We start from the raw sequence: 144,179 nt of genomic DNA, 5'->3' as shown, positions 1-144,179 counted from the left end.
TACTGGGTGGCAGTTTCCTTCAGGCTCTCAAGGTTTAGTCTTGGCTGGATCTGCTTATTCTGAGCCCTCCTCTTCCTCTTGAGTTTGATGGACATCATGGAGTGGATGAGGCAATGTTCTGTCCAGCAGTCATCTACATTGATCATGGCTCTCGTGATGTTCATGTCATGATGGTCCCTGGTTTGCACAACAACATAGTCAATGAGATGCCACTGTTTGGAGCGGGGGTGTCTCCAAGTTGCCTTTAAATTGTTTTCTAATGAAACAGAGTGGCAGTGATGGTGAGGTTGTATTGAGTACATTTGGTAAGAAGCAGAACTCCAGTGGAGTTAATGTTCCCGATGCCTTCCTTTCCTAAAGTGCCCATCCAGATGTTGACCCTGGCGTTGAAGTCTCCAAAGGAGAATAATCTTATCCTTATCTGAGGTTCTTGACATTGTCTCATCTAAGCCGGCGTAGAAGGTCTAATTTAGCTCCTCTTCAGAGTCTAAAGTAGGGGCATAGGCACTCACAACTATTGCCATCTGGTTGTTGGCAAGCACCAGACGGATGGTCATGAGACGCTCACTGACCCCCACAGGAAGTTCAGATAGGTGGCTGATGATCTGGTTCTTGATGCCAAATCCAACGCCATGGATCCTGGGCTCATCAGCAGCTTTTCCTTTCCAGAAGAAAGTGTAACCACCCTTTTCCTCCTTCAGTTGTCCTTCATCTGCCCACCAAGTTTCAGAAAGGGCAACTAAGCATCTCTTCAGTTCTCTAGCGATGATCGCGATTCTCCTCTCCGGTCTGTCACTGGTTGTACTATCCATCACTGTGCGCACATTCCAGGATCCAATGTTCATGTTACTATGTTTCTGACCACTTGTGGTGACCCCTCTGGGTGCGGTAATCCAGCCAGGAGGATTGAGGCAGAAATTTATACATATAAAAATCGAAAAATATATTTTAATGTGCATGGATAAGTAGACCCGTTGGCCGCTGACTAACGGGTCGGACCCTTCAGTCGACTGGTTAACGTTGTCGCTTGCGGAGTGGGAAATACGTGTTCGCGTCCCGACTGTGGCGACGGTTCCCGAACTACCCCCCGAATTCGCTACATTGGTGTCAGAAGTGGGATGGAGCCACCGGAAGCGTATGCGCCAAAAAGCGTGAAGGAGCTGATATGCTTAAACGCGGGGACGTGCTTCCCGAAGGAGGGGGGTAGTGTAACGTGCATGGATAAGTAGACACGTTGGCCGCTGACTAACGGTCGCACCCTTTAGTCGACTGGTTAACGTTGTCGCTTGCGGAGTGGGAAATACGTGTTCGCGTCCCGACTGTGGCGACGGTTCCCGGACTACCCCCCGAATTCGCTACAATATTAAATAAAGAAAGAAAGAGTGTGTGTTGGTGTAGGTGTCTGCTTAATTTACAAGGACGTTTATGCGTGGTCTGTGCCTGTGAGAGTGAGAGACAGACAGATAAAAAGATGTGTATCACAGTACATTCAACTAACTATAGTAACTAAATAATAGATATCTAATATGCATACACCATAACCCAGCCACTGAGGATGCACAAGCCAGTGCATCCTTAGTGCCGGTCCCAAGCCCGGACAAATGGGGAGGGTTGCGTCAGGAAGGGCATCCGGCGTAAAATCTTTGCCAAATCAAATATGCGGATCATAAATAAGACTTACATACCAGATCGGTCGAGGCCCGGGTTACCAACGACCGCCACCGGTACTGTTAACCAGCAGGGTGTCGGTGGAAACTATGCTACTGTTGGGCGAAGGAGAACGAGAGGGGGAAAGCATGTCCAGAGGCAGCTAGAGAGGAGGAAGGGTAGGCATGTGGAGGTGAGAGTTGGAACTTTGAATGTTGGCACTATGACTGGTAAAGGGAGAGATCTGGCTGACATGATGGAAAGAAGAAAGGTAGGCATACTGTGTGTGCAAGAGACCAGGTGGAAGGGGAGTAAGGCCAGGAGTATCGGAGGTGGGTTCAAACTCTTCTACCATGGTGTGAATGGGAGGAGTAATGGGGTAGGGGTAATTCTGAAGGAAGAGTATGTCAAGAGCGTGCTGGAGGTGAAGAGAGTGTCAGACAGAGTGATGAGTATGAAGCTGGAAATTGAAGGTTTATTGCAGAATGTTATCAGCGCATATGCCCCGCAAGTTGGGTGTGAGATGGATGAAAAAGAAGAATTCTGGAGTGAGTTGGATGACATGGTGGAGAGGGTACCCAAGGAGGAGAGAGTGGTGATTGGAGCGGACTTCAATGGACATGTTGGTGAAGGGAACAGAGGCGATGAGGAGGTGATGGGAAGGTATGGAGTCAAGAAGAGAAATGTGGAAGGACAGATGGTGGTCGATTTTGCGAAAAGGATGGAAATGGCTGTGGTGAATACATATTTCAAGAAGAGGGAGGAACACAGGGTGACGTACAAGAGTGGAGGAAAGTGCACACAGGTGGACTATATCTTATGTAGAAGGCGCCATCTAAAAGGGATTGGAGACTGCAAGGTGGTGACAGGGGAGAACGTAGCTAGGCAGCATCGGATGGTGGTCTGTAGGATGACTTTGGAGACCAAGAAGAGGAAGCGAGTGAAGACACAGCCGAAGATCAAATGGTGGAAGTTGAAGAAGGAAGACTGTTGTGTGGAGTTCAGGCAGGAGTTAAGACAGGCACTGGGTGGTAGTGAAGAGTTGCCAGATGGCTGGAAAACCACTGCAGAAATAGTGAGGGAGACAGCTAGGAAGGTACTTGGTGTGTCATCAGGACAGAGGAAGGAAGACAAGGAGACTTGGTGGTGGAATGAGGAAGTACAGCAAATTATACAGAGGAAAAGGTTGGCATAGAAGAAGTGGGATAGTAAGAGAGATGAAGAAAGTAGACAGGAGTACAAGGAGACGCAGCATAAAGCGAAGAGAGAGGTGGCAAAAGAAAAGGCATATGGTGAGTTGTATGAGAGGTTAGACACTAAGGAAGGAGAAAAGGACTTGTACCGATTGGCTAGACAGAGGGACCAAGCTGCAAAGGATGTGCAGCAAGTTAGGGCGATCAAGGATAGAGATGGAAATGTGCTGACAAGTGAGGAGAGTGTGCTAAGAAGGTGGAAGGAATACTTTGAGGGGCTGATGAATGAAGAAAATGAGAGAGAGAGAAGGTTGGATGATGTAGGGATAGTGAATCAGGAAGTTCAGCGGATTAGCAAGGAGGAAGTGAGGGCAGCTATGAAGAGGATGAAGAGTGGAAAGGCAGTTGGTCCTGATGACATACCTGTGGAGGCATGGAGATGTTTAGGAGAGATGGCAATGGAGTTTTTAACTAGATTGTTTAACACAATCCTGGAAAGTGAGAGGATGCATGAGGAGTGGAGAAGAAGCATACTGGTACCGATTTTCAAGAACAAGGGCGATGTGCAGAACTGTAACAACTACAGAGGTATAAAGTTGATCAGCCACAGCATGAAGATTTGGCAAAGAGTAATAGAAGCTAGGTTAAGAGGAGAGGTGACGATCAGCGAATAGCAGTATGGTTTCATGCCACGAAAGAGCACCACAGATGTGATGTTTGCTTTGAGAATGTTGATTGAGAAGTATAGAGAAGGCCAGAAAGAGTTGCATTGTGTCTTTGTAGATTTAGAGAAAGCTTATGACAGAGTGCCGAGAGAGGAGGTGTGGTATTGTATGAGGAAGTCAGGAGTTGCAGAGAAGTATGTAGGAGTGGTGCAGGATACGTATGAGGGGAGTGTGACAATGGTGAGGTGTGTGGTTGGAATGACAGATGGGTTCGAGGTGGAGGTGGGATTACATCAAGGATCAGCTCTTAGCCCTTTCTTGTTTGCAATGGTGATGGACAGGTTGACGGACAAGATCAGGCAGGAGTCTCCATGGACGATGATGTTCGTGGATGACATTGTGATCTGTAGCGAGAGTAGGGTGCAGGTTGAGGAGAGCCTGGAGAGGTGGAGGTATGCACTGGAGAGAAGAGGAATGAAAGTCAGTAGGAGCAAGATGTAATACCTACACTACCGTTCAAAAGTTTGGGATCACCCAAACAATTTCGTGTTTTCCATGAAAAGTCACACTTATTCACCACCATATGTTGTGAAATGAATAGAAAATAGAGTCAAGACATTGACAAGGTTAGAAATAATGATTTGTATTTGAAATAAGATTTTTTTTACATCAAACTTTGCTTTCGTCAAAGAATCCTCCATTTGCAGCAATTACAGCATTGCAGACCTTTGGCATTCTAGCTGTTAATTTGTTGAGGTAATCTGGAGAAATTGCACCCCACGCTTCCAGAAGCAGCTCCCACAAGTTGGATTGGTTGGATGGGCACTTCTTTGAGCAGATTGAGTTTCTGGAGCATCACATTTGTGGGGTCAATTAAACGCTCAAAATGGCCAGAAAAAGAGAACTTTCATCTGAAACTCGACAGTCTATTCTTGTTCTTAGAAATGAAGGCTATTCCATGCGAGAAATTGCTAAGAAATTGAAGATTTTCTACACCGGTGTGTACTACTCCCTTCAGAGGACAGCACAAACAGGCTCTAACCAGAGTAGAAAAAGAAGTGGGAGGCCGCGTTGCACAACTGAGCAAGAAGATAAGTACATTAGAGTCTCTAGTTTGAGAAACAGACGCCTCACAGGTCCCCAACTGGCATCTTCATTAAATAGTACCTGTTAGAGAGCCTGTTTGTGCTGTCCTCTGAAGGGAGTAGTACACACCGGTGTAGGAAATCTTCAATTTCTTAGCAATTTCTCGCATGGAATAGCCTTCATTTCTAAGAACAAGAATAGACTGTCGAGTTTCAGATGAAAGTTCTCTTTTTCTGGCCATTTTGAGCGTTTAATTGACCCCACAAATGTGATGCTCCAGAAACTCAATCTGCTCAAAGAAGTGCCCATCCAACCAATCCAACTTGTGGGAGCTGCTTCTGGAAGCGTGGGGTGCAATTTCTCCAGATTACCTCCACAAATTAACAGCTAGAATGCCAAAGGTCTGCAATGCTGTAATTGCTGCAAATGGAGGATTCTTTGACGAAAGCAAAGTTTGATGTAAAAAAAATCTTATTTCAAATACAAATCATTATTTCTAACCTTGTCAATGTCTTGACTCTATTTTCTATTCATTTCACAACATATGGTGGTGAATAAGTGTGACTTTTCATGGAAAACACGAAATTGTTTGGGTGATCCCAAACTTTTGAACGGTAGTGTATGCATGAATGAGAGAGAGGACAGTGGAATGGTCAGGATGCAAGGAGTGGAGGTGACAAAGGCATTTGAGTTTAAATACTTGGGGTCAACTGTCCAAAGTAACGGGGAGTGCAGTAGAGAGGTGAAAAAGAGAGTGCAGGCAGGTTGGAGTGGGTGGAGAAGTGTGTCAGGAGTGATTTGCGACAGAAGGGTACCAGCAAGAGTTAAAGGGAAGGTTTACAAGATGGTTGTGAGACCAGCTATGTTATATGGTTTGGAGACAGTGGCACTGATGAAAAGACAGGAGGCAGAGCTGGAGGTGGCAGAGTTGAAAATGCTAAGATTTTCACTGGGAGTAACGAAGAAGGACAGGATTAGGAACGATTATATTAGAGGGACCGCTCAGGTTGGACGGTTTGGAGACAAAGCAAGAGAGGCAAGATTGAGATGGCTTGGACATGTGTGGAGGAGAGATGCTGAGTATATTGGGAGAAGGATGCTGAATATGGAGCTGCCAGGGAAGAGGAGAAGAGGAAGGCCAAAGAGGAGGTTTATGGATGTGGTGAGGGAAGACATGCAGGTGGCTGTTGTGACAGAGGAAGACGCAGAAGACAGGAAGAAATGGAAACGGATGAGCCGCTGTGGCGACCCCTAACGGGAGCAGCCGAAAGTAGTAGTAGTAGTAATATGCATACACCATAAGCTGATCTTCTTCACAGGCTATTTTTAGGGCACCTTTCTAGCCCTTGTGAGCAGAGTGGATTCTAAAGAGGGCTGCTCAGTCATGGTTGCAGCTACCAAAGCACTCTTTCTGCTTCATTCCAAGAGCCCAGCAACTGAATCTAGCACCCACCACCTGATGTGCCAGCTCATGACTAGGGGCTTCCAGATCTCACAACGCCCCCATCGCCACTTGTCAGTTGCCATAGGACTTAATCCGGGATGTTAGGGTGGAGTCCTTTTTTTAAAGGACACCTAAGCGTGACTTTGTTTAACGTGGGGAGACTTGTGCACAGACAGCCACCACACAGTCCTTGACAGATCTGGGTCAGGATCCAGTGGCATGGAGTCCAAGATGACTGGGGGCCCATTTCTGCTGCAGTCTTCATCCGCCTTCCCAGCTGTTGTGATGCTTCCCTAAAGTCAGTCATCATCCTCAGCCTGTTCCACCGTTGAGGTCTTGGTTGGATTGCTCTTTGTCAGGGACCTCCCCCTTGACCTTAGTGCCATGGGTGACCCTACCAGGAGGAGCATAGCTCCAGACGGCATTGCTCTGGGATATCAGGGCCACGCAAGCTTCTGCACAACGACAAGGTGACAATCCAGAAGACAAATGCACGCGCGCGTGCGCGCACACACACACACACACACACACACACACACACACACACATTCTCTTAACAGTTCATCATCTCACAGTTGGTATCTATTGACTAAAGGGGTCAAAGTAACCAGACAATTCCTTTATGGTTTATACTCATGTGTAGATGACAACAGACAGGAGTTGGTGCAAATTGGTAAAAACAGACAAGGGATAGCAAGGATGTGTTGGTGGATTACTGTTTTTGGTTGGCATTTTTCACTTTTATTTGATAGTGACAGTAGAGAGAGACAGGAAAGGCATGCAGCAAAGGGCCCAGACTGGATTCAAACCCATTCCACTACAGTACGGACTCAGCCTTATGTGGCACACATTCTACCAGTTGAGCCATTGGGGTGCCTCGGTGGTTGACTTTTTAAGAGAGCTATTGATTATTTGCTATCATCTAACAAGCATGTCCCTTCCAATTCCATCTGCGATTGTATTAAACATATTTTGGGTGATATGAATTTAGGGATTAAAAGTGGGTCATGAACTCACCAGCACCCACTCTCAACGAGCACGCAACAGATATGGTGGAGGACTTCATCATGTACCTAGGATGAGTAGGACAAAGAGGATCAATAATACAAGCGAGATGACGGATGAGCTGACAGGTTGAAGTATGAGGACACTTCACTTGAATTAGAAGCTGGTCCCTCCCATATTAATACACTCCTCCTCCCTAGTATGAGGCCTTCTGTGTATTATGAATCCTTTATCTTATCTGTGCTGGTAATGGGAGAGGGAGTCCTTCTCCCTAAGCAAACACACAGATCACAGGCTATGATAGAAACCGATTTGAAACCGCCGTGATAAGCGAAGCTGCATGGGGTGTCATGTCTCGAATCTGTTGAAACAAAGCATGTCACTTTGCCTCAGTACAGTATGATTTTTAAGAAAGAGGATTGTAAAGAGACAGAGCAGAAGCTGAGGAAAAAAAGCTGTGTTGCGCATTGTATGCCGTAGACTTGACAACGCACTCTGTAGCTCTCTGTTCACATGATGAATTGGCTTGCCTGTTCAACGGGAAATTAAACAGCTCTGTATTTTACCAAGACATATACGTGACTCCATGCTAGATTTATCCCATGCTTCAGTATGAAAGCTAATCAGTTCTTCCATAGGTTTATGAATATGGGCTGCATCTTGACATTTGCCTTCTCTCTCTCTTTGCTCTCTGCATTCTTTCCATTTTTATCACCGTCTCTACTGGTCGTCGCCCTTTATCCTTCTCATCCTTTTCTCAGTCCTTCCTATTCTCTCTCCTCCAGCAAATCTATAATGTTCCTTATTTGTGTCTGTCTGTCAGTCATAATACTCTGGATAAATTTGATCTGTTGGATAGCTTGTGGTCTACCTGGAGGGTCTCTCTCTCTCTCCCTCCCCCCCTCTCTCTCTTTTGCTAGCTAGCTCGCTTGCTCACACACACACACACACACACACACACACACACACACACACACACACACACACACACACACACACACACACACACACACACAAACAATAGCTTTCACAATTTAGCAAGTGATTCCCAACGGGACCCTTTTAGGTAAATCTTCGTTAAAAAGATGAGTGACAGGCAACTGTGGAGATACGACAAGGTTCAGTGGTCTCTCTCTCTCTCCCTCTCTCTCTCTCCCTCTCTCTCTCTCTCTGTCTCTCTCTCTCTCTCTGTCTCTCTCTTGCTCTCACTCTCTCACACACAGACACAATAACATTTAACACACAGCAAAACATAATTGCATCAAGTCGATTGAAAGCCTTCGTTTATGTGTTTGTTTTTATTTAAATGCATTTTGTGGTGATGATCTTGCGTCCCTTTGAGATTCCCCCTGCAGAGCGGCAAACTGGTGTGGCTGGAGAAAACCGTGAGGAACACGGTTTAAGAAAATTTTATGATGCGTACAGCTGTCTCAACTCAATAACTAGACAGAGTTTGCTCATTTTATTATTTACCAAGTGGGGATTATCTAGGTTTTGTGCTCTATCGTATTTCAAACATTGGGTGCCTTGGTGCCTGCTTGTACGTGCTTACCCGTTACACAAATTCAAATCGTGTTAAGGTTTTTCCTGGGGCTTGAGAACACAGGAAGCTTAAATCAGCTATTGACTCTGTCCTCCTTCATTAGAAGGGAACAAAATCCCCACTTTATCGATCCTCCCTTGTAACCTTCATTTGAGCTTTCACACTCTTTATCTTTGCCCATTTTTGCTCTCGCTCATTCTCTCCGCTCTCTCTTTTCCCATTCAAGATTCAACCATCAACCATCATTTCACCTTTAAATATCCTTCTTTTTCCTCTATTCATCCCTACCTGCCCATCTTTACCGTTTGGGTTGAAAGCCAGTAATTTAGGCTACCTTCTGTACTTAAGTGACCTTTATAAGACCATACTCTCTCTGTTGTTTGGGTGCAGGGCAGCGCTTGATCAACAGGTCAGACCCTCCAACATGCCGCCATGTGTATGGCAGCAGTGGCTCAGGAGGTAATAATAATGGATTATATTTATAAAGAGCTTTATCTAGACACCCAAAGTGCTTCACATTTGTGGGAGTACTTGTGTACTTTTATATATGTTATAGTTCAATAAATAAGTGCAGTCTGTATTTGTGTAATTAGCTTACATGAATGGAGATAAAGTGATTTCATTGAATAGGTTAATTAAAAGTAATTGTTAAAGGTCAGCTAATAATCATTTGATTTAATTCATGTTGATGTAAGCATGATATTTTGTAAAAGATACCACTGTAAGCTTTCTGTTAGAATGGTGAGTTGGGTTTTTGTCACTTTAAGAGATAGGGGCTCGTGGGTTTACGAAGGCAAACTCACAAAAGATGGTTTTTTTTTGTTTGTTTGTTTTTGGTTGAGTTGCGGCTCAAGTAACAACTGAGCTGCACGGTTTTCTTACCATAGTACAGTTTGCTGATTAAGAGAACTTAACTTTGAATATTCCTGTAAGTAGATACTACTACCTGTATCCTCATCAAGTTGATGAGTTAATCCCAGACAATTATTGTGCTGCAGCCTCCACACACTGAAGGGGGGAAACTCACCTCAACCACCACCAATGTGTAGCACCCACCTGGGTGATGCACGGCAGCCATTTGCACCCGAATGCTCACCACACATCAGCTTGAGGTGGAGAGGAAGGAATCATTGAGCAAATTATGCAGGGGGGTGATTTGGTGGCCAGATGGAGAGAGCCAGGTAGGAGTTTTGCCAGGACACCGAGGGACCCCCTACTCTTTGTTATAAGTGCCATGGGATCTTTAATTACCACAGTGAGTCAGGACCCTGGTTTAACGCCTTGTCTGAAGGACGGCATCTGCTACAGCACAGTGTCTCCGTCACTACACTGGGGCACTGGGATTTTTGTTGATTAGGACTAGAGGGAAGATGGCCCCCTATTGGCCCATCAACACCACCTCCAACAGCAGCTCTGTTTTTCCGGGAGGTCTCCCATCCAAGTCTATACCTGCTTAGCTTCTGTTATTCAGCAGAACCAGGGTACATGTATAGCTGATAGGTTGTCTGGTAACTGGAGGGTTGCTGGTTCAATCCTTGGCTTCTCCTTGCAAAAACGTTGAGGTGTCCCTGAGCAATACACCAAATTGCTCCCAATGAGCTGGTTCTTACCTTGCGTGGTGGACATTGCTGCACATGTGTAAATATATGTGGCATTAACTGTACAGTGCTGTGGGAAAAAAACACTTTATACATATGCTCTGTCTACCTGATACCCCTTTCACACTGGCCAAAATACCCTGCTAACATCTGCCTTTTTACATTGACCAAAGGCGAACATTAGCGGGTTTTTTGGCCAGTGTGAAAGGGGTTTGTGGGAGCAAACACATTAGTTCCATTTTGGATAAAATGGCTTCTTGAGTTAGTTTTTACCAAGAGTAAGGTTTGTGGGAAATGTTTACAAAGTAGCATAAAGCATTTGTAAGATGGTGACAAATGTACTCTTAGCCTCCCCGGTTTAAGGATGGTCGTTCCCTCTTTGACTCCCCGTTCAAACCGGCATTCGTCCCTATCAAGGATGTGCACATCCTCATCTTTGAAAGAGTGGCCACTGGTCTGTAGATGGGTGTAGACTGCAGAGTCCTAGCATGACGTGTTAGCTGCCCTGTCTTGTGCCATTCTCTTGGCCAGCGTCTGTTTAGTTTCCCCAACGTACAAGTCACGACAATTGTCCTGGCACTAAACAGCATATACCATATTGCTGTTTGTGGCAGGGGACCCGATCCTTGGGAAGTAGCATGGTTGGAAACGACCATAACTGGTTAAAAAAATAACTGCTCAAATGTGCAATTATCAACTGCTGTGGCATCCTATTTATTTTAACTGAACTGTGGATGAATGAAGACCACAGATTTTTCTGCCATTATTTGCATTGAACTCTAAATGGCAAGATTGTGCTGCTGCATGTCCAGTAAGAATAAACAGATGGGTGACCTTTTAAAATGAAACTTACTTATGCACTACTTTAGCAGCAAGTATAGAATAGGGATAGACTTAAAAAGAACCTGCCTTTAAGGACATCCATCTCTCCATCCATCCATTATCCAAACCGCTTATCCTACTCAGGGTCGCAGGGATGCTGGAACCTATCCCAGCAGTCATTGGGCAGCAGGTGGGGAGACACCCTGGACAGGCTGCCAGTCCATCACAGGGCCGACACATACATTCACACCTACGGCTAATTCACCTGGCCTATGTGTCTTTTGGACTGTGGGAGGAAACCGGAGCACCCGCAGGAAACTCACGCAGACACTAGGAGAACATGCAAACGCCACACAGAGGGCAACCCGGGAAGACCCCCTAGGCTTTAAGGACATGCCTTCAACAACTAGTGGGCCTTTGCCCAGAAAGATTTGTTGCCTTTAAGCTGTAGACACACAAAACTCATGCTTGTGGGGTTCAGCTAAGATGCTGCCATCACCTGTTGATTGTGAAGATGTAAAAGGTGACAAAACTAACATTATAACAAGCTAATAAAAATAAAAAAATAAAAACCAGACATATTGATACTTGTAATCTACTAAGCATCTATAATTAATGTGTTTAGGAGGATCAAATGAGTATATTTTTTTGTTGTTTTCATATTTGTACATGTTTTGGGGATTGTGTGGGTGGCAAAGCCACAGAGTCCAAAGTGGCTTTCTGTGGGTTGTTTTTACATCTTATACAACAGATGGCATTGGGGGGCACATCTGCAGGCACTTCTGCTAAATTTCACCATCTCTGTTTGTGTGTTTGAGTGTGTGTGTGTGTGTACACATTCGCACACAGATATGGCTTTATGTCATTTTTTTTGAGGTTGCTGCATTGAGGGCAACCACAGTGGCATACATAAGGGAGAGGGCAGGTGGAGGGGGGGGCAGAATACCCGAGTGTGTGTGTGTGTGTGTGTGTGTGTGTGTGTGTGTGTGCGTGTGCGTGTGCGTGTGCGTGCGTGCGTGCGTGCGTGTGTGTGTGTGTGTGTGTGTTTGAGGATAGACTCAAAATAAGATAAGGATGAAAACCAATGAGCAAGAGAGTGTTGTTATATACAGGGGAGGAGGATCAGGGAAAATGAAATGAATGGTTATAGAAAAAGAGACGGGGGTAGAGAAGGCAGAGACGAGCTAAATACGCAGGAGGGAAAACATTAAAGCGAAAGGGACAGTGACAGAAAGGACAAGAGCTCCACTGTCAGTGCAAGGGTGACATGTACATAGTACAGTCTGACCTTTTCAGAAGAATTTGCTCCACTTCTGTCTCTCTCTCCCTCCGCCTATTCTGGCGTCTAACCCTACTCTTGATATAAATCCCTTCAAATGATATCACTAATTGTTTTGTTTTCCCCCTCTCTAGCATTTACTGTATCTCAAAATAACGTTGTAAAGCCACTATAAATTGAGTGCTATGGCACTCGTCGGCTTGCTCTCCAAATCTCTGGGAGTCGACGCTTTCTCTATCGTCCTCAGTCATTAGGAAGCCGTTCTGTCCTACACTGTAAACATATAATCGCTCTGTGCCTCTGCACCTGTCCCATGTAAAAACTGCTTAGGCGCTTTGGGGCAACGTGTCAGTGATGATGGTGTATTCTGTGTGCATCCAAAATAATGCTCTTACACAAATCCGGATAAAATACAAAGAGCTATCCTACATTCTTTCACCTGCTATGCTTACTTTTCAGTTGTGGAAATTGATTGGCAAATCGCATAAGACTACCAGTGGTTCTCAATGTGGTTCTCAGGTACCACGAGTACCGCTGGTTTTCCTTACACCATGTGGTTGATTACGTTCCCTCGTTGTTACACTCTACACCCTCCCTTATCGGAGGTTGGCATAACCGGTACAGCAGGTAATAACAACAACAACAACAACAACAATCATCATCATCATCATCATCATTGTTACATTTGAATGTAATAACCCCCTGGGAGAATACATAAACAGCAATACTCATACTATCCGAGGACCGGATCGAGAACCACCGCCCTAAAATGTGATAAATCTCGGAAACTCATAAAAACTACAAATCTCGCCCCTCGTTACTTGGTGTAAATGTGGACTCCATGTAGCATTGCTGCCCTCTGTAGGTGACTCTACGTAACTACATTTTGTAGTGTGCGCTGACGTGACTCATTGTAAAGCGATACGCTTAAGTTCCGGCAGAGGCTGGCAGTAGTTAGTGATGCCCAGCAGTGATGGGTCGACCCACAACCCGCGGGTCACGCTGGTTGACCCGCGGATCGGGCGGGTTCGGGTAAGATTATTAATAAATATCACTGGTTCGGGTGGGTGGCAAAAAGTGGCAAAGCAACACTCCGAGTAAGTTATAAATAACTTCCAGAAATATTGCGTGCAGTGTGTCTTGATGCGTGTGGTGGCCAATAATACAGAGAAATTGCAACAAAAAAAAGTCAGTGAGACGAGGATCCTTCAAAATAAGACTTTTACTGGCATATCAACAGAGTCTGAGTCAGGTCTGCAGAGTGACTGAAATTCAAACACAAGTCTTACTCTTTTTACACCATTATGTTTAAATCTTTTCATGGGTTTCCCCCCGCCCTTTGCCACTCCTGCTAGCAGTCATGATCATAACACATAAGGAGCATACCTTGGAGCATCCTTGCATATCTATGCAGGGATGTCTTCAGTCTAGCTATGCAAGGATGTCTGACACTCTAATGGTAATTTTAACGTTTCAATGGTTACGCTGACAACTTGGAATCTCACCCCGCCTTTGAGCATAAACAAGTTCAGCTTCTAATAACTTTCTGCCCTGGTTACATGGCCTTGTGCTTCTTGCCACAATTGCTTGCTACTCTAATCCCATGCAATGACAGATGCACACATGAGCCCTGATATGTGATACCATATATTTCCCCCCTTTGAGGCCTACAAGGCCTCAACCTTGCTTTAAAGCCTTTCTTTTTCCTTCCTTCACTTGCTTTTTCCTTCTCTTCCAACTTGACTCTTAACACGCTCACACTCTTACCTTTATTATTATTTCTCACTACTTTTTCTTTCATAAACACATCCTTGTTATGATAGGGCAGTCTACTATCCAGTCTACTTGGCATGCCATTCTCACTCACAGTAGAGTAACGTCACTGTCACCCTAATTTTTGTCCGGTTTCTTGAGCTTAGGGAAACAGGAGCGCCTAGTGCAGTTTCTAGCCCTTCCCTATGCACCAGTTAAAAACGGGGGACAGATCAATTCCCTTTCTGTGTGTCGGGCGTTGTTGTGCTGTCATCTCTGCTGTTTCTGTTGCCAGTAGGATCTGGAATGGCCCAGTCCATTGCTTTCAATCCTTCCTTCTTCTGAGGTCCTTTACCACTATCCAGTCCCCTGGTCTCAAGTCATGTAGTGGTCCCGTTGCTGGCTGGGGAAAGACTGCTTTAACCTGCTTGTGGATATCAGAAAGCACAGGGGAGAAGAGGTCTGCATAATAACACAACATTTCATCTTCACAATGGCTAGATTGTGGGAGTTGCCTTTTAACAGGTCCAATCCCAGTGTTGAGTGGTCTCCCCACCAAAATCTCAAGTGTCAATTTTGCATAATGTGGGAACAAATATTTCGGTAAGCATGGTTTTCCATCAGAACCAAATACCATCAGTGACAACACAGCCACACTTTTTCCAAACTATTGATTTATTTATTTATTTATATTTTCATCCAGCAAGGCTCTTTGCTGCAGTTCTTGGGGTGTCATCCAAATCAAGTAGCCCAGCATCAGTAATATCCCCAGCAGACCTCGCCTCCTTTCTACTCTCTTGATCTTCAGCATGCTCAGTCTCTGTCGCCTGTTCCCTTCCGCACTGACCGTTGTCTTCTCCCTTCGTCATGCGGTGGTTCCCTGGGTCCTCAACAGGTGACCCTTCCTCATTCCAGGGAGCTCTGATACAGTGGTTGAGATGATACTATGTTGGGGATCCCTCTACTTGGACTGCAATTGCTGAAGCTCTCACCACTTGATATGGTCCTACTCGTCTCAGGGTGCTCCACTTCCTCCTGAAGACCCTCACGTAGACATAGTTGCCTGGCTGGACCTGGTTTGGGGCCTGGTCTGTATACTACTCCTTCTCCTTACTCTTTTCCTGTTGATAAATAACTCGATGGACATTAGACAGTTGCTTCACATACAATTTTATTTCATTTTCCAATACCCCCAAGTTAGGTCCCTTTTGAATACATCTATACAGCGGTGTAGGCATAGGCCGGCCCGTTAGCATTTCATGCGAGGTTAGTTGCATTTTGCAGTTATTCTGGAACCTGTATGCTGTTAAAGCAAGCGGTAATGCACATACCCAGTTCAGTTTAGTATCAGCACATACCTTATTTAGCTTGGCTTTTATTGTTCCATTCACCCTTTCTACATCCCTTGTGATTGAGGGTGGTAAATACATCCTAGCCTTTGCTTTATCCCTAACTTCTGATACATTCCTTCAATAGTTTTCTGTACAGAGGCCTTACCATTTTCTGAGCTTATCATAAATGGTATCCCAAATCTAGGGACTACTTCTCTATATAAAAATTTTATGACCGTGTCAGCACTCTGATGTTTGGCTGGAGCGGCTTCTACCCATCTCCTGAAGCGATCCTCCACTACCAGCATGTGTCTTTTTCGCTGAATCAGCTTTATCATGTCTATGAAATCCATTGTGATGTGTTTGAATGGTCCCCTCCAGAACAGGGATGTGTCCAATCAGGGTAGTTATACCTTTTCTAACATTGTTTTTTATGCAGATTTCACGTCGTCTTAGTACTGCATCTACTTGTGTTTGTAATTTTGGTGACCAGAATCCCATTTGTGCTATTTTCCTTAATACTGCCCCCCTTGCGCAATGGTCAATACCATGCACATCCAAAATCACTAGGGAGAGTAGGTCAGCTGTTGCAACCAGGAGACCTTCATGATTTCTCTATATGCCCTGTGAGTCTTGGGAAGCCCCCTTTGCTGCCATAGAACTGCTCTTTCCAAAAATTATGTGTAATTCCTTTTGTTTTTATCAACAATGTTTTTTTTTCGTTTTCTATTATTTCCTTCAATTAATCCCTCAGCTAACTTTTCTCCTATATCTCCTTTTGCCTGTTTTACTCTTCCATCTTAACTTGCACTCATCTCCATATTACTACACGGAACAAAATCACTAGGACTCAGAAGAGTTTTTTCTTCTCCTAATCTTGTCCGTTCACTTATTTTTGTTTCCTCTTTCCTTTTATCATTTATACTAGTGTGTTATCTATAAGGGGCCTGACTCATAGGTCCTACAGTCTTGCGGAGAAAAGTTTTTTTCAGGTCAGGCGCCGGCTCCGTCTCAGAGTTTCTGTGGGTCACACAGGCTTATCGGGCTGGCTCGGATAACATTGTCACCTTTCCTCTGTTTCTCTCCAGCCTTCAGAAGGGGCGTCCACAGGCGCTCTCCCCTATTGGGTGTCATGGGTCACACGTCCCTCAGCGAGAGTCAACCTGGAGTGCGGCTCGGCCCTTCCGTTGGTTTTACAAGACTGCGGACCAGTTTAGGGCTCAACCAGGCCCAGGCTTTTATCCACAAGCTTATTATCCTTCAGGCTGAAGGATTTAGATACTGTATCTGGATGTACTATTATGCCCTGATACTATACCGTACCTGTCCCTGTTTACCTAAACAAGCGCCTATCTCACCTGAGCTAGGGCTTGGTGGACACTGCATCAAACGTTTCTTACTGTTTCTTGATATTGTACCGTGCCCTGAGACACTGTATTTTGCAAACAATACCGTATATCCCTATATACTGTTAAACAAAATACTGTACCATGCCCCGTCCCTATCTTCTCTAAGATAGACACTTCACTCTCTACATGTGTTAACCCCCCATGCAGAAGGACCCTTGTCTCTTCTATCTGTTTGTTAAATTTGGTAAGTTTTTAGAAGCAGCTCTTACCGGCACAGATAATGGGCATCTCAGCACTAATTTCCTCACAGAAATATTTATAATAAAGCAAAATGTGTTTACCTCTTAGTGGCCACTTTTCAGAGCCGGGCCCACCCCGCGTCGAGGCAGCTTGCTTTTTCCAATCCTGTTCGTGACGCCAATTTTTCTCTGTGGTGGCCAATGATACAGAGAAATTGCAACAACAAAAAAAAAGTCAATGAGATGAGGATCCTTCAAAACAAGACTTTTATTGACATATCAACAGAGTCTGAGTCAGGTCTGCAGAGTGACTGAAGTTCCAACAAAAGTCTTACTCTTTCTATATCAATCTTTTCATGGGTTTCCCCCGCCCTTTGCCAGTCTTGCTAGCAGTGATGATCATAACACACAAGGAGCATACCTTGGAGCATCCTTGCATAGATATGCAAGGATGTCCTCAGTCTAGCTATGCAAGGATGTCTGACACTCTTAATTGTTATTTTAACATTTCAATGGTTACACTGACGATTTGGAATCTCACTTACCCTGCCTTTGAGCATAAACAAGTTCATCTTCTAATAACTTTCTGTCTTGGTTATATGGCCTTGTGCTTCTTGCCACAACTGCTTGCCACTCTAATCACATGAAATGACAGCTACACACATGAGCATACACTACCGTTCAAAAGTTTGGGATCACCCAAACAATTTCGTGTTTTCCATGAAAAGTCACACTTATTCACCACCATATGTTGTGAAATGAATAGAAAATAGAGTCAAGACATTGACAAGATTAGAAATAATGATTTGTATTTGAAATAAGATTTTTTTTACATCAAACTTTGCTTTCGTCAAAGAATCCTCCATTTGCAGCAATTACAGCATTGCAGACCTTTGGCATTCTAGCTGTTAATTTGTGGAGGTAATCTGGAGAAATTGCACCCCACGCTTCCAGAAGCAGCTCCCACAAGTTGGATTGGTTGGATGGGCACTTCTTTGAGCAGATTGAGTTTCTGGAGCATCACATTTGTGGGGTCAATTAAACGCTCAAAATGGCCAGAAAAAGAGAACTTTCATCTGAAACTCGACAGTCTATTCTTGTTCTTAGAAATGAAGGCTATTCCATGCGAGAAATTGCTAAGAAATTGAAGATTTCCTACACCGGTGTGTACTACTCCCTTCAGAGGACAGCACAAACAGGCTCTAACCAGAGTAGAAAAAGAAGTGGGAGGCCGCGTTGCACAACTGAGCAAGAAGATAAGTACATTAGAGTCTCTAGTTTGAGAAACAGACGCCTCACAGGTCCCCAACTGGCATCTTCATTAAATAGTACCTGTTAGAGAGCCTGTTTGTGCTGTCCTCTGAAGGGAGTAGTACACACCGGTGTAGGAAATCTTCAATTTCTTAGCAATTTCTCGCATGGAATAGCCTTCATTTCTAAGAACAAGAATAGACTGTCGAGTTTCAGATGAAAGTTCTCTTTTTCTGGCCATTTTGAGCGTTTAATTGACCCCACAAATGTGATGCTCCAGAAACTCAATCTGCTCAAAGAAGTGCCCATCCAACCAATCCAACTTGTGGGAGCTGCTTCTGGAAGCGTGGGGTGCAATTTCTCCAGATTACCTCCACAAATTAACAGCTAGAATGCCAAAGGTCTGCAATGCTGTAATTGCTGCAAATGGAGGATTCTTTGACGAAAGCAAAGTTTGATGTAAAAAAAATCTTATTTCAAATACAAATCATTATTTCTAACCTTGTCAATGTCTTGACTCTATTTTCTATTCATTTCACAACATATGGTGGTGAATAAGTGTGACTTTTCATGGAAAACACGAAATTGTTTGGGTGATCCCAAACTTTTGAACGGTAGTGTATATTACCGGCACAGATAATGGGCATGGATTATTGAGCATATATGTGATACCATACATGCTCAATAATCCAGGTACGAAAATCAAAGGTTGAATCAGTTCATCTGGATACAACGTTTATTGACAGATACGTCTCATGCCAATGAGTGGAGTGATGAAACGTTGTATCCAGATGAACTGATTCAACCTTCTTTGCGTGCAGTAGGCTAGGCTGTGCATTCTCTCTCTCTCTCTCTCTCTCTCTCTCTCTCTCTCTCTCTCTCTCTCTCTCTCTCTCTCTCTCTCTCTCTCTCTCTCTCTCTCTCTCTCTCTCTCTCTCTCTCTCTCTCTCACGCGCTCATGCACGCACCTATGAGTTTTTTTTCCCCCAAAGTGTTATCTGTACCTTTTGTTTACACTGCCAAAACACTTTTTGGGAGGGGGGGGGTGCGGGGGCGGAAAGAAGAGGCTTGTGTGTGTGTGTGTGTGTGTGTGTGTGTGTGTGTGTGTGTGTGTGTGTGTGTGTGTGTGTGTGTGTGTGTGTGCACGAGCGAGCAAGAGAAAGAGAAAGAGGGAGACAGAGTTCATGTCTTTAATGATGGGATACTTGTTCTGCTGCCATTCAAAAATAGAGAACACCATTTGGAACAATTCGTCTGTTTATTTAGTTGCCTAGACACACACACTTAGGCTGAGGTACAATAGGCTATGGCCTTGCAATCAGTCTAATAAACTGAGAAAACAGCCCCAAAATGAAATAGTGCATCGCTGCTCACTTTGCTGTAGCCTGGCCTAGATCTTGAGGTTTGCGGGTTGGGTTTGGGTTGGGGTTGGGGTTGGGGTGGTTAATTAACATATTTTTGTGGCTTGGCTCTCATAACAGGTCGGGTGGGTGCGGGTATTAAAAAACCCGCAAAATAATAATAATTAACCTGCAAAATAATAATAATTTTTTTAATATCCGCAGGTTGTGGGTATGAAAAAACATGCGCATCAGTAGCTGGCAGGGTTGGTGATGAGGATACGGTTGTATTCCCTCCGAACAAAAGTGATAATAGGGATTACCTAATAAGTGGTGGCTAATCATTGGTCCTGCATGGTTTGGTTTGGCTCTTGCAATGCATTGCTTATCATGGTTGCCAAAGGAAAAAAAAAACAACAACACAAGATTGGTCCAGAACAATGCGGCAAATTAGAGCTACAAGAGATTTCCAGATTCTTTAACCTCTAAACTGACGTTCTTCGCTCTACACGAACAATATGCTGCATATGAACATGTTCCTGGTCGAGCCCACAGAGCCAGAGACAGGCTTCCAACTATTCCAAGAACACCTAACGACTCGGGGTGAGTTTAATCACTCATACTTTCACCTAGTGTGAGCCCTTCTTTTTTCATTCATTGGCTCCTAACCTGCTGTTCATAAATTATGGACTCTGTTTTGATTTACTCTGCTTTATTTTGAAACATGAGCTTTTGGGATGCTGTCATATTTTTCTTCTCTCTGTTGTTATTAAGGATTTTTTTTAGTGTGTCTTTATTTTACTTATTCACTCTATATTCTTTTATCATTACCTGCTTTTAATCTGTGTGCTTTAATTTAATGCAAACGGAATTGCATTGCATTTTAATGTATACAATGTGCTATATAAGTAAAGTTTGAAGTTTGAATGATTGAATGTAATGTTTCCACAACAACAACAACAACAACAACAATAATGATAATAATAGTAATAATAGTTTTCAGACAGGTAACAGTTGAGAAAGTAGAATTTTTTTGAAGGCATCACGCCTGAACCGATCACCCTGCCCTGCAACTTGCTCATCAACTTACGGCAAAATAGCCAATTCTATGAACCCCCCAGACAGCCAGGAAGTGGACAGCACAGGAAGGCCTGGAGATAGCAGAGTCTCAGCTGAGACACAGAGCTTTGGTGGGCACAGTGGCAACTGAACGGGCAGGGCTGGGAGCCAACCCACAACCTCGCTATGATAAGACCCATGGCAAGGACAGATGCCATCTAGTCCTGGAGGAGGTGTGGGCAGGTGCTGAGGAGGAAAGAACCAGCAGAATGGTGCATGTGGCAGCAGGGAGCATGGACAAGGTGGGAGGGTGCGCTGGAGAGGAAGATATTCTGGACAGATATCTGGCAGGCACAACCACAGCGGATCAAGTTCATGGTATAAGCCATGTTCTACCTAGCCCAGTAAATCTCCATCTCTGGGGCAAGATTGATTCTCCATCATATCCTCTGTGCCCTGGAAAAGGTTCACTCGAGCACATCCTCAACAGCTGCCCAACAGCCCTGGGAGAGGGCCGATACCACTGGCGACACGACCAGGTGCTGAAGACAGTTGCAGAGGCCATCTCCAAAGCTGTGGCAAACAACAAGTAAGCCCGCAGACAGAGGAACATTGCCTTTTGTCAGGGCTGGTGAGCAGCCTCAGTCACAGCCCAGGTCAGCAGCCAGTCTCCTCATCTCTGTGTCAGACTGGGAGCTGTGAGTTTATTTGGGGGGCAGCTCAGGTTCCCGGACCACATTACAACAACTTCGTTAAGGCCAGACGTAGTGCTATCATCAGCCTCTTCAAAGCAGGTGCTTCTTATAGAGCTGAAAGTTCCCTGGGAGGACTGGATGGAAGAGGTAAATGAGCGGAAGGGGTTCAAGTACCAGAAGCTGGTGGACCAGTGCCAGAGGAGAGGCTGGAAGGCCCGTTGTGAGCCTTTGAAGTGGGATGTAGAGGCTTTACTTGCTGCTCACTGTGCAAGGTACTACTTGCACAGTGAGCGGCCAGCAAAGCCTCTACATCCCACTTGGCATCACTGGGGCTGCAAAAAGGACAGCCATCAAGTCTACCATGGAGGCTGCAGAGAGGACCTCCAGATGGCTTTGGATCAGGAGAAATGATCTGTGGGCCAGTGCTGCTGGGACACAAGCCAGGGCCTCATCATCCCTGGCTGGGTCACCTGAGTGAGGGTTTATGATGTTGAAAGACCCGAAACACCCAAGGACCTCAGGAAATATCACTGATGATGTATCCCAGTGCATCCTAGGATGTATCTTTGAATCAGTTTTTTTTAGTATGTCTTCATTTTACTTATTCACTCTATTTTTTTGTTGTTGTCATAACCTCCTTTTAATCTGTGCGCTTTCATTTAATGTAAAGACCATTGCATTGCATTTTAATGTATACAATGTGGTATATAAGTAAAGTTCGACAGATTGATTGAAATGTTATCTTACCCCAAAATGGGTCGGTAATGATTGAATGTAATGTTTCCACAACAACAACAACAGCAGCAGCAGCAACACCACCACCAACAACAGTTTTAAGACAGGCTACAGTTGAGAAAGTAAGTAGAATTGTTTTGAAGTTGCCCTGCAACTTGCTCATCAGCTTACGGCAAAACAGCGAATTCTATGAACCCCCAATGTCCAAAGTTTCCTTTTGGCGGTTCATAGAATTCAATGCTTTGCCATAAGTTGATGAGCAAGTTGCAGGGGAACTATTTTTATTAATCAAAAATTGATTTATTTAAAAAAAACAATTTAATAATAATAATTAATAAAATAAAGAGTAATTAAATGTTTTTAATTCAAACCCAGCCACTGAGGATGCACAAACCAGTGGATTCTTAGTGCCGGTCCCAAGCCTGGATAAATGGGGAGGGTTGCATCAGGAAGGGCATACGGTGTAAAATCTTTGCCAAATCAAATATGCGGACCATAAGTCAGATTACCATACTGGATCGGTCGAGGCCCGGGTTACCAGTGACCGCCACCGTTACTGTTGGTCAGCAGGGCGCCGATGGAAACTATGCTACTGTTGGGAGAAGGAGAAGGCATGTCAAGAGGCAGCGAGAGAGGAGGAAGGGTAGGAGTGTGGAGGTGAGGGTCGGAACTTTGAATGTCGGCACTATGACATGCAGGTGGCTGGTGTGACAGAGGAAAATGCAGAGGACAGGAAGAGATGAAAACAGATGATCTGCTGCGGTGACCCCTAACGGGAGCAGCCAAAAGTAGTAGTAGTAGTAGATGTTTTTCAATTTTTAATTCAAATATTTTTGGTTTCGATTGTTGCTTAACGCGCTTGAGAACACGTCGACTGAAGTATTGTGATAGTTCACGCACATCTCGTTGGTAGTAAACTGGAGGGAGGTCTGAGTCTCCTCACAATTAAGTGTGTTACAGGGTGAGGCCATATGAGAGAGCTCCTCTCAGATGTTTTTACCGTCAAGAATATGGACATGGTGCAGCAGTATGTAATGGAGTCAGAAGATGTGGACAATATGGGGAGGACAACTGCAATGTGGAAGATTGTAAAGTTGATAAAGCACAAGCAAGGGCCTGCACTGCAAGGGACATCATGATACGGGGGCAGCACAGTGTCCAAAAAGAATTAAGGAAGAGAAAGTGAATAAGATGAGAGCAGAACAGAGATTGTCGTATGCTGAAGCTGCTAAAAGAATGGAGAAAAACAATGATAATAACAATGATAATAATAATGATAATGATAATAATAATAAGAGACGTGAACGAAGAAAAGACACACCAGTGACTGAGGAGCACCAGACTGAGAGCAAAGATGGAGGGCCTGATAATCATTGCACAAGACCAGAGCCTGGCAACCAGATCCTATCACCATCGCATCATCAAAGATGGAACAGACCCAAAATGCAGAATCTGTGGAATGTATGAAGAAACCATCGACCACATTGTCTCAGGCTGCCCGGAACTGGCAAAGACCAAATACGTATCCAGGCACAACAAGGCAGCAGCATACCTGCACTGGAAGATCTGCAGGCGATACAAGATCAAGACGACTGAGAAGTGAACATCAGCCAAAGATGGTCAGTGAGAACATCCATCCATCCATCCATTATCTGTGCTGCTTATCCTGCTCTCAGGATTGCAGGGATGCTGGAACCTAGTCCAGCAGTCATTGGGCGGCAGGCGGGGAGACACCCTGGACAGGCCGCCAGGCCATCACAGGACCAACACACAATAATAATAATAATAATAATAAATCAATCTTATATAGCGCTTTTCCAACACTCAGAGTCGCATGATGATGTCACCATCCTCTGAAACATGCCCATCCACACTGACAGTGAGATAAAAGCCGACAAGCCCGATATCGTTATCAAGGACAGGAAGTAAAAGAGGTGCATGCTCATCGACATGGCAACACCATCCGAAAAAAACACCTCAGTGAAAGTCACAGAGAAGCTGACCAAATACAAAGACCTGGAGATTGAAATCAACAGGATGTGGGGTATGAAGACCGAGACAACACCAGTGGTCATGAGAGCTCTAGGACTCACGAAGAAGGGAATGGAAAAGTTCACCAACTGTATCCCAGGCAACATCAACATCCATGCAGTCCAGAAAATCACCCTACTTGGAACAGCCCACATATTATGACGAGTACTGTCAATCAAGTGACATCTGCCCTGTAGTGCCTCAGGTCCATAGTTTGGACCAGGCTCTACAGGATGTAAAACAGGAAACACAAAATAAATAATAATAATAATGATAATTACATTTTGTAGGGCCAGATTAAGTTTTTGGTATTTTTGGCAACGGTAGTTAACTGTACTGCTGGAGTAGAAAGAAAATCAGAGAGAATTGACATAATTGTAGATGCAGCAAGGACATTTCGGTGTGTTGTAGCAGTTTCTGGAGATGGCGTGCAGCAGCAGCAGCAGCTGCTGAGAGAGGCTTTTAGTTCCTCTCAGAAACTTGTGAAATAACTAGTTGAGAAGATATGAGTTGTGTGTGTGTTTTTTTTTTAAATTTGTTTTTTTTGTTTGTTTGTTGTTATTATTTTTTTTTACTAGATATTCTGTTCCACTCCCATTCCAGTTGGTGGCGGTAATGTACCAAATCAATGTTTGCCAACCGCCAATAAAACAAGGGGAAAAAAAGGAAAGAAGGAAGACAGAAGAGTCCCCTCACCGGGCTAGCTGAAGCGTTTGGCTTAATGGTATGACATAAGACCCGTGTAGATACATTATCTACCTGCTATCTGCGGATACTATCAGCAAACAGGTAAGCAAAATTACTGAAGGTGTAAAAACGGTTATGCATCTAACGAAGTTATTGATGACTGCTTGCTGGCTGTAGTAACGTTACTAGCTAGCTAACGCAAGATACGAACCCGGACTTGCTGAAGTATCCTAGACTAACTATGATCTTGGTTAAGTTGACTAGTTTATTAACCCAGGTTAGGTTGGTACAATTTAAGTTCAAATGACGTGGGCGAGAGAACTGGAAAGTTGATACAAGTCGTAATCGGGACGGTTTCTCAAACTACAAATTTGAACTGAGCAAATACTGGCTACAGTAGTTTCGTATCAAGCGTTCAAATAAGTTAGGATACATAACTTTATCGCTAACAACTTAACTAGGAGTCAGAAAGCAATCACAGTTAACGTAACGTCATGTAAAGTTACCACTGGTAACAAACGGTAGCCCCTCAGCGTTACCTCGAAGTAACGTGATTGCCAAAAGTAGGCTAACTTCACATTCACGTGACGGTGACATTGTCTACTTTTATACATATTAGGGATTTGCAGAGAGCCTAGTATTTGTATCTGTATTTGTTGAGGCAACAACATTATTTGTATTTTTATTCAACATAAAAGTGGAAATAGGCGTTACAATCCTGTTTTTGTTTTTAATTATTACGTCAGGCTGCTCCCGTTAGGGGTCGCCATAGTGGATCATCCGTTTCCATCTCTTCCTGTCCTCTGCATCTTCCTCTGTCACACCAGCCACCTGGATGTGCTCTCTCACCACATCCATAAACCTGCTGTTTAGCCTTCCTCTTCCCTGGCAGCTCTGTATTCAGCATCCTTCTCACAATATACCCAGCATCTCTCCTCCGCACATGTCCAAACCATCTCAATCTTGCCTCTGTTGCTTTGTCTCCAAACCGTCCAACCTGACCTGTCCCTCTAATATACTCGTTCCCAAACCTGTTCTTCTTTGTCAGTCCCAATGAAAATCTTGGCATCTTCAACTCTGCCACCTCCAACTCCACCTCCTGTCGTTTCGTCAGTGCCACTGTCTCTAAACCAGACAACATAGCTGGTCTCACTATCATCTTGTAAACCTACCCTTTAACTCTTGCTGGTATCCTTCAATCGCAAATCACCCTTGACACTCTTCTCCACCCACTCCACCCTGCCTACACTCTCTTCTGCAGTCTTCATTACTTTCAATAGTTAACCCCAAGTATTTAAACTCATACACCTACCTCCACTTCTCCAGGTTCTCCTCAACCTGCACCCTACTCTTGCTACAGATCACAATGTCATCTGCGAGCATCATAGTCCATGGAGACTACTGCCTGATCTCGTCCGTTAACCTGTCCATCACCATTGCAAACAAGAAAGGGCTCAGAGCCGATCCTTGATATAATCCCACCTCCACCTTGAACCCATCTGTCATTCTAACTGCACACCTCACCAATGTCACACTTCTCTCATACATGTCATGCACCACTCCTACATACTTCTCTGCCACACCTCTTCTTTCGGCACCCTGTCATATGCTTTCTCTAAATCCACGAAGACAAAATGTAACTCCTTCTGACCTTCTCTATACTTCTCCTTCAACATTCTCAAAGCTAATATTGCATATGTAGTGCTCTTTCGTGGCATGAAACCATACTGCGGCTCACTAATCGTCACCTCTCCTCTTAACCTAGCTTGTGTTACTCTTTCCCATATCTTCATGCTGTGGCTGATCAACTTTATACCTCTGTAGTTACTACAGTTCTGCACATTACCCTTATTCTTGGAAATTGGTACCAGTATGCTTCTTCTCCATTCCTCAGGCATCCTCTCACTTTCCAAGACTGTATTAAACAGTCTAGTTAAAAACTCCACCGCCATCTCTCCTAAACACCTCTATGCCTCCACAGTATGTCATCTGAACTAACCGCCTTTCCACTCTTTGTCCTCTTCATAGCTGCCCTAACTTCCTCCTTGTTAATCCACCCTACTTCCTGATTCACTATCCCCACATCATCCAACCTTCTCTCGCTCTCATTTTCTTCATTCATCAGCCTGTCAAAGTACAACTTCCACCCTCTCCACACACTCTCCCCGCTTGTCAGCACATTTCAATCTCTATCCTTGATCGCCCTAACCTGCTGCGCATCCTTCCCAGCTTGTTCCATCTGTCAATCGGTTCAAGTCCTTTTCTCCTTCCTTAGTGTCTAACCTCTCATACAACTCACCATATGCCTTTTCTTTTGCCACCTCTCTCTTCGCTTTAGGCTGCATCTCCTTGTACTCCTGTCCACTTTCTTCGTCTCTCAGACTATCCCACTTCTTCTTTGCCAACCTCTTCCACTGTATACTTTGCTGTACTTCTTCATTTCACCACCAAGTCTCCTTGTCTTCCTTCCTATGTCCAGATGACATACCAAGTACCTTCCTAGCTGTCTCCCTCACTATTTCTGCAGTGCTTGCTCAGCCATGCTGCAACTCTTCACTCCCACCCAGTGCCTGTCTTACCTCTTCCCTGAACTCTACACAGCAAGCTTCCTTCTTCAACTTCCACCATTTGATCCTGGACTCTGCCTTCACTCTCTTCCTCTTGTCTCCATAGTTATCCTACAGACCACCATCCGATGCTGCCTAGCTACGTTCTCCCCTGTCATCACCTTGCAGTATCCAATCCCTTTCAGGTTGTGCCTCTTACATAAGATATAGTCCACCTGTATGCACTTTCCTCCACTCTAATATGTCACCCTGTGTTCCTTCCTCTTCTTGAAATATGTATTCACCACAGCCATTTCCTTCCTTTTTTGCAAAATCTACCACCATATGTCCTTCCACATACCTCTCCTTGACGCCATACCTACCCATCACCTCCTCGTCACCTGTTACCTTCACCAACATGCCCACTGAAGTCTACTTCAATCACCAGTCTCTCCTCCTTGGGTGCACTCTCCACTTCATCCAACTCAATCCAGAATTCTTCTTTCACTTCCATCTCACACCCAACTTGCGGGGCATATGTGCTGATAACATTCATCAACACACCTTCAATTTTCAGCTTCATACTCATCACTCTGTCTGACACTCTTCACCTCCAACACACTCTTGACATACTCTTCCTTCAGAATTACCCCTGTCCCATTTCTCCTCCCATTCGCACCATGGTAGAAGTTTGAACCCTCCTCCAATGCTCCTGGCCTTCCTCTCCTTCCACCTGGTCTCTTGCACACAGTATACCTACCTTTCTTCTCTACATCATATCAGCCAGTTCTCTCCCTCTAATAGTCATAGTGTCAACATTCAAAGTTCCAATTCTCACCTCCACACTCTTACACTTACTCCTCTCCCGCTGCGTCTGCACATGTCTTCCCCCTCTCCTTTTCCCAACAGTAGCATAGTTTCCACCGACACCCTGCTGGCCAACAGTACTGGTGGCGGTCACTGGTAACCCGGGCCTTGACTGATCCAGTATGGAAATCTGATTTATGATCTACATGTTTGATTTGGCAAAGATTTTATGCTGGGTGCCCTTCCTGACGCAACCCTCCCCATTTATCTGGGCACTAAGAATGCACTGGCTTGTACATCCTCAGTGGCTGGTTACACTTCTATATTAAAGTGTTAAAATAAGTGTTTTCCAGTAAACTTATAATTATGAACACTTACACTACCGTTCAAAAGTTTGGGATCACCCAAACAATTTCGTGTTTTCCATGAAAAGTCACACTTATTCACCACCATATGTTGTGAAATGAATAGAAAATAGAGTCAAGACATTGACAAGGTTAGAAATAATGATTTGTATTTGAAATAAGATTTTTTTTACATCAAACTTTGCTTTCGTCAAAGAATCCTCCATTTGCAGCAATTACAGCATTGCAGACCTTTGGCATTCTAGCTGTTAATTTGTTGAGGTAATCTGGAGAAATTGCACCCCACGCTTCCAGAAGCAGCTCCCACAAGTTGGATTGGTTGGATGGGCACTTCTTTGAGCAGATTGAGTTTCTGGAGCATCACATTTGTGGGGTCAATTAAACGCTCAAAATGGCCAGAAAAAGAGAACTTTCATCTGAAACTCGACAGTCTATTCTTGTTCTTAGAAATGAAGGCTATTCCATGCGAGAAATTGCTAAGAAATTGAAGATTTCCTACACCGGTGTGTACTACTCCCTTCAGAGGACAGCACAAACAGGCTCTAACAGGTACTATTTAATGAAGATGCCAGTTGGGGACCTGTGAGGCGTCTGTTTCTCAAACTAGAGACTCTAATGTACTTATCTTCTTGCTCAGTTGTGCAACGCGGCCTCCCACTTCTTTTTCTACTCTGGTTAGAGCCTGTTTGTGCTGTCCTCTGAAGGGAGTAGTACACACCGGTGTAGGAAATCTTCAATTTCTTAGCAATTTCTCGCATGGAATAGCCTTCATTTCTAAGAACAAGAATAGACTGTCGAGTTTCAGATGAAAGTTCTCTTTTTCTGGCCATTTTGAGCGTTTAATTGACCCCACAAATGTGATGCTCCAGAAACTCAATCTGCTCAAAGAAGTGCCCATCCAACCAATCCAACTTGTGGGAGCTGCTTCTGGAAGCGTGGGGTGCAATTTCTCCAGATTACCTCAACAAATTAACAGCTAGAATGCCAAAGGTCTGCAATGCTGTAATTGCTGCAAATGGAGGATTCTTTGACGAAAGCAAAGTTTGATGTAAAAAAAATCTTATTTCAAATACAAATCATTATTTCTAACCTTGTCAATGTCTTGACTCTATTTTCTATTCATTTCACAACATATGGTGGTGAATAAGTGTGACTTTTCATGGAAAACACAAAATTGTTTGGGTGATCCCAAACTTTTGAACGGTAGTGTAGTTATCAGTTCTATTATTCTCAGTGCAAGAAATGGAAATGGATGATCCGTTGTGGCGACCCCTAACAGGGGCAACCGAAAGTAGTAGTAGTTATCAATTGTATTATAAACTGAAAGATACAGCCTTGTTAGTAAAGTACGCCAACAATTAAAATGAGTGACTAACTCCCTGGCATCTGTGTCCTGCCTACCAGACTTCTCCCAAGACTTAAACCTCTGGCGATACGTCTCTGGCACCAACTCGTAAACCCTAACACTGCAGCTTTGACTGATGCGTAAACTGCTTTCAGCCACACTGAGTGCGGAGTACCGTACTCAGCGCTCAGTGTGCTTCCTGTGCCTACGTGCGATCAGCATCAGACCAATCCCCACTCTCGGACACTCACTCAAAAAGTGAGAACAACGTGTCCGGGGCCCTTTCACAAAACTGAGGAACCAAACGAACGTGAAGGCCCAGGAGAAGCAAGAGAGACATGCCCCACATCACCAACATAACACAAACTTAACCTGCGTTCTTCCAGATCAAGCCTTTTAATTTCTGTCCCCCTTCTTAATTTCCCTACAGCCAACTTTTCCATTTCAGCTTGCAACAACAGCAATTTTTTGTGCTGTTCAAAAGGTAACCTGATACTCACCCCAGCTTTACTGGAGCCAGATGCACCAAATATCTCCATCCCAGAAAAAATAGCATGCAATAACTAAACTCAATTCTCTTGTAAACTAACTAACTGAACTAATATGAAAGTCAGTAGTTTTGTTATTTAGTTATAGACTCTTTCTTTCAATATTTCTAGAAGATATATTTTAATATGTTGTTACAGCCTGTAAAGAATATACAGTTGTTCCGGCAGGGATACAGTAGTGCACAGAAGCCGTTTCCATGGTTACCATGCTTAGAGTGCCTGGCGTTTTACTCGCAGAGTGCTTGTCTGCCAGTCTATTCACATGAGGAGCACATTGAGACCCCACGGATCCAAGTGGGTTTACAGGCGTAGTGTCGCTTACCGTCTAGAATGACCATTATGAGGAACACCAGTTATTTGACTTTTTTTTTTTTCCTTCCCTGTGACAAAGTGGGTGAGAACACAACCATTTGTCCCATCATCTCAACTGGTATGAGGTATTGACTTTCCTTGCCACAGTGGTGCAGCCTAAACTCAGGAGCTGCTGATCAACTCAAGGGGAGGATTTAAGCAGTAGCTTTGGAGTTGTTAGGGGGCTGCAGGACGTCAGGGTGTAGATGTGTGCACGAGATGTTCCAATTGTTATGAGTTGAGTTTTGTTTATTTCATGATAATTTAAGCTCAGTTGTTGTGAGTTGAGTTTTGTTTATTTAATTTTTACTTTAAAAATCAATTTATGAGTTTTGTTAAGTTAATACTGTTAATTTGTTCAGTTGCTTTGTTCATTCTTTCATTATGTAGCTACACCCTGTAAATGAATAATTTTATTATATAGAAACTGTTTTGAGTCTGCCTCCTACATTTTAGCCACTCAGGCCAGGCTTCCCCACATTCCCAAAAACATTTTTTTTAAATATTTGTACGAAGTAAATATTTGTAAAAACCAACTATTCGTGCTTTGCCGAATACCGTATTCAGATTCAGCTCCACCCCTAATACATATGTCAGACTAGTATATTACTGAGCAAAAAAAAAGTTATTTTAGCTCAACGACTGTTACCAAGTGTTCTCTCGGTATACTGATCATTGTTCTTCATCTTATTAATTATAATTTTGCTTCATGGTAAATGCACAAGTTTCCAAACTGCAGGTCCTGACACTGGTGGTTCTGTGACTATGGATACAGAAGATAACACCACTGTATACGCAACCCTCAAGTCCTTCAATTCCTTTATCACCTGTCCTGATCATTCTCGGAGACTCTCGGAGCACTCAACAGCCGGAAGCAGCGACATTCAGATGCAGTACAAACGCAGCATGGAGGTATATGTCCACTGACACGCCCTCAACAATATGTTTAGATGCACTACCTAATCCAAACACATTCATACTGACGAGAGTGTGTGCTGTGTCTTAGCTGTTGGACGCAGTGGAGAAGTCGCACTCTATGAATCTGAACATTAGGATGGATCAGGAGAAGAAACAGATGGAGATGAGTCACAAGAGGGCTCGCTTTGAACTAGAGAAGGCTGTTTCTGATAATGCACGAGAATTGGAGGTACAGCACATCCTTTTCTTACCTTGATGTTGCCATACTAATGGTGTATGCTCCTAATCAACCCTTTTCCCTCTCCTGCTGACACACTGAAACACTCGCATAACCTGATTATAGTGTTGGATAACATTGTTTAAATAGTGTATCGCAATATTTTGTGTTCCAAGCGTGAATTGGACCGGAACCAGGGACTCCTGGGGCAAATTAGGAGGCTGGAGGAGAGAGAGGCCGAAGCAGCTCAGAGCCAGTCAGAACAGATGGATGCAAACAGAGTTCTTAGCAAGAACCTGGAGGGCTTGAACAAGAAATTGGAGGAGCGAGACACTCGACTGAACACTGCTAACCAGGTAGACCCACGTGTCTGTGAATGTTCTCATTCATCCAGGTCATGGTTATCCAAAGGAGTTGAATCGAGTGCAACTGGACTTGGATGAAGCCTCTTGGATGAGAGGCGAAACGTCTTCATGGATATATACCAAGTCCAGTTGGACTCGATTCAACTCCTTTGGACAGGTAGACCCACTCACACTCAAATGCAGACACTTTCCCTCTCTGCTGCTCTCCTCTCTTAAGTCAGCTCTTGCATTTTCTGTTTCATAGGGAAACAGTGCTTTGAAAGATGAAATTAGAGAGCTGAAGCAGAAGGTTCAGAATCAAGAATGTACGATATCCTCTCAAACTCTTGAAAATGAGGCACTGCAGGAACAGCTCGATATACAGCGCAGGTACACTGTTTGCTTCTCCATCCTGAATTAGCCTAGTTTCACTGTGTAGGGCAGTTTGGTAAGTAAAATACTTCGATTGAGTACCAACCAATCAGTACTGTTTGTATTTTTAAAGCTCTGTGCCTAATGGTGTCCTCTGATTGATGTAATTATCAGAAAGTACCAAGATGTCTCCCAGCTTTGCCAAAGTCTCCAGTCTGCCCAGTCCACCTGCTCTGATCATATCATCAAAATTAAGGTATACGTGATACACACTCATTTTGCCCATACACAGACAGACAGGCGGACAGAACTAGTAATTCTTCTTGGCTGGTTCTCCTCCAATCTGACTAGGAGTTGGAAAGGCGTTTAGCCCTCCAGGAGCAGGATATTGCTATGGTGAGAATGATGAAATCTGAAGTGGCCAGGGTTCAAGATCTGGACAAGGAGGTGCGGCGCCTTCGAGATGACAATGCCTACCTCAGGTAAACTGTGTTGGGTTTTCTTGCTCCAAGTAAAAGTATCTTGGACAAGGACAAACACTTCCATTTATTTTTTAAAGGCATGGATGTTCCAGTGATTGAACCTATATAGTACTTCCAACATCAAAAACTCATTAGGGTGGGTATACACTAGAACAGTGGTCACCAACCCTGCTCCTGGAGAGCTACCATCCAGCTGGTTTTCAATCCAACCCTAATTTAACACCTCTGATTTTACTGATTACCTCCTTACCAAGACCTTAATTAACTGAATCAGATGTGTTAAATTATGGTTGGAGTGAAAACCAGCAGGACGGTAGCTCTCCAGGAGCAGGGGTGGTGACCAAGATAATTGGGCCAATTTTAGGCTCCATTTGCCCCTCCTGGGGCAATCAGAAGGATGGTCCTGTGGCTGTTCAAAACTGATTGTGAACCCAGGACATTCTGTACTGTTACCAGATGTTACCAGATTCAAACTTAAGCCACAAGATCTTTTCGCAGTCCTGTCTGGGGTTGTCCCAATCTACTACTACTACTTTCGGCTGCTTCCTTTAGGGGTCGCCACAGCGGATCATCCGTTTCCATTTCTTCCTGTCCTCTGCATCTTCCTCTGTCATGCCAGCCAACTGCATGTCCTCTCTCACCACAGCCATAAACCTCTTCTTTGGCCTTCCTCTTTTCCTCTTCCCTAGCAGCTCCATATTCAGCATCCTTCTCCCAGTATATCCAGCATCTCTCCTCCACACATGTCCAATCCATCTCAATCTTGTCTCTCTTGCTTTGTCTCCAGACCGTCCTACCTGAGCTGTCCCTCTAATATACTTGTTCCTTTTCCTGTCCTTCTTCGTCACTCCCAGGGAAAATCTTAGCATCATTAACTCTGCCAGCTCTGCCCCCTGTCTTTTTGTCAGTGCCACTGTCTCCAAACCATATAACATAGCTGGTCTCACAACCATCTTGTAAACATTCCTTTTAACTCTTGCTGGTACCCTTCCATCGCAAATCACTCCTGACACTCTTCTCCACCCTGCATGCACTATCTTCTTCACCTCTGTTCTGCACTCCCCATTACTTTTTACAGTTGACCCCAACTATTTAAACTCATATGCCTTCATCATCTCTACTCCTTGCATCTTTACCATTCTACTGGGGTTGTCCCGATAATGTTTGATATTTATGACCTGAAAAAAACTCTGTCTCTATAGTGAGGTGAATTGTGATGTAATCTGGAACAGAGATCCACAATCGTCAGTGAGAGCCAAATTGACTCTATCTTCCCAGCCATGGTTTCATGCAGATCTTCTCTTTTGTTCTTTCTTTCGTTTGTCTATACAACATAAGAGGGTGGGTCTAACAGTTGAAACACACCAGTGAAACAGAAAATGTGGAGCATGCATAGTAAATTGGCTCTGCAGAGCACTCGTACAGGTGCCTAATTTCCAGGCACACTCTGCAGAAGAATCTGCCTTGCGTCATTTGGCTAGCTCTACGTATTTATTTTAACATAAAAGTGTATCCTTATAGTTTCAAAATTTGTGATACTTTCTTCTCATTGTGAACCTTTCATTGCCTTACAAAGAGGTAAGAAGAACAGCAAATAGTAGTCCCACTTTTGTAAACCCATAAAAGGAACAAAATGAATGGATAGTTTTTCTGATTGCTGTTATCGTGTTTGTATAAACAAAAATCACGGGTCTATTGATTGAATATGAGAAAAAAATTATAAGTTCTGTGGTGATATGATATCAATATGACTGTCTGTAGTTTATCTTGACAGTCTTTCTGTGGGAATTGGCGAGTGCACATTCGACCAAATAAACATGGTGGCCAAAACATTTCCCTGCACCATCAGGGCGCTTCACAGTGCTGGTCAACTGGCTGGCTTTGTGTTGGTTTTTTTTGTGTGTGTTTTTATCATGATTGCAAATGTTCTGTGCAAATATATACAAACAAAAAGAAAAAAAATCTATGTACACTACCGTTCAAAAGTTTGGGATCACCCAAACAATTTTGTGTTTTCCATGAAAAGTCACACTTATTCACCACCATATGTTGTGAAATGAATAGAAAATAGAGTCAAGACATTGACAAGGTTAGAAATAATGATTTGTATTTGAAATAAGATTTTTTTTACATCAAACTTTGCTTTCGTCAAAGAATCCTCCATTTGCAGCAATTACAGCATTGCAGACCTTTGGCATTCTAGCTGTTAATTTGTTGAGGTAATCTGGAGATTTTGCACCCCACGCTTCCAGAAGCAGCTCCCACAAGTTGGATTGGTTGGATGGGCGCTTCTTGCGTACCATACGGTCAAGCTGCTCCCACAACAGCTCAATGGGGTTCAGATCTGGTGACTGCGCTGGCCACTCCATTACCGATAGAATACCAGCTGCCTGCTTCTGCTCTAAATAGTTCTTGCACAATTTGGAGGTGTGTTTAGGGTCATTGTCCTGTTGTAGGATGAAATTGGCTCCAATCAAGCGCTGTCCACTGGGTATGGCATGGCGTTGCAAAATGGAGTGATAGCCTTCCTTATTCAGAATCCCTTTTACCCTGTACAAATCTCCCACCTTACCAGCACCAAAGCAACCCCAGACCATCACATTACCTCCACCATGCTTAACAGATGGCGTCAGGCATTCTTCCAGCATCTTTTCATTTGTTCTGTGTCTCACAAACGTTCTTCTTTGTGATCCAAACACCTCAAACTTGGATTCATCCGTCCACAACACTTTTTTCCAGTCTTCCTCTGTCCAATGTCTGTGTTCTTTTGCCCATCTTAATCTTTTTCTTTTATTGGTCAGTCTCAGATATGGCTTTTTCTTTGCCACTCTGCCCTGAAGCCCAGAATCCCGCAGCCGCCTCTTCACTGTAGATGTTGACACTGGTGTTTTGCGGGTACTATTTAATGAAGATGCCAGTTGGGGACCTCTGAGGCGTCTGTTTCTCAAACTAGAGACTCTAATGTACTTATCTTCTTGCTCAGTTGTGCAACGCGGCCTCCCACTTCTTTTTCTACTCTGGTTAGAGCCTGTTTGTGCTGTCCTCTGAAGGGAGTAGTACACACCGGTGTAGGAAATCTTCAATTTCTTAGCAATTTCTCGCATGGAATAGCCTTCATTTCTAAGAACAAGAATAGACTGTCGAGTTTCAGATGAAAGTTCTCTTTTTCTGGCCATTTTGAGCGTTTAATTGACCCCACAAATGTGATGCTCCAGAAACTCAATCTGCTCAAAGAAGTGCCCATCCAACCAATCCAACTTGTGGGAGCTGCTTCTGGAAGCGTGGGGTGCAATTTCTCCAGATTACCTCAACAAATTAACAGCTAGAATGCCAAAGGTCTGCAATGCTGTAATTGCTGCAAATGGAGGATTCTTTGACGAAAGCAAAGTTTGATGTAAAAAAAATCTTATTTCAAATACAAATCATTATTTCTAACCTTGTCAATGTCTTGACTCTATTTTCTATTCATTTCACAACATATGGTGGTGAATAAGTGTGACTTTTCATGGAAAACACGAAATTGTTTGGGTGATCCCAAACTTTTGAACGGTAGTGTATGTATGTGCGACCCCTAGGAAATGGGGAACAAGCCAAAAGAAGATATATAATGTATGCGTGTGCAGCCGTTAACATGGGTACTGTAAAAACACTCCAGAAACTCATGGAGCTTCAGCTAATGGTGTGGCTCAACTAACTGTCTGCCTCCATGTTTGGTACAGTTAAGAGTCCCATCAGATCACACAAGTTTCTGCAAGAATCAAGTGTTTAAGAGTCAGTAGTCTGATTAGCAGCATTCTTGCACTGGCCTATGACGTATTGTATAAAGTATTCAGAGGATTTGGGAATGTTTGCAATCACAGCATTGAAACATTCCCAAATCCTCTGAATAGTACACATGGCCATTGAAACTAGTTAATTGTCACGGTAATTTTCATATGAAACCGATCGCTTTCGGTCGTTATGCCACTGTATTGTTCATAAGGGTGGGGATATCTTGATGCATGCTCAATAATCCAGGTAAGAAAATCAAAGAAGGTTGAATCAGTTCATCTGGACACAACGTCTATTGACAGATACTTTACATCACTCATCTAAGTGACCTCTTCAGTCTCAACCGACTGCAGGTATCCCCACCCTTATAAACAATACAGTGACATAACGACTAAAACCAATGATCAGTTTCATATGCAAATTTTCATGACCATTAACTAGAGTTTCAATGGCCATGTGTACTATTCGCAGAGAATTTGGGAATGTTTTGCAATCACAGCATTGTAAGATGGCAACAGATTTAAGTTTTAAGATGTACTAGCACCCCCCCCCCCCCGGTTCAGGGATGGCCGTTCTCTCTTGACATAGATGGCCTCTTTTGCCCCTTTTCCACTACATTGTACCGGCTGAACTTGACTCTACTTTTTCATTTTCCATTACTGGAAAGTACTGGCATTTTGGTAACTGTTACCATTTTTCTGGTACCACCTTTGTCGAGGTTCCAAAAAAACTGGAGCGGGTACCAAAGTCAATGCAGACCAGCTACACTGAGGGGGTACTGTTACGGTAATGGAAAACGACACTCGTCGAGTTGAGCCGGTACTATGTAGTGGATAAGGGGCATAAGTGACCTCTTAAGTCTCAACTGACTGCAGGTGCCCCCCCCCCCCACCCCTTATAAACAATACAGTGGCATAACGACCGAAACCAACGACCAGTTTCACATGCAAATATGGGTGTGATCATTAACTAGCGTTTCAATGGCCATATGTACTTTTGACAGAGGATTTGGGAATTTTTGCAATCACAGCATTGTTAGATGGTGACAGATGTAGTACTCTTAGACCCACCTTGGTTCAGGGATGGTTGTTCCGTGTTCACATAGATGGCCTCTTTGGACTCCCTGTTCAAACCAGCGTTCCCACCTATCTAGGATGTGCACATCTCATCCTTGAAATAGTGGCCACTGGCCTGTAGATGGGTGTACACTGCGGAGTCCTGGCCTGATGTATTAGCGCTCCTGTGTTGTGCCATTCTCTCATCTTTCGCCATCTTACAATGCTATGATTTAGACTGAAGAGGTCACTTAGTTGAGCGATGAAACGTATCTGTCAATAAACGTATACAGATGAACTAATTTAACCTTCTGTGCTTGTCTTACCTGGATTATTGAGCATGCATAAATACATCAAACTGGACAACTTATCCCATCTGCAGTCATGAGGAATTGCAAGTTACTGTTTCCTTGGACAATACCTTTCCATAAAAATTGTGACAAAATTTTCCACTATTTGCTTATAAAACCGATTTGCTTAAAATGTTTATTTTTTATATTTAGTTAGCGAAAAATGGGTATTATCTTTTAATGAATTGCTGTTATAGTTTCTTCATTGAATTATTTGTCTTGTAGTTTGAGTGTAACTGAACTTCGACAGTCTTACTAGGTAGCAACACCACTATTACTACTACCTGTTAATCAAACCCACATATAGCACAGTTGACACTACAGGCCCCTGTTAATTCTAAAAAAATAAATAATGTTCACTAAAGTTATTTGAGAAAAGTAATGTCTCTCCAAGTCTGGAAGACAAGGTTTGGAATTTTAAAACTGAAAATGGGCAAGAACGCTGTGTTGATGTGTCTCGGCCTAATCTTTTGCATCTTTTGGCAGCTTAAATGCAAAAAATCAGTGTAGTCTGTCGTTATGTGGACAGCCAACTATGTTTTCATTAACAGTTAGCATTTAAAAAGTCTTGTAGTATATACATGGCCTTAGAAACTTTACTTTTTATTTGTCTTGATACCTGCTCAATGATTCAGGTAAGAAAATCAAAGAAGGTAGGATCAGTTCCTCTGGATACGTTTATTGACAGATGCGTTTCGTTACAGCTAGAAAAGCGCTATATAAAATGCAACTTGACTGACTTGACTGACTGATCACTCAACTGAGTGACATCTTCAGTCTAAACTGACTGCTGGTATCCCCACCCTTATAAACAATACAGTTGCATCACGACCGAAACCAATGGCCTGTTTCATATGGAAATATAGGCATGACCATTAACCAGCGTTTCAATGGCCATGTGTACTATTCACAGTATATTTAGGAATCTTTGCAATCACAGCATTGTAAGATGGCGACAGTTGTACTCTTAGCCCCCCCCCCCCCCACGGTTTCTTTGTCTTTTATTGTTTCTCCTCTGCCCACACCCCTATTCCTCTCCACAGGGAGAGCAGAGAAAACAGTAGCCTGTTGAAGGAGGAGGTAGAAGGGCTGAGGAACAAACTGGAGCGGATGGAGAAAACTAAGGAAGAGCTTGTCAATATGGAGCTGGAGAAAGAGGTACTCTGTGTTTGGGTGGTAATGAGTTCTGCTGTGCATTTGGTCTCGAGCTCAAATACACATTTTCTAGCTGTTTTTTGCAATATTTTTATCACTTTCATATGACTTAGAGATAACAAATTTGCTGGTGTGTTATTTCATAGCATTTTATAGTAGAAATATCCATCAGTGGCATCTACTTCAAGTCAGAAAAGTTTTGACACACTGTTCCTTGAAACCACAGAGGTTATTTGAGAAGATCCAAGCCTGGGAGAAACTTGGACAGTCCACTGGGCTCAACATAAGGTCAGAAACTGTGTGTTGCGTGTCAGTGTCAGTATGTGAGTGAATGAGTTGGTGCTTGTCCTAAATTTTACCGTCTTTATTGTCTTTTTGTTGTTATGTAATATGCTAGAGAAACACCAGGTGGCGCTATGGTCAGTCTAACATACACACCACTGCTCACTCCAGCTGTTTGAAGCTGCCAGCTAAGTGTGCATATTTGTTTTTTGAGCCTGTTTGTGTTTCTTTTGTTCTACGATTTATAAATGTGGTTGCAATTGTGGTGAATGTGTCTGTCTGCATACTTTCAAAGTTGGCAATAAGAGAATTATTTCTTCTTCCATTTAAGCAGTGGAGTAGATATGACATTATGAACACTGTAGTCTTCTTGTCCAACACTGACACATGCACACACAATTTTCTCTGTGATTAACTCAGCATGTGACACAAACAGAATGATATATGTAACGTACAAAGACAACATTACCTTCCTGTCATAAAGCAAGAATTTATTTCCTAAGCTGTGTGCAAACACTCATTAGCCTTTTGCAATGTATAGTTTTATCTAAATGTAGACTAATAATGTGAAGAAGAAGGACAGGATTAGGAATGATTAAATTAGAGGGACCGCTCAAGTTGGACGGTTTGGAGACAAAGCAAGAGAGGCAAGATTGAGATGGCTTGGACATGTGTGGAGGAGAGATGCTGGGTATATTGGGAGAAGGATGCTGAATATGGAGCTTCCAGGAAAGAGGAAAAGAGGAAGGCCAAAGAGGAGGTTTATGGATGTGGTGAGGGAGGACATGCAGGTGGCTGGTGTGACAGAGGAAGACGCAGAAGACAGGAAGAAATGGAAATGGATGAGCCGCTGTAGCGACCCCTAACGGGAGCAGCCAAAAGTAGTAGTAGTAGAGACTAATAACGTGAGACGTGATTATGACTCTATTCTTCTAATTTATGCTAAGAGGGAAAGAAGACCTGTAAAAAGCTGGGCTGACTTTTTTTTTAAATTGAAGTTAAACCAATCGATTATCAGAGGAAAATTGAGCTGAGTTGAACAATTCTAAAACGCCACTCAAAATTATGTAATTTAAACTTGTGTGTCATTGCAGCAGCTATTGTTAAGACACATAAGAGCACAACCATGACTGAGATTTCACATTGATGAAAACAAATGCATACTGCAGCTTGTGAATCGACAACGTTTAATTAATACAATTGTTTCGCAAACCGGCTCATGGTGTGTTTAACACAAATACTGCTTAATAGCAGGGGAGGAAAAGAGGCTGATTTTCCAACACAGTGTTCAGATTTAAAGGTGAAAAGAGAAATAAAAAGTACTTCATTTGCTGATTGCACTCACTGCAACTATGCTGCAGGCGGCAGGGAAAATTTGTGTTGACTGATTTGATTATCAATGGGGTATTGTGATCACCTAGCAGGCTATAATGGCGACAGAATTTCATTGGTAAAACGCCAAGTCTTTTCTGCTGTCATTTGTTAAAGCTGCTCTAAGGCCGCCTCACTAATGAAAAGGAGACATGAAATGGTGGAATCTGATTTCCCATGAAATTGTTTTTACTTGGATATATAAAAAAAGATGAATGAGGATTAGTGCTAGAAAAGATAATAGAACAGCGACGACGTAAAAATTGCAGTATGTAAGAAGTCATGTCGAAACAATAAAGATTTCGTTTCCAAACGTAAGATGGGATGGAGCCCTTGTATTGTTTTTTTTCTTTTTTCTTTTAACATGACACATTTGATAAGGGCAATGTTGTTCTGGGAAATTGTCATGGGATTTTGCTATTGACTTATTAAGTCTTGCCTTGTTTTTTTTGTTTTTTTTCTCACATGGTTACAGTTGTGAGTCATATCACATACATATAAAACCACACCTGACCTATGCCTGATAACTTATCTTATTTCCCATGAGAGTTAACATAAAATATACTTTATTGTTCCCTGTAGAGAAATGTATTTGTGCATTAGCAAGCGTACTAAAAAAACAATGCAATCATGCAGAATTGGCTAGTGCAAGAAGCAAAAAGAGTGTAATGACAAAACTACTTTACAAACTGTACACTTTGCAGTATTGGCAAGGGTATTCTTTATAAGTTCTTTCTGAAGTAATAAACAGACAGGGCACCTGAATTCAGTACTGTCAACCTGGGATGAAATAAACAACAAAACATATCGCATTGTGTTTAAGTATTTAGTTATGTAAAAAAAATGTCCCCCCTTTTTCTCCCCACCTGTATCCGGCCAATTACCCCACTCTTCCGAGCCATCCCGGTCACTGCCCCGCCCCCTCAGCCGATCCGGCGAGGTCTGCAAACTACCACATGCCTCCTCCGATACACGTGGAGTCACCAGCCGCTTCTTTTCACCTGACAGTGAGGAGTTTCACCAGGGAGACGTAGCGCGTGGGAGGATCACACTATTCCACCCCAGTTCCCCCTCCCCTCTGAATAGGTGCCCCGACCGACCAGAGGAGACGCTAGGGCAGTGACCAGGACACACACCCACATTCGGTTTCCCACCCGCAGACACAGCCCGTTGTGTTTGTAGGGACGCCCGACCAAGCCGGAGGTAACGCGGGGGTTGGAACCAGCGATCCCCGTGTTGATAGGCAACGGAATAGACCGCTACACTACCTGGACGCCCTGCGTTTAAGTATTAATCGGATATCCAACCTCATCAGTCAACAACAGTCAATCGCTTGTGTAATATAAAATGGAAGAAGAATCTATAAAGTATGTATGAGCATCAAAACAAGCAAGGATCATATAAATAGTAGCAGAAGGTAAACGGTGTATGCATGAAGAGGAGGTGTAAAAGGAGCACATGTGACTCTTGGTGCTGTAGTACAGTTTGTTATGGCCTCTCACATGCCTGTCTGTTGTTGCTGGTAAACTTTGACAGGGCCTTGTTCATAGCCTGTATTGGGATTGGATCTCTCAAATGAGGCAGGATCTGGTATCTGACCTGCCGTTTTTCTCTGGTAACCAGCCGACTTGAATTTGTTGCAGAGATGAAACTTCACACCATCTAAAAACCAAAGTGACAGGCAGAGTACACCATCTTGGCAACTCGATCTTTCCTGCTGATGGTTGGCTTTCATTTATCAGTGCTTTGTCTTGCAGACGGAGAACCGTCTCTGCTCATTTTGTTTTCTGTCACGAAGTTGGTAGAAATGAACTTTTTTTTTCATTAATAGCAGAGGCGGTCATTCGGTGAGAGACTGTTGAAGTGTTGAATGTTTATGTACAAATAATAATAATATGCGGCGAGGTCTTTTGGAATTTGGTGGCTCATTGAAGTTTTCAGTAGCTTGAAGGGAGTGACTTTGTGCTTTATGCATCTGTGTCTGAAGTTTGTCTTCGCTGGAGGAGTGGTTTTAATTCAAAGCTGGAACTAATTAGAATACGACTAGCTTGTTCATGCATTTGGGGGTAAAAAGCAGTTTGAGGTGTGTGTCTTAATGCTGTCTCTGCCTTTTCCCATGGTAATGTTTTTTTTCTGATCTCTTCTCTGTAGTCTGTCCCTCTTAACCCTCCAACCATGTCACTTTGAGTGTGATATTTTTTTTTTTATCTTTACTTAGTCAGTGGGGAACTACAGCAAACACCATTTCTCCATGCCATCCTCTTCAGACACCCATGACTTGTTGCCAGTCCACAGCAGGGCCCACAAACAGTCATTCACACACCACTGATGCCTATGGCAATTTAGAGACACCAGTTAACCTTTTGTGTATGTCTTCAGTCAGTGGAGCAGAAACCAGAGAAAATTCCTGCAAAACCAGGGACAAATTGCATGACACAAATATGCAGTGCATATAATGTGTGCAAATATGCACACATTTCATACACACGGGCAATTCACTCAAAGGCAATTCAAAGTGCTTTGCTTATGGCATAAAAAGACATTAGATAAGAAATACCAAATAAGATTAAGAAGAAAAAAAGAAGATAGCCACTTTATTTTGTCTTTGTACAGGTTACAACAAAATTAATTTTCTTCATTTAACCCATCCTATTGTACAGGAGCAGTGGGCAGCTGCAGCGCCCGGGGACCAGCTCCAGTTCTTCTTCCCATTGCCTTCCATTACCACTGGGCGGCACGGTGGCCCAGTGGTTAGCGCTGTCGCCTTACAGCAAGAAGATCCTGGGTTCGAACCCCCAGGGTTGTCCAACATGGGGGGGATCATCCCAGGTCGTCCTCTGTGTGGAGTTTGCATGTTCTCCCTGTGTCTGCAGTGGGTTTTCTCTGGGTGCTCCAGCTCCCCCCCATCAAAAGAAACATGCATGTTAGGGTTTATATGCCTGTCTTTGCCCCTGACCAAGGCAACGGGAAAAGAACTGGAGTTGGGCCCCGGCGCAGCATGAAGGCGGCAGCCCACTGCTCCTAGCTACACAGATCACAGCGAGGATGGGTTAATTAATTTGTCTGGAACACAGGCAGGAGTATGAACCACAACATGCATGTCTTTTTGATGGTGGGAGGAAACCGGACGAAACCCATGCAGAAATGGGGAGAACATCCAAACTCCACACAAAAAGGACCTGGGGCAGCCTGGTGTTTGAATGCGGCACCTTCTTGCTATGAGGCAACAGTGCTAATCACTGGGCCACTGTATCACCCAAGTACTAAAAGAAATGTTTAAAAAAGAGAGAGGATTAATGATTGGCATCACATTTTAGTCTTTATTCATTTCGCCAAATGTCAGCACTGGAGCAATAGTGTACCTTTACATTTTGTGTCAACTTTTGTATCAAATGCCAGTACTAACAGAATAAAGTTGATACCACCGAGATCACTCTAGTACAGTATAGTAGGGGGAAAACTGCCTACCACAATAAGCCTAACCCAGAGTTACAGAAAAGGAGCCTTTGTTCATTTACCATCACACGATCTATTGTGACTGAATGTACTGCATAAGTTCTAAACATGGGGGGAAAAAAAGCTGGCAGAACATCTACTTTTTCTGATGTTTTGCTGAACTTATCTAAAATTGCCTTCAGTTCAGGCTCAACAGGAAATTCAAACAGCCGAACAAAAGTAGCTTCAAAACCATTGCATACAGCTCTCCACTTGGGTGCACTCCTGCTTTCCTGCCTCTCTGTTCACCTGCTGTTCTTGGCTCTGTGTATGCAACCCTCCTCCTGATCTTCTCATGGCAAGTGTTTTTGAACCAGGCCTCATTAAAACACTGTCGGGCGTCATTAAGAATAGTACGGACAAAAACTTCACCGATCTCTTCATAATTGAGAGACTTGTCACTTTGCTGGGCTTCAACACAGTACATTAGGAGAATCGCTAAAACCTTAAACAGTCAAGTCAATTTTTTTTGTATAGCCCAATATCACAAATGACAAAAGTCATAATTTATCTTCTTTTCAAAAACAGGACACTCACAGTCCAGTCAGACAGACGTTTTACTATGTTCCACTGAAATAATAGCAGCAAACCATGCTTTCTCTCAAGTTGAAAAGACTTTTTGCATTTCCCAAATGTGTTTTCCTTGCTACATCTGTACCACTAGTTGTCGTACAGGTTTATTTACTCAAGAAGAATTTAGCTATAGCCGACACTACAGGAATTACCAGGCTACAAGACTTCCTGCTCTCACAAGTGTGGAAGTTTAGATGACTGGGATTGACTACGTAAACTTCAAAAAGTCATTTAAAATTACAGGATTTTTTTCTTATTCAAAAGCATATTCTGAATAAAAATGATGAACAGAGATATGTGTATGGTATGCTGAGCTACTCATTTTCAAAAAGGGAGATATGTCATGGTTTTTGAAGGGTTAAACGATTGCCTACTGGACTGTGTTGAAGCCCAGATTTAGCAAACTGATAAGTTTATTAATGCCGATGCAGTCATTGACTTTTTTTTTTTTTGGCTTGGAATTTCCTCCCTTTTTCCCCCCAGTTGTATCCATCCAATCAGCCCGCTCTCCAAGCCATTTCGGTCGCTGCTCCACCCCCTCTGCTGATCTGGGGAGGGCTGCCGACTCCCACATGCTTCCTCCGATACATGTGGAGTCGCCAGTTGCTTCTTTTCACCTGACAGGAGTTTCACCATGGGGGATGTAGTGCTTGGGAGGATCACACTATTTCCCCCTCCCTCCTGAACAGGCACCCCGACCGACCAGAGGAGGTGCTAGTGCAGCGATCAAGACACATACCCACATCTGGCTTCCCACCCGTAGACACGGCCAATTTTGTCTGTAGGGATGCCTGACCAAGCCAGAGGTAACACGTGGATTCGAACCGATGATCCCCGTGTTGGTAGGCAATGGAAAAGACCGCTACGCTACCCAGACACCCAGTTGTTGATATTTTTGTCTGCATAGATGATGCCTGACAGTTTTTTTAAGGGAAGTCTGGGTTATGAAAGTGAAGCTGTAAGCTCAAATAACAAAACAGACTACAGAATGCTGGATGCCAATTCCAGGTCAGGTCTTGGGTAGGTACTAGCTATCTCCGATGTGATCAGTCGATATCTGCCTGCACATCCCAGTCCCTTACCCACTTTAGGTATCCTAACTTCAGATGATCAATGTGTACTCATGTGAACCGAAACATCAGTTTACTTTAAACCAAAACTGTCAAACAGACAAAGATCACTTCTCCACAAACGATAAGTTTTTGTTAGAGTAGTAATTGTTGAAAGAAGTTAGCTTCATCATATTCCAACCCCCACGCCCCCATTTGGTGTTTGAGTGTCAAGTATCTGTGTGCTCATCTCTTTATCTGAGGATAATGGTATATTCCCTTCTGCATTGCTGCTCTCCCACTGCGCATGTTTGTGTGAATATGTAATCTGTCAATCCTTGTCTCATGGAGTGAGTTTGTTGTTTGCTCCTGTGACCGGTTTTAAACCCCCCACCCTTCTGTCATCTTTCAATATGCTGCTATTGCTTGACTATTGTTGCTTTATTCTGTTGCTTCCCACCGGCCAGCTGACAAAAGAATATGGAATCACCATCGTTTTCTTATATTCTCCATGCTCTCTGCTTTTCTCCCTCACAGTGGCATTGATTTTTCATTTTGTGTGTGCTCGTGTAAACTGTTTTTGTGCTGTGTCTCCCTGTAGGAAACCAGAGGATCTGTCCAGGGAGGTGATTCAGATTCAGCAGAGAGAAATCGCTCTGAAAGAGCAGAACTACCAACTCACCAGCCGGTATTTCACACACTCGCATATCAAGTTCCTCTCTCTCTCTAACCCTTCTGTTTCATTCTGTCTGTCTGTCTCCATTTTGCTTCTCTCTTTCTCTCTTCCCAGTGTGTCTAGTAGAGCATGTCTCTAAGAAATCCTTAACTGTCACAAAGTTAATTAAACAGGTCCTGATTCTGATAGCACCCTTGATGGTATCCAATAGTGTTTGAGTATGCGTGTGTAAGTGATGGTGTGAGGAAAGTAGAGAGAATCTACTAATTAAACTTGACCTGTTTAGGCAGGGGTGATGTCTGACGGGAGAGTTATGTGCCTGAGCTAGCATGTCCATGAAGGAGCACAGTCTGGCCAAGAAGGCTTTCATTAGCAACCAAGCTTCTTTCCTTCGATGAGCATATTGAGCTTAGTATGAAATATTAGAACTGGCAGAATAGTGTGTGGAAGGGGATGGAGGAGGGCTGTAAAGAGAAGCTAGAGCAATTGCTAATACATCTCTGGAATGATTATTGAGCTTCAGTGGGGGACCAATGAGAGCATGTAGTTTTTGTCTATTTACACAGTGCTTGAATACATTTACAGGATTGTACTTAATAGTTTCAAAACATCCAACACTTATCAAGTTGTCATTTCTTTTTAACATTCCCTATTTCCAGTTAATCTCCACACAAATATAATTTGCAAATGTGTTATCAACATGCACACCACTTTTCACCCATCCATCCATAAATCCATCAACCTATATATGTGTCAGTGTGAGGAGTTTAGAGCGTTCCCAGTTTGAGCTCCAAGGAGAGCTGTCCCAGCAGCGGGGCAAGACTCTAGAGGAGCAAAAGAAGAGAGAGACACAGGATGCCCTGGTCCGACGCCTGCAGAAGAGGGTCCTGTTGCTCACCAAGGTAACTCCCATCACACACAAACGCACTCAAGTGTGATTGTATTCATATGAATGAATGCCTTTATTTGTCATTGCACAGCTGTACAACTAAATTAAGTGCAGTGCCCCAGTGGTACAAAATTAAAAACAAGTAGTCAAGATATGCCTGCAACCCCGCCTTTATGACCTACTAAAATAATTTAGCAATTTAATCTTGGGAAACAAAACGGATGCCCTAATATTACAGAGGATCAAGAATTTTCAGTCTCTGTCCCTCTTTCTCTCAGCCCCGCTGTTGGTTCAGGATTTCCACATGACATAAAGGACTAGCTTTATTTCGCCTGCCTCTGTGCTGCAGTTCCTGCCTATGTCTCACTATGATATTGATTTTTCTCCCTGCATATAATTCCCTAGGTCAACATGCTCATTCTCTTTGTACGCAGATCATACGTGCGCACCCACACACACACACACACACACACACACACACACACACAAATGCCAAAATGTATATAAAAAGGGCTAATGGCATATTATACAAACTTAATACTTTGTATTAAACTTTGTCCAGTGTTATCAGTTATATTTGCTCAGCATCCTAAGACAGTATATTCAATTATTTTAATGACACCTCATGACATGAGGTTTAAATTGGACTTCTTTTTTGTTTAACTTCAAGTGTGATTAACTGAGTATGTGAGTCCTTATTCCCTCACACTCTTCATGTTTACATAGTCACATCACGTATTAGGTATAGCCATAGTCTTAGTCACATAGCCTGTCGACTTTCCCCTGAATAGTTCGGCATGGGGCTGCCTCTCCAACCTTTAGGCAACTGCCTACCCCTTTAGCTGTTTAGTGTGTGTGTCACATGCCTATGAGTGACTGACAGGCTGATCAAATGCGTTTGTGCCTCCATTATCTCCGAAGGTTAGATAGAGGAATTGACCGAAGGCGATTTAAGAAAAAAAAAGGAAAATAATAATAATGATAGTTTTATCTCACTCTCTGTTTGTGTGTCTAAAAGGAGAGTTATTATCGAAGTGGGGGAATTCACTGATTTTTGATTAAGATTAAGTGTAAATTTCATTGCATCTAAATAGACTGTAAATAGCCAAAGGGTCCGCTTTTTAGTATGAGCTGCACATACATACACACAAACAAAATGACCTCTAAAGGTATTGGTGCTGTGTTGGTGTTAATTTGTGACTAGCCTGTCTGCCTGTCTCCTTGTTATTCTAAGGCTCTCGCATTGAGTATTACTGTAGCTTATTGTCTAATGTTGCACGACAAATGATTCTGCTTGTGTGCCAAAACATGGAATATTAAATTACAGATGATTTCACATACACTGCTTTTTAAAGGAACTAAATTTAGTCCTCTTTAAATGGATTATGTTGTTTTTGAACAGGTTAAACAAATTGGATCTGATTAGGCTAATTATGATTTGTTTTCTAACACTTGCCTATGACATAATTTGGCACATCTACTGTAATAATTACTCATTTTGAACACATAAAACAAATTGTTTGATTTTAAATATGGAGTACAAGATCGCCTTTTAACAGTTCTTGAATGCAGGTTGTCTTGAACATTCATACTTCGTTTATTTCATGCAGTGGTTCAAATTCATAAAATTTGTTATCTCTGTCACCTGACTAAGTGGGATTTCAGGTGCGTCCCCAAGGAAACCCTTATAATAAACCAGGGGGACATGGATACAGAGCTCTCAACAGTCTTTAAAGCTCAATTGGCCCAAACAGATCTGGTTAGTACCTGTTTGTGAAAGAAATCACATCAAACTGATCAGCCAGATCTGCAATCATGTTGCCTGATATGGAGATTTCATCTTAATATGATCAAACCTCCACACTGTCTTCTGAGGGCTTTTAGCCTCTGCAATGCTTTTTTTTTTGTGTGAAAGAAGTCAAGATTTTGCTGAGGCTGGTTGATTGATTAAACATGAATATTCTTTTTTTTTCATTAAGATTTGTAATGACTACATTTTAAAAGGTCCTGACCCTGACAATGGAAAATTTGCCCTATTGCAGGACAGTCATCGTCATTCCATGGTATTGGGATAATATTTGGATATTGTTGTTGTGATACCATTTTGTTTTGTTTTTTTTTGTTTAGATTAACGACAATGAGAAACTGTTACCTAAATATCTCACAAAATGAGGCCTGAAATATTTGAGGGAGTATTATTTGAGAACTGGTTTCGGTTTGATATCATACTTTATAATACCAAACAATTTAACTTGAGGAATTTCAGCTGGATTCTTGAATATGGTATTTTGACATGTGCAGGCAGATGCCATGAAAGGTATTGATATCGTGAAAAATTCCATGTGCTTGCCATGATAATGAAAATTCTCCACATTGCCCAGCATTAATTTGCCCTCTCAGTGTATAACATTTTATAGAACAATCAGATGGTGGCTGCTTGATCTTGTTGCTGTGTCATTATTCTGGGTTCATTGCTCAGATTTGATGTAGGGGTTGGCTCACTGTAAGGTTTCTTATCTGTTTCAGTCAAAATGCCAGAGCATTTTGTCAATGTCTTTGGTCTAAAGTTTTCCCTAAGCTAGTCCAAACACCTCAGGTCTATTCATGTGCAAGATGAAAAGGAGAAGCTAGCTTCATGCACGAGTTAGTAGAACCCTTCAAAAGCAAATGGTCAAAGCGAAGCCTTGGTAAAAACGCCATTCAAAATTGACATACTATCCCATGCAGTCATGTTGTCTCTGGTCTCCTTTCACACTTGAAAGTCCAAACCAAGGTCTGAACCAGAGTCTGGTTCTGGTGCTTTCACATCTGTTATTTTATAGTCATTAGGTTCAGGACTTTTGCTTTCATACCAGCGGACCTTGACTTGAACTTTTGGCTCGTTGTTGCTGCCAGGTGCACTCGTTGTTGCCAGGTGCGCTCGCTGTTGCTAGGTGTTACTGTTTGTGTTTGTTTTATCACTACCTATGATTGATCCAAAAGTCCGAACCTTTGATTTCACATTAGATATTCATGAACCTTGGTCTGAACCGAGACTACCTCCTGAGCTTGGACCAAAGACCGAGTCTTTGATCCCTGTACCCTGGTCCAAGAGGTTTCACACCTGGCAATCTGGTTCGGACTTTTCTGGAAAGTCTGAAAGTCCGGACTAAACAACATAAGTGTGAAAGGGCCCTTTGCTGTCTTGCCATTTGTCCTTGTCCTTTTTTCACAGACATTTGATGTTTTTTGTTTGTTTGTTTTTTTCTGTTTGGTGCTATAGTTTACTCGTTGTAGGTGTTTTTGGGGCTATACCTTGGTGCCCCCCCCTTTTTTTTCTCCCCAATTGTACTTGGCAATTAATTACCCCACTCTTCTGAGCTGTCCCAGTCGCTGCTCCACTCCCTCTCCCGATCCGGGGAGGGCTGCAGACTACCACATGCCTCCTCCGATACATTTGGAGTTGCCAGCCGTTTCATTTCACCTGACAGTGAGGAGTTTGACCAGGGGGATGTAGCACGTAGGAGGATCACGCTATTCCCCCCAAACAGGCACCCTGACTGGCCAGAGGAGGTGCTAGTGCAGCGACCAGGACACAAACCCACATCCGGCTTCCCACCCGCAGACGTGGCCAATTGTGTCTGTAGGGACGCCCGTTGAAGCCAGAGGTAACACAGGGATTCGAACCGACGATCCCTGTGTTGGTAGGGGGATTATAACTAGTTTTGTGTGCATGACGGCAGTAAGAGAACTGTTTCAGGAGGTCTTCTCAGTCTTTCACTTCTGAAGAGGCGGTGCTGAGTCAAAAGCTTTTGTAAACCGAATAAAAAGAATTCAGTGTGTTAACTGACCGACTGAATGCAGTTTTCAGGACCTGAAATCCTTTATATTACTAACGATATAAATAATAATAATTAAAAAAAAAACACGTCGGCACCACCACAGGGCTCAGTCATCTCATCACATCCCCGGTGAAGGAAGGAGGTCTGGACATCTTTTGTGTTGATAGACATAAATGTCTCTGAAGGGCATCCAGGTAGCATAGCGGTCTATTCCATTGCCTACCAACACAGGGATTGCCAGTTCGAATCCCCATGTTACCTCTGGCTTGGTCAGGCATTCCTACAGACACCATTGGCCGTGTCTGCGGGTGGGAAGCCGGATGTGAGTGTGTGTTCTGGTCATTGCATTAGTGCCTCCTCTGGTCGGTCAGGGCACCTGTTCAGGGGGAGGGGGAACTGGGGGGAATAATGTGATCCTCCTATATGCTATGCCCCCCCTGGCGAAACTCCTCACTGTCAAGTGAACCGAAGTGGCTGGCAACTCCACATGTATCGGAGGAAGCATGTGGTAATCTGCAGACCTCCCCGGATCGGCAGAGGGGGTGGAGCAGCGACCGGGACGGCTCGGAAGAGTGGGGTAATTGGCCGGATACAATTGGGGAGAAAAGGGGGGACATTTTTAAAAAAAAGTCTCTGACACCCAGAAGCCTCAATATCTGGGCAGAGGTTGAGGCTTCTGGGTGATTGGCTTGCAGTGTCGATGTGGTCAGCAGGGTATCAACTGTGCTGGCTGGATTACATGCATAACTGATGCTGATTGGTTGTGCCGTGAAGGATGTTGGGGAGTGGGACATCACGCCAAACCAAGTGGTAGTGTGTGTGTGTGTGTGTATGTGTGTGTGTGTGTTGAGGGGGGGCAGAGGAGCTGACGCATTTACACACAGGCATGACACAGGATGAAAGATAAAACATCACAAAATAAGAAAAAGTTGGTACATACCAAGGATTTTCATGTTCCATTTTGTTGTTTTATTTTCATTGTTTCCATTTTCAGATTTCTTGAGCGACTCCTGTGTAATTTGGTTTGATAAACTGACACTGCCCCGTAGGGCACACGTGTGCTAGGAACTCGGGGAACACGTGGGCTTATAGCATGTAGGCTGACACCTATGCACACATTGGTGTCATTGCATTACACAAGCTCACAAATGCATGAAAACATTTAAGTGTAAATCTTTTCTTGAGGCATCTTAACGCCTTACGCTTGATTTACAAAGACAGTTGTCTGTCATGACTGATTTCATTTGAATTCTCTTTTTCACAGATATTTGTCTTTGATTTGATTAACACAACGCTGTATCCCTTAGCTTATTTTGTCACAGCTCAAAGGAAAAAGACCACGGCCTCCTAGCAGTTTATTCTACCATATATTTTATTCTTTCATATGTTTACAAAGGAATTTGTCATGTTTGCATACCAAATAATTATGTAAAAACAAAGGCGCATTATATAAAGCGTGAAGGGGCTCTGGTATGAACATTTCATTTAAAGCAGCGCATGGAAGCGCACAGCTTAACACTGCTGTGTGATCATACAAAAATCTGAAAGTACAGACACAAAAAGATTTCCCGCAGTTCCCAGGGCATTGTAAAGAGGTTGTGCTCTTGTTCTAGGAGCGCGACGGTATGCGTGCCATCCTCGAGTCGTACGACAGCGAACTGGCCCCTACAGAGTACTCTCCTCAACTCAGTAAACGCCTAAGAGAGGCAGAGGAAATACTGCTAAAGACACAGAGCCACCATGCAGAGATGGAGGTAAACACACACACACACACACATAGGTTTCTTCATTATCTGTCCTTTTCCAAACAGACAATCTTTTCAATAAATTGACTTGGTTGCCTCTGTGTTGTTCACACTTTATCATTAGTTTGATTGGGAAAAAAGTGTCTTTGGGAGAGTTATATTTTGTGTTTACTGTCCTTTTTCTCTCAATTCTTATATTCTCCTTTGCCTCTATAGGTTCAGCTGACTAAAGCACAGGAAGAGACCAGGAACCTCAAACTGAAGCTCCAAACTGTTAGTGCACCCCCCCCCCCACATACACACACACACACACACACACAAAATTATCTGTTTATAGTTCCACTATCAACCATCAGTTCTGAGTATGCCATACCTGGGCTGTGAACACTCAGTGTTAATCAATTACATGCACTCTATACTCCCACACTTCTCGTTTCTCCATTTCTCTTGCTCCCTGCACTGTATCTCCCTCTTACATGGGTTCTTATTGCTGGGGAGAAATCAAGATAGCAGCAGCAATGAGAGTTGACGTGTGAAATCCACCTGCCTGGTAGAGAAGAAATTACTTATCCATCTTGGGGAATGAGGATGAGTAGAGAGACAGGCAGACGCTGTCAGAAAGAGAAAAATGCTGGGCAAACAAATTGAAATGAAGGGTAATTGGCGAGAGGGAGCACAGAAACTTTTAACACTATAAACAGAATTAAAACAAACCGCCGGCACAAACAAAGTGTAGGACATTGTGGAATGGAAAGTGCAAGAGTTGCTAAATTTATGGTAGGTAAAGGATATATGTTCTTGTTTGAGTATCTGTCTGGAGAAGATGGCTGCACAGTGGAATAGAGTTCTCAGAATTTATTTGCCAAACTTAAAACACAAGGTCTGAACTAGGCACATGGCCAAAGGGGGGTTGATGTTGGTGCATTCACCCCAACATTTTTACTTCTTTTTCCAAACTTTCCCAGGTGGAGTTGGAGCTGGAGTCTGTTAGGGCCCAGCAAGCCTCTGTTACCGAGAGCAACTCTTCAGTGACCAAAGAGGAGGTCGACAACCTTAGGTAGAGTAAACACACACACACACACACACACACACACACACACACACACACACACACACACACAAAGGCGGGTGAAGGCTGTGTGAGACCTGAAAGATGTGTGCCTATGTGGCTAGGCTGAGTCAGGTCTTTATCTAGGATTGGTTGAGTTTGCTAAAAGGGGAGATGGCTCCAGGAAACTGTTACACACACTTGATCCTTCTTAAGGTGTTGTGGGCCTAACTCAATGAAACATCAGTGTAAGAAAAGGCCCACTTATCAGCCCCAATGACTTGGCTGCACTCTACTTCTCAGCCCCTGTAACAGCTATTTTGAAAAGTAATATTGTCTTTAAAATGGGCCTCTTAAATCGCCAAAATCATGTCTTTTTTAAAATGACCGATAAGTTAGCAAATCGACTGTTTGCAGAGTAACAACTGACAGCAGTTCATAAACGGTGCTTGGCAAATCTTCATGTACTACTTCCTCCAATATTGAATGCCGCTAAGAGGTGAGGAGAAAAGCTTTGATACATACAGCATGTTTTATGTATATATATATATATATGTTGTGACATTGAATTTTTAACCATTATAGCAAAGCTAGCCAGATGGAGATGAGTTACGATGCAGCACAAGCTAAACTGCCTGTAATTTCAGTCTAATGTTGCTAAGTTAACATTATCATCAACATAATATTCACAAATCAGCTAAAATATGAAAACCACCTGTCTAATATGTTGTTGGGCCAAAACAGCTCTGACCTGTCAAGGCATGGACTCCACAAGACCTCGGAAGGTCTCCGCTGGTATCTGGCACCAAGACGGTAGCAGCAGATTCTTTATCAAGTCCTGTAAGTTGCGAGGTGGGGCCTCCATGTATCGGACTTGTTCTTCCAGTACATCCCACAGATGCTCGGATCAGATTGAGATCTGAGGAATTTGGAGGCCAGGGCAACACCTTGAACTCCTTGTCATGTTCCTCAAACCATTCCCAAAGATTTTTTTTTGTAAAGCAGTGTGTATTATCCTGCTGAAAGAGGCCATTGCCATCAGGGAATACTGTTGCCATGAAAGGGTGTACTTGGTCTGCAACAGAGTTTAGGTAGGTGGAACGTGTCAAAGTAACATCCACATGAATGCCAGGACCCAGGGTTTCCCAGCAGAGCATTGCCCAGAGCATCACACTGCCTGTGCCGGCTTGCCTTCCTCCCATAATGCATCCTGGTGTCATTTTTTTTCCCCAGGTAAATGACACACACATACCCGACCATCCACATGATGTAAAAGGAAATGTGAGTCGTCAGACCAGGTCACCTTCTTTCATTGCTTCATGGTCCAGTTCCTGATGCTTGTGTGCCCATTGTAGGTGCTTTTGACAATGAACAGCATGGGCACTCTGACCGATCTGCAGCTGTGCAGCCCCATACGCAACAAGCTGCGATGCACTGTGTTCTGACACCTGTCTATCATAGCCAGCATTAACTTTTTAAGCAATTTGAGCTACAGTAGCTCTTCTTTGAGATCAAACCAGACGGGTTAACCTTCACTCCCCACATGCACCACTGAGCCTTGGCCACACATGACCCTGTCATCGGTGCACTGGTTGTCCTCCCTTGGACCACTTTTGTCAAGTACTGACCACTGCATACTGGGAACACCCCACAAGACCTGCCATTTTAGAGATGCTCTGACCCAGTCATCTAGCTATCACAATCGGCCCTTGTCAAAATCACTCAGATCCTTACGCTTACCCATTTTTCCTGCTTTCAACACATCAACTTCAAGAACTGACTGTTCACTTGCTGCATAATATATTCCACCCCTTGACAGGTGTCCTTGTAACTAGATAATCAATGTTATTTACTTAACTTGTAAGTGGTTTTAATGTTTTGGTTGATCAGTGTATATGATAGTCACAGCTGCCATATTAGATAAAGGGTAGCCTACACCATTTTAGTCAGAACAAAGAGAGGACTAAATGTTAACTCTTTTCTTGACCCTATAACATACTGTACACCTACCAATATATCATGTTCAACATTACATGTTCCTTTACTGTATGTATCCATGGTTAATACTTTTTTCAATTAAATATGATTAATGTGAAAAGTATTTTTCACCCTACCATACTCTGCTGTGTGTGAGCAGTTTCCACTCAAATGTTGTGCTTTTAATGTCAATGCGCAGTGTAATTTCTCTTGTTTTTCTATGGTGAGCTGTAGGCTTTTGCTGTTGATTTATAGTTTTACTCTGTGTATGTAGGCCTCTGAGGAAAAAAAAAGTTTTCCTAAAGCTTTCAATGACTTCTTTTGGTAATTCGTGGTGGCGAATCGTAACGGTTCATGTTGAAAATGTTTCTTACATAGAAAAAGTAACTAAAGGAGACGGGACTATCTTGAAAATGGTCAATGTGCCAGGACATGGATTTATGCATTGTTTTTTTAGTTTGATTTGGTTTCTGCTCAGCAGTGTAGCACAAGGATTTCATCATATTCTTTGTATCAGTAAATACCCCAGTATAAAGTAGTTATTAGTATCAGTATTTATACCCAGTTTTCTTATCCATCTTATTCCAGTCAACAAAGGGGATGGATGTTACTCTACATGAGAGTTATTTGCAATTTAGTGAGAGTATGTATGAATGTGCTCTTCAGACAGATGATTGAAGATCTAGAAGGGGCGCGACAGCAACTAGAGGAGAAGAACAACATTCTGGAGATGAGACTGGAGAGACACGACCTTCAGGTGGGTACCAAAACATCCTTCCAACTGTTTTCTGTGATGGATTGACTTTTCTGGCACAAAGGAACCAATTTAATAACCCCAGGGCACACACCTAGCCCAAACGACACCGAAGATTGATTCACATAACTGCACCCTATATCTGACAGTTTTTCAAACCCAGTTGGACCCAGATGCGATTTCAGCAGCGTCCAATAGAAATTTCCAGAACCCTTGGCTGATTAAAGTTCCCCTTTTATTGTCTGAAGGAATTAGAATGGATAGAACAGTTGAGGTGGAGAGATGGAAGGTGTGGAATTGTAGAACTCCGTCAGTGTCAGCTGGGAAAGCAATTGCCCCAAAATGAATCCAACTTCGCTGTAAAGCAGGCCCACACATGAGACCGTACACTTTAACACTAGAACGATCGAGATTTCCCTCCTACCTAAAATGACCATGGGCCGTGAAAATGACGGCCGGTTTTTAAACTCTATATTCTCTCAAGATAAATACCCAATTGAGATATTAATGCATTGCATATGTTCGTATGTCTGTTAAGAAATGACTGACACCAAAATTAACATTTTAACAACTATAATTCTATTTTTCAAACAATTTAAAATCGCCACCGTCCAACGCCTGTAAATACTGCAACGCCTCGGTGGTAGTCATTGTGCGTCTGAAACGGTGGCTCTAACCAGACATGTTGGCAATAATCAGAAATCAAGTTTAGACTATTTCTCTGTACTGGAGAACGCTAGTGTGTTTCTAAGACAGCGATGAACTTCGTGCAGGAAACGAAGCGACCAACACACATCATAAATAGTAACATGACGCCCACGATGACGCGCAAATTACGAGCCGTCTTTTTGGCCGCTCATGGTCATTGTAGGTAGATCTCATCATCGCTTCTTTTTTTTTGGTGCAATTATCTAAAACTCATTTTAATGCAAATAGGTGCAATTTTAGGAGCATTTGGGGGCGGCATGTCTGTATCTTTTTTTTTCCCCCCACAAAGTTATTAAACTTTGAAAATCCAAAACTGACGGCCTTGATCATTCTAGTGTTAATAGAGAAGCTACCCAAACACACACAACCAAGCACACACATGCACATCAGTTGTATCGAACAGAAGATGTGCCTATGTGAAATAAATTGACAAGATCAGACATGTTGAAATCCAAAGCATACACGTGATTGTTTTCCAACATGTGTGCACAGTTATGATGCTACAAGTAATAGCAGTCGATAGTTTGAAATCTAATCCAAATCTTTAAATTAAATCTATTTAGCTATTGCATTTTGTTCCTGTGGCACTTAAAAGGTGACACAATATAAATGCAAAGCATATCAGTGTACACTGATGAGCCAAAACATTATGACCACCTGCCTAATATGCTGTTGGTTCTCCGTGTGCCGCCAATACAGTGCCGACCCGCCGAGACACGGACTCTACAACAGGGGTTCCCAAACTTTTTTTCTTCTGGGGACCCACTTTTTAAAAATGACAAACCATCATGACCCAATTCACAATAGGCTTTATCTGTAAATCGTGAGAAGAGTGAATTTGTGCATAAATGAACATTCCTGACCATTTTTACTGCTATTTCCACATCACCTTATATTATCTTGAAAAGGTAAACCAGCCATCACTTTCCCAGGTAAACGGTGCACACGTACATGTACACAGCCATCCAAGTGATCTAAAAGAAAACGGGACTCATCGGACCAGGCGATCTTCTTCCATTGCTCCAAGGTCCAGTTCCGACGCCCTCGTGCCTATTGTAGGCACTTTCAATGCTGGACAGGGGTCATCATGGGCACTCTGACTGGGCTGTGGCTATGCAGCCCCATACGCAGCAAGCTGTGATGCACTTTGTGTTGTGACACATCCCTCCTGTAACCATCATTCAAATTTTCTGTGACTTGTGCCACAGTAGACCTTCTGTCAGTTCAGACCAGATGGGATAGCCTTCATTGCCCTCATGCATTGATGAGCCTTGGGCACCCAGCACCCTGTCACTGGATTGTGGTTTGTTCCACTGTCAGTAGGTACTCACTACTGCTAACTGTGAGCAACTCACAAGCCTTGCTGTTTCAGAGATGCTCTGACCCAATCATCTGGCTATAACAATTTCGCCCTTGTCAAAGTCACTAGGGTTTTTACTCCTGCCCATTTTCTCCCACATCCAACACGTTGACTACAAGAACTGATTGTTTGCTTACCATCTAATCTACCTAGACCTTGACACGTGCCCTTGTTTGGAGATGATCATCATTATTCGGTTTACTTATGAATGGTCATAATGTTATGGCTCATCAGTATATTTCTCTGTGTTTTGAGACTGCGTATTGCATTTCCCAAAAGACTGTTTGAAAACAGGTGTGTGTGTGTGTGTGTGTGTGTGTGTGTGTGTGTGTGTGTGTGTCCCTCCCTGTGTGCGTGTGTGTTGTACTTCAGTGTGTTTGATCACGTCAATTGTATTTGTGTTTCTATAGGTATAGGCACAAATTCTGTTTTGTAGCTGATGGGTGGTGGATTTGAGCTGAATGGTACTGGACTTTTGTTTCTTAGCAATTTTTAGGGTTGTTTTTAAATGGGGTATTTTGATTTTCATATATCCTCTGAAGTTGACTGACGGTGCATGCTGTCAAGCTTGTGTCTAAGAGCCAGCTGCATGCAGCTTTAGTCCACTCAAATTATTGAAAACAGCAGCCTTATTTGCATACAGTCTTTTAGAGCCAAACAAGGACTGTTTCTTTCTGCCCTATTCCACTTAGCCCTTCAGTGGATTGGGTCCTGTGCTCTTCCTGGTGAGAAACTATATTCATAAACACATGAAAATGTACCATTATTTCATCCACAACTAGATAATGGCTGTTTTGAATTGATGAATAGCAAAGATCAGCCCTTTACAATCCAACCCCGCTGTGATGACTTTCATAGTCTGTTTTTATTTCTTCCTGACTTGCTTCTCCTGTTTTTGCATAACAAAACACAACGGTGGTAATGGTTGATTTTACACAACTGTACTTTGCTTCTTTTTCTTTTGCTGTCATGCCAGTGTCTAGGGCGGCTATAATTCTCACCCATTGCAAGTGGTTGCATCAACGATGCCTCTCTAATGTGCACGTGCTCACTTGTGCGTGCTCACGTAATGTTTAGCCATAGCAGAATTTAGTGAAGCCTTATATAATTACTTGACAGAAGGAAGTCTAGTGCTTGGTGAAAAGGTACATTGGTCTGCCTGTTGTATGTATCTAGTCCAGATGTGTCCCCTACCCAGATCAACCCATGCCCCCCTTTTGCCTTAAGGAAAAGGGACCATGGCTTAACAGCTACTAAGTTTTCACCATACCCAATCCAAATAACGCTGGACTGTAATAGTCTCTCTGTATGCTATTTTTGTCTCTCCAACTCATCTGACATAGAGAAATGCTCACATCTGTTGCCTGAGCCAACACTGCAGTATTGCTGTTGGTGAATCCCTTAGATGCCAAGAATGTACCATGCTCTGGCATTTCTGAAATATTGTTTATGTATTATTAACCGTTACAAAATTGGTGTGTGACTTTTTTTTCAAACGATGTGTGTTTTATGGCAGTAGAATTTTAGCTAGATCCCACCCCAACACACATATCAGTTCTGTAAAGTGTGCAGCTGGCTAAAACAGCCATTAAGAAGTGTGCTCAAACCAGTCCTTGATAGGATTACTGAATAGCATTGGTTTGCCTGCATTTTCTCTCTCTCAGTTCAGTGTCCTTTCTCTTGGTTGGTATTTTTGTGTTTGTGTTTTGTTTTTGTTTTTTCAGTTGGGTGGTCAGGCTAAGTGTTTGTTGATGGCAATGCCCAATCTCAAACTTGGGCACAGTTACTTACCATTTGTGTGTCAGCAGTTCCATCAGTGACTCATATGTCCCCTGGGGTCTGCACCAAGTTGAGAATGTAAGTGAATGTCTCAGATCAGTTTGTTTGGCCATGTTAAGGATGGACTATATTGCCCAGGAACATATAGTTTCTCTCTCTCTTGCTTTTACGCTGATTCTCTTACACCTTCTTGGTCCGTTTTAAAACCGACTCTGCTCCCTGGTTTTAGATGTGTCGTTATTGTTGCTCCATGAATAAGAGATATGTGGCTTCAGGCACTCGGAAAGGCACTCCACCTAACTGCACTGTGAATTGTGTGTGGATGAGTGGGCTGTGTGTGTGTGTGTGTGTGCATGTGGAGACATAAAAAAAGACAATTTGACATGCTGGAGTATAGCACTTTGCAAACTAAACTAATTTGAAGTTTTTTTTTCTATTTGTTGCAGTAAGTGCATCACAGTATCTAAATGTACAAATTACAAATGGCTTGTACAGGAAAAGGCAATCAGTTTATTTTGTAGATGAAGGTTTTATCCCAGTACTAACTATGTGTGTGAAAGTGTTAAAGCTTCAGTTCGTTTATTCAAGTGGGTCATTCACTTGATCACATTCGGACGAATTTCATATTTTGTTTTTCCCCCAAATATGCTTTTAATATCTATAATGGAGGGAGTGGGAAAAAAACTGCTGGTTTTTCATTGACTTACTTCTGCACCCTCTATAGAAAAGCTCATCTGAATACAGATGAGCTTTGAATCTACCAAAAACAACAGATCAACAAAAAACCTTTATGCTGCTACCTCTTTCTTTACAAGCTGTGTGCATCAATGGCAAGGAGAAGGACATTTTCTTTGTTTTCTGTCAGTCAATTATTCGTTTTCACTTAGCTTAGTCCAGGCATCCTAAAAGTAAAGTAAATATTTTGCGGTCAAAGAGAACTTTTCTTTAGTTTGGCGTAATCTTAAAGACGCATGTTTGAGTCTTTTACTCCAATGCAGCTCTTGGCTGCTTTTTTGGGGGATATGGATCCTGGTTAGCATTGTCGCCTCACAGCAAGAAGGTCCTGGGTTCGAACCCCGGGGTAGTCCAACCTTGGGGGTCATCCCAGGTCATCCTCTGTGTGGAGCTTGCATGTTCTCCCCATGTCTGTGTAGGTTTCCTCCAGGTGCTCCAGTTTCCTCCCACTGTCCGAAGACATGTAGGTCAGGTGAATCGGCCATACTAAATTGTCCCTAGTTGTGAATATGTTGGCCCTGTGATAGTCTGGCGGTCTGTCCAGGATGTCTCCCTGTCTGCTGCCCAATGACTGCAGGGATGGGCTCCAGCATCCCACGACCCGAATTCGGATAAGCGGCTTGGATAATGGATGGATGGATGGATCCTGTTTTCTAGCATTTAATTGCATATTGTTTCTCTTCCACCTTTTACACACACACACACACACACACACACACACACACACACACACACACACACACACACACACACACACACACACACACACACTGCTGAATGAAGTCTCCATCAACAAAAGTAAAACTTTTGGATACTCGGAAGAAAACAATTTGAAAATGCAGGATGTGTTTGTGTGTGCACTGTGCATGTCCATCGACAGTCCATTTGATATTAGTTTATTGTAAATACACACATCCTTGGTACCTTGAACTGGAAAGCCAATTCACCTTGTGTCTTTTGAATTATACAAAGCTTTATTTATAAGTGTTTGATGCCTCATCCCCCACGCTCCCCCTGATCCTGCCCCTGATCCATGTTGTTTGTTTTCCCCTACGCTGAAGGCAGTGCTCTCTCCATCTGTTGTTTTAGGTTATACTCTGTTTACCATTCTTCTCTTTGTCCTTCAGTGTTTCTACTCTTCCTGTCCTCTCTCCTTTTGCCCCATGCCTGTAGTTTATTTGGCGCTTTGGGGCATATGGAATCTAATTTAGACACAGTAATCAAGCACTCAGAATGTGTGTCTGTGTGTGTCCGTCCTTATATTGATGTTAAGCTACAATGGACTTTCTCATTTATCTAAAGCCTGAGAGTCGGAGGGCAAAGAACAAAACAAAATGGGGGAAAAAGAGGAAATCATGTTTTATTCTTGCTTAAGTGTGGCCGTCTTTTTCTACTATCTGCTCTCTTTCTTCCATTCTGTCTCACATTTTTCTATAGTTCTTGCTTACTGTGTGTCACAAAAAGGTAATACTGTTTAGTGTGTATGTTTGGACCTTGCAGAAGAGTACCATGATAACATTAGTGTATTGCATTATGTAATACTAATAATAATAATAATTTGCATTTATATAGCACTTTTGTAGCTGCAACAGCCACTCAAAGTGCTTTACAATCAATGAATACCTCACATTCACCCATGGACACACACTCTCATACACCGACGGCGGTGTCAACCATGCAAGGTAACAACCAGCGCATCGGGTTGATCTAGGGGTTAAATATGTCTTGCACAGGGACACTGACATTTTTGCAAGGAGGAGTCGGGGATCAAACCAAGAACCCTCCAGTTACCAGGTGACCTGCTCTACTTCGGAGCCACTGTTGCCCAATTTTCTGTTGAGAATATTTTTGCACCCTGGCCAGTCTGCCATCCAACGGAGGGCTATGGTGTCAGGACAGAAAGATTGTATGATCTGCAGTGAAATATTTTACTGTGTGGATCCCATTCCCCTTTTTTCCCTCCCCAATTGTATCCGTCCAATTACCCGACTCTTCCGAGCCGTCCTGGTTTCTGCTCCACCCCCTTTGCCCATCCGGGGAGGGCTGCAGACTTCCACATGCCTCCTCCGATACATGTGGAGTCACCAGCTACTTCTTTTCACCTGACATTGAGGAGTTTCGCCAGGGGGACATAGCACGTGGGAGGATCACGTTATCCCCCCCCCCCCCAAACAGGCGCCCCGACTGAACAGAGGAAGCACTAGTGTAGTGACCAGGACATATACCCACATCTGGCTTCCCAGCCGCAGACATGGCCAATTGTGTCTGTAGGGATGCCTGACCAAGCCGGAGGTAACACGGGGATTCGAACCGGGATCCCTGTGTTGGTAAGCAACGGAATAGACTGCTCTGTTACCCGGATGCCCACTGTGTGGATTTTTGAAAATAACAAATGTATTTAACACTTTTTTTTCCCTCAAAGCATACATTAAAAAGGTTAATGTCTAAAAATTGCTTTATTCATGCTTTGTAAAAAAAAAAAAAAAAAAAGCAAACGGTGCATTTGCACAAAACACAGCAGTCAAAGACTAAAATGATGAGATTCTTTTGTGATACATTTTCATTTTGCACTTGAGTTTCCCAACAATACCCTTGTTTGTCATGAGGCGTCTTGCAATACTCCGCTCAAGTGCATTGACAATCCAAATACACAAGGAGATCACAGCTCGCGAGTTGTGAAAAAATATTCAGTCACAGATGTCAGTCTCTGAAAATACGACAGGTTCATCAGTACTTGTCAAAATGCTCTTATGCTTATTTACTTTGAAACTAAAACTGAAATGTGAATCATTATTTAATGTCTGTTGTGGTTTCAGAATTATTAACTTGAAACAGTGCAAGATAATGGTTCACTTCGGTCTTTGCAAGCTTTGGTTATAATGTTGTATTTGAATTTTAGTAGAATTTGATCAGCTCTGTGCCATTTCATTCTTATCCTTCTCTCATTCTCTTTTTTTCCCCCTTTTGTATTTTTCTTTCTTCCAGGGTGACTATGATCCGATGAAGACCCGTGTCCTCCACTTTAAGATGAACCCCACTAGTGTTGCTAAGCAACAGCGCCAGCAAGAAGTGGAGACTCTTCGAGAGGAAGTGACACGTCTGAGGGAACACCTGCGATCGCTGCAGGACGGGGGTGCTCTGGCACTAATACATGAGGACGCTAGTACACACTCCCCCAACCTCAGACTCAGTTTGCCACCGTCTCAGGAGGTGCTCGGTAAGGACCGTACTGGCACAAACAAATAAGACACACATACACACATGACAACACCTCCTAATTAACTCATAGCTGTTGGCTCATTACTTCATAGTTGTCTGACATACTTAGATTGGTTAGGTGCTTTATCTGTGGTTTTTCATTGTCCCATTATTATTCTGTTTCCAATAAAGATTTGATTGAGTTTTACATTGGGATGATGGCTAAGATTAGGGTCAGGGATGTTTTGGCAAAATTAATGTTCATATTCGCAGACCACATAGAAAGTGCTATAGAAAGGGAATATCTTCAACGTAGCTGTTCAAGCCTTGTGTTGGATCTTGACAGCTTTACTACTGAAATGGTATTGCTTTCTTTTTAGTAAGGTTAACTGCAAACTACCAGCCATAGGCTTCATAGTAACCTACTTAGTTTCTGTGTCTCGTGTCCTCATACTGCTAGGTCTCCATCTTGTGAAGTTTGTAATTGGTAAAAGCCTACCTCACCCGAATGGTCAGGTATGCAAACATAGCAAAGAGAGATACAGAATTAATTCAGTTTCAGGCAAACCCGGATTCAGTAAATTTAGGCAAGGAGCTAACCAAATGCTACATCTTCAGAGGAAAGGACAGAGAGGAAGTGCAACAAGGAAATGTTTTAAAAATATGACAAACACCAGTTGTTGTTTCATCAACCTACATCAGACGAACCTGTGCCTTTCAACCAATGACACTTGTCCTGCTATTTTCATGATGGAGGGGTGCAAATAACCAACTCTAACCTTAACCCTTTCTATAACCCTAATGCTAAACCCACCCTACTACTACTACTACTACTACTACTACTACTACTACTACTTCCGGCTGCTCCCGTTAGGGGTCACCACAACGGATCATCCGTTTCCACTTCTTCCTGTCTTCTGCATCTTCCTCTGTCACACCAGCCACCTGCATGTCTTCCCTCACCACATCCATAAACCTCCTCTTTGGCCTTCCTCTTTTCCTCTTCCCTGGCAGCTCCATATTCAGCATGCTTCTCCCAATATACCCAGTATCTCTCCACACATGTCCAAACCATCTCAATCTTGCCTCTCTTGCTTTGTCTCCAAACCGTCCAACTTGAGCAGTCCCTCTAATATAATCTTTCCTAATCCTGTCCTTCTTCATCACTCCCAGTGAAAATCTCAGCATCTTCAATGCTGAGAGGAAGCATGCGGTAGTCTGCAGCCCTCCCTGGCTCAGCAGAGGGGGTGGAGCAGCGACCGGGGCGGCTCGGAGAGTGGGGTAATTGGCCAAGTACAATTTGGGAGAAAAAGGGAGAAAAAAATCCAAAAAGAAAATGAATTGTGCTCATTAGCTGCTGCTCTTTGGAGATGTTCTGACCTGCTGCAGGCCTGATCTCATCAGTTGACAGGAGACACAAGGTAGAGTTACTGTATGATCTTGGTTGGTGAACTAGTAAGTACGGAGAAATAATATGTTGGTAGTTGGCGTTAATTGAAAAAGTATTTTCTTTCATTGTTTTGATTATGAATATGAATCAGGAGCATTTTCATTAGCTGATTAAACACTTCTGTGCATGACTGCTTACACACACATACCTAACCAACTCAAACCACCTTTCCTTTTTTTGATGGTTAAAAGAGGGTTGGTATTTTTTTCTTTTTACTTTTCTTATTCACGTCTTGTGCGGAGATGAGTTTAAGGCAACAAGTAAAAGCAAAAAACAATCTTTGTGTATATATTCTAAGTGGACCATCTTGCAGTTAAAACATTACTTTCCTTCAAGTTGTAATACTATTTAATTTGATTAATTGTACAGCTCTTTTAATGAATTGACCAACTGACAGAGAAACTTGCCAATCTGAAGTTTGTCAGTTGGTTCCTGGTCTGAATCGATGCATTCTTCAGCTACAGCAAAATGTAAAAAAACAAGCAAAAAAACAAATTTTTATAACATCCACCAAAATAAATAATGGCAAAAGTAATAAAGTTACACTCATTGAGGACACTACGCCAGTCACCGTTATATAGTCGTCTTTTTGACCAAGTCAAACTCATGGAAAATTTGTGACGTGCACAGGCACTGCTGCCCATTCACTTATAGCATAAACATATTTCACTTGCAGCATATGTAGCGCATATGAAGTGGTTTTAGTATGTTTTGTGTGATGATGATGAATATGGTCCTCTTTGTAGACCAATGAGTGTTGTGTAAAGAGCAAGATTTTTTTCGCTGGGGAATTTTATACAAAAATGGTGCACTTATGGAAATGCTGACAAGGGCTACAGAGGAAAGCCTAGGGTTGTTAGGGGTGGTTTTGTGTGCATGTGTGTGGGTGTGGGTTTGTTAGAGAGAGAGCGAGGGAGACATGGTGGAAGATGGGGGAAAGGCTGGTTTTGACAGGGTCAAATATTTAATTGGAGTTCAGAGTAGTTTGGATCTGAAAGTCTGCCAGCTAATTTATCCTCTGTGAACCATAGCAACTCTTTCCTGATCTCTCTCTCTCTCTCTCTCTCTCTCTCTCTCTCTCTCTCTCTCTCTCTCTCTCTCTCTCTCTCTCTCTCTCTCTCTCTCTCTCTTTCTCTCTCTCACACACACACGCATGCATGCACCTAAGAACGCACACACTCTGCCTGAGCAGAGTAATATTATATGATGACAGGTCATTTTCTCATTAACTGGCTATGAATAAACAAACAGCTTTTTCTCTGCCCCAAATTCTTTTTTTCCTCTCCCTTTCTTTGTCTCTCGCTTTGTCTGCCTTTTTATGCCTTCCCTTTATAATATTGTCTTCTCTTTGTCATTTCACCCTGTCTTTAGTTATTCTGTGACTTTCTGACCGTTTTTCTCCCCTTTTTTTTTACTCAAATATGAAATGTTAATTGACTTTCTTGCCAGTGAGTGCCATTTATGCTGAGATTTTTCATTTAAATGTTGTCATTTTAATGAGGCGTGGGGTGAAAGGACCTCGGATGTCCTGGGAACTAATGTGTGGTGCTTGGTTACATTTTTAGCCCAGAGTCTATGCACAGGTCATGGACATCTGTGTGGAGAACAAATTTGATTATTTCCAGGAATTAATGGAAAAATGTGGAAAAGTACTGTCCTTTCAGTCCTGATTCATATTTAACCACACATTGTACATGGTTTACCCAGTTGTCATTTCTGTTGCTGCATTTGTTTTTAAAGAGTCTTTTGCTGTAGAGCACAGTGGCACTTGGCTGTTGGCAGAAATACTGCCCAGCCACTTTAAGCACACATAATATGGGACACTATTATCAACACAAAACAACCCACTACCAAGTGCTTTGATGGCATCTGAATCACACTCTCTGTGGTATGTCAACTATAGGTTCTTTTCATTCAACACTCCTGCATGTAAACATGAACAACATCCAACTGAAGGACATATTGCTAAAAAATAGACATTAAATGCAGTTGTAAATGCTTTTAGACCCAAGGCAATTTACAATATCATTTTATTTGTCTTTCTTCTTATCTCAATCAGTAGTAAAATTTGACAATCTGATGCTTTCTACAGTGGGTGGCAAGGTGGCGGAGTGGTTAGCGCGATCGCCTCACAGCAAGAAGGTCCTGGGTTCGAACGGTCATCCCAGGTCGTCCTCTTTGTGGCGTTTGCATGTTGTCCCCGTGTCTGTGTGGGTTTCCTCCGGGTGCTCTAGTTTCCTCCCACAGTCCAAAGACATGTAGGTCAGGTGAATTGGCCGTACTAAATTGTCCCTAGGTGTGAATGTGTATGCTCTGTGATGGTCTGGCGGCCTGTCCAGGGTGTCTCCCCACCTGCTGTCCAATGACTGCTGGGATAGGCTCCAGCATCCCGTGATCCTAATTAGATAAGCAGCTTGGATAATGGAATGGAATGTTTTCTGCATAAACCAAGGCTATGTGAAAAGTTCTTATGTTAATATACATTTCAAGTTAAAGATCTGCAGCCTTGCGTATAAACGTTGTGTACACAATTCCCCACATACACATAGGATTTATAAAAAAGTAAACTTAATGTGAGAATAATAATAATAATAATAATAATAATAGTAATAATAAATCAAACTTATATAGCACTTTTCTAACACTCAAAGTCGCTTTCCAATAAACGGGGTGAAACAAGACAACAGATAAACCTAACACAGACATACAGGGGTGGATGGGAAGGGGGGCTACGAGAAGAAGAAGCAGCAGCCACACACGAAACCAGCAGTACTCTCCGACTTAAGCAGATACAAAAGGGCAAGAAAAACAAAATACAATAGCGCTGTAGACGTTGATTTTCTGTAGGGGTTTACTCCCGTAGCCGATTCCTACCCCGAGGTATCCACTAGGCAGTGGTATTTAACCCATAGCTGGGGGCTGGTTCGTGGGCATCAGGGAATATCCACACACCAGTGGGCCTGCGTACTGCACGTCTAGGGGCCAGACCTCCTCCAAGTCCCTTGTAGTTCAGCCAGGGTCCAAGGTGTACCCAGTTACCGTGTGTTGCCACGAGGAGGCACTACCTGGTGCTTGCTGTTGGAGAGGCTATGTACTGGCAGGGAGAGCTTACGTGCTTGGCTCCCATATTCACGTTTCTGCTAGCCAGCGGTGAAGGTTGAGAATGAGACGTGACAGGCACAGAACACTACACCAACACACTAGACGCTTCACAACAACCCGACTGCTTACAGAAGAATGTCAGACACACAGAATGTGCTTACCACCATGCAAACATTGACCCATTCTTACAAACATTATAGGCAACAGCGGGAAATTGCGACTTCTATGGCAAAGTAAAGAAATAATGTATAATAATGTTTGCACACAACGCGTTTCACACTGTCAAAGTCCAATTGTTTATAAGCAAGTTAAGTGTCAGATAAAGTCTACATCCAGACTTGGCCAATAGGCAGTTTATGGTGTTTTCTATGATGAGCATAATGATTTTGCCTTCCAAACTTACATAATGCTTTGATGCTCTTTGAATTGGGCTAATTGTAATAGCTATCAGCAGTTGATGTCAAGGAAAATGTCCCATACTTGGGGGCAACCAAGAGCTCATTTTGAGGTCGTTCCTCAAGAATTGAAGTCATCTCAGATGTCGAGCCAAACCACCACAGTGAGGGCATTATTCTTTTATTTACAATAGTAAACTGTGTTTTTTGAATAAATGTTGTATTGCTCAGGTATTTTGTAATGGAATCAAGCACCAAACTATAGGTCAATACATGATGAAAAGAAGAGTGCAGCCACAAGCACCGGTTGAATGTCTCTAGTCAAACAATCAGTTGAACAACTGGAACACAAGGCTCGATGTTTCCAGAAACCATCTCAACATAGTGTAGACCACAAAGGTGATTTCACAAATGGAATTCAAACATGACTCTGTTCATTTTGTAGGCAAAGTGGCATGTTTTATTGAGAAGTTACATAATTTCGGCGGTAAGTGTAGCTAGATTCTCAGAGGATTTGTTTATTGAACCAGTAATCAATGTTTGAGACATGAAAGTGAGTGAACAAAAACTCTGAAGTTGAAATGATGCTACGATCAATACCAATTGGTTAAAAGCTAAGCAAACATTTGGTAATAGCTGCTGTTTTTAAGACACCAAGCAGATATATTCTGTCTTGCAATTGAAAAGTTAATAAACATTTATTTTTGTATAACTCGTTGATGTGACGCCGAATATAATTTTGCTAATACTACTAGGTGTCAGCAGCTTGTTTTTATTTGTGCAAAGGGCACCTAAAGCGGTTGCCCTATAAAATTTCCAGTCATCATGATCTGGCTTCCATAACATGTTAGCCCTGGATTTGCATACAAGGATTCGCCATCCTTGTGCCTTCGATGGTGTTTTAAGCCCCCAACGTACTCTTCCAGGCAGCACTGCATGGAAGGCACTCCCTGCCCCCACCAGTTTCGTCCAATCACAGCACTGGTTAGGGTTAGCACCAATGCTGTGATTGGCTGAAACTGTAGGGGGCGGGGAGTGCCTTCCATGCAGCACTGCCGAGAAGAGTACGTTGGGGGCTTAAAACACCATCGAGGTCCTTGTGCAATGCAGCCATCATGTTGTGTGATGGCTGGCTTTTTGGCGAGTTGGGGTTTTTCAGTTTATGTGATGTAATATTGCAGTTGAATTAGCACTCATTCATATGCTAAGCAAATGTATCAACTCGAAGATAACGGGCCCATTAGGATTTGGCTCTTCACCCGCACTGCAGTAACTCATATTTTGGGCTTGTTCTATAGTGCATAGAACAAGGCAGTTAAAAGGTTGTTGGAGATGCCTCACACTACTAGGATTTTTACTTTATTAGTCCACAAAACAGTGTTGCAATGTTAGTGCATGTGCTTTGTTGCATACTGTGGCACAGAAAAATGGCTTGACACTCTCCTGAAAGGTGGATTGATGACCCTGGCCCACTCATCACTCAGTCAGAGACATGCAGATGTCATGTGCTGAATATAAATGAATTGATCATACTCACTGCAGATGTTTGTTTGTTTTTTTTTCTAAATGTATTTCTGATTTTTCCCGTTTTCTCCCAATTTAGTGGCCAATCGCTCCCTATTCTTAGTTCAAACACCCACACTCATACTGCTTGCGTTTGCCAACTGAATTTCTCCGGCCGGCAGTCTCGAAGGAGACGCCTCGCCACTTTCGTGACAAGGTGAATCTAGGCCGAACAACTGCTTTTTCCGACACACACAGACACATTCACGTGATGAACACAAGCCGACTCCGCCCCCCCTCCCGAAGACAGCATTGCCAATTATTACTGCTTCATCGAATCCGGCCATAGTCGGATCTTACGAGACCGAGGCGCGAACCCCGGTCCCCAGTGGGCAACTGCATTGACACAAAGCAGATGTTTGTTTTTTAATATATTTTTTTTTATGTACAGCTGACACCAGTGATTTCTCAGCCCAATTGCTTTGCAGTAGGCAGTTGGCACTTGGGCCACATGTAAATGGTGGTGACACTGAGCCACCCTCACCCTCTCCACTTGGAGCTTTGTCTTCCCCCATGGGGCACACCTGTTACAGTGTCTGTAAAATTATAAATGAACTTCTATGAACAACATGCTCTTCATGTATTCTTTAGAACCTTTTAGAACATTTGGAAATGCCTTTAATAAAATAGTAAAATCCTCAGTGACTCATCATCAGCACCTTCATCCGCTACCATGTCAGAATCCCCTTCATATGCTGGCAAAACTCCACTAATAATAGTTTCCCTTCATTATAGCAGCAATTTTGGTGTCGAAGGAAATGAGCTCTGGTGTCCCCTCTCCCCCGCCAGAGGAAGCTACAATTGCTGGTGTGCAGCAATGTGAATTTTGGCCTTGGTTTTAATAATAACAATGATAATAATGATGATAATAATAATCTATACAGCACCTTTCAAAACCATGTTATAAGGTGCTTTACAATACAAGATAAAATAGTACACGCAGTCAAGATAAAAATAAAAATAATAAAACAAAAGTATAAGACCTGGTCTGCTTTACAGAACAAGGGAAAACAGTCAGGATAAAAATCACAAGAACATAAATAAAACATAGAACATTGAATGTAATAAAACAAATTGTATGTTTGAAACAAGTGAAATAAAAATGACAAAAGTGAAATATAAAATTGGCCAACAACAGATTTACTCTAAAAAGCCTTCCTGTAAAAGTAAGTTTTAAGAAGGGATTTTAAAGAAACGCCAAGTTTGCTAACCCAATTTCCTCAGGTAGGAAGTTCCACAGCTGTGGGGCTCTAATGGAAAACACCCGGCCACCTTTTGTAATGAAGGCTGGCTGAGGGAACGGTTAATAAGGTCCTACCTGAGGAGCACAGGCATTAGTTGGGCTCATGGGGTGTGAGTAAATTTGTGATATAGGTAGGAGCAAGGCCATGTATGGCTTTAAAAGTAACTAGTAAAAGTTTAAAATTAGTCCTATACCTTGCAGGTAGCCAGTGAAACATTGCAAGAATGGAAGTGATATGATCTTGTCTAATTTGTTAAAAGTCTGGCTGCTGAGTTTTGGACGAGCTGGAGGCAGGAGATTGACTTTTGACTGAGACCTGATTACAGGGAATTACAATAATCCAAACGTGACAAAATTAATATATGGATGACTTTTTGCAAGGTCCACTTGAGATAGATTTCTTTTTTAATTTTTGCAATGTTCTTAATTTGGGAAAGCATGACTGTACTCTCTTGGTAATTTGTGTGTCAAAACAGAGCTCAGAGTCAAAGAATACACCAAAATTACAGGCGAAGTGCTTGACATTGTCGGACAGGTCCCCAAGTTTATTTTTCAGGTTGCTGGTCAGGTTAGGGGGACTGAATAAAAAGACCTCAGATTTGGACTCATTGAGCCGGAGGAAGTTTTGTGATATCCAGCATTTAATATCAGAGAGACAAGCCATAACACAGGAAAGTTCATCTTTGTCACTACCAGAAAGCGGGACATAAAGTTGGGTATTGTCTGCATAACAGTGAAAATTTATATTATGATTGCAGATCTGACTCAAGGGAGAAATGTAAATGTAAAATAATATTGGCTTGAGAATTGACCCCTGGGGAACACCACATGCAAGGGGAGCTGGAAATGAGGAGAATTGTCCCATTACAACAGAGAAAGATCTGTCGGATAGGTAAGATCGGAACCAGGCAAGAGCAGTGTCCTTAATGCCCACATAGTTTTCCAGGCGATTTAAAAGGATTTCATGATCAACCATATCAAAAGCGAAGCTCAAGTCTAGCAGAATTAAAATTGAACAAATGCCGGAATTAGTGGTGAGCAGTAAGTCATTGGTAACTTTAATAAGAGCTGTTTCTGTCCTGTGGTGGGCACGGAATCCTGATTGATATTGCTCAAAGATTCTACAATTATTCATGTTTGCAATTAGTTGTGAAGCAAAGACTTTTTTGAGATTTTAGATAAAAGAGGTAAGTTTGAAATTGTTCTATAATTGCTTAAAATAAGAGGGTTGAGAGTGGGCTTCTTCAGGAGAGGTCGGACTTGCATGTTTAAAACTAGACGAGAACAAACCGGTAGACGGTGAGCAGTTGATAATGGAGAGAATTTGTGGGCCGACTGTCTAAAATACCTCTTTCAGAAACCTACTGAGGGGTGGTTTCTAATTGACAGGTGAAAGACTTTTAAGTGAGAGATTAACTCCTCTAAGCCTAACAGAGAATTTTGTTTAAAACGAATCAAACTGGCAGAGGGTTCAGTGCAAATGGGGAGATTTCTCGTCACAGGTGTAATGTGGAGCCTGGTTTCATCTATTTTTTTAAATGAAGTGGTGGAGGAACTGCTTGCATTTTTCAATGGATGCTTCCAAAGCTGGCTAGGAGGAGGGCTAAGCACTGAATTTATTGCTTGAAATAAAATCCTGGGGTTGTGGCAGCTATGAGCAATCAAATTGGAGAAGTAAGAATGCCTTGCTTGCTTAACTGCATTCTGATAAGCCAGCATCAAACTTTTCAGTATATCAAGAGATACATTGAGTTTGTTCTTCCATTTTCTCTCAGATTTCCTGCATTGCCTCTTTAGGTCCTTTGTGTGGTCCTTAAGCCAGGGGAGGGTGTTATGTTTGACTTATTTAACTTTTATAGGGGCAATATCATCAGCAAGTTCTATTAACATTATCCAGTAAAACATTTACAGAGAGATCCATCTGATGAAGGGTATTATTAGTAGGAGCCACTAAAAACTTTTTGCTAAAACTGCTAGCTGACTTGGAATTAAAAGGCCAAGAGCAGATACAGGTACAGATACAGGCTTATGAGCAGGAAACGGAAGCAAGGTATGGAAAATCACAGCTTTGTGATCAGAGACATTAAAATCAAACAATTCAATATTATTAAGAGAAACACTATAAGACAACACAAGAGCAAGAGTATGTCCCCTATTGTGAGTTGAATTTTTAAGATTGTTCAAGATGAAAAGACTCAAAAGAGGTTAATTAAATCAGTGGTAAAACAAGACATGGAGGGGCAACAACCGTGTATGTTAAAATCACCAAGGATAAGAACTCTATTATATTTGCCCATAATAAAAGAAAGCAGTTCAGAAAATTCTTGATTAAAACTCGTGTTAGCCTTAGGCGGTCTATAGATTAAAATACAGAGTATAAGATGCTGGCCATTTAAAAGAAAACCCAGAGACTCTAAAGAAGAAAAAGTATTAAGCGAGACAGGGGAGCTTTTGTAATTATTATTAAAAATGACAGCTACCCTGCCTCCATGGCCAGACAGCCTGGGTTGATTAAAACAGGAGTAGTTGGGGGGACATCCCTCAGTTAGCAGGATAGAGTATCCAAGACTTAAGCAGGACTCAGTAATGAAAAAAAGATTCAAAATTATTGGTCATAATAAAATCTTTGCATAAAAGAGACTTGTTAGCAAGGGACCTCACATTAAGTAAACGAAAAACAGCAGCAATGTTAGAGATAGCTTCAGCAGTAGATACAGTTCAAGGGTGTAATTGATATTGAGTAGAAGATTTTCCCAGTTTTGTTGTTGGAGTGGGTGGGATGGAAACTAAGTTTGCTCTTACTGTGGATTCAGTAGTGCCTCTGGGTCTATAGGTAGTATGGTTTAGGGTGCTCTTAATAGGTATATTGTTAGGTATATATAGCAGGACCCAGAGAAAGGTGCTCATCAATATGGGTGGGCGTGGCTTCTGGTACAGGGTCATGCTGAGGTAGGTATCAGTCGGAATTTAGAGTGATATACTATATGAGGTTCTGAGCAAGTTGTTTAATCCCCTTTGTGTTTGGATGCAGGCCATCAGATTTATTCAGGTCATGTCTGGCCCAGAAAGAGTCGAAGTTGCTAATAAAACCCTGCCCAGTTGGGCGCCCGGGTGGCACAGTAGTCTATTCCATTGCCGGCCAACACGGGGATGGCTGGTTCAAATCCCCATGTTACACCAACACCACATAATTAACATTGTGTTTTACTTTGTGTAAAAAAAACCCAAAAAAAACGGGGCATCTAGGTAGCATAGTGATCTATTCCATTGCGTACTGTCTGCTATTTTCTGCCGTTTTCAAACTCAGCCAATAGAATGGCTGTCTCAAGATTTCTATTTTATCCTTTTTATCCTTTTTAAAAAAAAAATTTTTTTTATGAGCGTTTCTCCAGACCCTCCATCGGCTTGGGAAAACAGAGGTCTGGCTACACAATATTACTGTCACTGCATTGCCCCTTTGTCCTTTAGTAAATAGCTGTCAAGGTCTGGTGTGGCATGTGTTAAAAAACACACAAGCCTAGCGGAACGTAAAGCTTCTCCCAGACAGGTCAATCCCACCTTCTCATGATTCAGACTGTTTTCACAAATGGGCTCTGACTAGGGGTGAGTAACCGGCGCCCTAGAAATTAACTGGCCCCGTGCTGCCTTGTGGGATAGGCTTTTGAGTCAAAGGCTAAGGGTGAGATCCCTAACAGAAACCTCTGGAGGAGTAGCCCCGCATAGACTCATTATTATGGCCCACTGGCATGTGGAAATGCCCTAATGATGAGTCAGAGTTACCCCAGCTATGGGTTAAATAACATTAATAATCAAGTCAGGTCAGCCTTTGCTGCTCCCATTATGACAGTAGATGGTACTATCTGCATCTGTTTCTACTGCCTCGTCGATTTGCCTCTTTAGGCAAAGGCTAGGAGAAGGTAACTCCGAATTCAAATCCAAGAAGGCGCTGGCAGCAGGATGCTTAATGGTGTTTGCGGCAGAAGAGCTCAATAAGATCATGAGCCCCATCGGACCAGTGGCACAAGCATCAGATGACATGCAGAGGAACCACTCTGTTGGTCAATGGATGGCATCACTTGACAAGTAAGCTGTCACTGCGGGGCAACCTCTTTATCTACTGAGCCTGTTGCACTATGGTGTACCACTTAGGAATGGGTTCTGAGGTCCAGAGAGACTGTTCGGCGGGGGCACAACACCAACTGTCTTAACTACTATGCAAGGTGTGATGTGGGGAGAGCTTGATGGTGACTTGTACATCAGGACCGAAACAGATGGAAATCTCTACAATCTTGCGAGACTCAAGGTGTCTACCAAAACAAGAGAACTCTGTGTTCGAGAGCTTCTCTATGCAGATGACTCAGCTCTGGTTGCCAGTGATCCTGGAGAAATGCAAGAAATAATAGACCGCTTCTCTTCAGCGGCTACCTTCTTTAGACTGAAGATCAACGTCTTCAAAACAGAGTTTCTGTACCAGCCTCCCCCTCAGAAAAGCCCCGAAGAAGGTCAGCCCAGTATTTTGGTTAATGGAGCAACTCTGAGGACCACTGAGTGCTTTACTTATCTGGGTAGTGCTGTGACAGATACAAACTCCTCTGACTTAGAAGCGGACAGAAGAATCCAAGTGGCCACAAAAGACTTTGGTGCCCTCCACAAACCACTTTGGTCCCACCATGACATCAGGCTGACCACAAAGACCAAAGTCTACAACACAGCTGTTCTCCCGTCACTACTATACCCCACAGAATGCATGACCCTGTATTGCAAGCACATCAAGAAGCTCACCAGCATACAGCTTCGTCATCTGCGAAAGCTGCTGCAAATCAGATGGGAAGACAAGGTGCCCAACGTGGAAGTATTGAGACGTGCTGGTACTGTCAGTGTTGAAGCCCCAATAACATCCTCCCAGCCCAGATGGGCCGGCCACGAGAGAAGAATGCCAGACAACAGTCTACCAAAAGAGGTTTTCTACGGGGAGCTCTGCCAGGGAAAAAGGAAGCAGGGAGGCCAGAAGCCATGCTTCAAAGATGTGCTCAAGCACCACATGAAGATCTGTGGTATTGATGACTCCAGCTGGGAGACAGTGGCCCTGGACAGACAGAGATGGTGCTCCACAGTAAGGCAATCGAGAACAGCTGTTGAACAAAAGAGACAAGAAGTCTACGATAAGGCCCACCATACAAGACATAACAGACCAACTCAAACAACATTCGTCTGTGACAAATGTGGACGATATTGTCACTCTAATGTGGGCCTGATGGCCCACAAGCGTGCTTGCCGAGCTTAAACTGCATCACAGTCATCATTGTTTCGATGGACTGCCGAAGAGAAGAAGTAGCTTTCAGTTTTATGACCTGAACATCACCAATTAAGTAAATAATACAGGGATAGTGTCTTTATACATGCTTAATAATGCAGGTAAGAAAATCAAAGAAGGTTGAATCAGTTCACCTTGATACGTTTATTGACAGATGCGTTTCATCAGTCATCTAAGTGACTGAAGAGGTCGCTTAGATGAGTGATGAAATGTATGTCAGTAAATGCTGTAACCAGATGAATTGATTCAACCTTATTTGGTTACAAGGATAGTTAAGATTTTATTTATATTTTTAACAAATTGAACCCCCCCCCCAAAAAAAAAACTACAGAAAATCCAATATGATGATGTAAAAAAAAATTAAATAAGAATAAAAACAAATAAATCGGACAAACAGAATATGTCTGCAATAGTCGCAGCAACATGCATGTGTGTTGCTGCTGGTGTAGATTGAGAAGTTGACACATGACATGTCACTGCGATGCTTTAGTGACATGTTGAGTACGTTCTCTTTCTAAATCCGTGTAGTATCTTTTTCTATAGGAAACAACTCATTTAGTGCACTACCCATTTCAAAGAAGGTCCTCTCTGCCTTGGCTGACAACAAAACAGGAAAGAGAGAGGCCATGTAACATGTATTGGGCAAAACACATGCAAGGTAAACATTGCATGTTGCCATCACTGAGGATTGTATGCGGTAAAGGAAATCAAGTCAATTTTATATGTATAGCCCAATATCACAAATTACAAATTTGCCTCAAGGGGCTTTACAGCAACACAACATCCTGTCCTTAGACCCTTGCATCGGCTAAGGAACAACTCTCTAAAAAAACCTTTTAACAGGGAGAAAGAATAGGAAGAGACCTCAAGGAGAGCAACAGAGGAGGGATTGCTCTCTCCCAAGACAGACAATATGCAATGGATGTTGTGTTTACACAATTTACAGGATACAACATTGAAAGAGTATAACAGAATTATAATGGACTTGTAAAGGATGCCAAGCAGTGTCCAGATGCCACCGGAACAGCCAAGGACCTGAGCCACTCAACCAGCGTTACCATGTAAAAAAAAGAAAAAAGTACTTTATTAATCCTTGTGGGGAAATTCATCCTCTGCATTTAACCCATCCCAACACACACTGTAGCTAGGAGCAGTGGGCAGCCGCCGTGCAGCATTTGGGGAAAAACTCAAATTCTTGCCATGCCTCTGTCGGGCACAGACAGGAGTATTAGCCTTATGCATATCTTTTGATGGTGGGAGGAAACCAGAGCACCCAGAGGAAACCCGTTCAGCCAATGGGAGAACATACAAACTCCACACAGAAAGGACCTGTGATGGCCTGGGATTTGAACCCAGGACCTTTTTGCTGTGAGACAAAGTGCTTAACCACTGAGTAATCGCCAAACTGTAAATTCTTCTAAGAGCATCCAGTGAAACTCAGCTTGGAGCTGCACAGAAACCGTCTTGATCAAAACCTATTATGTAGCCATGACTGAGTGGACTTAGCCACAGCACCCATCAGGGGAATTAGTCCCTTGCTACTATATAGGTTATCACAATAGCCTGTAATATTGAGTGGTAGAGGGCTTGTGAGGAGAGGGCTTGCCTCTCTGAGATCCAACTCAAGATCCGACATTTATTTTTTAATGTTTCCTGCATCTTGGTATACAATATTTATTTTTACACTTTTGCATATTTTCCACTATTCTCAATTATATTATGAGTCAGTATGATGTTGAGGAGAGTGATGTGTGGACATTTCTGCAAAGTGAGAACATTTTAGCTGGTCTTGATTTCTTCATTGGGCTATTTTAGGGTTAGGCCTTGGGTTTAGTATTAAGATTAGAATCAGAATCAGGATTCGTTTAAGGTTTGGCTAAGGTTAAAGGTTAGTTGTGTAGTTTTAATGGTTAAGGTTAGGGTTAGGGACTAGGGAATGAATGTAGTCAATGAATGTCTTCACAAGTATAGAAAAACAAACGTGTGTGCATGCATGCATGCATGCCTTGGGATATGTGCATGCATGCTCCTGGATTGGAGTGCCAGGGTATTTTGGTTCTACTATATATCGTGATGAAAAATACTGACCATGATAACACCACTAACAATATCTGTTACCATAATTACCGTAACTACCACCTTTTTCAGATGACATCGTGATCACAGCACAGAGCTGCTGCTTTCGTGAGCGGTTTCATTTTACTTAGCCATAAGGGAATGCCCTTTTTTACATTTGGCAACTGTTCAGAACCTGTTTTACATTAAACCTTTGACCGTCAAAAATTGTGACCATGTTTCCTGAATGCACAGCGAGAAGCACTAAGGCATACCTCCACAGTAGTCAACAGTCAGTCCTGCTTAGGGATGGCTGCCCTCACAAGGTTTGTTATGCTAACATTAATTACTCTAGTGCCACTGGTGTTGTGCAGGCCTGTTGTTGTGCAAGCAGTCTGAAATCACAATCCCAGTGATTCTTTTTTTTTTTTTTTTTTTTTTTTATCCCCCCATCTTTTCTCTCCAATTGTACTTGGTCAATCACCCAATTCTTCCAAGCCATCCTGGTCACTGCTACACCCCCTCTGCGGATTTGGGGAGGGCTGCAGGCTACCACATGCTTCCTCTGATACACGTGGAGTCGCCAGCTGCTTCTTTTCACCTGACAGGTGAGGAGTTTCGCCAGGGGGACGTAGCGCGTGGGAGGATCACGCTATCCCCCCCCCCAGTTCTCCCTCCTCCCAAACAGGCACAGCGACCGACCAGAGGAGGCGCTAGTGCAATGACCAGGACACATTCCCACATCCGGCTTCCCACCCGTAGACATGGCCAATTGTGTCTATAGGGACGACCAACCAAACCAGGGGTAACACGGGGATTCGAACTGGCGATCCCCGTGTTGGTAGGCAACGGAATAGACTGCCATGCTACCTGGACGCCCCCAGTGATTAATTTTAACAATACCAGCCACCAAAAAGGGAAATTATCAACATATTTTAATGATTTTGTGGGGAGTATTGCCCTTTCAGACTTTTAGACACCTGCATTGTTGTTCTCATCAAGGATGAAATTTAGTCTATAGCCTTATCAACGTAAGTCTGTTAACATACGACTTTGCATCCTCAGTGTTTTGTTGAAGTATTTTCTTGCTACTTTTACAAATTGGAAGCATCCTAGACCAAGTAACAATATCTCATCAAACAAAATCCTTGGTTGTCTTTACTGATGTGATTAAAGCATGTGATTTCAGTCTGCATGCATTTTTTTTGTTAGTGCTCTCTCTCGCATTTATGTGATTGATGAGGAGGAAACCTTGCTGCCTCAAGATCATGCACATTTGACAGATAAATAGTCAAAGTTGAGCCTACATTGGAAAAAAAAACACCTGATGTATTAATTAAATTTTTGCTGTACTCTAATTATTTTGAGCCTTCTAATTATTTTGAGCCTTCTACTGCATCAAATTGCTTTGGTGTCCTTCCTTGTGGACCAGCTATGCTTATGAGAGACCACAGATAGGCTACATTGAAGTGGCCTTCTGAAGTTTATTATTCCCTGTCCATGGCCTTTTAAACCTCTTAGAACAAACCAGCTTGTACTCAAATTAAAAGGTCAAAAGAAAACATGTTGTTTGAGTATGAAGATGATTATAAAAAAAAAAATACATGTTTTGGAGTAATGCAGTTCACAGACCTAAAAGTAGTTTGGAATGAGGATGACAAACTATATTCTGATAGTTTGCCATTGCCTTTGTTTATGTGTTTGTTTGTTTATGGCTGTTCACAACTGTTCACAGCATAACATATATTTCTAGTAATCTGTCTAGTAATCTTGTATTACATACAGCAAAAAAAAAAGATTTTTCCTTTATTACTTTCAATTTGTCATTTACAGCAGTTTAATGCTTTAATGTTTCAACATTAGCAATGCAAAATAAGCAATGCAATACAAGACAACAGTTTAATACTTTAATGCTCAAAAAAGACATACATGTTAAGGTTAATACTCCTGTCTGTGCCCTTGACAGAGGCATGGCAAGATGAACTGGAGATGGTCCCCAGGTGCTGCACGGTGGCTGCCCACTGCTCCTAGCTACACAGCTAGGATGAGTTAAATGCAGAGCATAATTTTCCCATGGGGATCAATAAAGTATCTCAAAATCAAAAAAATGAATTAATGTTTCAGCAATCACAATGCAAGATACATAAGATAGAAAAATGCTTGCACACAGATAACCAAAAGGAATGTCCACACTGAGGTTTTAGATGCAAAAATATTTTCAAGTATTTAATGGTCGATAGTGCTGTACAAACACAAGTGCCACCCAAAAAGGTGTTTGGTGAGAAAAGAAAAACAGGAAAGTCTTGGTAAAATACCCTCCTCAGTCTGCCATAAAGAGGGCAGGGTTCCCTAGCTAGATGATCATTACTTTTAATTGGTCATTTACAGCAGTTTAATGGTTTGCTATTTCAACAGTAGCAATGCTAAGTTTCTAACTTAAGTTCCAGTATATTAATTTATTGTAGGCCTAGTGCTCATTCTTCATTAAAAAAAAAAAAGCATTTATGTCAACGTTGGTGTTAACCTTGACCAGGCAGCTACAGCTGAGTGACTTCACCTTGGTCTTTGTTTTTTATTTATTTTATAAAAAGGACAAAAAGGTGTTTTGTGAAAATGTTCATTTCATTTTCCCCTTACTTGGAAAGAAAAGGATAATTTTAGCTACTTGTTTATAGTGATTTTCATTTTTTTAATATAGTACCATTTTGCAGAGTCGAACAAAATCTGCATTTTTCTTTTTGTGTAGGCCTAGTGCTCTCTGTTCCATTTTTACAAACGGGAACACGTCACATTTAACAAAATGTAAAGCAAAATACAGTGTGTAATGATTATATTACATGCTATTCCTGAAAGTAGTATTTCAGCAAATATCATTGAATATTGTGATAACACTGTTTGTTGTGGTATTTTTAGTCATGATAATCATACCATGAAGATTAGATACCAGCACATCCCTAGCCTCTGTACGATTATTATCTGTGCCAGGTGGTAGAATTATCCTACCTCCAGGTCCCTCAGGTCGGCTGACTGTCCCATGATCTAAACTTAAGATCTGCCTCCTCCATCCACTATTTTTTTATGATTTAAAGTTTATTGCCATTTTTCAACATTCAACACTTAACAGTTCTGAAAAACAATAATAAAACAGAAATAAGTAATGATGATAATAATAACAATAATAATAATAATAATAGATATAAGAAGAAAATGAAAAAAAGAGAAAGAAAAACAATTTGGACAAAAAGATTAAAAGAAACATACCAAATGCTCTTAGAATAATACAAGATATTAAAAGTAAACATACAGATATTGAGTGCAGCATCATTTATCCCTTCGAGATCTAGATCTGGTATTATCCCCATTTTAAGATATAACCGTCCCATCTGTCAGTCTTTCTATAGAAAAGTTGTTCATATGAGGCCACTTTTCCAAGTTCTATGAACCACTCCCGCCAAGAGGGAGCTTCTGTCTTTTCCCATCCCTTCAATAAAGTATGTCTACCCACCGTTATGGCAGTTTGTATCAGTTCTGCATTTCCACAGTCTTTCACAGCTAATGGGTCACCCAGCACATAACCTGGGAGAGAATTCAAAGTCAGTGCTAGTGATCTCCTTTATACAACTGTGGATTTGTTTCCAAAAGACCTGGATCTTAGGGCATTGTCAGAGAGCATGGAGTAATGTACCCTCTGAATTCTGACATTTCCAGCAGTCTGCATTGTTTTTAAGGCCTAATCGATGTAGTCTGGATCTTGTCCAACAGAAGCGATTGAGGATTTTAAATTCCAGCATCCCCGCGACCCTGAGAGCAGGATAAGTGGTTTGGATAATGGATGGAGTCTTACTTTTATATCCCTTGACAACTTTCTTTAATTTTGGCATATCCTAACTCATTAAATTAAATATTTAAGTGTTTCTCCCAGATAGTCTTTAATGCTGGTAGAAGTGTAGTAGCCTGGCAAAATAGTTTAGAATAATATTGAGAGGCCTCGTGACCCAGTCCAAATATTTTGATGATATCAGAGAGCAGTTTAGATTGTTGAGGGGGCACTCTTGGAGAGCCCAGCACAGTAGACAGCAAGTGCCTCAGCTGTAAATACTGCCACATATTGGATCAAGGGAGACCAAACTCCTGGATTAACTCCTCAAAAGATTTCAATGAATTGTTTTTGAACAGATCTCCAAGTGTGCTAATCCCTTTATGTATCTCCACTTTCCAAAAGAACAGGGCACTACCAACACATATAAAAAACAAAAAGTAAATTTGTTTTTCTTTGTGATTTGACTTGACAGCCCTGCAAGCTCAAATGCTGATGACTGTGGACTGCATTGATGGAACAAGGCGTTAGTGAATAGACACAGGTCATCCACTCTTAGCCTAGCATCTGACTTCATTGTCCATATCATAGCATAGAGACAGATTTAGGTGAGAAATGGTAAACTTGGATGGTTTCATTATGGGCACAAAATCTGCCTTATGTATTGCTCACTATTCTTTCCACTCACATCCTTTTCTGTTATTCTACTGAGGGTTATGTGCTCACACACGCAGACCAGTGAAAGCTTTTTATGGAATGAAAATAAATAACTCCCTCCATAATGATCATTTTTGCTCAGACAAACTCATTTCTCAGCCCCCCTCTCAAATCAAGTCTTCAAATTAAAGTAATTATCCTAAATTGATTTTCAACATATTAAACCCAAGGCCTCTTCATGCCCCCCTCATCTCCATGGTTTTCTAAACTTCTAGCTGAATGGGAGAATATGCCATGCTTTATCACCATTCCACTCTATTGTCTTTATCAGACACATAGTGAGCTGATGGATAGAGTTAACATTTAATATGGAGCAAATCCATCTATACTGCATGTGCTAGGGACCATTTGTAAGTTGCTGGAAACTTGTAAAGCTGCATGATAGCCATTTTATAGAGTGGCGTATGCATAGAGGAAGTGATGTCATGTTCCCCACCATTGACCCCGACTTGCATCAGTGTTTGTGACCACCATTTCTCCCCAATGCTGTGTATCCTGCAGACTTGCGTAAGCAAATGGAGAGTTCTGAGCTGAGGAACCAGAGACTCAAAGAGGTGTTTCAGAAGAAGATCCAAGAGTTCCGCACCGTCTGCTACATCTTGACCGGCTACCAGATTGACATTACCACCGAGAACCAGTACAGACTCACATCTGTCTATGCAGACCACATGGATGACTGCCTGCTCTTCAAAAAGGTACAAACATGCATAAATACACATGCAAACGGCTTACTTAGAGCCAATTGGACTGATCAGATGTTGGTGAAGATAAGGCAAAGGTGTAGGGAATGGAGTATGCCTAAGTAAATCTGTATAAATACATAAGTGAGGAAAGGGAGATGGAGGAAAACAAGTGAGGGCTTGTCAACATCGAAAATTTCCAAATTTCCAATACCTGAGTGAGGTGATATTTGCCTTAGTGGGTCTCAAGAAGCATCAATTTGACCTCCAGGGTCAGTCTATGCCCCCTGTGGCTATATTTATGCACTACTGGATGAAATCATTGTATTGTGCCTGACTCCACCAAGTAATGAGATCAACACTGCAGAGAGAGGCGCGCTCTCTTTGTAGTTTATTTCAGATACCTGTTTACCTCTTGAGTAAAAGAACGGAACTCTGTTAATACATGCCCTATTGTGTTCAGCCATCACTTGCATCTTTTTCTAACCCCCATCTCCATTGCCCCTCTTTGTCCTCTGTCTTTCTCTTTCTCCATCCCCCTTTTTCTGTGATCTGAGTCTGATATGTCTCCCCGTCTTTCTCCCTCTGTGATGTAAACAGTAGTTAATCATTGTGTTGTTACTCTGATGTGATAGAGGCCCACTAGCTAGAATAGAAACCATGGTGAATCCATATTGGCAAGGTAGATGGGAGCTTTGTTGTCTTGGCAGGCTAATTATTGTGGTCAAATACAAGTCAAATGAGGCTGGTCATTACTGCCTTGCTCAAGGACTTTAGCTCAATGTGCGAGGAGAGCAAAATTATAAGTAAAGAGGAATGATAAAAAATGGGGAGTGTGTGGGCATGCCTGTTCTTTGGCTGTGCGTGTGTATGTGTAGGTGTGTATTTGTGTGTGTGCGCCTGTGTTCTCTGTGCAGTGTGTCCAATCTGCTCCAACGAGCCCACCTGCGACCCTGCCAGAAGAGATAATTCACTGTCAATATTTATTAACCTCAGACCGCATCCACACACGCACACACACACACACACACACACACACACACACACACACGTACAGACAATCTTAATGACCCCATAGTGCACACTGTCACACTCAAATGCACACATACTCACTCCAATCTCAGCACTCTGTCACACCACACTTCACCTAACCCCCACACCCTCCTTCGCTGCTGTGCACACACGCATACAGATACACAAAGAAACCCACATGTGCGCATGTGCAGACACACACACACACACACACACACCAGATGCTAACACTTCCAGTATTAGTATTCAGCATGTTTCTTCCTGTCTGAGTGTATATGACACACCTGCCTGGTGGCCTAGGGGAGCAGCGAGGCCTGTATTACTAATGGAATATGATACACACACACACACACACACACACACACACACACACACACACACACACACACACACACACACACACACATACACATGGATCAGGACACATACAAAGAAGAACACATATAAGGGAACAAACACATGAACATACATATTAACTGGTGTGTGTGTGTGTGTGTGTGTAATCTGCGTTCTAAAGTATAAAGTGGACTAATTGTAGGATGAAGCAAGAGTAAGTGGAGTGAAAAGTGGGGATTTTGGACAGGAAGTGTAGAAGTCATTACAAATAGGATTCTAATGTTATTCACCTCAGCAACAGGGTTGCTAGATAATCCTGCTAATACCCCCCCCAAGTAGTGCCAAAGCCCCCCCCACGATTTAAGCTGTTTAACCTGCGACTGTCACATCCTCTCTGTCTCTCGCACATTCTCATTTTCATTCACACTGTTTCTCAACCCTTTTACCCTTCTCTCTTTAATTGCTTGCCTTATTGACTTGCAATAAATTGGCGAGCAAAAAGTTTTAAATACGAACGCCAGGAAGTGGCACTTTCTGTTTTTCTGTCTTCCTGTCTGTCTCTGTATCTGCCGCTCATTCTGTCACTCTCCATCAGTCATTATTACCCAACTGAGCAAGTCTCAACAGGGGTGACAAAGAGCCAATAATAGCCCTAATTATGACCGCAAGAAACATTTTGTTTATTTAGTCTGTTTGGCTTACTTAGCTGTAAGAAATGCAGTTTTATCTGCAAAATTATTCCTTCCTAATCTCTGAGGTTTGAGACTCCAACATTAGAAGACGAGAAATTGATAAAGTTAACGGGTACTGGTTGGGTTATGAAAATTGTCAATAATTTTAGCCATTCAGGATTATTTTCAAAGGTGAGATCCCTTTATCTTTTAAATCATAGATTTCTTGTGTGTACCACTGTCACGACTCTATTTAAAGTCTGTGTCAGTTAGTATTAGTGTGTCACAAAATATCTGATAAATGCTGGAATATGAGTAGAATCTTTTAAATTTGGATTAAAGATGGGGTCCTTTTTTCGGATCCACTATATTGTGTAAACTATATTCTACAATATTCCTCCATATGACAGTTTCATTTTCAAATTAACCCACCACTGACTGGTTCCGTTCATTAATTACTCTGGAAAAGATACGTGTAAAATGAACTTAAATAAACACCGAAAGATGACATGTTACTTGCGTCTGTGTAAATTTCGTGTCCATGTATTGATGCAGGGCGGCACGGTGGTGCAGTGGTTAGCGAGGTTGCCTCACAGCAAGAAGGTCCTGGGTTCGAGCCCCGGGGTTGTCCAACCTTGGGGGTCATCCCAGGTCATTCTCTGTGTGGAGTTTGCATGTTCTTCTCGTGTGTATGTGGGTTTCCTCTGGGTGCTCCGGTTTCCTCCCACAGTCCAAAGACATGTAGGTCAGGTGAATCGGCCGTACTAAATTGTCCCTAGGTGTGAGTGTGTGTGTGAGTGTGAGTGTGTGTGTGTGTGTGTGTGTGTGTGTGTGTGTGTGTGTGTGTGTGTGTGTGTGTGTGTGTGTGTGTGTGTGTCTCGGTCCTGTGATGGCCTGGTGGCCTGTCCAGGGTGTCTCCCCGCCTGCCACCGAATGACTGCTGGGATAGGCTCCAGCATCCCCACGACTCTGTGTAAGAATAAGCGGTTTGGATAATGAATTGAATGTTTTGATGCATTGACACTGTGTCAATCCACTTGATTAGTGTAATCAGAATGTTTCTTATTATGGTATGAGGCATTAAAGGGGGTTTTGCAAACTCAGCAAAGGGTTCCTAAAAATACTGACCAGCAACTTTCACTGAAGGTCCGTCAGAAGGCTCGTCAAGGGCTCTTGTCATTTGAATGAATAGTTAACAAGATAATTGCCATTTGAACAACCCATGAGATAACATTTGAATCCCTAATTTCCCTAAATGTTACTATTTTAAAGTTTTACTTTGGATTCAGTAATGCAATAGCCTTGTGCGCTGGTTAAATTACAGATGTATGTCTCCACATTAGTGACCATAAGAATAGCTTCTGTTGCAAATAAATTTGAAGACTGCAAAGTTATGAGACCCTGCCATCAAATTGATCCCTTCGGGTTTCTATAAATAATCTCTGTCACATTAGCATCACATATTGTGTGTTTGTTACCAATCAGTGTTGAGAGATCAAAAGAGGCAGACTTAGAGGTTTTCTGTAATTGTGTGGCCTGCGTGGCTCAAACTAGATGCAGCACAGTACAAAAGGGATTCAGATGTGGATAAATATGCAAAGTTATGCTAAAGGAAGAGTAATGCCTTGATAGGGATTCAGAGATGGGGAACGGAACGTGTGTGTAAATCATGTTTGTGTGCGTTAACTTTAGCACACTTGCATATTTTAACTTCACCCCTTGGTGAGAGGTCTGATTAGCATCAGTGATTAGGTACCTGTGATGCTCAGCTCATAATCAAGATAAACACCTCGGCCGTGTGTGTGTGTGTGTGTGTGTGTGTGTGTGTGTGTGTGTGTGTGTGTGTGTGTGCGCGAACGAGAGAGAGATTGAAACTTAATTTCCTTCAAGTTTCAGAGATGCATTCTGGAAACATTAGAGTCTACATGAAATGAAAATTGCCTCTTTTTTTTGTTGTACCGTGCTGGCTCATTTCCCTAGCTATATGCCTCTATTAAACAATTACTGCTAAAACAAATTTCCAGTTTTACTTATTTTACATTGTGATTGCGTCACCAAGTCTGAGCAGGAAGGTGAGCAATATACCAACCAGCAATATCATACCATGTTTGGCACGATCCAATCAAATTATATCTCTCCCTACATTTTCTCCCATCCTTATATCCTGTTTTACATAAATATGTCACAACATATGCTCTGAATAGGGCGTCTGGGTAGCGTAGCAGTCTATTCCGTTGCCTGCGGGTGGGAAGCCGGATGTGGGTATGTGTCCTGGTCGCTGCACTAGCGCCTCCTCTGGTTGGCCGGGGTGCCTGTTCGGGGGGGAGGGGAAACTGGGGGGGAATAGCGTGATCCTCCGACGCACTACGTCCCTCTGGTGAAACTCCTCGCTGGCAGGTGAAAAGAAGCGGTTGGCGACTCCACATGTATCAGAGGAGGCATTTGGTAGTCTGCAACCCTCCCTGGATCCGCAGACGGGGTGAAACAGCGACCGGGGACACCTCAGAAGAGTGGGGTAATTGACCGGATACAATTGGAGAGAAAAAGGGGGAAAAATCCCAAATTAAAAAAAATAACATATTCTCTGAATGTCCTTTCATGTTGTCTTTGATATGTGTATATATGTAAAGTGTACAAAGTCAGCCATACTTTGTATGGATGGAAAAACTTTTGGATTTGTGTTAATGCGATATTACACGTTGTGGTCTTGGCTGGTAGTTTTGTTTTTATTCATTACCGAAATTATGTATTCATTCGAGACATAGAATCGCATGTGCTGTTACCAAGTATTTGATTTAGTAGTTGCCTTTGACACAGATATCACTGGGACGCAATCGCTAGAATATCATGTCTGTTTCGAAGCTATCACTTTTTGCAGACACTCAGTAAGTTGCAGATACAGAATAAAGATATGAAATCAACCGAAGATTGTATCATTTGTTCCACTTTTATCTTTCCTTTGTAAAGGCAAAATATAGAGTTTAATTTGATTCAAACCAAAATTTAAACTGTTAAAGGACTGAAGACAATTGAAGACACTTACTAGACCTTATCAGTCCTCTGTTCATGTCAGTGATCTCCCAAAGAGGACCAACTGTCGGGATTTATACACCTCCACTATTGATTAGACTATTAGCAGACAAACAAACTGTCCTGTACTGAATACAGCTCATATTTTCATCTTGAGTGGAAGATTTTCTCCGTCCACAGTTAGGTTTCCCTCTTTCCTCTAGCTTCTAATGTCTTGCCTGACATTAGCTCTTTTTTTTTTTAACTTCCTAATGAAAAGAAGAGATAGAATCTCAGAGGCATCTCATTAAAACATACTCTCAATTAACTGTCAACCCTCGCACAAGAAAAAAAAGAGTGAGAGAGCGTAATAGAGGGAAGGATGCGGATGCAGGTGGGGAGGGATGATGTGTGGTGGGTAGAGGATGACAGGCCAGCAGACACAGGGTCTAAATGTGGCAATGCTCGGAATTGAAGTTAAAAGCACATTTTGTAAATCACATAATTTGTCTGTGTGTGTGTCTGTTGGGGGGGTGAATGTGGGGGGGGGGTTATACAAAGGGAGAAGGAAAGTTAATAAAGTCAAATTTATGAACAGTGTTGAATTAAAATGATATGTCTCTCTTGTCAGATATTTAAAAATGATGAATACTACGCAAATACAGCATACGTCATGAAGTATGTGCTGAGTACTTACGTGTACTTTTCTAAGCAATAAAAAGAGCAAGGAATTGAAAAGGATATTGAGGGAAAAAAATTTAATTTCAGAAAAAGGTTTCTTCAGGTCCTGAATTTCACTTCTCATTGACTGAAAGAAAACACTTGCTGATAGCAATGACAAAATACAAATGCCGTGCGATAATAAACACAAAGGATATTGGAAATATGAAAATGGGGGGGGGGGGGGATCTGGCCTGATTTCCGTTAGTATGACTTCTTAAACGTTTTGAGCAGAAACTAACAGTGAGAACTCCCAGAGAAAGACGAGGAGAAAGGATGTTGACTGTGATCTTTCCTGACAGTTTCCTGTCCCCCTTGCCCCCAGGGTGTTTGTGTGTGATATGGTGTCTGTGTATCTATGTTAATATGTGTGTGCATGTGCATGCACTGGTGTCAGTGTCGCTCTCTCGCCTTGTCAATGTTTCGAGCATATGTCTGCTGTCTCTGTGGTAACTTGATAAATCGCAATCCACGTGTCCGTTCAAGTTCATGAATTTTCTCAAGAAAAGGAGGACCTCTCCAGCGCAGTCAGACACAGGCACCGATAAAACCACATTAATGTTGTCATGACAACCTGGTACTGGTATTTGGGAGCTTACAGTTGGTAAGCTGAATCTCACAGCAAACCTATAGAAATTGGAGACCTAATTAATTAGTGCCGCTCTGGTCCAGAGGTTGATCGGCTGCTTTCATCTCTTCTTTAAAGAGTGGAGTGACTTGGGCTGTTTCTAAATAAGCCTTAGCATCTGGACTAGTGGCAAACATAGCTGGCAAAGTATTGCTTACTGTACATCGTATCATTATTTATACAGCAAAGGGTTCTGTTCTAAATGAGCATGTGTCTAGTAATGATCAAAGGATGCCTTTACTACAGAGTCAGTGCAAACTAGAAATGACAACCTCGAACAAAGTTCTTGTTTCCTATGCATGAGAATGATTGTGGAGTCATGGAAAATGTGTAGCTTTTGTATAAAGACTGAGATATAGAAAGATATATTTTCAAAATAATCTAACTCCTTTTATTAAGAAATACTGCCAAAGACATGGTGTTTACAAGATGGATTTTCTCAATTCCAGTAAACCATGAATTTGTTTGAAAGCACAGGGGTTTAATGGACTGAATCTCACTTGGGGAGGAGTGGGCAGTCCTCCCATGTGGAGATTTAGGTAATTCAGGATCTTGTTTATGAGCACAAGTAAGAGAGTCAAACAATCAGAAGAGGTGGAATAGTCCCAGTAATGCAAGCATTTCAACAGAATGGTTTAGTGAGGGGGGAGCTAAGCCGCGAGGTAATGCTTTCTATTTACCAGTCAGTCTTGTTTCCAACCTTTTTCTTTGGCTACTTGCTGTGGTGTTCACTGCAAACTTGAATGTGAAAAGCAGCTAAAGAAAATTGATGGTTTAGTTAATTTTTCACTGGACCGGCTAACCTGAATTTGCCCCTTTGTAACCATGGCATCATTGCTGCAGCAAAAAGACTAGACAAAAAATAAGATATTTGCATTTCAGGTTCCACCACAAAGCTTTAGTCTGTCTCACAGGGCCAGACATGACTTTGTCCCTTCAGGATGAGAGTACATGTCTGCAGACGACTTATTGAAATTTTGGTTGTGGATGTTGACCAAATCCGCCGCAAACAAGGCTATGCCTGCAGGCTGTCCTTTTTCAACCCACCCCCAGCTTCCTCCAGTCCATGTACTTTGTGTCTAGAGTATAATCAACAACACAAGCAAAACAACATCTAACTCATCATTTAGCTCGAATGTTAATCCAAGTTAGTCTTTTTGCCAATGTAGCTGCCAATTCTTTCCACAGCACATTTACTCCACACATCTGTGAATGGCAGAGGCCACATACAGCCACCGGTAACCCATTGTGGCAAGACTGTTGCCAGTGGAAGGGTTCAGAGATGGAAGACAGACACAGTTTAGCGAAAACACAGACTTTCGTTTATTTGCACTATTTACCAAGTCAAATGTCTTTCTGCATGCTGCACGGACCGGTGCTCAGCAGTGCTGGAGGCTTTCTTTTCAGAGCTTGTCCCTTCTTCGTTTTCCTCATTTCTGTTTCCTCTGTCTTGTCTGTGTTCGCTTGCATTGTGTTGTCAGTGTCAGTCCAGTACCCAGCCTCACTGCAGAATACAAGGCATGGCACGTTAATTAAGCAAACCTGGGGCGATCACTAATCAACCGCTATCTCATCTGCTCTCCTGCAACCCACGTCCTCTCTCTCCGCTTGCAACTGAGGCTAAAGCATGCCCCACTACCACACCCATCTTTCACTTTTACCACCAGTCCGGTGATGTCTGCTAAGGCTAAAGTGTAATCCGGTTTAACTGAATGATTTTCCCTTTTAAAAAGTAATGTTTATTTTTAACATATGTAATGTGTTCTCTGCACATGCAACACACATCTACGTGTTTAACTGGGGTCTTTTTTGTGACTCTTAAGCCATTCTAGCTTACATGCATGGTAATCACAGGCTTGTTGTCAGTTGGACAATGTTGACAAGAGCACTGTTGCACTTTCCTGTTTGAATCACTGCCTATACTTAGAATTCCACCTTCACAAGACATTGCATTGGTTTAGATGTTTCAAACTCACTTAACCATCTAATTGTTCCCACCCACAATTAAGCCATTTGCATTAAAATGAGTTTTGATCAATTGCACAAAAAAAAGAAGAAAAAGTTATGATGAGATCTACCTGAAACAACCATGACCAGTCAAAATGACCGCTCGTAATTTGCGCGTGATTGTGCGCGTCATGTCACTATTTATGACGAGTGTTGGTCACATCATTTCCTTCGCTAAGTTCATTGCTCTGTCCTAGAAAAAAAAACTAACATTCTCCAGTGGAGAGTAATAGTCTAAACTTGATTTTTGATTATTACCAACATGTCTGCTTACAGACGCCGTTTCAGACGCACCAAGACTACTACCGAGGTGTTGCAGTATTTACAGGCGTTGGACAGTGACAATTTAAAATTGTTTGAAAAATAGTATTAAACTTGTTAAAATGTTAATTTTGGTGGCAGTTGTTTCTTAACAGACATACGCAATGCATTAATATCTCGATTGGGTATTTATCTTGGTAGAATATAGAGTTTAAAAACTTTTTTTTAAAGTTCTGGTTGTTGTTTGGGACTGTTTCAATATGTATTTTCAGTTCTTTTTTTACATTTCATGTTTTATAGGCCTTGTTGGGTTTGATAGATTAGCAATATGTGTTTTCCGTTTTGTTTTTCGGGTAATATTTTCACTTTTTCAATTTTGCCATTCAAGTTGGACCATGTCTCTCTGAAATTTAAATTGTTTAAAAATAATTTTATAGTTGTTAAAATGTAGCAACTACAGAGGTATAAAGTTGATCAGCCATAGCATGAAGATATGGGAAAGAGTAATAGAAGCTAGGTTAAGAGGAAAGGTGACGATTGGCGAGCAGTAGTATGGTTTCATGCCACGAAAGAGCACCACAGATGCGATGTTTGCTTTGAGAATGTTGATTGAGAAGTATAGAGAAGGCCAGAAGGAGTTACATTGTGTCTTTGTAGATTTAGAGAAAGTTGTTTTTTTTTACCTTTATTTAACCAGGAGGATCCCGTTGAGATTACAAACCTCTTTTTCAAGGGAGACCTGGCCAAGAGGCAGCAGCAATTAGAAAGCACAGATACAAAATCACACAGTTGCAAAATTACACATTTGAAAACACAAACAAAAGACAAAAAAAATTAGAAAAAAATTAAATTACAAGTAGATTATAAAAAACAAGTACACGTTGTGAAATCAGCTTCAAGTACTCTCAATTTGGATTTAAAACAGCTCAGTGAGATTAACTGTATGTTTCCAGTCATTCTGTAACATATTCCAGGTTAAAGGTGCAGAATGAGCAAAAGCCTTTTTACCCAATTCAGTGCGGGCATATAGAACAGAAAGCAACACATAGTCAAGAGAAGGAAAGGAGTAAGGGCCAGCACTTCTCGGTGCAATTAAGTCACAAATGTAGGAAGGCAGTAGACCAAGGATTGCCTTATATATAAAAATATGCCAATGACTGAGCCTTCGGGTGGCCAGAGCAGGCCATCCCACCCGAGCATACAACTCACAGTGATGTGTCAATGATTTACGACAGGATGCCAAGAGAGGAGGTGTGGTATTGTATGAAGAAGTCGGGAGTTGCAGAGAAGTATGTAGGAGTGGTGCAGGATATGTATGAGGGAAGTGTGACAATGGTGAGGTGTGCAGTTGGAATGACGGATGGGTTCAAGGTGGAGGTGGGATTACATCAAGGATTGGCTCTGAGCCCTTTCTTGTTTGCAATGGTGATGGACAGGTTGACAAGATCAGGCAGGAGTTGCCGTGGACGATGATGTTCGCGGATGACATTGTGATCTGTAGTGAGAGTAGGGTGCAGGTTGAGGAGAGCCTGGAGAGGTGGAGGTATGCACTGGAGAGAAGAGGAATGAAAGTCAATAGGAGCAAGACTGAATACCTATGCGTGAATGAGAGGGAGGACAGTGGAATGGTGAGGATGCAAGGAGTAGAGGTGACGAAGGCATATGAGTTTAAATACTTGGGGTCAACTGTCCAAAGTAACAGGGAGTGCAGGAGAGGGGAAGAAGAGAGTGCAGGCAGGGTGGAGTGGGTGGAGAAGAGTGTCAGGAGTGGTTTGCGACAGAAGGGTACCAGCAAGAGTTAAAGGGGAAGGTTTACAAGATGGTTGTGAGACCAGCTATGTTATATGGTTTGGAGACAGTGGCACTGTTGAAAAGACAAGAGGCGGAACTGGAGGTGGCAGAGTTGAAGATGCTAAGATTTTCACTGGGAGTAATGAAGAAGGACAGGATTAGGAACTATTATATTAGAGGGACCTCTCAAGTTGGACGGTTTGGAGACAAAGCAAGAGAGGCAAGATTGAGATGGCTTGGACATGTGTGGAGGAGAGATGCTGTATAGTGGGAGAAGCATGCTGAGTATGGAACTGCCAGGGAAGAGGAAAAGAGGAAGGCCAAAGAGGAGGTTTATGGATGTGGTGAGAGAAGACATGCAGGTGGCTGGTGTGACAGAGGAAGATGCAGAAGACAGGAAGAAGTGGAAACGGATGATCCGCTGTGGCGACCCTTAACAGGAGCAGCCGAAAAGAGTAGTAGTAGTAGTTAAAATGTTAATTTTCGTGTCAGTCATTTCCTAACAGACATACTAACATATGCAATGCATTAATATGTCAATTGGGTATTTATCTTGACAGAATATAGAGTTTAAAAACCAGCAGTCATTTTGACCACCCATGGTCGATTTGGATAGGAGTGAAATCCTGGTCGTTGTAATGTTAAAGACAGCTAATTGTAGGTTAAGGCAAAAAGATTATTTTTAAGTCAGAATTTAAATGAATTAACAGAATTTAAAGGATTTGCCCTGTGATGGCCTGGCAGCCTGTCCAGGGTGTCTCCCCGACTGCCGCCCAATGACTGCTGGAATAGGCTTTAGCATCCCCATGACCCCGAGAGCAGGATAAGCGGTTTGGATAATGGTTGAATGGAATTAACAGACTCTGATTGTCTGATGGCAGCAGGCAGGTTATTCCAGAAGAATGGGACCCGATAGCAAAAGGCCCTGCCACCTGCTGTCTTCTTTTTAACTTTGGGTACACACAGGAGCTCTGTATTTTGAGAGTGAAGAGCTTGATGGAATATATGGTTTAAGGAGATTAGACAGATAAGATGGGGCAAGCCTATATAGGATTTTGTAAGTCAGCAGAAGCACCTTGAAGTCTGATCTAACGTGGATAGGAAGCCAATGAAGGAAGGCAAGAATTGGTGTAATATGGTCAAATTTTCCTGTTTGAGTTAGGATTCTAGTTGCAGCATTTTGAACCATCTGAAGGCCTCTAATACTACCATGTGGCAGACCAGTATACTATACTTGTTGTGCAAACACAACTTGGCTGCTTTATACAGATAAGAGAACAATGGTCTGGATTGGCTTTGGTCTCAAGTCTTCACAGCCTTTCAGGCAGAACTAGTTTAATTCTTGGCAGATAGCACCCTGGGGTTTAACCAAAAGCATTTGAGCTTCCAAGTCACATGTTTGGTAGTGTTGCCTCATTGGGAAGTGTCTCCTATGTCCTTTTCCAGTTCACTTCCATTCATTTATAGCTTCATGCCAACTGTCTCATGGCAAAAAAACAACAACAACAAAAAACAATATGAAGTCACAGCTATGAAGCATTAAAATAATTAATGTCTTCATGGTGACATTTTCTGACTGTGGTCAGTTTTTGATCATGTGTCTGCAGGAGATCTACTGACACCATACTTAAATACCATGTATGCTGAAACCTTACTTAACACCAGAATCCATACACATGGTTTAAAGTTTAAGTCGGATCACCGTCCTTTCTCACATATTGAAAACCACGCTATAACTGAAACACCAATCAACTATGACCTCAGATCAGACTAGACAACCCACTGAATTTAAGCATATTGTGCATGTAGTGTGCAAAGAATAGACCTCCTGAACTCCATTTTGTCCCCGTGATGGTTTATATGGGTGATGATGAAGTTGTTTGTCACTTTTCTGTATTCTGACAGCAGAAATAGAGCAGATTTCCATGGGGTGGCCATGTAGCCTGTTTGTTGTCATCATGTGAACGCTCCCAACTAGGAAGTGGGACATTCCCAAATGGGAACTTTCCCAATTCCCAGCTGCCTGAACGCACAATTACACCTGGCGCAAAGTGATGCCAAGCACAATGCAAGTGTCTCTGCTAGTTTCAGACTGGTGGAGTTGTCATTTTCCCATGCAGCACCCACATTGTTTAAATAGCAAATGTATTTGCGCTCATCTGAGCGGCCATGGGTGTGTTGGTCTTAAAATGAGGTGTGATCAGGCACATTGTTGGCGCATTGTAATCTTGAGGCAGCGGAAAGTGATTGCCCAACAAAAAACTGGTCTTAAGTTAATGGTGCAGTTAATGGCATATTAATGGCACATTATTAAGATAGTAATATGTGCCTACATAGGCAGGTGCACAATGCCCGATATTTTAAAAAAATCCACCGTTAAAATAGCAATCCGTCAAGGTGCAAGCACACCTGGCTTTTAAAGCGAATGGGGGATGACACTGATTGGTTTATTTCATGATATGCCCAAAACACAACTATGATTAATTTAAAAGACTAAGTACAACCCTTTTGAACCATGCACCTTACTTTGTGCTTAGAATATCCACCGTTAAACTTACAAAAGTGGATTTGGACACACCCTAAAAGTACTTGCGCCATGCATTTTAGACCATGCACTTAGATAGTTAAAATATAGCCCATAGTGCTATCATGTCTCAGCTCAATGTTGTAGCTATTTATTCTGCTGTTAGACTATTGTCATGTTTTGAAAGTCAGTGTGCAGCATGGCTAGGTCATTCTTCATTCTTTTCCCCGCTTCTGTTTTTTCGGTAACACTTTAGTATGGGGAACATAAAAAAACTTAATTACTAGTGAATTAGTAATGATCAAGATGTCACTTTAGTATGGGGAACATATTCTAAGTAACAATAACTTAATTTACAGTAATTTAACACTATTAACACTTGTAGTTTTGTGTTTTGTTATGTAAGAACAGACCATATTCATTAAGTGTTAGTAAGGGAGAATAACTCTTCTTGTGGTACTACCACCTTTATAAAGTCCATACTAAGCAAAGCATATTGAGATGGTACTACTAATAAGCAATAATTCTGAGGTTATAGAGGGAAAACTCATAGTTAATGGCTTACTGGTTGTATAATAAGGCCATGCAGAATAAGGCATTAATGATTATGTAATAATGACCAATTAAGAGCCAATATGTTGCTAATTTGCATGCTAATAAGCACCTAATTAATGGTGACTACGTTCCCCATACTAAAGTGTTACCGTTTTTTCTTAATAATTTCCACCTGCATTCCACAACCAAGATCAAGGGCAGCGTCATCATTTAGAACAACCTCAATCTTGTTTTTAGTATAGATATGGTTGGTATGCACTCTCCATTGAGGGGTTTTTGGTAATCACTTCAGTTGACATACTCACTTCAGGGCAGCATGGTGGCCCAGCGGTTAGCACTATTGCCTCACAGCAAGAAGTTCCTGGGTTCAAACCCCAGGCTGTTCCAGGTCCTTTCTGTGTGGAGTTTGCACGTTCTCCCCGTGTCTGTGTGGGTTTCCTCTGGGTGCTCCGGTTTCCTCCCACTATCAAAAAGACATGCATATTAGGGTTACTACTCCTGTCTTTGCCCCTGAGCAAGGCAATGGAAAGAAGAACTGGAGTTGGTCCCCGGGTGCTGCAGCTGCCCACTGCTCCTATACAATAGGATGGATTAAATGCAGAGAACACATTTCATTGTAACCAAAAACAATGACAAAACTAAAGTGGCTTTCTTTCTTACTACGGAGTAGCCATGCTTCGTTTGACCCTTTCAGCAAGCAGCTAGGGATGGTAAATATGGCAGGGACAGCTGTCTTGAGAAGGGGCTGATCACCTCATTAACCTCTGTAGAGGTTGTGATCATCAAAGTGGCAGGAATATGGCTGAGATCAGTGTGATGACTTCTACTCCATTTCTTGTTGACCAACTGCTGCTGCATTCTGCCTTCATCACTTGAAGGAAAACTGAAAGGCAAAGGTTCAGTTTAAATGTGTTCATGAACAGTGAATTAAGCTAGAACATAAATGGGGGTATCAGGTAAATTTTAAGATGACTGCAGTTATGCACCAGCATTGTACAAATTGTAACTTTGTCTTTACCAATCATAGTTTAATCACAGTTGTCATTTTTGAAAATGATAAATTGTCATGTTTGATATCTTCAAAATGCTACTGCAGTTGTTGAAAGAAAAAAAAACCTTCATCTTGTCCTTTAGCCTAAGAAATCCCTGAACCCCCCCCTACGTCTTCTATGGAACATGGACATGACACTTTGTCAGGGAGAGGTTTCCTCCCTGTGCAGTGGATGACCTTATTCTCTTTTCTGTTTCACTCCCTCTAACTCTGTGTGTGAGTGCGTGTGTGCGTGCGCTTGTGCGTGCGTGGATGCAGGAATATTGCCAAATATTTTAGCCTACAGATTTAGTTTCATCCATTCATGGAAAGTAGAGAAATTGTTAACTAATCAGCCAATTACAGATTTTTTTTTATAGATACATTTGATACAAACGCCTGCAAGTTAACGCAGATTTATCACAAGAACAGCATGGTCTACTGACGGTAATAGGCATGCAGTACATAACCTAACCTTTAAGGGTGGCCAGAATCTCATTTAGATGATCAAAGTCTATCTTGAGAAAACATGACCTCGCTAAATACTTAATATCGGATGATTAAATATTAGAGGCAGCGATCAGAAGGTTAACAGATGAAGGCATATGTGATAAAAAAAGTTGACCTGGCTTGTGCTGAAGGCTAGCATCCTCTAGAAATAGGCTATCAAAGTATCAAAATTCAGTTTAATTCAATACAGTTAAATTCCTTTAATGTTATTGCACAAGTACAACAAAATTGACCTTGCAACTCCGTGAGATCAATGCCCAAAAATGTACAAATTCTAAAAGATGTACTATCACATAAACCACTTAATGCAACAACTGAACCTTAGAATCCTTCTCTGATCCTGTGCAATTAGAACAGTTAACTGCATATCATGCCATTATAGTAGCTCCCTCTGTGCTTTCGTAATGATAATTTTGTCTCTGGAGTAAATGACTGCACTGACTTAAGCACTGGTTGTACATTATTTTGGCCCCTGTCTGTTGTCTAATAACAACTTACAATTTGCCTGCTACTAAAATTGAAGTATTTAATTGACTATTGATGGGAAGTGGATTTCATCAGGATTGACATTCATGCACGATTATAAGAAATGTTATCACAGAATCTATTCATGGAATGACACAGCTATTGAGGTATTGTCTAATGCTAGGAATCATGATCTATCAGTCAATTTTCACAAAATTAATTATTTATCCCATTTCTACAGTATGGAAACGCAATTGGCCCACAGCACCAAATCTAGCCATTACAAATGATTTTTAGGGCCTATAACTGGAGTCAAATGACCTAACATGAAATCACCATGCACATAATAGCACCTTAGCGATTCATGAAGTGATCACACATTTATCTCAACAAACCACTGATGAAACGGTAAACAAAGAGCACAATGAAAAAGTATGAATAATACTGTCCCTCCTTCACTGCTCTCTCTCTCTCTCTCTCTCTCTCTCTCTCTCTCTCTCTCTCTCTCTCTCTCTCTCTCTCTCTCTCTCTCTCCCTCTCCCTCCCTCTCCCTCACTGTTTTGCTTGCAGAGCAGCGCAGAAAAATGCCAAAATCTGCATTTAAATTGAAAGCTATTCATCTGCATATTTCTTTTTCTTTTTTGTAAATATATTTTATTGATTTTGAAATGTTTTGTCCCACAAGAATTACAAAACATGTATGACATCAAATCAACTACTCATCCCCCGGATACCAAGTATTCATCACATGTATTAACAAATTGAAGACCCCATTCCCATCCCTATCATCCTACCCACCCACCAACCCACTCATAGGATCACAGGTTACATAATACATTTAGGTAAAGGGAAAACATAAGATAATAAAATAATTGTATTGATTATTCAAACAAAGGGAAGAAAATATGAAGGGGGGGACCCGAAAGAGTGAATGCTCATTACTGTAATAGGATATTTATGGCTTCTACCCTACTCTTTCAAGGAGTTCCTGTAGAGAGTCATAGAAATCCAGAAAGGGCCCCCATATCTTATCAAAGGTTCCAGATGACCCTTTGAGTGTGTGTTTAATTTTCTCTAAATTTAAGAAATGCATAACAGCTTTGACCCATTGAGAAAAGGATGGAGGAGTGTGTTGTTTCCATTTTAAAAGGATCAAACGTCTCGCAAGCAATGTGGTGAAAGCTATGATCACATGGGCTTTATTTGGTAAGAGAGCATGAGATTGCTGTGATGTTAAACCAAAGAGAGCACAAATTGGGTCAGGATCAAATTGGATTTCAAACATCTCACTAAAAGCTTTGAAAAATTCTTATCCAAAAAGGTGGAGAGATTTGGACACAGCCAAAACATGTACATTAAATCTGCCGGCTGGCCTCTACATCGAGGGCATAAAGGCTCAATGTTTGGATAAATTATTGCCAGTCTAGCATTAGTAAAATGTACTTTGTGTACAACTTTCAGTTGTATTAAGCCATGTTTAGCAGACGTAGACGATGTGTGTATCAAATCTAAAATAGAGTCCCATTGGTCATCTGTTAAAGCTGTTACAAGATCAGACTTCCAGGCCAGTTTTAAATTTTCCATGGAATGGGGATTGATGTTGTAATGAACTCACACATCTGGGATTGCAGTCCTCTATGGTCTGAATTCAATTCCAGGATATGGTCGACATGTGATTTTATGGGCTTATTTGGAAATGAGTTAAATGTCTTTTGTACAAAACCCCTGATCTGTACATAACAAAAGAAGTGGTTCTTATGTAAGTCATAGACTTTGGATAATTGAGGGAAAGATGCAAATACATTGTCTATGTATAGATTATGGGTTGATCTAATCCCTTTATTAAACCATAAAGTAAATGCAGGGTCTGTACAGGAGGGAATAGACATGTGACTGACTTACTAGGGCAGAGGATAGAAGTTCCTTGCAGCCCAAAATGCCTTCTAAACTGAGCCAATATTCTTATTGAGTGATTGACTATTATATTTGAACTCAGGTTATTGCTAAGAAGGAGCAAGGCTGCACCAACCACTGTGCCCAAATGTTGTTGGCATGAGGAGAACTCTAATCGTACCCAGTTTGCCTTTCCTGCAATTGGTTTGTCTTCAGACCAGTGAATTATCTTCTGAATATTGCATGCCCAGTAATAAAAAAGGAATTTAGGCAAAGCCAGGCCCCGAGCGCTTTGGTCTTCGGAAATGGTTTTGCTGATTTGGCTAGACTTATCCCCCCATATGAAAGAGATGATACATATATCAATTGTTTTTTTTTTAATTTTAAAAAAAAGATGTTTTAATTAGGATGGTGTGGCGGACACCAGGGGCTATGCCTCTCACCCAGCAGGACTGTGAGCTGGGGGCGTGGTTTACGTTCCCGGGCTCGCCGGTGCAGGGTTGTTCCTGCAGCAGTTGGTTTTTGGAGTTGAGGAATAAACATCAAACTCGCCTTGGTCTCTTGTGTTTTTCCTCATTCCTGCCACATTGGTGACCCCGAATTGAACATGTTTGGAGCAGAAGATGTGTGTGAATCCACTTCGGCCACGCCGCCCCAACTCTCACAGCCGGCCGTTCTCGCCGCGGCTGTGAAACTCCCAGAGTTCTAGCAGCGCGACCCGGCCTCGTGGTCCCAGCATGTCGAGGCGCTGTTCCACCTGCGTGGAATCTCCGCGGACGACTTCAGATACTATTTGGTCGTCGCTGCGCTGGACCAGCAGTCCACACGCCGGGCCATGCAGCTGTTGCGCGCCCCTCCGCAAGACGATAAATACGTCGCCCTCAAACATCTTCTGCTCCGGAGGTACTGCCTATCTACCGCAGAGAGGGCAGATAGAATCCTTTCCCTATCCGGTTTGGGCGACGGGACGGCTGTGGATCTCATGGACAATATGCTGTCGCTGCTAGGCTGAGACGAAGGCGGATTCCTTTTCCCGCACGTTTTCCTGCGCCAGCTCCCGTCTCCTGTGCGCGCGGCTTTGGCTAACTCCCCATGTCTGGCCGCTGGTGACTGCCGAGGTTTGGCTGAGGAGGCCGATCGGGTCCTGCTGGCTACCAGACGGTTCTCTGTGCAGAGTGTGGCATCGGAGCCTCTGCAGCCGACGTCGGAGGACGCGGACCCGGCAGTGGTGGCTGAAGTGACTGCCCGGAGACGGCGCGGGAGAGGCCTCTGTTTCTTCCACCAGCGGTTCGGCGGCAAAGCGAGGCGTTGCGTCCCTCCGTGCACGTTTGTGGCGGCGGGAAACTCCCGGGCCAGCGCTCAGTAGCAGCTGTGGGCGCTGGCGGTCGTAGTGAGCTGCTCTTCATTAAGGACACGATGTCAGGAAGACGGTTTCTGGTGGACTCAGGCTCGCAAAAGAGCCTACTCCCTCCTGCTAAGACAGACAGGTCGGCCGAAGGCGGCGGCCCACAGTTAAGTGCAGCTAACGGTTCGTCCATTGCGACGTTTGGCACAAGGTTGGTGACTGTTTGCTTCCACGGGCGCCATTTTGAGTGGGACTTTGTAGTGGCCGCCATTACTGTTCCTATTATCGGCGCGGATTTTCTGTGTGCTAATGGTCTGCTGCTTGATGTTGCAAACCGCCGTTTAATTGATGCTGTGTCTTTCGCCACTGTTCCGTGCGAGACAGGGGGAGCCGGGCCGTTAACACACGCTAACTTTTTAGCATTAGGTGATGTTTTTCAGCGCTTGCTGGCGGATTTTCCATCGGTGACTACGCCTGCCTTTTCCACCGCGGTTACTAAACACGGGGTACAACATTTCATTCCCACTCTGGGACCGCCAGTTTTTGCGCGCGAGCGGCGCCTCGACGCGGTAAAATTGGCTATTGCTAAGGAGGAGTTTGCCATCATGGAGCGTCTGGGTATAGTGAGGCGTTCCAACAGCCCGTGGGCCTCGCCGCTTCACATGGTGCCCAAGGCGAATGGGTCGTGGCGGCCTTGCGGCGATTTTCGCCGCCTGAACAACGTCACCGCCAATGACCGCTATCCCATCCCACACATACAGAACTTTTCCATACGCCTGGCAGGTACCACTATTTTGTCTAAGGTGGACCTGGTGCGCGGCTATCATCAGGTTCCCGTGCGCGCAGAGGACGTGCCCAAGACCGCAGTGATCACCCCGTTTGGGCTTTTTGAGTTCATGCGCATGCCTTTTAGCTTGAAGGGGGCAGCGCAAACCTTTCAGAGGCTGATGGACTCGGTGTTGCGTGACCTTGCTTTCGTGTTCGTTTATCTCGACGACATATTAGTGGCCAGTCCGTCAGCTGAAGAGCACCTGAAACAGGTTTTCCGTCGTCTGGACGAACACGGCCTGATAGTCAACCCGGCCAAGTGTCAGTTTGGACTGCCGGTGATTGACTTCTTGGGTCACCGCATTTCGCCGCAAGGCGCGGTCCCGTTGCCTTCTAAGGTGCAAGCGGTGGCGGAATTTCCCCGCCCAGTCTCTGTTAAGGCATTGCATGAATTCTTGGGCATGGTGAATTTCTATAACCGTTTCCTCCCTCGCGCTGCCCACCTCCTTCAGCCACTTTACGAAGCCCTGCGGCTTAAGAAGGCTAACAACCCTGTCGACTGGACTCCCGAACAGGTCCAGGCCTTTGACGGAGCTAAGTGTGCCCTGGCTAACGCTGCCCTCCTCGCCCATCCCACACCCACGGCGTCCATAGCTTTAACAACCGATGCGTCTGACATAGCCGTGGGGGCTGTGGTTGAACAGCGTGTGGCGAATGCGTGGCAGCCACTCGCATTTTTTAGCCGCAAACTGCGGGATAGCGAGCGCAAGTACAGCGTTTTTGACCGAGAGTTGCTGGCACTGCACCTTGCAATCCGGCATTTCCGCTTCCTGCTGGAGGGTTGCCCATTCACGGCTTATGTGGATCATAAGCCGCTGACTTTTGCCATGTCCAAGGTGACTGAGCCGTGGTCTGCTCGTCAACAGCGCCACCTAGCGGCGATCTCCGAGTTCACAACGGACATTCAGCATGTGGCCGGGAAGTCCAACCCTGTTGCTGATTGTCTGTCGCGTGTGGTTGTGTGTCCTGTGCACCTCGGTGTGGATTTCTTCGCTATGGCTGCCGACCAGCCCAGTGACCTGGACGTCCTTGCCCTTAGGTCAACGCATAACGGTCTCAAGCTAGAGGACGCTGTGATGCAGGAAGGCAGTCCTGCCCTCCTCTGCGATGTCTCCACTGGCCGTCCCCGCCCCGTTGTTCCAGTGGCCTGGCGCCGTCGAGTTTTCGATTCGATTCACTCCCTCTCACACCCTGGAGTTCAGGCGTCGGTGAAGTTGGTCGGTTCCAAGTTCGTCTGGCCTGGCCTCCGCAAGGACGTCAAGGGGTGGGCAGCTGCATGTGTAGCGTGCCAGCGCGCTAAGGTCCACCAGCACACTAAATCGCCCCTCGAACCGTTTCCGATCCCGGCCAGACGTTTCGACCACGTGCATGTGGACCTGGTGGGCCCTCTACCTTCTTCACAGGGTTTTACGCACCTGCTCACAATGGTAGATCGGACCACCAGGTGGCCAGAGGCTGTCCCTCTATCCTCCACAACATCCTCGGATGTTGCACGCGCTTTTCTTTCGTCCTGGGTCGCCCGTTTCGGCACTCCGTCAGATATCACCTCAGACAGGGGCCCCCAGTTCGTGTCAGAGCTCTGGTCGGCACTTGCGCGATCCTTGGGTGTGCAGGTACACCGCACTACCGCGTATCACCCTCAGGCTAACGGGTTGTGTGAACGTTTTCACCGGTTGCTAAAGGCAGCACTGCGCGCTGCGCTCTCGGATGGTAACTGGGTGGATCGTTTACCTTGGGTTATGCTCGGGTTGCGTTCGGCTCCTAAGGAGGACCTCGACGCGTCACCCGCTGAGCTGGTGCTCGGTCAGCCGCTCCGCGTCCCTGGGGAATTTTTGCCTGGGAGTTCCGCTCCTCGACCCCGTCCGGCCGTTTATCCTTTTTTGCCCGACAGCACTCGGGTTCCAGGCCCCGTTCACCACTGTTTTCCGCGGTCGTTCGTGCCTGCGGAGCTCATGTCAGCTCGTTTTGTTTTTGTATGGCATGATGCTCGCCCCTCCAACCCCCATACGATGGCCCATTTCAGGTTCTTGAGACGGGTCCTAAGGGTTTTGTGCTAGATATGGGTGGGCGTAGGGAGCGTGTCATGCTTGATAGGCTTAAACCGGCGCACAGGGTGGCAGGCGAAGTTGTGTTTCCGGCCCAGGTTCCCTGCCGGGGTCGTCCTCCTTCCAGGACCCCGGCAGTGTCTTCACGGGTTCAGCGTTCTGCTTCTCAGCCGGCTTTGGACTGTGTTTCACCTACTATTTCAGCTGAGGGACGGCGCAGCCGTTATGGCAGGCTGCTTAAGCCTCCAGTGAGGCACTAATTTTGTTTCCAGGAGTCCCTTCTGGGTGTTCGGGGGGGGGGGGCTGTGTGGCGGACACCAGGGGCTATGCCTCTCACCCAGCAGGACTGTGAGCTGGGGGCGTGGTTTACGTTCCCGGGCTGGCCGGTGCAGGGTTGCTCCTGCGGCAGTTGGTTTTTGGAGTTGAGGAATAAACATCAAACTCGCCTTGGTCTCCTGTGTTTTTCCTCATTCCTGCCACAATGGGGATGTTTTGGAAGAGATATAAAAAATTTGGTAATACTATCATTTTAATTAGGTTAATGCACCTTGCTAATGATAATGGTAAAGAGGACCAGCGATTCATATCCTGTTTACACTTGTTAAGAAGAGCAGTGAAGTTTTTTGTAAAAGTAGCTGGAAAGGAGCGAGTGACCTCAATTCCCAAGTATTTAAAACTATCTTTAAGCTTTTTAAAGGGGAAAAGGCAAGGAGCAAGTGCATCTGCTTCAGGATTTAAAGGAAGTGCATCTGCTTCAGAATTTAAAGGGAAGAGTTCACTTTTTTGCAAATTTATCTTATACCCAGAGATTTTTCTAAATTGATTCAGGATGTCTAGAATGCAGGGGGGTGATAAAGCTAGATCAGAGACATACAGAAGCAGCTCATCAGCATAGAGAGACACTTTAAACTCTAGCCCACCTTGATGTATGCCTTTAAAGTCCTTACAGTGTCGCAGTGCTATTGTTAGGGGCTCAATGGCGAGTGCAAACAATAGGGGGGGGGGGGAGTGGGCACCCTTGTCTTGTCCCCTTCCAAGGGGAACGTAACCAGACTGAGTGTTATTAGAGATTGCGGCTGCAAGGGAGAGGAATAAAGCAATTTGATACAGTCAATGTATTTGTCTTTAAAGCCAAACTTTTGGAGGGTGAAAAATAAATATTTCCACTCGACCCAGTCAAAGGCCCTCTCAGCGTCAAGTGAAATCACGACTTCTGGACACTTTGACCGATCCGAGTGAGCAACACTGAATAGTTTTCTTAGATTTGAGTAAGAGTGCCAGCCTTGAATAAATTATGTTTGATCAGGTGAAATATTTGGAATCACACTCTCTAGGCGCTTAGCTAAGACCTTGGATAATACTTTAAACTCTACATTTAGTAAATAAATAGGACGATATGATGCACATAATGATGGACCTTTATATTTCTTTGCTAGCAGAGATACAGAGGCCTGTCTCAAAGTCATAGGAAGAATGCCTGAGGAGAGTGACTCTATAAACAGCTTGAAGAATTTGTGCCAATTGGATGGAAAACTTTTTATAAAATTCAGCCATAAACCCATCAGGACTGGGCAACTTGTTATTTTGCATAGATTTAATGGCCATAATTATTTCAGAGATTGAAATGTCCGCATTCATATTGGTATTTTGTTCTTTTGATACATTGGGAATAGTCAAGTTTTCAAAGAAGGCATGTAGGGTAGCAAAGTCATCACTACATTCTGATGCATAGAGGCTAGAGTAAAATTACAAAAAGCTTTTTTTATGTCATTATGATCTGTCAGCATTTCTCCTGTATGTGACTGAATCTTTGTGATTGAGGGAGTAGCAGCTGCTTCACGGGCTTGTAAAGCCAATAATCTACTCGCTTTATCTCCAAATTCATAGACATTGTGTCTGGATTTCAAAATGAGACATGTTGCCTCATCAGTGGATAAAAGATTAAATTCAGTTTGCAGTCTCAAACATTCCTTATATAGATTTGGGGTCGGGGATTGAGCATATTTTGAGTCAATATTGAGGATTTGTTAAGAAATATCATTTAATTTTGAGTTTTTTTCTTTTTTAATTGTAAGAGAATAAGCTGTGATTTGCCCTCGGATGTATACTTTAAGAGTCTCCCATAGTGTGGCTTGTGAGATCTCTGGGGAAGTGTTTGTCTCTAGGAAAAATTGTATTTGGGCTGAAATGAACTCCACAAATGTCGCCTGATGAGAGGGTTAAGTCTCCAGATTCTGTTGTGGGGGTGGAGGGTTGGAAGATCCAAATAAAATATGATGGCACTATGATCAGATACAATAATACTATTTTATGAGCAAGTTTTAACCTTAGGCAGCAGTCTATAATCGAGTAGGAAATAGTCTATGCAGGTATAGGTATGGTGCACGTTAGAAAAAAAGGAGTAAACTCTGGTGTGGGAAAACTTAAACCTCCAAATATCTGGAATACCACATTGATTCATGAAGTCACTCACTCACAACTCCAGCTGACCTAGAGAGTTTCTGGTGACCTATCTAAGGTTACATCTAATACAAGATTGAAATCACCTCCAACTATGAGAAATCCACGGTCGAGCTTGGGTATTGTCAAAAATAATTTCTCAAAAAAAAATTACTGTCATCGCAGTTAGCGGCATATAAGTTCACTAAAATAACAGGATTGACAAAGATTTGTCCAACAACAATAATATATCACCCATTTGGATCACTAATTACTTCTTTGGAATGAAAAAGTTTTTGTTTTGTTAATATGGCTGCTCCTCTGGCTTTTGCATTAAATTTGGAATGGTATATTTGACCAACCCAATTTCGATTAAAACCAGAAATATTGGCATTACAAAGATGAGTTTCTTTTAAAAGTGCTACGTCTACCTTCAATTGCTGCAAATGAGACATAACTCTGTCTTTTTACTGGGTTGTTGACCCCTTTTTGCATTCCAGGATATGAACTTAATAGGGTTATCAGTCACCTTATTGGATTGACCTACCATGACAGTCTAAGAAAAGAAATAAAAAGGGAGAAGCAAACCAGATTTGGTAGCCCAAAGGTGATGCCCTGTTTTAAAAATATATAACAAGAGCGTATGAATGGGGAAAAGAAGGTAATAAGAAAGCAAAGAGAAGTCAAGAGAAGTAGAAAAACGGGGGGGGGGGTGATACTCAAGTCCTATGTACCTGTAAACCTGTCGACCCTTTCTCATTTACTGTGATTCACTTTGTGCTTAAACCCTGCACTTCAAGCTCTGTCTTTATAGAAAATTGAGAAGAACAAAGAAAAATGAATTTAAATTTGGTATCCCGCTACTTACGTATCTAAGCAATGTTATAGTGAAAACGAACTTCTAACCAATGTCTCTATCAACAGTTCTGTATCTCAACAAGATAAAAATAAATAAAATAAAAATTAGACATTTAAACCTATAACCGGGAATTGTTGGCTCTGTCTAAGTCAAAGTATTAAACCCTAAAACATTCAATTAGACTGCTAGTTTTCTATTTAAAAAAAAGAAAAAAGTTCTGAGCAATAAAGTCATGGACATTGGCAAAGAAGGTATTCTACAAAGTGATTGACGCAACCTCTGAATACGTGCAACAAACAATAGAAGGCAGCAACACACCACTGCAGCCTTTAGTCTGCCCGATCCAAAAAAGAAGAAAAGAAGACGCAACGTAACGTCCGTTTCTGTTCTACCTGGTTAGATTCACGTCAATGACATAACGAGGTGTTAGAAAAATACAAAAAAAATAAAGACCCTTGTGCTCCATGGCTATGCACAACAGTCAAGGCACACACCTAACGTGACTTTACAAGTCAGACCGAGTTTATCAACTGAACGTTAAACCAAATAAAAGGCTGTTATGCCTTCGGCTAGTATTGATAGCATATGGTTCTGATATTCAATTAATTCCCCTTCTGTTTTTTATCCCCTTAGCCAATCAGTAGCTGTGCCATTCAGTTGGTGTTTGTTGTTATCGAAGCTGCTGTTTGTACTGGAGATAGCCAGTTTGAGTGTGCACGTTTGGGGTTGGAGTGGGTCACGGTAAGTGAAACAGGTGGAGTTGTAAATTAGCGTAGATCTCAGTTGTGGTTGAATTCCATACGTTTCTCTGTCTCTCTATTGAGATGAATCGAGGAAAAATATGCGGCAGAGGGATGACAGAGGAGGGAAGACAAAAGGAGGAGGTCATTAGCAATAGACAGTAGAGACAGAGTTCAACTGATATGTGACCTGCTTGTCACCACCTCAAAATAAAACCATCTGTCACACAGTCACACATACATGCACACACACTCATTCACGCGCATGTTCACAAACCTGGTCATCAGTTTCCAGTCCCTGTCTTTGGTGGGTGTCTGTTTAAAGGTGTGGGTGTGCACTCCTGCTCTGGCCCTGTCTGGCTTGGGAGCTGACAATGATTGATATTCAGTCAGCATGCAGCTCCTTGGTTGGATGTGGTCGTCACAAAGCCCTGCCTTGCATCTCAAGCCAGGCCGTATTGATTTCCTTTAATTGGATAGACAAATGAAAAGAGGGATAAAGAAGGATTCTCCTCTCCCCTCCCTAAATTTTGAGTAAGATTTCTAAATTTTCAGTTGTTTCTTATCCCTTGTTCCTGCAAAAACTGTTTAAAGTTTTCTCTTGGCTTTTTTTTTCTTTTTCTTATCATCATTATTATTATTATACATGCTTTTTCAGTTGAAAGCTGTTTTCTGGAGAGAAAAAAATTGTAATTTGTGATGTTCGGCTAAACAAATAAAATTGACTTGACTTGGGCAGAGCCTTTTAATATTGGTATTTCCCTCTACCTCATCCCTGTGTTTTTCTCCATTTCCCTGTGACTATGTGGAAAATTTCAGGATTTCAAAAAGCAAAACATAAACAGAATCCTGTTGTTTCCCTAAAGGTCAGATATTGTTTAAAAGGCGTTTTAGCGAGGTGTGACTATGCAAAGTTGAATTGATAAGGTCAGGATTAGAATAAAGCTGATTTGATAAAACGTCCCCTGACCTTTTATCGAAGCCTTTTAATTTTTGCAGGCTCAAAGGAAAGGAGGTGCAAGAATAAACCCATCAAGAATTTGCACAAGTATTGCATCAAGTATTTGCCCTCTGAATCAAGGGTTCTTTTAATTGCCTCACACACTGTGTCATCTACATCATCTTTCTCATTTATTGCCCTTTGGAAGCAGTTTTTGAGAGGGAACGGCCACAAAAAGGGCTATCATTACGTTTAATGATCACAGGCTAATAATGCTGAGCACAGGTGACTGGGGTACTCTATCTGTACACAAGGAGAATATTAGTTGTGGCAAATCAACAAATTTTTTTCTTAGATTGGCGAAATGGGAAAGAGATCAATTTTGCATCGGGAAAGTGTAAGCAATACTTACAAGAGTAAAAGAGAGTGTTAAAGGGAAGGTTTACAAGATGGTAGTGAGACCAGTTATGTTGTATGGTTTGAAGACAGTGGCACTGACGAAAAGACAGGAGGCGGAGCTGGAGGTGGCAAAGTTGAAGATGCTAAGATTTTCATTGGGAGTGATGAAGAAGGACAGGATTAGGAACGAGTAGATAAGAGGGACAACTCAGATTGGACGGTTTGGAGACAAAGTAAGAGAGGCAAGATTGAGATGGCTTGGACATGTGTGGAGGAGGGATGCTGGGCATATTGGAAGAAGGATGCTGAATATGGAGCTGCCAGGGAAGAGGAAAAAAAGAAGGCCAAAGAGGAGGTTTGTGGATGTGGTGAGGGAGGACATGCAGGTGGCTGGTGTGACAGAGGAAGATGCAGAGGACAGGAAGAGATGGAGACGGATGATCCACTGTGGCGACCCGTAATGGGAGCAGCTAAAGTAGTAGTAGTAGAACGTGTAAGCAACACTACTAGTTTGCTGCAGTTTCTGGACATGTTTTGTGGACACTTTTTATATCCAGAATCTGGTATGTTTGCAGTAAAATGTTTTGTTGTCGATAGATGGAAAAGCTCAGCCTATGGAAATCGGCCATTATTTTGTACTGTTAATGACATATGTCTTGGTTTCATATCTCTGGATTTTTCAGGAAGCAGACCTGAAAGCTGTACCCATCAGTTACAGTTCATCTGGGTTCTGTTGCTATTGGCTAAGATACAACCAGTGAAGCACACATTGTTTAGGTTAGCACAGTCTACTTAGTGTTGTCAGATTTACAGGAAAGACTTAACATTATTTTTATGAACAAAGATTTCAGTCAAGCAGTAGCTAGTTGTATTAGCAGGGTTTGTTGACATGGTGAGTTTGTGACAACAACACTGGAAAAACAGCTATCAATGTGTGCTCTCTTTAGCCAACCATGTCGTTTTTCCCATTCTTTTCTCTTTCCCACCATTCTCCCCTCCACTTCACCTTTGCTATCTTTGCTCTAGAAAACCAGCACTTTACTTTTAAGCCTTTAGCCCCCTGTAATTTTTGTAGGTCTGCATAGCCTTCACCCAGTCATCTGTGTGTGCAAGTCCATATTCTGTGTATATTTGTGTGTGTGTACGTGCAGGCACTTGTGTGTGCTTTCTGAAATCTAAATGTTATGTCGATGCAACAATAGTTCTCATGAGAATGAAGCTATTATCTTAGCTTGGTTAAACTCTGATAGACTGTGGGACCCAGCCATCAGTTCCCATAGGCTTCCATCAGCATGTTGGCTGTGTCTTGCTCGCATACACCCACCCACGCACAGGCTTCTGTGCGGGGCAAACACACACACACACGCACGCATGCATATGCACACGTGCACACGTGCACACACATATACACACAGTGTGTTTGGAGGACAAATTCAGCAGAAGGTGTTATAGACTAAGATCTCCATGGTAACTGGAGTGTTTTCTTTGATGTGCTCCATGTTCCCAGGGACCCTGCAGTTTTTATAATTGTATGCACTTGTGTGTGTGTGTGTGTGTGTGTGTGTGTGTGTGTGTGTGTGTGTGTGCGTGCGTGCGTGCGTGCGTGCGTGCGTGCGTGCGTGCGTGCGTGCGTGCGCGCGCGCGCGTGTGTCGGGCTGTGATTAGGGGTAGGAGCCTGAGGATACAGGGTAGCACCACCACAAAAAAACCACTAAGACTCAGAGGAATGAAGTGAGAACAAAGAGGGGCTGGTAGACACACAGAAGGAAAGTGTCACAGAGAGAGCTAGTGTGATCAGTAAAGAAGGGCTATGGCGTCATTCCAATACAGTGTGTCACCATCGGGACAATGGTCTACCCGGAGTGGTTGCAGATAGATGAGAGGTGAAATGTGACCAGATGTAGCCTTCTCCAAACAAATAAATTAGAGGTGTATAAAATATACCTACCAATCAATCACACACTGTCATTTAGATCTCAGTGGAAGCTTGAGGTTGTACATTTTTGAATTTTAGTCTTTATTTTATAGGATAGTAGAGATAGAAAAGAAACAAAGGGAGTGGAGAGAGTCATAGAAGACACACAGCAGATGCCCCGTGACTAGCTTCAAAACTGAGACGCTACAGTCTAACCTGAGTCTATATGCCATACACTTATTTGGTTGAGCCATTGGGATGCCTCCACTTTAAGCAGCCCTTGAAGCACGGGCCTTTATATGAAATTGTCCTTATCGGGGTATTCAGTGTGTGTAGCTCCCATTCAGTTGGTTGACTTTTAACACAAGCATGTTTTCTTTAGATAAATAGGAAGATGTGTGGGTAATTCTATTCTCGTCAAGTCAAGTTTATTTGTATAGCCCAAAATCACAAGGTGGTCTCCCGAAGGGCTTAACACTCAGTGTAATATACGACAACCCCTATCCTTACACCCTCAACTCGAATGAGGAGAAAGTCCACAAGAAAAACCTTGTCAGGAAAAAAAGGGAGAAACCTCAGAAAGAGCAATAGAGGAGAGATCCCTCTTCCAGGACGGACAGACAGGCAATAGGTGTTGAATGCACAGAGTCAGAAAAGTAACAGAATTATAGGTAAGACTTTATTTTAGGGGGTCAGGTAATAAGGTGGTAATTTTCACGTAATTTCTTAGAAATAATGTTGAAATTTCCTAGTAATAAGGTGGTAGTTTTTACAGGTTATTTTACAGCTAACCCTTACCCAAATTACAAGGTAATTTCAACCTTATTTCTAAGAAATTACGTGATAACTACCACCTTATTACTAGGGTATTACTAGGTCATTTCCGACCCCCTAAAATAAAGTGTAACGGAATTATAATGTACCGGCATATATTACATACACACAGAGCGAGGTCATGTAGACTATATACAGTTAATACATTGAATTTTGCAAAGCAAATTTAAATGTTTTGGGTAGTGCAAGGCATATTTGGCCCATGCAAGGCAACAACAGGCAATTCCACAGATGCAGTCAAGAGCCGTCAGGACCGCACCTCAAAACCAGCTCAGTGGAGCCCTGCAGAGAGAATAGACCTCACATGCACACTAGAGGCAGACATCGACACAGCAATTCACACAGATGGAGAAAAAGAAGAGCGAAGTGATGAGAGTGATGCAGATTGGTTATTGGCAAAACAAATGGTGCAAAAGCCACTGTGAACAAGAACAACACAAATAATAGCTTAAATCTTCAGGAGGGTGGGACTGAGATCAAAGGAAAACTGGACGTAGCACAAACAGGATCCTAGATACCAAAATTGTCAGGCAGTCAAGAAAGAGAGAGACGCTGATCCCATGGTCATCAGACAGTCCATTGAAGAAGAAACTTGGTCCTGAAAGCGAGAAAAGGGAGAGAAAGAAAGAGAGAGAGAGAGAGAGAGAGAGACAGGTATACAACATGGGCACTCATGCTCATATGCGTTTCAGAGATAACAGAAGGTTTGGGCGATGTGCTGCTTTTAGGAAAGGGTTTAGGGACATGCTCGTCAGCAGGACAAGCCCAAGAGATTAATGCTAAGACATACAGTCAAGAATACATCGAGATCAAGACCCTCCCAAAAGAGGATAATTGTGACAAGGCTCAGGTGGAAGTCAGATTAACAAAGAACTAAAACAACTAGTTGAAAGATAATGAGAAAGAGATGAGTTTTCAGTTTAGACTTGTAAGAGTCCACAGCCTCATATTCTCTGTCAGCTGGGAGACTATTCCAAACAAAGGGGGCGCTGTAAGAGAAGGCTCTGCAGACCCCCCCCCTTTCCCCCCAATTGCACCTGGCCGATTACCCCACTCTTCTGAGCCATCCCAGTCGTTGCTCCACCCCCTCTGCCGATCCGGGGAGGGCTGCAAATTACCACATGCCTCCTCCAATACATGTGGAGTCATCAGCCATGTGTGGGAGGATCATGCTGTTCCCCCCGGTTCCCCCTCCCCCCGAACAGGCGCCCAACTGACCAGATGAGGCGCTAGTGCAGCAACCAGGACACATACCCACATCTGGCTTCCCATCTGCAGACACGGCCAATTGTGTTTGTAGGGACGCCCGACCGTGCCAGAGGTAACACGTGGATTCAAACCAGCGATCCCCATGTTGGCAGGCAACGGAATAGACTGCTACGCTACCCGGACACCCTGCAGACTTCCTTTTAACTCTGGAGATGGAGAGTCAGAGAGATCAGGCTTGGGGTTTGCAGGTGCTTACTTATTGTATTTGGTCACATTCAAATCATTGAAATTGTCAAATATTCAATACTTGTTGTTCTCTGCAATGGCCAATATCTTGCCACATGAAAAGTTCTACAGGGTGATAGTATCTGTGTATTTTGCATGACTCATTTCAAACAGCGTTTGGTGGTGAAATCAGTCACAAGAAAGGGAATGAATATTCTCCAAGATCTGTCAAGACCTCACCTTCTGAAAAATCTAAGTTGCGGGTTTATGTCAGACACATCTCAAAATGCCATATTAGTCCTAATATGAGGAAATCCCACCCCATACACAAGGGATTTGAGAGGAACTGGACACTGGATATGAAATCAGCTTTCCAAAAAGGGATGTCGTTTTTGTTTGAAATCCCTTCTGCTTTAATTTAAATCTTTTATCAAAAAAGTACCACTTCCTGTTAAAGCTATTTGGTTGCGTTTTTTAGAGAAGGATGGCTGACAAAATATACTTAAGTGTGCCAACAATATATATTCACAACAACAGATATGTACTTATTGCCTAGATGAAAGCATATTGGTCAGCCAAGTACAGAAGGCTTCACTGCATGTACCTCACCATGGAAGACATAATCCTATTACCTGTACAGTTGTCATCCCGTAAGGTACACACATTCAAGAAAGGTGGGTCACTATGACTTTTATTCTCCACGTTTTCTTTTGCAATATTTTTGTACAAGTGACTGACCAAAAGCTAGTCTATTTCATATACAGTTCACCTGCATCTGAAAGATATTTCCTCTCTTGTTGTCAGGTTTCATCCACATTTGGTATAAACCTGTTTTAGCCTTGTTTTTTTTTTAAGGTTTTTTTTTTTTTCACACTGATCTTGCAAATATTAATTTATGCTTTGCCGTTTTCTGCAATTTACGGCTGTTTGCAAGAGGTGTTAATGGTTGAATTGTGAATCAGACAAGTCAGTCTGATGAGGCAGTTTATCAAGTACAGTTACTGTGATGATTGAGCTACTTGGTTGGGTGGAGGGAATATCTACCTGTTTGTCACTCCATTTTCAAGTCTCAGTGGAAGACACTCTGCACTGCAGAGCTTATCTCCCAACAGCAGCTGTATTCACTGTACCGTCCCTGCTCTCTAACTTATTTATATTTTCAAGGGCCCTTGATTGCCATTTATTTATCTGTTAACCCCCCCCCCCACAACACAACACAAATTATTATTTTTTTGTTGCTCTTTCATTCAGCATTATATTTCTTTTTTCTTTAAGGTAAATATTCTGTTCTGTCTCTTTCAGACACTCGTCCACACAGGACATTTCTCCTGTGTCTCACTATCATCCCAGCATGCCTTGGGATACTGCCTCCCTCCCTGCAATGTTTTAATTACTTTATCCCTCGTTTCTCTCATCCCCCTCTCCTTCACTTCATTGCCCCGAGCTGCTCCTCATTCCTTTTAATTAATCCACACAGATTTAGACACCTTCACCCTGCTACGCACACACGCACACACGCACACACACACACACACACACACACACACACACACACACACACACACACACACACACACACATACAAACATACACGACAATCTCTAATAAACAAGGAACAACTTTTAAGTGATCTATCTTCACTTTGAAAGTCTCCCCCCAGAGACCGAGCTATACGCAGGTTTACTATTTTAAACCGGGCTCTGTTTTCATGCTGCTGTGCTTGGTTGTACGCAGGGCTCAAGTGGAAGTATGCAGATGTTGGAGACAGAATTCTCAGCGACTCTGGAAGAGATGGTGTCACTTCACCTCCACCACCAGAAGAGCATCCCAGCATTCCTGTCTGCGGTGACCCTTGACCTCTTCAGCCGACAAACCACCATTTGACCATATAATACGTCACAGTGACCCCCCCCCCCCGCTGCAAAAAAAAGAAAGAAAAAAATTGTATGCACCAGGTAAAGTATATACATTAAAATGCCCTGTTACTTTGCAACAAAAACACAAATTAACTCCTCTGGAATATTGTGGACAACACTGGTGCACACTTACATGTTTATGCTGTCACATCAGAATAGTGTCAGGAAAGCGCTTTCCAAATTAATACCTCAGTGTCTCAAGCACACTGAGTTTTAATTAAGAAACAGTCCTTGCAGGCCTGTGTTTGATATTTTGGTTGTCTTGGTCCATGCTTTTAGTTGTTTTTACTTGCTCTTTGTTATGGTGAACTCTGTAGTCTTACTTATATTCTGCCTCTTCAGCTTCTCTCTCAGATAGCCTCCTTTATAAAATTGCTTAGAAACGTTGCGTTTACAACCAAATCCAAGCCCATAAAAATGATGCTGATAGTTATCATGGCAGTTATTTTGCCCCCCCCCCTTTTTTCTGTGCGATATTAAAACTTATCTTGATCTTATAAATGATGATATACTGAAATTGAGGATGTGGTGTGTGCTTTCTTTAAACAGTCATTTTAACTTTCTTTTTGTTTTTGCTTTTTAACCCATATTTTATGGTAATAAATATGAAAATGGATCTAAGTTTTAACTCAAACCCTGAATTTTTTTTTCCCATATTGACTGAGTTAAACCCTCATCTTGTGTGTGCTTTTGTGTATGATGATGCGTTCTAAGAAGAATGTGAGGACAGGCAAACAACCTTCAAAGCAACAACAGAAGAAAAGCTGAGAAACTGGGCAACAGGTTTTATTGAATCACCCCTCAAACAAAGGGGGGATTCAATAAAATGGTTGGAAAAATAAAAGAAAGGGAACAGAGAGTAAAGCCAGTTGTCGGCAACAATATAAGAAGTGCGGGTGGTGCAGCCGTATATATTACGCTAGAAAACAATGTCATGTGTACGCCCTATAGTGTCTTATTTTACCAGGCTGCATATCGGCAGTACAATACAAGCCTCTGTTTTATTTATTTATTTTGACTTGGAAGTAAAAGCTGGTGCTACCTAAATGGTAATTCAATGGCTTTTTTTTTTAAACACTCAGTGATATCTGCAAAATGTCCCCCTTGCAGAGGTGTGGAGAGGGGAGTAAATGTTAGAAAACAGCGTAATGCATTAGAGATTCAAGTCAGTTTAAAAAGCCCTTAGCGCAAGTTCCGTTGAGATGACCTCACTTTCAGCATTTGCCTCATCTTTCCCGGCCACCCGTCTTTGACGTTACGTCGGACTACAAGTCTTGTACTTTTCAGTCAGACTAACTTTTGGGTGCAGAAGTTTCCTCTGCGTTTTCAACATTCACATTGGCATTTTATGGCCTGTTTGTGCTGTTTACACGTTCTTCAGCTTTTCGTCTCTCGAGGTGATTCCATTTTTTTCAGTCGCTTCAATCCAGATTTCTAGAAAATCACAAATGTAAGGATTTTTTTTGGGGGGGGGGGGTCCGGGGATCAAGGTTTCTAATTGTAACTTCACAAACTAATTCTGTTCATCAACCTGGTGTTGTAACTAAGTGTTCAAAATATAATTCAGACCTTTCACCCAGGGTTCACCTCTCTACTCCTTCCTTCTATAAGTGTTTTCACTGAATAGTTTACAAACCGTGGTTCCATTTCAAGTTAATAAAATTTTGTCCACATAATATTTCCACAAAGCAGTTATGTCGTCTGGTTTCAATTAGACTAGGAGAAGCCACAGCTGAACTCCATAACTTCAGAAACTGGGTTGTCGGTCATGACCGTCTTTCTCTTTACACATCAGCCCTCTCAGTTTTTGTTTCTGGTTTTTTTTTTTACAACATAATTGTATGTAGAATTGGCTGGTTCCCTGAGTTACAGTGTTGAAGCACAGCTAACGGATGCCGCGAAGAAGTTTTGTATAATAATTTTTGCATCTCCGAATGTGTGAATATGAATTGTTTGAATGTTTGCTAAGTTGCATGCTAATGTTTGAATACTCACGTTTGCAGTTTTTGTAACACATGGGGCTGAAAATAAATACATTTTGTTGTACATTTTCTTTCCATTATTACAGTTTTCACATTTTACTGTAAAAGGGATGGAGCCGTACTGAATTGCAAAATTCATAATATTGTGATATTTGAAATATCGTGACACATTGAAACGAAGCTAAAATATGGTTGCAGCATTGAATGACTTGGTGTTATATTCTTTTAATATTGGTGGCTTTAGTTGAGATCTGATTTCACTAATATTTTCATTTTGTCTTTGTGTAACACGTTGCCAGATGCCCTTCATCATCAGTGTCCCTTAACACGCGATCCTTCATCTGTTAGTGGCAGCAGCTTCTCGTTCACAGCCTTTTATTAGCTAATTTATTATTTTTGTGATTTAGCAAAATTTTGTCAGTAGCTGATCAATTTATGTACCTCATATTAGCTGTGCATTAGATTTTTTTTCTTTGCCCTCCAACCGTTAATCCTTTAATTTCATCTGTTTTTACCTTTGCCTTGTTATGAGTTACATTACCTTTTCTGTGTGTATGTTAGCCTGGAAACCAAACAAACTCTCAAATGCTCATTAGTCCGGCTGCTCTCAGCTCATTTCTGATTCCCAAGGGGCGTTATCAACGGGCGCAGACCAAAACGCCTCTGGACGCAATTGGATAGACCGACAACCAATCAGTGCAATGGAACGTGTGACGTCGCGCTTTAACTTTTGCCAAACCCTGTCGGAAGTACGGCGAAGACGTCTTTCTTAACAACAAAAAGTTTGTTTATTTGTTTCTTCTTTTAGATAAAATACGCCATCCAGCTCGTTTATTACTGTCGCGATGGTGGATTCAACAGACCATTCCCCATCAGCCGCAGCTAACGGTGCTCCGCTCTGTACGTCAGCGTTATTTACCCCATCCACCCACCCACATTCCGGGAAGACCCGCCCCTACTCTGCCTCTGATTGGCTAACCCTATCCCTAGTAGCCAATCAGAGGCAGAGTTCCCGGAATGCGGGTGGGGAGAAAAAAATAAGGCCCTCGTATCAAACCTGCCCTATATTAGATAAACGATTGTGATTGGCCCAACCCGGACCAGGTCGGCTGGAGATGTCTGAACGGGAGGGTGGCCAGACGTATCTGCCAGCGCAAATGTAAAACATGAGCTCCCAGATCCAGCTGGTTCCCAGGCTATGTGTATGTGGGAGGGATGCCCAGGTTTGAAGGGTATTTGGCACCCGTACATTTTAACGTTATGTCTTATAATGGGATCACTGCCAAAACGTGGGAGTTGGGAGTATCAACCATTGTGTTCTTGCAAGAGTGGTTCTGCAGATCAAATTACTTTGCCACAAAAAGCTGTCACTTTAAACCAATGTAACCAAGACACTCCCAGCTGAGTTACAAGACAAAACCTGAATAAGATATGGGAAAAAAAGAAGCAAGGTTGCATCCAAAGACGGACGAGTCGATGAGTCATGAGGAAGATAATGGCAAAACATGAGCCCTTAGAGACAACATGTTGAAGGTTGTATTTCTATGACGGACAAAAGGGGGGGGGGAGTTTGTACCTGCCTACTATTCACTCAGCTATGCCAGTCTTTGCTTTTCGAACCTCTCCTTCGCTGGCTGCACCCTGACCTCATTCTCTCCACCCATTCATTGCTTTATCTCTATTTTATCATCCCATCATCTTCCAGTCCAAACAATTAGAACAGCCCCTGATATCCCATCATATATAGATGAGGTGGTCGAATGAAGCTGACAAATACCAAGGGTGAGTTGAATAACTGCGTCTCTCTCTCTCTCTCTCTCTCTCTCTCTCTCTCTCTCTCTCTCTCTCTCTCTCTCTCTCTCTCTCTCTCTCTCTCTCTCTCTCTCTCTCATCACTCACTCACTCACTCACACACACACCTGCACACAATGATCTTTATTAGGTGATAAACACATTTGAAAGGACTATATTTTAAACATCTGCAGTCAGAAAAACGGTTCCGGAGTCTTAAAATAATTTAGCACCTATGTTTCTGAGGGACACACGGTTTCTTTTCTTTTTCTTCTTTGCCCACACAGAGAAATATTGATAAATGAGACCCACCGAGAAGAAACATCCCCACTACAGAGGAGTTTGTCTCAGCTGGAAGCCACGGAGGCTTAGGAGATGGAGAGAGAAGAAGAAGACACCGCACGGGAGAGGACCTGTCACTTTTCTTTCATGTGCCTCCTCTGCCCGCCTATCCTGTCAACACTAATCTCTCTATTCTCCTCACGCCACTCCTGGAAAATTCCACATCCCATCTCGGTTGTCCATCTCTCCTTCACTCTCGCGTCCGTCCTCTTTCTTCCTTCTTTGATTTTGTCCCTCTCCCTAAGGAGTCAGCACAGAGAGAGAGAGGGGGAGAGAGAGAAGCTGTCATGGTTTGGTTTAGATCTGAGCTTATTTTGCCGTCTTCCCTTCGAGCACAAACAATGTGATACTGTATCTCGCAGTGCAGGAGTGTGTGTGTGTGTGTGAGAGAGAGAGAGAGAGAGAAAGTGAGCGAGAGAGAGAGAATTTGTGCCGGAGCGTTCAGGTGGAGATGAAACGATGTGGATGCAGTAACTGAAGCCTTTTACTCCTCTCTTGGATCATTTCAGGCTTTTTGCACATTGTCCCCTTGAGGGTACATGGTGTTTGTAATGACTAAATCAATTAAAAGTATTGATTTTTGTGGGAGAGGAGGATTCCCACCTGGTGTCTGTGTCCTAATGCATAATGATTAGACTGATAACTACTCAGACACCCACACACCTTAACACACGTTCTCACCCACTGCTCATAACACTTCGTCTAAAGTGTGTGTGTGTGTGTGTCTGCGTGACTGTGTCTGTATGTGCATGTTTGTGTGTGCATGTGTGTGTCTGCATGACTGTCTGTGCGTGTGTGTGTGTGAGAGAGAGAGAGACTGTGCATGTGTCTGCGTGTGTGTGTGTGTGTGTGTGTGTGTGACTGTCTGTGCATGTGTGTGTGTCTCCGTGACTGCGCATGTGTGTGTTTATGCATGTCTGCATGTGTGTGTGTGTGAGACTGCATGTGCATGTGTCTGCATGATTGTGTATGTGTGTGACTGTGCATGTGTCTGTGCATGTGAGTTTCTGTGTGTGACTGTGTGCATGTGTCTGTGCATGTGAGTGTCTGTGTGTGACTGTGTGCATGTGTCTGTGCGTGTGTATGTGTGTGCGTGTGTGTGTGTGTGTGTGTGTGTGTGTGTGTGTGTGTGTGTGAGGGCGAGACAGCGACGGTCTGGTTCGTTGTGACTTTGAGGCAGCAGTATGTGGGTCAAGGCCAGTGTTATCAAGGGAACCTGTGATTGGTGATTATACCCTTCAGCTAGCTCTGCACTTTAACTTGATAATATACCTTAACACAAACCCTACTGGCAATGGGTGTGTGTGTGTGTGTGTGTGTGTGTGTGTGTGTGTGTGTGTGTGTGTGTGTGTGTGTGTGTGTGAGTGCGTGCGTGCAAAAGGTATATTTTTGTGGGGAGGATTGCTTATGTATGCAAATGGTGTCAAGCAACCCGTAGAAGTCAATCATGTGAAAGTGTAATAGATTGATTTTCCAATGCCTCTCCCGTTGTGTGTGCACAGTATTCTTTAGTTTCTTCTTTTCACAAACTTGAGCCGCACTGACGTGATGCTTATCGGTGTTGGTTGACAGCGTAAAATACCGTCTTGTCTTGTGTAAACTTTAAGGGATAAAAGTTAAAACAAATGCAGTACATGTATCATTGGACAAAGTTCTGCAGATGAGTTAGCTGGTTAGATCTCATCGCACATCCTTTTTCTTTTTCCTTTGTAAACCCACATTGAAGTAGGACGTATAAGGTGCTGATGCATGCTCAATAACGCGTCAGGCCAGGACTCCGCAGTCTACACCCATCTACAGGCCAGAGGCCACTCTTTCGGGGATGAGGATTTGCACATCCTTGATAGGGAGGAACGCTGGTTTGAACGGGGAGTCAAAGAGGCCATCTATGTTAAGAGGGAATGACCATCCCTAAACCGGGGGGGGGGGGCACTAAGTGTAAATCTCTCACCATCTTACAATGCTGAGATTGCAACAATCCCCAATCCTCTGTGAATAGTACACATGATCAGTGGTCACACACATATTTGCATATGAAACCGGTTGTTGGTTTCGGTCGTTGGCCACAGTATTATACTGTATTGTTTATAAGGGTGGGGATACCTGCAGTAACACGGGGTTCAAGTCCCCGTGTTAGCTCCGACTTGGTCAGCTTTCCCTACAGACACAATTGGCTGTCTGCAGGTGGGAAACTGGATGTGGTATGTGTCCTGGGTGCTGCACTAGCGCCTCCTCTAGTCGGTCGGGGCGCCTGTTCAGGGGGGAGGGGGAACTGGGGGGAATAGCGTGATCCTCCCACGCGCTACGTCCCCCTGGTGAAACTCCTCACTGTCAGGTGAAAAGAAGCGGCTGGTGACTCCACATGTATCGGAGGAGACATGGTAGTCTGCAGCCCTCTTCGGATCAGCAGAAGGAGTGGAGCAGTGACCGGGACGGCTCGGAAGAGTGGGGTAATAGTCCGGGTACAACTGGGGGGGGGGGGGTCCTGTCTGTCTCAGCAGTTGAGGGTGCACTTTGCAACTTACTGCCAAAGTCCTTCATCCTTGGAGCCTTTGTCTGCGTTGTCTTCATCATTTAGAACATCATTAGAACGCTACACAGCAGGTTCAATAACCAATTCCCTCCTCTGGTGTTGTAAAGTCACATTCAAATGTTAACATGGTTAAAGCGAGCTGCTTTGGAAGAGTGTTTTACTCCATCTTGGAAAGTGGGACTTGTTAACAGTTGCTGCCTGTCCACCTGATTCACATAGTATATTTTACGGCCGTTGTTTTTGCCGGTGAAAGCGGGCAGGGCCCGAGGCGGCTCCGGTATCACTGCCAGAGCAAGAGACTGGCAGCTCAGCTAATTAGAGCCGTTTTAATTTGCACTCTCTTGATCTCTCGTCTTTGACTCTTTCAACCTACAAGACTGCATGTGTGTTTGTTTGTGTGTGTGTGCGGCACATGCATTAGCCTAGCATCACCTCGTATAGCAACCGGGAAAGGTCAGCTTGGTGCATGGCAACAGAATATGCCACCCTCGTCGAGGTCCTCCCAGATTTCCCCGTCCTCTTTCGCTCGTCCTTCCAACAAATCCAGTCTCTCTTTCCCCCCTCTACCATTTCCCATCGCACAACTCTTTTACTTAATCTACCCGCTCGCATAAGCAGTAGTTTCAGGGTCAATGGCCGCCGCTCTGGTACCCAAGTACTCATGCGGTCAGCATCCTTGTTTTAAAATCTAACACGATTATGCTGAATATGCTGGTTTTAAACATCTTTTTTATTTGCCAAGGATTTAAACAAGCAAAAATCAGTGCCCTGTGTGTTGTACTTTTGCCTCTTGGTGGATTGGCCCCATGACATGTTTAAACAGGAGCCGGCCACACGTTCAAACTGTTAAAGAGAATATAACCGCTGACCTAATAAATCATAAGTCATGTTGTTCCCCTCACAGCCAGCGTCGACCTTTGCACACTGTTCTCCCTATGCTGTGCCGTACATTATTCATGCCGCTTGGCCAATCTCATATGTGTGTGTGTGTGTGTGTGTGTGTGTGTGTGTGTGTGTGTGTGTGTGTGTGTATTGTGGAAAGTGAACTTCATCCCCTGGTAGGGTTAATGATAATGAAGTATTTGTTAATACAGCAGCGAGGATGTTTCCCCGATATCAACCCCTATCATCACGCCTTATCACGCTTCCCCTCGTTCGGTTTGCGAGACCATATTAGACTGGGATCTTTGAACAAAGAGAGTCTAATTCCCGTTTTCCAAAAAAAAAAAGGGGGGGGTTATTTCACTGAAAGGACCCCTGGGGCTCAGAGAGAATTCAAAAAACTTTGAAACCGAGCGAGGAGCCATATCTCCAAATCTACTTTCATCTCCCTTTGCCCCCATTCTTAATACCTGCTCCTTATTTTTTTCTCTCCCCACCCCCATCACTCTTCTCTCGTCCTCGCCGAAGTCGTCGGTGAGGACGCTACGAGGGGGGGGGGGGCGTTCTTGTCTCTGCTCAGCCATGCATTAGTGTGCAGGGCCGCAGCGCAATGGGGGGGAGACAGAGTTTGGTCGTTGCAGCTCCGCGAGTGCTCTGTATTACGTGTCTGACAACCGCTTGTATCATAAACTGTGTGGCGGGGGCAGAGCTGGAGGCCTCCACTCTGCTGTGTGTCAGAATGCTTTGATAAGGCCACATCCAGAAAGGGCACTTGCTCAGCCACCGAGCCTCAAATGTTGACTCCGGTTCTCTGCAACGGTGTGCAGCAGTAATACCATTTGTTGTTTGGTTTGCCCTTTGCAGCTGCCCCAGCGGGTATAAGAAGGAAATCTGTCCTTCAGACTGCCAGGAGTGCTCTTTAACAAGCTGTTGTGTGTTATAACTGGGATGGGGGACGCTTTCGCAGAGCTGCACGTCATACGCAATTAGAGGGCTAATTCTGAATGATTGAGAAAAGGCTCTTAATTCCACGAGCCTCAAATTGAATAATTTCAGCTCTCGTGTGTGTGAATGAGAACCCTTCGTATGTGCACTGCTATTCATGCCACGCACACACCAGTGAGCGCATGCATGCAAGAACCAAACATGCTACACACACACTTGTTGGTATGAGAGTGGTAGAGGGGCTAAAAGAGGGTGATGTGAGGTGTCCGGGAGGAAGAGCAACAGTGATGAGACGGATGATGTAAACATAGACACAGATAAAACTCACCATATGTGGTTCACACAGTCTTAATTGAAGGGCCCCCACCTGCGGCCCCTAAGCCATTCACACGGTGTGTGATAAGAGGTAACGAAACCAACGAGTGTTGCATGGAAGCTGCTTCCTCAGGCGATTCGGGGAGGATTGGACGGCGACGCTCCTGTAAATGACTCCTCCAACCCTGATGAATCCAGATGGTGTTTTCACCCAGAAAGATAAGCCCCTGCTAGTGCAGCCACACTGCCGGACTGTGTGTTTGTGTTTTGTTGTCCTCCTACAGTATCGGATGTCACAACAAATACAGGCGAGAGAACGTAAAAAGATACAGCTCCCCCCATTTTTGCACCACAGATGATCTGCGAGCAATAGGCGTACCTCCCCCCCCCCCCCGCCTCTGAAACTGCTCAGCATAAAGGTTTATGGTGAGGTTTATGCAGCGGGACCATACAGAAAGCCAGGCGTTGCCGAAAAGCAGCAAGTGTGTTCAGTCAAGCTCAGGAATCAAATCCTCTTACAAAACAAAAAGAAACTCTTGTTGTTAGCAAAAGGAAACCAACCCAGTACAAATCAAACTGGGCCTGCTTGGCCCACAGAAGCCTTAAGCTGTAGTGACAACACACGGGCCTCCGTGTCCCTGAAGATGCTCCCCACACCGGGTGTGTAGTCACTCGCTGAAGAGGGACGTCTCCACATTTCCTGAGTCTCCGAGGGTTTCAAATTCCCTTTTTTTTTTACCCATTTGAAAACAACTAAGTTTTTAATCATCCTCGATTCATCTATGCAGCAATTTAGAGTCGGACAACTCTCGGGAAACGGGGAAAGGAAAAAAAACCCAAAGCATTAGCATCGTATTTCAATTTCGATTCATCACACATCCCATATCCGCTCTCTCTCTCTCTCACCGCTCTCATTTTGTTTTGACTGGTGGTGCCGCTTTTTGTGTGTGTCAGAAACCGTGTTGCATAGGGATTACACAATATTCTAAACAGTATTAAAGCACACGTTTAACTGCAGGCCCTACATGTAGCCAATTAGCATTCACAATTACTGATAGTTATGTTTGAATTACAGCTGATTGTTTTGTGTGACCATTTAATGTTTGGGTAAAAGTGAAGTTAGATCCCACAGGATTTCACGGCAAATCACCCCCACACTGTGCAGAGCGTCAGTGAATGGCATTAAGCATGTTACGCATAAAAGGTTAGACGTGTGCATTTCCCCAGACGTCGTATTTCACTCCTCCAAGTGAGATGCATTACTTGGCGGTCTTGGAGAAAATGAGGCAGCCAGGAATTCCTAACCGCTTATAAATATCACCACATCGGAGTGATAAATCAATCATGTGATTTGGTTTCAGCAGACATGCACGGCATGGCTGCAGTGATCTTCTGGCGTTGGAGCCCCAACAGTTTGGGGTGGCCGCATGTGACCATTCATCCGCAGCTGCACATATGGGGTTTTTTCAACAGTGGTGCATGTGTTTGTTTGTGTGATAATCCACAGCTTTTGTGGCCTCGGTGCTCTCGAGCTCAGTGGTCGGTTGTCTTTATATTGGAAACGCACATCCCGTTGCAGCCGAACGCTGGAGGCCGGGACTTCTCCAGGAAAGGAGGCAGTGAAGGAAATGCTATTTTATTGTGCTTATTTTAATTTTTGACAAAAAAAAAATCTAACAACAACAAAAAACAACACTTTAGAGATCCTATAAGCTCTCGCTCTCTCTCTCTCTCTCTCTCTCTCTCTCTCTCTCTCTCTCTCTCTCTCTCTCTCTCTCTCTCTCTCTCTCTCTCCTCTCTCTCTCTCTCTCTCTCTCTCTCTCTCTCTCTCTCTCTCTCTCTCTCTCTCTCTCTCTCTCTCTCTCTCTCCCAATCAATCCATCTATAAATCGTTCTCTCCTCTATAAAAGTATAGCATAGGCTTCTTCTTCTGTTTTTTTTTCGTTTTTTTTTCCCGGCAACTTGCTCCATTGTCGTTGGATCCATTGTCACTCGGACCTCTGTTCTCTGCTTTCGATGCATCGATTACTCTAAAACACAGTTTTCCCTTCGTCTTTAAAGAGATGCAGAACCCGTTCGGGTCACTGTTGATCAGTCCCATTGACCATCTCATTATTGTCTGATTGTAGACATGCACCGCTACTCTCCAACACATGAAAAATACAGGCCATTGTTCATAAACAGGAGAAAGAAGAAAAAGAAAAAAACAAAAACCCAAAAAAAACCAAAAACAAGTAGTTTAAATACATCGCTACATTGATATTACTGTTATTCAAAGAATGCTCAAGTGAGGCTCAAGAATCAAGCAAATAGAAAACGGCGAACAAGAATGTATTACATAGAGAAACCAGGAAAATACCGATCTCAAAGCAATGCTCGAGTTAAAAAGAAGGAAGAAAATGTAATGTCTTAAGGCTGTTGTTTAGTTAAAGCCACAATCTGGGAGGTCAAGCCAAGCTCATTACTTGCCCACTGAAACCGAGGTGGGATTGGGTGGGATTGGGCCGTGGCCTGTCCGTGGGACCCGTGTCGTAGCTTCTGCTGTGCAAGGGAACAAAACGGCCTCGTTACCATTCGAGTGACTGTCTCGCAGCGCTACGAACAGCCGCGGTGGTTTCACTCGCCCACGATTATGGCTTTAGCTGGGCTTAATGACTTTTGAGCATTCCACACTCGTTAGTAGAGAAGAACATGTTTTATACAGTGTTTCCTTTCACCGGTGACCTTCTCGCAGACAGGTCTGCTGCTGCTAATGTGTTTGTCGTTTGTACCAAGGTTAGGGTCAATTCATTTTCAATTCACGAAGCAAACCACGGATTCAATTCATTACCAAAATAAGCCTTTCTTTTATACGTCTTCTCCTTCTTTCTTTTTTTTATAGGTGAAAAGACTTGAGATTTCGTCTATTCATTCAAATTTGAACGAATCGAAATGGTCTTGACCCCATCCCTGTTTCACTTAGTACTAAAATGAGATATTTTAGAACAACTTCATAACAAAATGAACAGTAGTCTTTTTTTGTTTGTTTGTTTGTTTTGTTTTTTTGTTTTTTTTTGTATCATTACAAGTCTCCCCTTTGTAGGTTTCCAGTCCTCAGAGAGGCTGCGGATATGCTGCCATCTTTACCGCACTAGCAATGCTGCTAATGCTCCCTCTCTGTGTAATTTACTCTATTAGAAACTTCTGGAGTTCAGTCTCTTTGCTATTTCAAAAAGTAGCAATCATTTCCTTCAAATGGAAAACACAATGCCTATGGCCACTTTTTTTTTCTTTCTTTCTTTCCAGCAGCCATTTCGTGTTTCATCCTGCTAAGATCTTTTCGGAGCGCTAATAGTCCCTTGTTTGTCTGAGGCTGTGGGAGACAGAAGTGGCCTGTGGTGAGAAACCAGTGGCAGGCTGTCCGTCAGACACATCAAGACACTGTGTTGAACATAGCTTGTCCAGCAAAAACAACAAAAATAAAATAAAATAAAATAAACCAGCTAATAAACAGTTTTATTACACAAAGAATACATTCACTTGTGTGTGTGTGTGTGTCTGTGTGTGTGTGTGTGTGTGTGTGTTCTGAAAAAGTTACTATAGGGATGATAGTGTATAAATATTCGGGGCCAGGTTCGGGGCTACAAGAGTAAATCTGATACCACAGTACTTTGGTCTTCGAAATGTTTGGCGGCGAGGAGAAGGAGCAGTAAGCCAATGGCAATGGGGTCTTTTGTGCAAATTGTTTTGTGTTTGGCAAAATGAACTGATATGGAGGGGGGGGAGAGTTCTGTAAAATGGTCGTATTCAAAATCCCTCTAAATACTTGTCTATAATCAAGTTTGCTTGGCACAGTGGCACCACAGTGGAACCAGAGGACTCCAACGAGTCAAAACCTGGGAGATGGGAGGGGGGAAAAAAGAAGAAGAAGAAGAAGAAGAAGAAGAAGAAGAAGAAGAAGAAGAAGAAGAAGAAGAAGAGGAAGGGATGAACTGTCGATGGAACAGTGAAGCTACAGTGTATAGGAAAGGGAGCTGAGAGTTTTGAGTCTTTCCTAAAGAGTCGGTTTTTTTGATTTTGAACAGTGCAGATATGTATCCCCTGTGGGAGCTGAAGACATTCATCGAAGATCAGAATTTTTTTTTAGTTCGATTTCAAAATAAACACACGTCACCGCGAGTGAGCGAGTAGGTAACTAACCTGGGAGTGTGGCTTCAGAAAAGTCTGAAAGATTTCAAAACGGTGTTATACAAACTAAACAGTCACCTCTGTTGCAAATATAGAATCTCTCTCTCTCTGTCTCTCGCTCTCTCTGGGTCTTCTGTACAGCGTTCCATCTCTGGAGGGGTGAGGAGCGGTGAAATGTTGCGGGGTTTACCGAGAGAAAGACAAGTTTCTTTTGCACACAGCAGAGCACATTCCTCTTGGCGGGGGGGGCTGAGAGTGTCCGCGTCCGTCAACATGGTGCCGCCTCGGCCGAGAGGCTCAGAACAGTCAAAACACAGTTACACGACGGAGCCATGCCATATTCAAATGATAGAATATTAATGAGGAGGATCATAATTAATAAGAAGACTAGGAATAATAATTGTAATAGCAATAACAACATATCATTCTACCGCTTAGAAAAAAGATAGTGGAGAGGAGGGGCGGGGGTCCCCCTTGGATGTTGGATGATTTGGCACGTTATACTCATTGTCTGGTGAGACCTACGTATTTCCAGCACAGTCCATCCTTATAGTTGCCTGGCTGGCCATCCAGAGTGTACTCCAGTGATGCCACCCCCCCACCCCCCATCAGTCCAAGTCTGCTTGGTGTCATGGCAACATGTGTGGAGTGTGATGGAAAAACAGATTCCCTCAGAAAAAGAAGAGAAAAAAAATGTCCTCGTCTCTTGTAAGAAAATTTTCAATCGGTCCATTGCTCTAATGAGAAAAACACCGTTTGGTGAGGTTAATCTGCCCTGGTCGGTTGTAATGAGTGTCGGTCTGAAGGCAGATTAAAAGAGTAGGCAGGGCAGAACTGTTCAGGATGAGTTGCCCGGCCTGGTTTCTGTCTCAGGTTTTGTTGGTTTCGTTTTTTCCCCCATTCAAAATCTATTCTTAGTACAAACAAGCTACATAAGTCTGAGCTATAATCTCTATTACATTACAAAAAGTAATTCAGTCTTCATAAGTTATCTGATTTCTGTCGTTCAGTATAGTTGTTATCGTGTTAGTTTGGTCCATGTTCTCTGAAGCAAAGGCTTATGTTTGTGTACGGTATGTGCTGATGTGTGTCTTAATGTTTGGTGTGTGTTTGCATGTGTCCATGTGTGTTGTTTTAGTACATGTGTACAACTGGTTTTGTATCTTCAATATGTGTGTGTGTATTTACATATCTTTTTCGTACATGTCAATGTGCATGCGTGCGCATGTGTGTGTGTATGTGTGTGTGTTTACATTGTATGTATATGGTGTGTTGGTTTTTTCCATCTCTGGTGGATTCAGGCCTTCTGCTGTGCGGACACACCCTTCCAGTAGTCCAGTATGTCATGGAGATCCTCATCTTTGGCAAATTGCACCTTCCGCCTAAGCGCATGTCCCGCCGCCACGTATCCTTCATCTTCCATAGAAGCCTGCCGATGCCTCTTGCGATGCAATTTAAACCTCTCCCAAAGCCCCAGGGTTGGGGTGCAGAGGAGCCCTTCTTCCTCCTCATCTTCCTCTGGGCTGGAGCAGTAGCTGAGGTTATGATACTGGGGTGAGATGGGGTAGTGTGGGGACAGTTGTGAATAGGCCAGCTCTCTCTGTTTGGCCTGCCTGCTGAGAGTCAGCGGATCCAGGATGGAGGGCTTACGTCCCCCAGGGTGGTGGTGGAGCTCCTGCAGGATCTGAGGGTGGTGCTGCAGCTCTTGGAGGTGCTGCTGGGAGCCGGGGTAGGAGTGACGATGTTCATTATACTGACGGATTCTCTGGGCTTCGGCTCGTAAGATAGCTGCGGCCGGGGTGACCGTACGAATGGCGTCTCCCCCGCCGCCTCCTCGTTCTCCTCTCTCTCCTGGTGAGGTCCTTTCTATGTAACGAGTTTCAGAAGAGTGGTAGCCTCCCTCGGAGCGGAAGGAGCGGGGACTGCGAGCAGAGCCTGGGGAGGAGGAGGTGCTGGGCCGTTTGGAGGTCGATGGAGCCTCCATGCTGTGGTGGCGTTGCAAGGAGTGGTGGTAGCTTCTCCCTCTCTCCTCTCTTCCTCCTCTTCCTCCCTTATATACCGGTGAAAGGAACTCTCCTGTCCTTTCTCCTCTCTCTCCATCCTGCTCAGAGAGAAGCACAAGCTGTGGCTCAGCAGTTGACACTGCTCCTCCGCCAGCAGAGGAGGGGGACTTCATCCCCTGTTGAAAGGAGGTAGACTCAGACTTGAGAGCGTCTATACAGTTGTTGATGATCTGGTTAACTTTATCAACTTCTTTCGCAATGGTGGAGATCTCTGCCACAGAACCCTGGGGATTGGCTTGGGGGGACATCTCTCTTTCCCGCTCTCTCTCTCTTTCCCTCTCTCTCTCTCTGTCCACCGCTGACCCCCTGACTTCCATGTAGTTGAGTTTAGCAGGCTTGTGAGCCGGTGTTTCTATCACCTCCTGGAGCTTATATGGATCTATCTCTCCTCCCTGGGGTAAGTAAGGGATTCTGGATAGACTCTCCCCAGCTGTGAGCATCTGTTTTTGGGAAACGGACCCCCCTCCCCCTCCATCTATTTCTCCTCCTCCTCCATACTTGAGCTCTATCAGAGTCCTCTGTATTCTGCTCATCTTTCTCTCTTTTTCCTCCATCATCCTCTTTCTCCGCAGACAGTGGACGACCAGGCCCAGGAAAAGCAACATCCCAAACAGACAGCCTAGGATGGTCATGATGTAGTGGGTGGCCGATGACTCGTTGACTATCCTCTCCGTCCCCAGCCGGCGACCGGTGGAGATGGTCAGACAGGTGTGGTTGAAGCGCAGGGAGTTTCGTATGGATGCCACACAGTAGGTGTAGTCTGTATGAGGCTTTAAGTTATTTAACTCAATGTCCTCTTTCTGACTTTTCAGATTCTGGATGTCTGTGAAGAAGCTGTTGTTGTAGAGCACCAGGATGTACATTTTCCGGTAAGGATGCGGGATTTGAACCGTGATCACAGCACTCGAGTGCAACACCTGTTTGAGTTTCATAACGGGATTAGAATCAGAAAAGATAGGGCTTATGCTGATTGGTTCTTCTGGGGGCGTTCCAGAGGGACAATCATCCAGTCCACAGGGAGAGACAAAATCGGGTGGCAAGGTAGTGGATTCGGATAAGCCAATCACAAAGTACGGTGTCACACTACTACCATCATCTGTGCAGACAATACTGAGCATGTGCAAAGCATGGCGGTGGGCAGGCATGCGTGGGTTCTGGCTGAGGAGGTTGTAGCCAGAGAAACCCGCCGGCGAGTCGCACACCATCCTTTCATTGGTTCTGTTGGGGAATGCGGAAAGCCAGCGTAGGAAGCCCAGCAACTCACAGGAGCAGTTGAAGGGGTTGGTGTACAGTTCACAAGTGGTCAACTTACTGAGTCCGGAGAACAAATTACCATCCAACACCTGGATCCTAAGAGAGAAGCAGGAGGGGTCACAGATTTGAGCCATCACATGACAGCAGCTTTGAGAATGTCTTCGACAAACATACACAAACATACACAAATTCATGCAAGAAAACATGTAGATGTACTAACATAAACACACTTACATGCACCCATATAATCGCGCACACACAAACGCTCAATTATATTTACCGATTCATGGATAGGTCTATATTCTCAATGTTTGGGCATTCCCAGAAAGTGTTTGGGGTGACGGACTCAATGAGGTTGGCTTGCAGGTAGAGATACTGCAGCTTCCCCAGGCCTCGCAACATCCCCTCTGTCAGGTTCCTCAACTTGTTAAAGCCCATCTGGAGAACCTGGGGAGAGAGAGACAAGGGGGATTACTCTAATCTCCGAGGAGCCGGCCAGCACCATCAACTGGCAGCTGCAGGCAGGTAAGGTATGGTACAAAAAGAAAACACTTCAATACAATCCTTCAGCTTTTGCATGCCATTCTAAGCCTCTATGCTGTGTTGCATTTAGTCAGATCTCCTCTTGTTCACACTTTCCCTCCTGGTGAAGTTCCAGGACTTGTGGTTAGCACGCCAGCTCATTATGGCTCTGTTCAGCTCAGCTTGGAGAAAATATTTTTTTATTTTTGCTCCAACATTTCTGAAGTCAGAATGAGCGGGTGGCTTTTCTTCCTCCTGTGTATATGTGTGTGTATATGTGTGTGTGTGTGTGTGTGTGTGTGTGTGTGTGTGTGTGTGTGTGTGTGTGTGTGTGTGTGGGCACTGGCGTAAATATAGGTGGTGCAGCCGGTGCAGTAGCACCAGGGCCCGTCGCTAGGGGGGGCCCGTCAATATTTCTGCATGCATTGTCCTAGTCCAATGTTACGTGTCTGTTTTGAGCATGTGATGATAGCTTGCAATATCATTTACCTATCTAGCCTACCTAAGTAACGTTAGAAGAATAAAATCAAGCAAGCAAGCATGAGTTACACACATAAAAGTGGATGTAAAAAGAGGAAGGAGAGCAAGAAAAAAAGGAAAGCTGCAATGTGTGCTGCGTGCGTGCCAAACCATGCAATCTACCAGGTTTTGAGTCTGAAGTGTGCTCCCCTGTTACTGTCGAATGACAGGGCTATTAGCTATATTACAGCCTAGTTGCTTTGTTGACTGGTTTCATTGCCTTGTCGACTGATTTGATTTAGAGACCGTCTGTTTAGGTTTCCCAACTCTGTCCGTGGTGCGTCCGCTCTCCGTGGTTCTGAAGTGTAGCCAATCTTCGACGTACTGACCTTTACAATAACTAATCTGTGTAAACTTTGTCTGTTACTTTGATATTTCTATTTTATTTGTTATATTTTATGCTGTGAAGCACTTTGTGATTGTATATCTGTGAAAGGTGCTATACAAATAAATTACTAAAATTACTTACTAAACCCACCTATGGTGGTGGTGGTGTGTATGTGTGAGCGGGTGAGAGAGAGACGGGGGGGGGGTCTACGAGGGTTGCTTGCACCAGGGCCCATAATAAATATGTTACGCCAGTGTGTGTGTGTCTTTGAGTATGTGCATTCATACAGATGTGTGGGTGGGCACACAAAGGCACATGCACAGACATTTGCATTCACATGTTGGATGATAAATGTTTGCTTTCATGAGTGTTTTGTTTCACAAGTGCACCATATAGGGACATGTGTGTGCTCGTCATTTTGGCATGGCTAATTACCAACCTGCAGGTTGAATTGCGCTGAGAATGCTCCATCCTCCACATAGCTGATATCATTCTTGGTGAGGTTTAGGTAGGTGAGGTTGCCAAAGCGACTGAGAGAGGAGTAGTGGACCGACCTTATCTTGTTCTCATTCAGCCTCAGGTCCACAATAGTGCTGCGAAGACAGGTTTGGAGGGTTTACCTCGTGCTGCCAAGGAGAGTCTGAACATTTATGCTATTAAGAGGCCATTTTCTGCAGAGGGTTTATTACCTGTTTATATGGGCAGGGATGGCTTCGTATGGGGGCTGGTTCATGCTGCAGATAGCTAACCATACAAAGCCCTTTTCTCCTTCAATAAGCCAACAGTCAGCAGTGACCATTGGCAACCGCGGTATTGACAGCAGCGTGAGCCAATAGAGGAAGGATCTGGCTGTGGACAAGGCCACTGATGATGAAACTCTAGCCAATTTAGGGCCCGGTTGACCCTTTCCTGCCCCTTGGGCTACATGGGATGTCTTCACAATATCCATTGAAGAAAGCCGCTCAATGATATTTGCTCTTTAACCTTTACTCATGCAGGCTAATCCCATCGAGAAAGTGGATGAGGCTCGCTGGCTTGTTGATACGATCTAGGTATGCACTGCCTCTGTATAGCCTACTTCCTTAGTATCTTATCATCTGAAAAACTGCTTTAGTTGTAGCCAAAAACATAAAGCTTGTCTATTCTATGAATTCGTCTGGTGAAGTGGAGCAACAATCCTGTTGTATGTTCTGTGTATCTACTTCAGAGATAAAAAAGTCAAGTGAAATACAAACAACTGAGAAGAGGAATGTGTTCCCTCACTGGCAGTATGTGTGTAAAGCAATTGTAAAATTATGGGGTCATATTTGATATGTTATGTATAAATTGGCAAGTGAGACTGTCCTCTTCCCCATGCCAGATTGGCTGGTTCTCATATCCTCTAATGCCATCTGCATCTCTGATTGGACAAGCACCCCTTTTCTCTCTTCCTCATTGCTCACTGCTCTGTACTCAGAGTGAGAACTGGTCCCTAGAGAGAGAGAGAGAGAGAGAGAGAGAGAGAGAGAGAGAGAGAGAGAGAGAGAGAGAGAGAGAGAGAGAGAGAGAGAGAGAGAGAGAGAGAGAAAGAGAGGGGGGGAGCGAGAGATGGCAGAGTTAGTTATAAAGGACTCGCTAATGAAGCACAGTGCTTTATTTGAGATAGCAAAAAACTCGAGCCTGTAAGGAGCACAATGAATTTGAAGTAATTAGGTCTACATATATAACAATCTGATGTTCATACCCACCCCTACACACACACACACACACACACACACACACACACACATGCCCATGCATGTTCACAACAGCACACAGGTACTGAGGGCACTCCAATTAGCACATGTAAGTGCAGATGCAATTATGTATGCAAGTCCCCCACACACACTCAATACACACTCAATACACACTCAAACACACACTCAAACACACACACACACACACACACACACACACACACACACACACACACACACACACACACACACACAAGCACACAGACGCATGCACACACGCGCACACACACACACAAATATGCACATACACACCTCTGTCATCCTATTAGCTTCAGGGCCCTGATAGACCTGGGCTAAGAATGGCCACAGCACGGATACTGTATCTAATTAATTAATCTGCTCTAAATAAAACACTTCCTGGGAAAAAAGCATCTGATGTATGATAGAACAGAACAAGAGAGACAAGGGTTGGAGTGGAGGGGGAGGAGGAGGCTGGAAAGAGACAGAACGGAGAGCGGGAGGAGGAGGCGTTCGAGCTGGTACAGGGAGAATGGGATAAAGGCGCAATGGTGGGGGTGGGGGGGTCAAAGGGATTCTGTGTGAATAAGGGGAGGCTGCAGAGAGACAGAGAGAGAGAGACAGAGAGAGAGAGAGCAGGGATGTGGAGTGACTCTGTCTCGGGAATTTTTCAATAGCAGTCACTTTGTCCTCTCTTTGAGAGTCCTCCTCGGGGTTCTTCAACACACAAACAAGCAGGATGTGACATCACGGGGGATGAGGTAATGTCGGGATAGCGGGAAGGAACACTAGGTCCAGCCCTCATCACAAATCTGTCTTTCGCCCCCATCCCGTCACTGCAGACAGCAATGGGAGCAATGTGACGAAGAGGCACTGATGTGCACATCATGCGAAGGAGCGAGACTGAGAACAACACTTTTATAGATGAAATACACATCTGCTCAAATCCTATCGACTTCATTTACATTCTCATAAGTCATTCTGTGTGTGTGTGTGTGTGTGTGTGTATCACTGTGCACACACAGATATGTGTACACGTGTGTGTTTGAGTTTATGCGGGTGTTGATGTATGTGCAAGGAAGTTCCATCCAGTCAGCACAATCTATAATTGATGGTGAGACTTCCTCGCACGTAGAATGAGCCAAACTACCTAGCGAGTGAGGTCAACAGAAAAGGGGTGGGAATGGCTGCCAGCTACAGACCCATACATACACACACGCACACGCGCACACACTCTTACTTACATATACAAGCGTGTGTGCGCAGGAAAATATCAATTTTTGCTGACCCAGGGTTAAACTGAGGTACGTACACAAGCTGTTGAGGCGAGAGAAGGTGGAGGCGTACGGGGGGTGGGGGTGAGTTGGGACAGGGAGACCAAAGAGTTTAGTTAACAGGCGCTGACGGCAGATTTCTTCCTGACCTCTTTTTGTACTGAGGTACAATGAGTGATGTCGACTGAACGGCCAAGAGACAGAACAGAAGTGAATGGCGAGAGAGAGAGAGAGAGAGAGAGAGAGAGAGAGAGAGAGAGAGAGAGAGAGAGAGAGAGAGAGAGAGAGAGAGAGAGAGAGAGAGAGAGAGAGAGAGAAAGGGAGAGAAAGGGAGAGAGAGAGAGAGAGAGAGAGACAGAGAGAGAGAGAGAGAGAGAGAGAGAGAGAGAGAGAGAGAGAAAGGGAGAGAGAGAGAGTGCACAGAGGCAAGAAAAAACAAAAAAAACATGAAGTATAGAGGTACAGTAACAGTTACTGGCTGGCGCTTAACCCCTTTTTGTAGTACAGACACTTTTAGCAGCACATCCGATATGTGCAGAGGAAGATGTTGAGAAAGTGCTGGCTTCTTCTGCGTTTTGAATCATTTATCGCAGGCCCGGCCAGGCTCATGCCCTGAGTGTGTGTGAACATTGCCAGTTACTCTAACTGCAAAGGTGTAGTTCCACACTGAATATCAGTCATCATCGTGACCGGCTAGTCTTCTGCCAAGTCAAACATTCAAAGATTTATGAGGGATGAACCAATGTATGTAGGTCGTTTTGGGCTAAACTGGGCCTGTGAGTGTAACCCCCCCCCCCAAGGGTACCAAGTTCAGCGCCAACTTTGCTTTAAAAGAGGGCGGCATTTACAGTATTGTGGCTAATTCCCATCATACCTTGATGATGAACAGTCTATAGGTAAATATGGAAAATGTGCATACATATGAGACAAAAGATGGAAAGAAAAAAACTGAGCCGCAGGCCCCTTCACTTTCTCAATCCAATTCAGTTCAGTTCAATTCAGTTCAATTCGATTCAGTTCGGCTTTATTGGCATGACCATATTCAGTTACACAGTACTGCCAAAGCTCAAGGTAGCACAAAACAGTACAGCACAGTTTATAACATACGAACAATAATAATAATCATAAAAAAAGTTACTGTACTGTTAAAAACAAATAATCAACCAACCAATTTAACAATATTTAGTAGTGCAAACGTTAATTGAAACTGAAGGACAAAGAAGGACAAAAAATAGAGAGAAAAGGAAGAAACTTGTGTGTGTGTGTGTGTGTGCATGTGCACGCAAGTGTGTGGGTACATGTGTGTGTAGGTAGGTGTGTGTGTATCGCTGTGTGGACAGGGTGCTCGCTCACTGTCCCTCAGATTGTGACATGCAACGATATATTTAGCTGCTGTGTTGCAGCTTGTCTTGTCCTCTCCCAGTAGGATGGCTAGTTTGTCTTCTCCTCTCCCAGTAGGATGGCTAGTTTGTCTTGTCCTCTCCCAGTAGGATGGCTAGTTTGTCTTGTCCTCTCCCAGTAGGATGGCTAGTTTGTCTTCTCCTCTCCCAGTAGGATGGCTAGTTTGTCTTGTCCTCTCCCAGTAGGATGGCTAGTTTGTCTCTCCTCTCCCAGTAGGATGGCTAGTTTGTCTTGTCCTCTCCCAGTAGGATGGCTAGTTTGTCTTCTCCTCTCCCAGTAGGATGGCTAGTTTGTCTTGTCCTCTCCCAGTAGGATGGCTAGTTTGTCTCTTCTCTCTCAGTAGGATGGCTAGTTTGTCTTGTCCTCTCCCAGTAGGATGGCGTTTGTCTTCTCTCCCAGTAGGATGGCTAGTTTGTCTTGTACTCTCCCAGTAGGATGGCTAGTTTGTCTCTCCTCTCCCAGTGGGATGGCTAGTTTGTCTTCTCCTCTCCCAGTAGGATGGCTAGTTTGTCTCTCCTCTCCCAGTAGGATGGCTAGTCTGTCTTCTCCTCTCCCAGTAGGATGGCTAGTTTGCTGATGTCAGGGAGGCTTCTGAAGTTTGGGTGGATCTGTTCAATTTTGGGGGGTAGTAATGATTTCTAATGTGCTTATACTTAGGACAGGTGGTGATGAAGTGCAGCTCTGTCTCCACCTCTCCCATGTCGCAGTGTGAGCACCTGCAGCCTCTCTTCTGCCGGCAGCCATGTTTGTCTGTGTGGGCCTTTTTCTACGGCCAGGCCGTAGTCACTGAGTCTGTACTTCGTCAAGGTGGTTCTCAGTCTGGTATCAGTCACTGTGTGCAGATAATCTGCCACAGTGTACTGTCTTTTAAGGGCCAGTTAGCATTGCATCTTATGTTGGTTTTTAGTTTGTGTGTCCCAATAAGTAATATAATTTAGTTTTTGTTGAGTTATAATGTGATGGATTCTGATGTTCTGGTCCTGAGGCTGTGAAGTGTTGGTGTTTGATAGCGAGCTGAGCGTCAGGACCAGTTGAGTGAGGGGACTGGTTTTGCTCAACTCTTGGTATTGCAAGGCTTTGTAATGGTATGAGCGGGGGGGTCACACTGTTTTTCAAATGTTGCCAGAATTTGATTGCCCTTTTCCGTATTTTGATCAGTAACGGACATTGGCCTAATTCTGCCCTGCATGCGTTGTTTGTTGTTTTCCTCTGGACATGTAAGAGGTTCTTACAGAACTCCACCTGCAGGGTCTCAATTGGATGTTTGTCCCAGGTGCTAAATTCTCGATTTGTAATTGGACCCCAAACTTGGCTGCCATAAAGGGCAATTGGTTTGGTTACTGATTGGAATATTTTCAGCCAGATTCTAATTGGAATGTCTACAAAACTTTGTTGTTTTATGGCACAGAAGCGCTGCGTGCTATTTCTTTCAGTTCATTCACTGCCAGGTTAACATTTCCTGGGTTGCTGATTTTTAATCCTGAATAATTATAGCTCTGGGAATGTTCAATGTGGTTTCCTCCTAATGTGAATGTATATTTCATCCCTGAGATCTGGATCTTTTTGAAAAATAAATTTCGGTCTTTTTCATGTTTACTGCCGGCCCAGGTCTGGCAGTACTGCTTTAGCAGGTCCAGGTTCCGCTGTAAAACCTGTGCAGTAGGAGACAGCAGCACTTTCCTTATCTCACACACTGGCAATATTGCACCTTGATTAAAGAGGGGTTTTTGCTCCTGAATCGCTCTCTCCTCCCTCTCTCTCTCTCTCCCACACACACATTCTATCTTTCTCTCTCTCTCTCTCTCTCTCTCTCTCTCTCTCTCTCTCTCTCTCTCTCTCTCTCTCTCTCTCTCTCTCTCTCTCTCTCTCTCTCTCTCTCACATACACACACTCTCTCTCTCTCACACACACACACACACACACACATGCACACACACAATGCTGCGGTCACGTCATCTTTTCTAACACACACAGAAACCTCCGCTGTCATCAAACACTCCTCTCCACACTTCTCTCTCCTGTTTCCAAACCTCCATCCTCCCTTACTCCCACTCCACACCGGGTTCCCAGCCTTCCCCAGCACTGTGTGAGTGATGAACAGTACTTTTCTAGATGAGCCATCCTAGGGAGGCTGGGAGTGCGACGGAAATATGATCACATTTCTAACAGGCACAGCGCAGACACACACGCTGTATACACACAAACACAAACACAGGGAGAGCTCAATACATTTTCCCATTTTAGTGTGTAGTAGGGCATTACACACCCTGCCAGCACCCCTATTATCATCTGAAACCTGTTTGGAAAACATCATTCCAACTCAAGGCTGACGATGCAACACCTGCTCCCTCCCATGAAGCCAGGAAAATATTGCGCCATGAGCAGAATAATGAAGATAGGAGGGAAGAGGGAAGACAACTGACCGATGATACCATATATGCACATCTGTTTTTTATGGTTTTGTGTGTGTGTGTGTGGGGGGGGGGGGATGTACTTACAACTATGAAAATGTACCCCGAAAATACGTAATAAGATGGCAACAATGCTAATAATGACAGGGATGATGGAATTCCTTCATTTATGGATCAAAAAAACGAGAGACCGCTGCCGCAAATGGTTGACAAGAATGTTTTTCATCCCCGAGAAATTCTTTTCTCCCTCTCCGTCTTGAGTGGCCTCCACTTAATCGCCTTCACTGAGGTGACTGGATTGCATTTTCACATTGGGAAGATCACCATAGGAATCTCCTATTGTATAATACACTTTTATTATTCTTTTTCCCCCCTTTTAACAGATGTGGTGCTCTTAGATTTGTTCTGAATGTTACAGAACGTCCACAGGGTGGCTGGCTGCCTCTGTCATGCACAGTTTCCATTTTTAAGTCTGTTTTCCAGGGAGTGCCACAATCACACTGCTGTTAGGAGAACCACAGAAGTGTCCGCTCATTCTTCCATTCACTTTCCTTACCTACATACCCCTTCTTCTCAGTGTCCCAGGGGGTCTCAGCCTACCTACTGGGGGCGGAGTTGAGAGGACATCCTAAGATTGGTCCATTGCAGATCCAGCAATAGCAACGAAACAGTCACAATCCCATTCATACCTATGGGCACTGCCTCTAGGTCACCTGACATGCATACTTTTGATGGTGGGAGTAGGCCAGAGAACCTGGTGGAGACACCTGTGAAAACAAGGGGGTGAACATGATAATGCTACACAGAAGGTCTGCAGCGAAACCAGTCTGGCTCTTTAACTAAACACATAAGTGCGGAGGTCATTATTTTACAGTCTAAAGAATGTGATCTCTTAAGCCCTGACAAAGACGGGTTAATTGTACCGAACAATGTTTTGCATTCTCTGTGAAAAATTGTCTGCTGAAAGAGCTGGAACATCAGAAACTCATTTCTCATAATGAATTCAAAGCTTGAGACTGAGCTGCATAAGATAAATCCTTGGGAGTTTTCATTGGACTGAATAAGTTGTGTCTGGCCATCAGACTTCTATTTGTCTGGTCCTCCCTTTATTCCATTTTTCTGCCGCTCTTTCATCCAATATTTCTCCTTTTAATTTCACCCAATAGATCATCCTTTTTGTGGATGACTTGAAATTGCTATCCGCATGTATTGTCTCGGTGTCGATGACTTACATGCAGTCTGAATTTGGAGATAGTTTTGCGGCAAGGAAAGATGTTCACTCAGGCCCAGCTTCATTGTTATGAAGGCCTATGTAGGCCCAACCCATTAATCTATTCGAATAGGGTGAGCCGTAAGTCAGATGTCAAAAATGTCTCCTTCTCCCTCGGACACAGTCAAAGAACGAAGAGAGTGGCTTT

General features: G+C 43.3%; 2 protein-coding genes across 3 annotated transcripts; one reads left to right on the top strand and one right to left on the bottom strand.

Moving 5' to 3' along the window:
* Positions 1–24,743: 24,743 nt before the first annotated feature.
* mad1l1 (mitotic arrest deficient 1 like 1) lies at positions 24,744–119,748 on the top strand. Of its 2 annotated transcripts, none has more exons than XM_056279681.1 (18): positions 24,744–24,853; positions 31,453–31,625; positions 31,720–31,860; positions 32,025–32,204; positions 32,458–32,582; positions 32,739–32,820; positions 32,916–33,046; positions 39,266–39,380; positions 39,604–39,665; positions 46,749–46,835; positions 47,581–47,725; positions 53,147–53,287; positions 53,495–53,551; positions 54,244–54,335; positions 56,970–57,060; positions 64,625–64,856; positions 84,995–85,188; positions 118,118–119,748. In XM_056279681.1, exons 2-18 carry the CDS (start codon positions 31,479–31,481, stop codon positions 118,265–118,267), a joined length of 2,172 nt encoding a protein of 723 aa, XP_056135656.1. In that variant the 5' UTR covers positions 24,744–24,853; positions 31,453–31,478; the 3' UTR covers positions 118,268–119,748. The 2 variants fall into 2 exon arrangements, with proteins under 2 accessions (XP_056135656.1, XP_056135657.1); XM_056279682.1 differs by having other exon boundaries at positions 31,439–31,625.
* A 12,805-nt stretch (positions 119,749–132,553) lies between these two features.
* Positions 132,554–136,891, bottom strand: LOC130112907 (protein ELFN1-like). The gene is made up of 4 exons (XM_056280430.1): positions 136,632–136,891; positions 136,382–136,535; positions 134,854–135,020; positions 132,554–134,669 (listed from the first exon to the last, which is right to left on the bottom strand). The coding sequence occupies exons 1-4, from the start codon at positions 136,889–136,891 to the stop codon at positions 132,554–132,556; spliced, it is 2,697 nt and encodes an 898-aa protein (XP_056136405.1).
* Between the last annotated feature and the right edge of the window lie 7,288 nt (positions 136,892–144,179).

This window comes from Lampris incognitus, chromosome 5, assembly GCF_029633865.1.
Source record: "Lampris incognitus isolate fLamInc1 chromosome 5, fLamInc1.hap2, whole genome shotgun sequence".
In the NCBI taxonomy this organism is placed as follows: Eukaryota; Metazoa; Chordata; class Actinopteri; order Lampriformes; family Lampridae; genus Lampris; species Lampris incognitus.
Note: the sequence above shows the minus strand (reverse complement) of the source record. Positions and strands in the feature narration are given on the sequence as shown.

Excerpts from the sequence above, each read along its gene's own strand:
- LOC130112907 (XM_056280430.1), bottom strand. The coding sequence starts at position 136,891 with ATGGATATTGTGAAGACATCCCATGTAGCCCAAGGGGCAGGAAAGGGT. Across the intron at positions 135,021-136,381 it reads CAGCGCAATTCAACCTGCAG|GTTCTCCAGATGGGCTTTAA; the intron begins GTTGGTAATTAG and ends CTCTCTCCCCAG. Across the intron at positions 134,670-134,853 it reads ATAGACCTATCCATGAATCG|GATCCAGGTGTTGGATGGTA; the intron begins GTAAATATAATT and ends CTTCTCTCTTAG.
- mad1l1 (XM_056279681.1), top strand. The coding sequence starts at position 31,479 with ATGGATACAGAAGATAACACCACTGTATACGCAACCCTCAAGTCCTTC. Across the intron at positions 32,821-32,915 it reads ATCATATCATCAAAATTAAG|GAGTTGGAAAGGCGTTTAGC; the intron begins GTATACGTGATA and ends CAATCTGACTAG. Across the intron at positions 64,857-84,994 it reads ACCGTCTCAGGAGGTGCTCG|ACTTGCGTAAGCAAATGGAG; the intron begins GTAAGGACCGTA and ends TGTATCCTGCAG.